This window comes from Schistocerca nitens, chromosome 6, assembly GCF_023898315.1.
Source record: "Schistocerca nitens isolate TAMUIC-IGC-003100 chromosome 6, iqSchNite1.1, whole genome shotgun sequence".
In the NCBI taxonomy this organism is placed as follows: Eukaryota; Metazoa; Arthropoda; class Insecta; order Orthoptera; family Acrididae; genus Schistocerca; species Schistocerca nitens.
This window is the reverse complement of record NC_064619.1, coordinates 340553994-340698172: the sequence shown is the minus strand read 5'-3', so window position 1 is coordinate 340698172 and position 144179 is coordinate 340553994. Positions and strand designations below refer to the sequence as shown.

Here is a 144179-nt window from a genome sequence, read left to right as displayed (position 1 = left end):
CCATCCAAGTGCCGGCCACGCCCGACAGCGCTCAACTTCGGTGATCTCACGGGAACTGGTGTATCCACTGCGGCAAGGCCGTTGCCCTAACTTAACGCAAATGACCACGAAATTCGCATTGCCAAAAGAATCTTCCGATATTATAAGGCTATATCTTTTAAACACGGTTTACATCGGAGCAAATGCAAGTGAGTCCACATCTAGATCTACATGACTGCAGCAGAGTCTCGATAGCTCCAGGTGACTGGAACCGGGACCACCTAGCAACTACTGAAACCTCGGACTACCGAAATTTATCTGCGAAAAATTAATAAGACGATGGTGAAAAGAACATCAACAACACCTCACTTGTTTTTTTGTCAGACTCTGACTTCTTTATAGTTTCTCAGTTAGAAATGCAATAGCTTCTTTTTTTTTCAGGATAACCGTTCCATTTTAAGTCGGGTTTCTTCGTCTGAAATCCAAAAGTAACTTCGCCCACAATGTATTAGAGAGTAAGGTTTTTTTATTGTTTCTTCTTTCTGAAGTCGTGTCAATGCTCCTAACTTAACATTCAAAATCATAAATTTCCTTTCGTTTGTTACAGCGTTTGCTTTAGGTGTGGAAATGAAAACAGTCGATAAAGGAAACAAAGACAAGACTGTACTGTACCGACAATGACATACCTAAAATACCACTTTCAACAAAAGTTTTGCTTGTGTAAACAGTTACAAACCGGGAAAAGCGTTTTTGTGGGGCCATTGGCACCGACACAACTAGGAGCAATCTGTGGTTCGACAGGTGTTATGCTATGATTGGGTGAGGGGAACTGGTAGATTTTTCTGTTTTCTAATTGTTAAGCGGCTCCGATTTATAGGAAACTCGTAACTCCGAGACTCGAAGTATCGTGTTCGGCCGTACACTGAAATTCACAATTAAGTGCCTGGTACAGGGTAATCGGACCACCCTCAAGCTTTTTCTCTCGCGTTCCACTCTCGGACCCCGCACGGGAGAAACGAGCACTTAAATCTTTCCGTGAGAGCTCTGATTTCTCTTATTTGATTATGATGACCATTTCTCTCTACGTAGGTGAGCACCAACATAATACTTTCGTATTCGCAGAGAAGAGTCGGTCATTGAAATTTCGTGAAAAGATCCTGCTGCAAAGAAAAATGCCTTTGTTTTAATGATTGACACCCCAGTTCACATATCCGTGATACTCTCTCCCCTATTCGCGATAATACAAAACGAGCACCTCTCCTTCGAACTTTTTTGATTTACTCTGTCAATTCTATTTTATGTTTATGCCATACCACGCTGCAGTATTCCAGAAGAGGGGAGAGAAGCGTAGTGTAAGCAGTCTCGTTAGTAGACCAGTTGCACCTTCTTAGTGTTTCTGCCAATAAAACAGTATCTATTTGATCGTTCCAACTTAACTTAAATGTAGTTGTAATTGCTAAATATCTAGTTGAATTCACAGCCTTTAGACTTTAATGCTTTATTGTGTAACCGAAATTTAGCGGATTCCTTTTAATACTGATGTCGATCACTTCATACTTTTCTTTATTTAGAGTCAACATACAGGTACCTTGTGTAAATCATTTTGCAGTTGGTTTTGATTTTCTGATGACCTTAGGTGACGATAAATGACAGCATCATCTGCAAACAGTCTAAGATGACTGCTCAGATGGTCTCCTAAATCATTTATATATTACAGAGAACCTATAACACTTCCTTGGGGAACGTCAGATCTGTTTTACTCGATTGCTTTCCAACACGTACTACAAACTGTGACTTTCCTGACACGAAATGTGAATTCAGCCACTCAACTGAGACGATACTCCATAGGCACACAACTTGGCTAGAAGATGCTTCTGAGGAATGGTGTCAAAAGCCTTCTCAAAAATCTAGAAATATGAAATCAATTTGAGATATCCTATCTGTAACACTCATTAAACAAAGAGTTAGTTGTTTTTCACAAGAACGATATTTTCTGATTCCCTGTTGACTATTTGTCAACCGACCATTTTCTTCGAGGTAATGCTGAGAGAGGACAAGTTACTCTCTCACCTATTTTTCGCATACGGAAAATTATTAAAGATTTTATTACAACCTGACACACCCTGAGCGAGACTCTAGAAAGTTAACAGCTGGAGCAAAAATCGATGGAGCCTGGTAGGGCACTAAAAGCATGAGGTATTTTTATGATTCTTAGCTCATAGAAATAGCTTGTTGGGTGTTGAAAGCAGTTGGCGGCGAGTCCATCCCTTAGTAAATCTTGCTGGACAGGCCCACAGCAATACAGGGCACAGGGCAGCCCCTTGTCGAGACAGGGCTCCAGCAGAACAATGCCGTGATACCTGCCGCAGCGGCAGCAGAAGCCTGGGCAGGGGCGATGGTCTAAAGGAATGCGTCTACACAGTGCAGTCGTAAACCGGGCATTGTGTGCAGAGCCATGTGTAATAAAATTTCACGTTTTCATCTTCACTGATAGTGCAAGTAGGCCAGTAAACCACTTCCCTTGGCCGCCTCCATTGTATAATAAAACTCTGGCATCTGAGAAATGTTTACAGATAGAATCTTTATTACACCCTATAGCTAGGACTAACAAGCTGCAAGGCATAGGCGATTTAGATAAAGATCTTTGAGATTGTATCTGTTCACTTGTTGAAGTGGGAAGAGACATGACTTTGGAGAAAATCATTTCTTGTCCCTCAGCGAAAACTTAAAAATGCCAGTAATTGGCGGTTTCCTATTTTTTTTTTTTTAAGAGACACAGGTTTCTTAACTCTTGCCCTGGTTCGACATGAGTTTGTGCTGTCGTGTGGGGTGGGGTGGGGGGGGGGGGCGAGATCTAGCGACTCTAGAGCCCTGTGACTGGCTCAAGACAGAGTGAAGGCAGTGTCAATCGTGAACTTTTTCTGGAGAAGTCTGAAGCACTAGGTTGCAGGACTTTAGTCTGGTAAGGAACTTCTGGTCGAAGCTCTGGCGTGTGTGGTTGGTACTTGGGACCTGTCCTGAGACTGCCTTCGCTTGCGAGTAGTTTAGACTGGGGAGCCTGTGGTGAAGTTCTTACTGTACCGACAGTGTGACTTCAAAAATCTCTGACTACTCGTTTGCCGAGAACTCACTTATTCGCTTTTGGTTTACCAGTCTTGACGTTTGGTATCTTTGTGTGCTCTGTCGTATATGTGAGCCAAATTGGTCCTTGGTACAACAAGCGAATGGGTGCGTCACACACTTATCTACAGCGATTTCGGGGCTCTGGTAGAGAGAAAATTGCGATCCGTCTGCCTGATTGCTAGACTGTGAGATTTTTGCATTTCTTTCGTGGCTCCGATCGATCACAGCACAAATCTCCGCAGCACATATCTCACCAGCTGCAAGTCATGTCACTGCACGAAGTACACAAGGTAACGCACTGCCGCTCTGGCATTGTCAGGGCGTACAGTTTTCAATCGCCACTTGCTCTCAGCTCCAGAGAAACTTCAGTACATTTGATCAATCAAAGTCTGATCAGTGCCAGATAAATTCAGCTTGCATTATCCACAGTTTTAGGGCCAGAGTACTTGACTCATTGATCACCTAGTTAAACTGTCTTTGCCACCCAGGATCCATCCAGTGTAGTATTAAATCACTTGTTAGTTGTTTAGGGTATTTAATCTACAACTTGTTTAGTATAATTTATGTCTTGTTTGAAAAAATAAATGTTGTTAGTACACTAAATTTTGCCAACATTCTCAGTCAATTAAATAGTCCAAACAAGTTACCTTTCAATTCGTAATGTTTGAACAACGTATATGTTCCAGAATCCTACTGCAGATCGACGTTAATGACAGAGCATTAGCCAATGAGCTCTCTCTCTGGCGTAAAGGGTAGGCCAGAATGAGCAAACAATATTCACTCATGCACTCATGTTCAGTTCACATTCGCAGGTGCTTGCTGGTGTTCCAGTGGTTGTCAGTACCTAAGAGAAATGTCACAAGTAAATTTCTATTGAGTACATGTGAAAACTGTTAAATGCTTTCTACAGCTTCAAGAAGCACCAAGAAGCACATTGGGGGGGGGGGGGGGGGGGAGAGACGGCACTGCAGCTGAAGCATGCAGTTTGCTTTTGGCAGTGCAGTAGTGTGGATGTGCTGTTTGTGTCCTTGCCGTGGAATGAGCGCTCCTATTGTTTGTTTACTCAATACTCCGTTTCGTGCACGCAAGCTTAAAAACATACATCACCATAGCAAACCAATACAAAAAATCAACGCTCAAATCTAAGTTCTGAAACGAGTTTGACGATCAAAAGTACATGAAGAAGAGCGATTTTTACAAGAAGAGGTCAAAATCCAAGCGTCCAACATCATCGGTATACATTTATCTGTCGTGAGCAGTATAGTCTATGTAAAGATCATCAATGATGCAACATGTGAATGAATCTTTTGGCTTACATTGCTACCCCCACGACTGTCCCCGCTTCACCACAGCATCTGACACTCCCTGATGACCCAACATAGCATCCTCTGTTCTCAGAAACACCACAAAATATCGAAGTTCTAGTCAGACGAAATCGCTCTCCTCTGTCATGGTCGTAACGATCAATATATCTTCTGTGGCAATTACAGCTGCGTGTTCTACCCCAAAGACCAGGTCCTACATTTTTCGCTTGTCAAGAACTTCAGATATTGGTGTGAAACCCACTTCTCATCGACGTTTGGAAGAATTTGTAGGGTGACTTCCCTGGACACACATTTCTTACCAGTCACTCAGCTAGTTGTCTTGATTACATCTGTGTCTTTCATGATCTTGTGATGGGAGTGTTGGACGCCAAACAATGGCCTTCTCACTTTCTCATATCATAGCACTTTCGTGTCCATGGTCATCCTCCAGCAGCAACGGGTATGGGGCAGCCGCAGGATGTGGAAGATGAACGCAACACACCTCGAGCACCCGGAATGCCATCAGATTATCGCCACTGGGTAGACGAACTGTGAACGATGTCATCTGCAATACCCTTCAACTTTGGGATCGTGAAGGGAATATGCAAAACCGGCATTCCCGTGGGTGCTAATACAGTATGGAAAGGATTGTGTGCGATTTTGTGCTCGATAGCCATCGACAAATAATCACGGACCTCACTTTGCCAGGTAGTCAATCCTTAACGAACTAGGTGTTAATTGTGGGAGTCTCTGAAGACTATTATCGATGATTTTACTGGGAGCAGAATATAGCGGAGAGGGACGGTAACGACATTTTGCAGCTTGTGTCGCACACTATCGACGACAGCAGCATCATCACTTTTAGTTGAGATTACGCAGGATGACACTGAGGACGCACTAGACAAGGAGGGTCTAGTCTGGATAAAATGGGCTGCCACTTGGATTCTATCCAACTTTCTGCATAATGCCACATAGGATCGTCATGTATCGAAGTCTGATGTGCCCCGGTTTTTCGTGCCACCTGCCTACCATGATGGATCACTCATCCTTATACACAAGCCTTCAAGAGGTTGGACGATCGATGACTACCGCCTGATTATAATGTTAAATTCAGACTATAAGATCTCAGGCTGGCTTCTGGCGGCGTGCATAAAGACAGTCCTGCTACTAATCCTTTCAAAGGAGCAAACGACACAGAAGGAGAGACCAACATGTGTATAGGTCCAGGCGAATGTCGATATTTGATATCAACACATCCTGTCACGTTCGACCTGCTATGTTCTCAATAGATTTCGATCACACTTTCGATAGAGTGCACCACAAGTTTCGTACATCACTTCTGGCCCACATGAGCTTTCCACCTGAGATCCTCAATATAGTTTTGCGCCTCTTACACAGAGCATCATTCCGTGTACTGGTAAATGGACATACGGCATGTCCCTTGCCGATCCAGCGATCGGTTGAAAAAGGATGCCCACTCTCCATGATTTCTTACACGATCGCACTGGGAACGCTCACCGAGCGAGTTGGTGCAGTGGTTAGTACACTAGACTCGCATTCAGGAGGACGGCGATTCAAACCCAGGCCCAGTCACCCTGATTTAGGTTCCGTGATTTTTCTAAATCCTTCAGGCAAATGCCGGGATGGTTTCTTTGAAAGGGCACAGCTGATTTCCTTCCCCATCCTTCCCTAATCCGATTGGACTGATGACCTCGCTATTTGGTCCCCTCCACAAATCAACAACCAACTAACTGGAATCGCTCATAGGAGGGCTGGAACGAAGGATCCCGGTAATTATACTGAGAAACCACACCTTCCACTACAGAGCGAATGCTGAGGAGCTTCTAATGCTGCCCCAATCAGGTGATGAGGTGCGCTTCATGCTTGAATGTATGAAGCGATGTGGATTCGAGGTAAGAAGCCACATGAATGTAGCCAATCGGAGGCAATACATATTGGAAGGGGCCCCCAGGGCCACATGGCTACCACGAAGAACAGACCACTTCTGCGGGCGACAGACAGAACCTACTTCGATGCATGGACCTACTACAGTGTGTCGAGTAACTTAACCTTCAGGGGCAACCAAGTTGATACATATGTCTCAGGTTACTTTACTGCTAGATTTCTATTTAACGTCCATTTCGGCACCTTTACCCTCCCTTCACGTGAAGGTGGACTGGAACCTATAAATGTATCAGTGAGGACTGCGACTTTATATCAGTGAACAATGGCGAAACTATGGACCCATCAACATACTTCAAATGCAGGCCGTCTATTACAGGCATCCATCCTGCCCCCTGTTACGACTGTGCTCATTGGTCCCTTTCTTTCCCACATCTCGTCACTCTAATTCAAATACAGTTGAGAGCAGCCCAATCTCCCCAAGAATCGAGCTCCAAAGGCGAGAGATATTTATCATTCGCTGCTGAGATACATCCCTTGCAACGTGACTGAGAGTTTAAAGCCTGGCCACACTATGGCCTGTGATGTGAAGAGCAGTCCAACGGCCCTTCCCCCCTACATGGGTACGAGCAATGTGGTACCATATTGTCAACCAGAAATACGCGACGAGATAGACGATGCACGCTATTGGGCTGACGGATTCTCCCTCCTACCCACAGTGCGACCTCCCGGACACTGATGAAAACCGCTTAATATGTGGATCAGCATTTGACGAATAGATGCTGATAGACAAGATCCTCCCCCGTTACCTTCATGCCCCACCTCACACGACTAACCCCCGGATCCTCCTACGCCCGGAAGATACTTACTTCCTGACCACAAAGACTCATTCTCTCACACGGTTTAAAGGCATCTTCATTTACTATCTCCAAGGCAAGCATGCGCACTTGAGCGCACTCCCCGCTATCAACAACTCTACACAAATTATTTGCGCAGTGTCTCTGTAAACCTCCCTTCATAGCTGGGAAGTACTGGGCAGGGAACGCCCCCGTACTGGACCTTGACAAGAGGCAAAATGGTAGCCACTTAGCACCAAAGGACGCTGTCCGCAGATGGGAAGCGCGCATGTAATGACGTGCAGGAGTTTGTTTACATCATTAGTTTCATTACCTTTCATCCGTGTGGTAGTTGCCTAAGAAATATAGCCCTAGCAATTTCTATTTTGTTATTTGTTCTTGGATATTTTGAATTCACCTATCTGTTGGAAGACTGCGCACGAAGTAAGTGTGTTTAAATAGTATTTCGTGCTAATGTTATTTGGTTTATTTAAATTTTTTACAATGTCTTGACTACAAGAAAAAAATGTATTAAAATAATATCCCAAAATTTGGAGTTGAAGGGAAAAAAATTCGGAGGGGGCTGTTCAGGGACGGGAAGGGGAAGGCATCGTGGCCAGGCCGCTGGTTTCGATCCCTTGCCCACCCTGTCTCCACAAGCCTGAAGCTGGCCACTCTACTTCCTTAAGGCAACATAAAACACTGGTTAAGGGCAGGGCAGAAAGAAGAAAGAAACAGGAATTTGAATTTGCCAGAAAGGGGGGAGAGATGGTGGTGTAAAGCTCCTGATCACCAGTCCTCTCGTCAGTGTGTTGCATCACCTAATTTTCGACATTCTTCTGTAGCGTCACATCTCAAATGCTTCTAGGCTCTTCTTTTACGGTTTTCTCACAGTCCATGATTCATTACCATACAGTTCTGTGTCCCAAAAGTACATTCCCAGAAATTAATTACTCAAATTAAGGCCTATGTTAGATACTAGTAGACATCTATTAGCCAGGAATGCCCTCTTTGCTTGTGCTAATCTACTTTTTATGTCCTTGCTCCGACCAGCATGAGCTATTTTTCTTTAAAAAATAGCAGAATTCCTTAACTTCCCCTAATACGTGATGACCAAGTTTGGTGTTAAGTTTATCACTATCCTCATTGCTGCTACTTCTCATTACTTTCGTCCTTCTTCAGTTTACTGTCAATCCATAATCTGTAATCATGAGACTGTTTTTCCATTCAACAGGTCCTGTACTTCTTCAGACTCGCTATGGTCAGCAATGCCATCTGCGAATCTTATCGTTGATATTCTTTCACATTGAATTTTAATCCCACTCTTCAACCTATCTTTTATTTCCGTCATTGCTTCTCCGATGTACTGATTGATCAATAGAGGCGCAAGACTACATTCTTGTCTTACCCGCTTTTTAATGCGAGCCCTTCTTTCTTGATCTTCCAGTCTTATTGTTCACTCTTTGTTCTTGAACTTGTGTGTTACCTATCTTTCCCAATAGATTACTCCCATTTTTCTCAGAATTTCGAATATCGTGCATTCTTTTACAGTGTCGAACACTTTTACCAGGTCGACAAATCGTATAAAAGTCACTTGATTTTTCTTCAGTCTTGCTTCCATTATCAAGTGCAAAGTCGAGACTGCTATAAAGCGCAAAGACAGGATTGCCTGGCTGGTGCCTTTACCTTTCCCAGAGCCATCTAACAAATCATCAATTTCCCATTCTTCTGTATATTATTCTTTTCAACAACCTACATGCATGCATGAACTGTTAAACTGATTGCGCCATAGTTCTCGCACTTATCGGCCCTTGATATCTTTGAAATTGTGTGGATACTACTTTTTAAGAAGGTATGATGGTATGTCGCCAGTCGCATAGAGTCTACATACCAACTTGAATATTCGTTTGGTTGCCACTTTCCCTTATGCTTTTGGAAATTCCGATGGAATTTTATCTATCACTTCTTCATTATTTGATCTGAAGCCTTCCAGATCTCTTTTAAGTTGTAGCTTTAATACTAGATCCCCTATCTCTCCCAAATGAGCTCCAACTTCTTTTATCACGTCATCAGATAATTCCTTCTCCGCATAGAGGCATTTGATGTAACATTTCCACCAACCCGCCCTCTCCTCTGAATTTAACGCTTGGACTTTCAAAGCCCCTTAATGTTGCTCCCCACTCCTCTGCTTTTAATTTCACCGAAGGTTGCTTTTGACTTTTCTGTATTATGAGTGAGGCCTTCCGACGCTAATTTCTTTTTCCTGCAGCCATTTGGACTTTTCTGCATTTCCTATTTGTTTCATTTGTGAGTGATTTGTATTACTGCATTCCTGCCTTTCCCTGAACATTTTTGTGCTTTCTTATTTCGTCGGTCAATTGAAGCGTTTATTCCGTTACCCAAGGTTTGTTCGCAGTTATCTTCTTACCAGCTATGTTTACCTTCCGAACATCTGTGATTGCTCTTCTTAGAGACGTCTACTCCTGTTCAACTGAACTGCCTACCGTGGTATACCTTATCGCAGTATCCATATGCTTAACGAACATCAAACGAGTCTCATCATACCTGATTACTTCAGTATCCCACTTCTTTCCACTCTGATCCTTCCGTATGATTCTCTTAAGCTTCAGTCTACTCTTCAACATTACTAAATTGTGATCGGAGTCTATATGGTCCTGGGTACTCTTTAAATCCCATGTGTGATTCTGGTATCTCTGTCTGACCATGATGCAATCCAGATGGAATCGTCCCGTGTATCCCAACTTCTTACAAATGTGCCTCATCGTCTTGTGATTCTTGCACAGAGCATTCGCTATTACTAGCTAAAATTTGTTGCAGAATTCAGTTAGCCTTTCTCCTGCCTCATTTCTAACACCAAGCCCATATTCTTCCGTAATCCTTTCTTGTACTCTTTCCTCTGTAACCCCATTCCAATCCCTCATGATTATTAGTTTTTCGTCTCCCTTTGTATACTGAATTACCCACTGAATATCCCCATACAGCTTTCTATCTCTTCACCTTCTGCTTGCAACGTCGGCATGTAACCTGAACTATTTTTGTCGGTGTGGGTTTGCTATAAACTCTGATGAGAACAACCCTGTCGCTGAACTGTTCGCAGTAGCTCACTCTCTGCTATAGCTTCCTAGTCATACTGAATTCTACTCGCTTTATACAATTTTCTGCTACTACTGATATTACCTTCTATTCTTCAGACCAAAAATCCATGTCTGCCTTCCATTTCACTTCACTGATCCCCACTACACCTGGTTTAAGTCATAGCATTTCCCTTTTCAGGTTTTCTAGGTTTCCTGCCCCTCTCAAATTTCTGATATTCAGTGCCCCGACTCGTAGAATATTACCTTTCCGTTGGGTATTAAAACTTTTTCTCATGTCATCTCCCACTTGATAGTTCCCTCCTGGAGATCCGAATGGGAGACTAACCCGTAATTTTTTTCCAGTGGAGAGAGCATCATCACACTTTTTCAATTACAAGCCACATGTGCTGTGGATATATATTATGTGTCTTTGATCCAGTGGTTTCCAGTGTCTTCTGGATTCTCAAGCCGTTGATAATTGGTGATTCTTCCGCCTTTTAGAGGTAGTTTGTCACCCCAAGGGCAAGAGTGTGCCCAGAACCTCTGTTCGCTCATCCACCCTCTGTGGTTAGGCCGCTGGCAGAACAAGGGTGACTTCTTATGTCAGAAGTGTTCAGCGGTCAATGCTGATGATTTTTATTCGAAACCTAAGCATTGGCTAAGTACACAACTCTAACATATCCGGAAGGAATGGGGCCAATGTGCGCAGACAGCTGAACCCGCCTCGTGCAGTATACCAACCGGCAATGCCATATGACATTTACATTTACAGTGATAGAAGATGGAAGTTTGACCTGATCGCCTCAAATAAATAACTAATGTCGTGAAACTGCTGGTGGCATCGCAGAATGCTTTGAGCTGTAATAGGTATAATTTAATGTCGCTGCAGGTTCGAATCCTGCCTCGGGCATGGATGTGTGTAATATCCTTAGGTTTAAGTAGTTCTAAGTCCTAGGGGACTGATGACCTCACACGTTAAGTCCATAGTGCGCAGAGCCATTTGAACCATTAATGCACACTTGTAACTGAACTGGCAGCTGATGAAACTGAGAACGCAATTCCTCTGACCATGTGTCGCGTGTTCCTTGTGTGTTGCAGGCTGTGTGATTGACGCAGCATACTGTTAAGTAGCAGAATGGTCCGCTATTCATGAAGGAAACAAGCCGAGATGGTGTTTGTGTACGGACAAGCAGATGGAAACGGTCGAGAGACAACACGGCTATACCAAAACGAGAACCCTCACAGAGACCAAACGTATCCCACAACATTTTAAGCGCTTTTTGGGCGCTTGTGTGATCATGGGTCCTCTCAGACAGACGATCGTGCAGGGAGGCGGCAGACTGTACTTACACCAGATTTGGAGGACCAGTTTCTGCAGGATATTGAGACGAACCCTAGTACAAGCTCCACGGAAGGGGTCCGCCAAAATGGAGAAACCCAAAGTACGCTTATATGTATCTTGCATGACACTGCATCCACGGAGGCTACTTTGAACATCTGCTGCGACTTGGATGCGATGGAGCTAGGTACTTGTTCTGGGGCGATTTGTTGTCGTTGCACGCTGACCATTGGTTTCCGGACACGTGTTTATAGGACCTTTTTTCTACCATTTCTAGTCAGGTCTCCGTCCTTGTCGGTTTTATTAATGTTCACCCTGCATAATTATTTATAAAATAAAATGGAAAAAGAACGTTATATTCTGATTGGTGCCTAACTATGAGCACTTGCGACGGACCGACTTCGAAATACAACCAAATACACTACTGGCCATTAAAATTGCTACACCAAGAAGAAATGCAGATGACAAACGGGTATTCATTGGACAAATATATTATACTATAACTGACATGTGATTACATTTTCACGCAATTTGGGTGCATAGATCCTTAGAAATCATTACCCAGAACAACCACCTCTGGCCGTAATAACGGCCTTGATACGCCTGAGCATTGAGTCAAACAGAGCTTGGATGGCGTTTACAGATACAGCTCCCACGCAGCTTCAACACGATACCACAGTTCATCAAGAGTAGTTACTGGCCTATTGTGACGAGCCAGTTGCTCGGCCACCATTGACCAGACGTTTTCAATTGGTGAGAGATCTGGAGAATGTGCTGGCCAGGGCAGCAGTCTTCTGTGTCCCGAAAGGCCCGTACAGGACCTGCAGCATGCGGTCGTGCATTATCCTGATGAAATGTAGGGTTTCGCAGGGATCGAATGAAGGGTAGAGCCACGGGTCGTAACACATCTGAAATGTAAGGTGCACTGTTCAAAGTGCCGTCAATACGAACAAGAGGTGACCGAGACGTGTAACCAATGGTACCCCATACCATCACGCCGGGTGATACGCCAGTTTGGCGATGACGAATACACGCTTCCAATGTGCGTTCACCGCGATGTCGCCAAACACGGATGCGACCATCATGATGCTGTAAACAGAGCTTGGATTCATCCGAAAAAATGACGTTTTGCCATTCGTGCACCCAGGTGCGTCATTGCGTACACCATCGCAGGCGCTCCTGTCTGTGATGCAGCGTCAAGGGTAACCGCAGCCATGGTCTCCGAGCTGATAGTCCATTGCTGCATAAAACGTCGTCGAATTGTTCGTGCAGATGGTTGTTGTCTTGCAAACGTCCCCATCTGTTGACTCAGGGATCGAGACGTGGCTGCACGATCCGTTACAGCCATGCGGATAAGATGCCTGACATCTCGACTGCTAGTGATACGAGGCCGTTGGAATCCAGCACGGCGTTCCGTATTACCCTCCTGAACCCACCGATTCCATATTCTGCTAACAGTCATTGGATCTCGACCAACCCGAGCAGCAATGTCGCGATACGATAAATCGCAATCGCCATAGGCTACAATCCGACCTTTGTCAAAGTCGGAAACGTGATGGTACGCATTTCTCCTCCTAACACGAGGCATCACAACAACGTTTCACCAGGCAACGCCGGTCAACTGCTGTTTGTGTACGAGAAATCGGTTGGAAACTTCCCTCATGTCAGCACGTTTTAGGTGTCGTCACCGGCGCCAAACTTGTGTGAATGCTCTGAAAAGCTAATCATTTGCATATCACAGCATCTTCTTCCTGTCGGTTAAATTTCGCGTCTGTAGCACGTCATCTTCGTGGTGTAGCAATTTTAATGGCCAGTAGTGTATAACTCATGAGGTTATAGGTGATGCTGGGGGTGGTCTCCGTTCTCCTTCTGCCGCACAGTCGCAGCCCGCTGGGAAGTGGATTGGCGAACCACCAAACTGTCAATTACCTGCATTTGTGCATGCGAATCCCACTCTCTAAGTGAAGTCACTGCCAGCAGAATTTAGAATTCCATGCGCCGTCACCTAATGACATGCTTGGACGCCACTATAAAGGGTACAGTCTTGCTATTAGCATACAGTCAACTCTTAACGAAGAAAAAAATGTTAATCTTCGAAAGCTCGAGTTTTAATGGCGATTGCCAGGGATGGGAAATGGGTATTTGCTTACCATTGGAGGCCTGTGTATCTTCTCTGATGAGCGCAAGCAGACAGAATCGGCTACAAGAGGGTGCTCGATCGACAGCGGGCGACTCGTGGCAGTGCGTGGCCGGCGAGGGCGTGTTCCGGCTGCAGTTGCTGCCGGCGCGCAACGTGTCGGAGGCGTCCCGCGCATGCGCGCGCCGCGGCGCCCGGCTGGCCCACGTGGCCGCCGCCTCCTCGCGCCGCTCTCTGGGGCTGGCCGCCCTGCTGCCCCCGGGCCGGCGCGCCCTCGTCGGACTCAGGGCCGTGGAGCACGGCAACCACAGCAAGCGCCCCAGCTTCCAGACTGTCACCGGTGAGGCGCCTTCACCGCTGGCCTCACACCCACTCGTATTCCAACTCACCCTACTTAGCTATGTTCCGTTGTTTCTTTTTGTTCTGGCATTTGATTCCTTCTTTTTCTTCTGCACTTCCCTTATTAGACCTGGTGTTATGTACATGATTCCATCTTTTTCTCAGTCATCCTGGATCTTTTTTTTCCATTTTGGTTTAAAGTTCTTTATCTGACGTGGTATCCTCTCTAGATCCATTTTTTTTAAATAGATGTTCATTTCATTTTTTGTTATTTCTTCATCGAGTATTTCTTTCACACACCTAATTTTTAACTCCTTTTGAATATCGTTGTTTCGTTTTTCATCTTTTATTTTCACGTCTCATTTCTATTCCTCGTATACGATTTTCTTCCAGAATGAGATTTTCAATCTGCAACGGAGTGTGCACTGATATGAAACTTCCTGGCAGATTAAGACTGTGTGCCGGACTGAGACTCGAACTCGGGACCTTTGCCTTTCGCGGGCAAGTGCTCTACCAACCGAGGTACCCAAGCACGACTCACACCCCGTCCTCACAGCTTTACTTCTGCCAGTACCTCGTCTCCTACCTTCCAAACTGTACAGAAGCTCTCCTGCGAACTTTGCGGAACTAACGCTCCTGAAAGAAAAGATATTGCGGAGACATGGCTTAGCCAGTTGGTAGAGCACTTGCCCGTGAAAGTCAAAGGTCCCGAGTTTGAGTCTCGGTCCGGCACACAGTTTTAATCTGCCAGGAAATTTCATATCAGCGCACACTCTGCTGTAGAGTGAAAATCTCATTCTGGAAGAAAATCGTATACGAGGAATAGAAATGAGAAGTGGCTAAGCCATGTCTCCGCAATATCCTTTCTTTCAGGAGTGCTAGTTCCGCAAGGTTCGCAGGAGAGCTTCTGTGAAGTCTGGAAGGTAGGAGACGAGGTACTGGCAGAAGTAAAGCTGTGAGGACGGGGTGTGAGTCGTGCTTGGGTAGCTCAGTTAGTGGAGCACTTGCCCGCGAAAGGCAAACGTCCCGGGTTCGAGTTTCAGTCCGGCATACAGTTTTAATCTGCCAGGAAGTTTCACATCAGCGCACACTCCGCTGCAGAGTGAAAATCTTATTCTGGAAACATCCCCCAGACTGTGGCTAAGCCATGTCTCCACAATATCCTTTCTTTCAAGAGTGCTAGTTCTGCAAGGTTCGCAGGAGAACTTCTGTAAAGTTTGGAAGGTAGGAGATGAGGTACTGGCAGAAGAAGAGGTGTGAGGACGGGGCGTGAAGCGTGCTTGGGTAGCTCAGTTGGTAGAGCACTTGCCCGCGAAAGGCAAAGGTCTCGAGTTCGAGTCTCGGTCCGGCACACAGTTTTAAGCTGCCAGGAAGTTTCTTACGATTTTCTTCTTTATTCACTGCAAACGATTCACATCTATATAATGAGGCTGGCAACGCTACAGTTTTATAAAATTACAGTCGCTTTTCTTTCCGCATTCATAAGATATTTTACATTCAAGACAGTTAAAATATTTTATCTACTCAACTGTTTTTGTCATTAACTACTGCCCTTGTTCTCACTGAACATTTTCCGCAAAATAACATTGACTTAGAATTACTAGAAGTTATTGTCGTATTGTATTCTACATGTATTGTATTTAGTGCATAGATTTCATTCCGTAAATCGTCTTCTCTTGAAAAATTTATGTAAGAAACCTCAGCTTATAGGAGTGATTTTAACTTCACCAAATTGTTTAATTGTATCCCTGTCTGAAACTTGAATAAACAGGAAAACAACAGAGCAGGCGGTGAGAAGGCTTGGAGATTTGGTGCTACAGAACGATAATGAAGATCAACTGAAGAGAGAGAGAGAGAAAGAGAGAGAGATAGAGAGAGAGAGGGTTATCAACGTGGAGGTGCTGAGAAGATTAGAGGAAACCGATCTCTGTGGAGTGTGACAATCCTGGCTCTGGAAGCCATAGCGTTCACTCCTACATTTCACTTCCTAATCAAAAAGACAACCTCCATTTATTAATATCCTTTTAGATCGAAATCCGATGTGACAACTGTCGTACCGACTCTCAGTAGTAAGAGATGACGCACAATATTCAAATTATCTTCAGATGCTTGTTTTATACAGGTGTTGCCAACCGCAGCGCCATATTCTACCTGTTTACATATCTCTGTATATCTATTAACGTATTGCAATGCACACAAAGCACTTCGTGGGCCTTCGGTGCGCCAGCAATTAGAACCGAACGAAGTTATTCGGGATGTGGCAGCTGGGAGTCGAGCGTGGGACATGAATGGTGAGAGCGCGTTTAGCGACTACGCGTGTCGGCGTAGGCAACGCCGCATGGATAAGATTTTATTTGCTCACCAAGTAGGTAAATATCGATGTGCCGCTGCTCTGTGTACAACGCAGAGCAGGTTTTGTTTACGAGTAAGTTTATCAAATGTTGCAGATAAAATTTTGTGATACAGCATTGTTAACTGCTAACAATTTAATGTGTGACTCTGTAGGCAGAGTCTGATTGTAAGCGGTTTACTGCTCTATCCGCTCATTTATTCCGTTTAAGTAGAGCTGCTGGCAACCTTGAATTTTAAATTGCACTTACCATTCGGTAGTTATAGAACCAGAGCCCACCGGCTAGTAACTTTCATAAACAGCCTCTCATCAAGGGAGCCAAACACCACGACTTACGTGCTATCACTGTGCTGGGACACCATTATCACAAGACTCCAGGTTGGTGGAAAGTTAGAACTTCCGTGCGTTCTATCTTACTGCAGTAGAATATAGATATGGCCCCTCACTCACTCTGCATTCAAAGTACAAATTTGGACAGACAGGTGTAATCGATCGAGACGGAACACGCAGGATGGGCACTAGGACCCTGATTGTGATGGGCGTTACCACTTGTTTCTGCTGGGCAGCAAAGGTTAATTAGTTCCCAAACATTTAGTGCCCACCAAAATTGCTGCGCACTGTCGGTAAAGTTCAGTCGTAGGAGGCACGACCAAATAAGAAGAGACAAACTTTTAGGACAAATTTCAAGTCTCAACAACATCATTGGGACAATAGCAGAAGGAGCTATTGAGGGAAAGTATCGCCGCGGCGATCAAGGATGTCATACATGCAGCAGATTAGGGGTGATGTCGGAAGCACAACATACGTGGAAATTAAGAGGAAGGCAGACAGCAGAGAGGAATGGCGTACTGCTGCAAACCAACCTCAGGATTGAACACTGCAGAGAGATAGACCCCAGTGATTGTACTGTCACCAGCATCGTCAGTATAAAGACTGAACAGTGTATGTGATAAACTACAGCTTTGTCTCTTTGTATCGGTTCTGCAAACATGCCTTCTATATCTAAGAGTACAGGTACTTCCTTTCAAAGACTTTTTACAGCTGCTACAAGCTGTAAAGAGTAGCCTCTGTTCTCCATTGCTCTCCGTAACTTTTCTCCAACTATATTGTGGAACGTCTTCTCGAAATCTATACAGGCAATATGCTTTCCAATAAGCTATCATAAAATAAAAACTAAATCAGTCCTTGATTGCCCCTTTCTAAATACGACCTGTTCTTTCACCAGTAAACACTCAGTTATCAGTTTTACGTCTAAAGTCCTTGCATAGTGTTCGTATGCTGGGTTAAGTAAGCGAAACCCTTTGTAGTTTTTGTGGTGTCACAGCCAGACACCACACGTCCTAGGTGGTAGCTTAAATCGGCCGCGGTCCTGTAGTACATGTCGGACCCGCGTGTCGCCACTGTGTGATCGCAAACCTAGCGCCACCACAAGGCAGGTCTCGAGAGACTGACTCGAACTCACCCCAGTTGTACGGACGACAGAGCTATCGACTAGACGTACGAAGCCTTTCTCTCTCATTAGCCGAGAGACAGAATAGCCTTCAGCTAAGTTAATGGCTACGAACTAGCAAGGCGCCATTAGCCTTACAGTGATTGTAATTAGAGTCTCACTTGTGTTCACCATAGAGATGTACAAGAAGAAATTAAAGATAAGTATATGAGACGCTCCGTTCTTTTCTTCTTCAGTTCCTGTACCAGTACTTCACGCCCGTCTGCGTTAGTCTCGCGTGCCCTTTAAGCCACCTCTATTTACAAGGTGTTGGCCCAGCTGCCGACACATCAGTTTTCACACATATTTTTTTCCTTTTACTATATCGTTATTAGTTTTGTTTTCTTCCGTCTTTTTGCTTCCAGACATGTTAAAAAAGTAACAAAAAAGTAATGATTGTCCTCCATATTTAACTAACTCTGCATCAATCCGATCTAACCATGTTCCTTTTCAACTTTTGTGGTTTTCGAAATTTTATTTGTTTTGTTTCCTTATATATCGTTTGCGTCTTGAGTAGTTTTTTGTTACATTGTTATATGATATGTATTTGACAATTTTGTGACATGTTCTTTATCTTGGTTGGTACATTTTCTTGCTACATCTTTTTCTTCACAACTGTCCTTACACTTGTTTGGGTTTCTTTGGGTGTCAAAAAATGGTTCAAACGGCTCTAAGCACTATGGGACTTAACATCTGAGGTCATCAGTTCCCTAGACTTAGAACTCGAACCTGCGACCGTAGCAGCGTCGTAGTTCCGAACTGAAGCACGTAGAATCTTTCGGTATCAATGGTATATTACACACATAAAAAAAAGTTTTGCATCACCTCGGTTCCGAGAGTTCCTGAACCTGTACAGAAAATTGGAATAGAGATCAACAACATCATTTCCGCCCTTCTTATTGCTCATGAAAACCACGCATTGCATGTTGTACCACCATACAGCGAGACCTTCAGAGGTGGTGGTCCAGACTGCTGTACACACCGGTACCTCTAATACCCAGTTGCACGTCCTCTTGCACTGGTGCGTGCCTGTATTCGTCGTGGCATACTATCCACTATGCACTGTTGGTCCAGATTGTCCGACGCCTCAACGGCGATTCGGCTTAGGTCCCTCAGAGCGGTTGGCGGGTCACGTCGTCCATAAACAACCCTTTTCAGTTTATCCCAGGCAAGTGCGATAGGGTTCTTGTCTGGAGAACATGCTAGCCACTCTATTTGAGCGATGTCGTTATCCTGAGGGGAGTCATTCACAAGATGTGCACGATAGGAGCGCGAATTGTCGTCGATGAAGAAGAATGCCTCGCAAATATGCTGCCGACATGGTTGCACTGTCGGTCGGAGGATGAAATTCACGTATCGTACAGCCATAGAGCCGTTACGGCGCCTTCCATGACCACCAGCGGCGTACGCAGGCCCCACATAACGCCACCACAAAATAGCGGGGAACCTCCACCTTGCTGCACTCGCTGGACAGTGCGTCTAAGGCGTTCAGCCTGACCGGGTTGCCTCCAAACACGTCTCCGATGATTGTCTGGTTGAAGCCATATGCGACACTCATCGATGAAGAGAACGTGATGTCAGTCCTGAGCAGTCCGTTCGCCGTGTTGTAGGGCCCATCTGTACCGCACTGCGTGGTGTCGTGGTTGCAAAAATGGGCCTCGCCATGGACGTCGGGAGTGAAGTTGCGCGTCATGCAGCGTACTGCGCACATTTTGAGTCGTAACACGACGTCCTGTGGCTGCATGAAAAGCATTATATTTTCTGGAAAATCGTGTTTGTCTTGGAGACCATTTGGTATCCGCTGCTGTCACCCTGGAAAAAGTTCAGATGAATCAATGTCCATAGTTATTTAACTGTCCTTTAATACACTTACCACTAACATGGCAACCGAGAGTAGTTTCACAGCCTGCTCTCACCTACAGGCGTAATTACCTCTGGAAAATACTGCAAAAAATTGGGCCACACAATAAAATGATTAGCTAATGAATGACGTAGTCAGAATTAGCAAATGTAATGGTTTTTACGGGTGAGGCACGTAATCCTCTCAGAACTGGCAATACACCAGTATAATACTTTTGTAATTACAGACATGTGCAGGACCAAAGTTGAGACAGCACATGAAAGACGTTGATTTTAGGCATCCACATTCCCAGTGCATCTTGACGAGATAGCCACCAAACATAGCTGTAAAATTATAAACATGATACTCCTAGGTGGGAGATGGCAGAAGTTTGTGTCAGCCAGAGTTAAACTAAAATGGCAATCAAAATAATGGAAACCCTTAAATTAACTGAACTTGAATAGAATCTACCACCTACATCTACATATACATATACATCTACCATGTGGGTCTTACTAACATTCAAAAAGTACAGAACATGCACATAAGCAGTCTACAAAAAGCTTTGATTCAGATGCGTTTTCTGCAAATACACACATCAAAAAAAGTTTTGCATCACCTCGGTTCCGAGAGTTCCGGAACCTGCATAGAAAATTGGAATAGAGATCAACATATACATCATTTCCGCCGTTTTTATTGCAAATGAAAACCACACATTGCACGTTATACCACCATACAGCGATACTGTCAGAGCTGGTGGTCCAGACTGCTGTACACACCAGTACCTCTAATACCCAGTAGCACGTCCTCTTGCATTGATGCATGCCTGTATTCGTCATGGCATACTATCCACAAGTTCATCAAGGCACTGTTGGTCCAAATTGTCCCACTCCTCAACGGCGATTCGGTTTAGATCCATCAGAGTGGTTGGTGGTTCACGTCGTCCATAAACAGCCCTTTTCAATCTATTCCAGGCATGTTCTATAGGGTTCTTATCTGGAGAATATGCTGGCCACTCTAGTCGAGCGATGTCGTTATCCTGAAGGAAGTCATTCACAAGATGTGCACGTTGGGGGAGCGAATTGTCGTCCATGAAGACGAACGCTCCGCCAGTATGCTGCTGGTATGGTTGCACTATCCGTCGGAGGATGGCATTCACGTATCTTACAGCCGTTACTGCGCCTTCCTTGAGCACCAGCGGCGTACGTCGGCCCCACATAATGCCAGTAATAGCCCTTGGGCGGCCTCAGCGAGGCATGTCATCTACAGTTCCTGTCTCTGTATCTCCTCCATATCCGAACAACATCGCTGTGGTTCACTCCGAGACGCCTGGACACTTCCCTTGATGAGAGCCCTACCTGGCACAAAGTTATAATGCGGACGCGATCGAACCGCGGTATTGATCGTCTAGGCATGGTTGAACTACAGACAACACGAGCCGTGTACCTCCTTCCTGTTGGAATGACTGGAGCTTATCGGCTGTCGGATCTCCTCCGTGTAATAGCCGCTGCTCATGCATGGTTGTTTACGTCTTTGGGCGGGTTTAGTGACATCTCTGACTAGTCAAGGGGACTGTGTCTGTCATACAGTATCCACAGCCAACGTCTAGTTTTAAGAGTTCTGGGAATCTGGGTGATGCTAGACTTATTTTGATGTGTGTATATTCTTGTATTCTGGAACATTCGTCGTCAGAAGGCGTGGAGGGGTTAGGGTTACGTTTATCATTTTAAGTATTTCGTCTTATGTTCGAGTTCGTGTATCAGGTCTGCAAATTTTATTCCCATGTTTTTATGCTGGTTGTAATGGGTATAGGCCTATTTACTACTAGAATTTGGACTTTGTGGTGTGTCGGGATGATGTTGTCGGAAGCTGTGTCAAGTCTTGTCTCTGTGTTACAATATGTTTGTCGTAGTTGTTTCTTGGATTAGCGCCCCTTACCTGGACTGGAGTTATGTTTGCTGTCTGGTACATTAGTAATGTAGGTCGGTAACATTTTGATCTGCCCTTCGTTTGTTGCTTTGTGAACCATAAAGACCATAAAGGTCTGTGTGCTGTTCCACGTCGACAGGATGGGGTCTGTTGCAAGGCAGTAGTGCGCCACAGACCACAGACAGCGGGCTATCGTAGCAGGTCGGCCAGCCAGACTGCCGGCTTACCAGCCCGCAGCTACAGAGCTTGTGTCAAAACCCGTATAAGGGTTTTATATTTTTCGCATACGGGATTCATGTGTGCGACAGCTGTTCCAGTAACCACTATGATCGTAATAGATCTTTATTAAGGCCGTCAGATGATGCTTCCTCCATACGAATGTGTGGAACATAATATGCTAAATGTTCACAGTTTTACTCTGTTTTGCAAGTAACCGAGATAGTTTGAAAATGTCCATGCTAGCTACATTAGCTAATAGCTAAAGCATGAAACGAGGTGAATGTTTATTGACTTCCCTCAAGAAATTTACAGCGGCTGTGGACCCGTGTATAGGAAAGACTATACAGGATGATTAAAAAAAAATTTAAAAACTGACATGGCATATCAGGCATACATCAAAGATCAGTAATCACGTAGGAACCGGAGGTCGCAAACGGAACGAGAGGACGCTACGGTTACGTAGGGGGGTGGTGTTTCCGGAGACTGGTTAATTGCGTCTACGTTCTCCCTTACCGACTTGTTGGTCGCATATTACGTATTTTTCGAGGGACTCTACCGAACTTGCTGAATGACATTCCCATGCCTATTCGTCTCCGCATTCAATTTCAGCTCGACGGAGGCCCCAGGCATTTCGGCAGACAGTTGAGGGCACATCTGTAGGCAACATTTCCCGGCCGCTGCATTGGTCGCAGTGGGTCTCCCGACCAGTCCCCAATCGATTTTTTCCTGTGGGGGTATCTAAAGGGATGTGTATTAAATACCTGTTACCATCGCCGGAGGACCTAGTGGGCAGAACTGTTGCTGCAGCAGGATGTTTTTTAGGTACGCTAGGTATCTTTGAGAAGGTGTGCCTTTCAATGCAGCATCCGTGTCAGGCGTGTATCGATGCATCTGACAAAACTTTAAACATCTCCTGCAGTGGGCGTCCACTTGTAGCATGTTGCCTAACTCCAAAGCCCTTTAGTAGCGCCGGATGGCCTTTGCGACCGCCGCTTCCTATGTGATTACTGATCCTTGTTGTATGCCCGATGTGCCATGTCAATTTGTAAACGTTTTTTTGAATCACCTTACAGATGAGTTCTGCTGCTCTTTAACAGGGTGACTGGGTGACAATCGATTTGCTGTATCTTTTTTTTATATATATTTGTGGTACAAGAAGTTCAGGACACAAATATCAGTTTCCAAAGCACTGCAGTGGAACTCTAAAATGTTCTCGAGGAATTCAACTTCGAAGTTTTCCCAGCTTCCTTAGTACCTTAAAAAAAATTGTTCTTTTTTGGAGTCTGTCGGGCTCGGTAGTAGAATGCTCGCCTGTCGTGTGAATGGCTAGGGTTCGAATCCTAACTGTGCTAAATTTTTAAACAAAGGTGCATGATCCATGAGTATTTACGTAGAAGCGTATAATATATAAAGATAAGAAAAGATCATTTGTGATGTTTATTTGAAAAATCTTTTATAAATAATCGGTAGTTAAAAAATTGTTTGCAATGGAAACTAGAAGAACGTGCGTTTTTCATAAAAATGACCTTTGAATGTGTTAGTTAGCATATATTTCACAAATTTTATATTCAAATGACGGCCGAACTCACAGGTAAAACGAAAAAACAATGACCCAAACGAGACTAACAGCAATTACCAGTCTCGACTGCTACTGACCTTTTTCCTCCTTCATACATTTTACACTTCACCTGAATTCTCGAAGAACCTGCAATATTGTTTAAAAATTTGTACAGCTAGGAACCGAAACCACCAGCCCTACCTGAGAGGCGGATATTCTACCACATAACAGCGCTGTCTGTTGAAGAACACCCCTTACTTCAGGGTATTAAGAACTCTCGAAAAATCTCAAAGGCGATTTTTAGATAATTTTCGAGACATGCATCGAACCACTTTCAAAAAATGTTCAAATGTATGTGAATTCCTATGGGACCAGACTGCTGAGGCCATCGGTCCCTAGCCTTACACACTACTTAAACTAACTTATGCTAACAACAGCACTTATACTCATGCCCGAGGGAGGACTCGTACCTCCGGCGGGAGGGGCCTTGCACTCCGTGGCATAGCGCCCTAAACCGCGCGGCCACTCCGCGCAGCTCGAACCATTTTGGAAAACATTTGAGTTCTGAACTTCACGTACCATAAATATAAAAGCTTACGAAAATCCGTTTCGCATGTGGTCTTCTTGCAAGTCAGAACATTATCAGCTAATTCTCTACTAGTAAAAATTACTGCATAGCTACAAAGCATTTAAAAATCTGTAACACTGCGATACTAAATATTTTAAGGACTTCAAAATGCTCGTATAGCGTAACGCCTAATGCGCTAGCTTGCGAGGCGGGAAGGTGAATCAGACCCGAATCGAATCCGCACGGCCTATTAACTGTCATGGCTAGTGCACCGGCCAGCCTGAATGCGGTTTCCCACGCTCGTTTAGGCAAATGGTGGGCTGGTCCCCGATTTTCACCTCAGAAAACACGATACACAAAGCAGTGAAATTACGATCACACATAGAACAAAGTGTACATATTTCATAAACTGGTGGCACACACTCCGACTTTCCTCCCTCAGATAACTGAAGCGTCAAGAAGACCGTCTGGCAGTAGCGTTAAAGAAAATGAATGTGAGAAATCTTCAGTACAGACGGTATAGAGCTAAGAAGAAGACAGCAAAAGCTAGTTTTCGATTGTACTAGGAAGAGAGTTCTTGTTCAGACTTTCCCTAATCCTTCTAAATGGATGGTGACTGGAGCCGACTAAAGGCCGATCTGAAGGGTGAATAGTTCTCACGTGACGGCTGGAGCTTTTGAACACCTGTTGCAGAGTGACTTCTGAGTGTCGAGGCAGGAGGCAACAAGTGACAGATGCGCTACGAACGGGAGCACGAAATAGCACTTTCTGCTCCTGATTGTGATCGTCTGGAATGAGTGAATGTTAAATAATTTCACGGAGTCAGCTACCAGCCCTCATGGGACAGAGGTAGCTAGTCGTAGAGACGTTTGTTTTTAAAGAAATTATTTCAGAAGTCGGTAGTTAATGATCCTTCGTGGTCAACGATACTATTTTTCCAGTTCGGATAACCTACACAGTACTGGAAAGTATTTTCCCGTGCACGACCCTAGAATTCGGCTCAACCACACTCTTATTTCCTCGGCGAGTATTACGGTTTAGTGACCCGTGGATTTGATTGGTACAAACAGGCCTTACTGTATAGCATTGAGCAATTAGCTAGCTGGAGGTGGTGACTTGGCGAGGTTCACTTTAAGCAAGTAAGTTATATTCGTTTCTGTGACATTACACGCTTTCCCAGTGTAATAATACTTGATAGCCTCCCCGGATTTGCTGCCGCATCCTAAAAATCAACATGACTCGGTGTTTCAGCGATCCCTCTGTCCGCCATCTTCAGGAGAACGCTGCTGCTGCTGGGTTCCCTTGAACAAATCGTCGTCCTATACAGACTTCCGTACATGGCGCATGCGCCGCCTACCAGTGTTGCTGCCTTCAGAGAACACTGGCGGAAACAATATACCGCACTCAAAGACTGAACAAATACTCGGGCTGACCGCACCGACGAACGTCCCGTTTTGATGCCGGATAGTATTGGGTTCAACGTCCCGCGAAGAGGAAAATCCTTCTCTATTAGTCAGCTGTCAGCCAACCTAATGTCAGTTGTAGAGTGCTGCAACGCTCAATGTTTGACCGGTCACGGCTTGCCTGTTGACGGGGGGGACCGAGCCGCTCGTGTCCGGCCCCACACGACTCGGCTCGGTCACGTACTCGCCCCATGTCTGTTGTCCGGATTCCGGACACGCGGATAACCGAGCATGACCGGTCACCACTGATGTCTCACCTCGCCTCGCCCCGGCTCGCTGCACTGTACTGTACTACACTCCTGGAAATGGAAAAAAGAACACATTGACACCGGTGTGTCAGACCCATCCTACTTGCTCCTGACACTGCGAGAGGGCTGTACAAGCAATGATCACACGCACGGCACAGCGGACACACCAGGAACCGCGGTGTTGGCCGTCGAATGGCGCTAGCTGCGCAGCATTTGTGCACCGCCGCCGTCAGTGTCAGCCACTTTGCCGTGGCATACGGAGCTCCATCGCAGTCTTTAACACTGGTAGCATGCCGCGACAGCGTGGACGTGAACCGTATGTGCAGTTGACGGACTTTGAGCGAGGGCGTATAGTGGGCATGCGGGAGGCCGGGTGGACGTACCGCCGAATTGCTCAACACGTGGGGCGTGAGGTCTCCACAGTACATCGATGTTGTCGCCAGTGGTCGGCGGAAGGTGCACGTGCCCGTCGACCTGGGACCGGACCGCAGCGACGCACGGATGCACGCCAAGACCGTAGGATCCTACGCAGTGCCGTAGGGGACCGCACCGCCACTTCCCAGCAAATTAGGGACACTGTTGCTCCTGGGGTATCGGCGAGGACCATTCGCAACCGTTTCCATGAAGCTGGGCTACGGTCCCGCACACCGTTAGGCCGTCTTCCGCTCACGCCCCAACATCGTGCAGCCCGCCTCCAGTGGTGTCGCGACAGGCGTGAATGGAGGGACGAATGGAGACGTGTCGTCTTCAGCGATGAGAGTCGCTTCTGCCTTGGTGCCAATGATGGTCGTATGCGTGTTTGGCGCCGTGCAGGTGAGCGCCACAATCAGGACTGCATACGACCGAGGCACACAGGGCCAACACCCGGCATCATGGTGTGGGGAGCGATCTCCTACACTGGCCGTACACCACTGGTGATCGTCGAGGGGACACTGAATAGTGCACGGTACATCCAAACCGTCATCGAACCCATCGTTCTACCATTCCTAGACCGGCAAGGGAACGTGCTGTTCCAACAGGACAATGCACGTCCGCATGTATCCCGTGTCACCCAACGTGCTCTAGAAGGTGTAAGTCAACTACCCTGGCCAGCAAGATCTCCGGATCTGTCCCCCATTGAGCATGTTTGGGACTGGATGAAGCGTCGTCTCACGCGGTCTGCACGTCCAGCACGAACGCTGGTCCAACTGAGGCGCCAGGTGGAAATGGCATGGCAAGCCGTTCCACAGGACTACATCCAGCATCTCTACGATCGTCTCCATGGGAGAATAGCAGCCTGCATTGCTGCGAAAGGTGGATATACACTGTACTAGTGCCGACATTGTGCATGCTCTGTTGCCTGTGTCTATGTGCCTGTGGTTCTGTCAGTGTGATCATGTGATGTATCTGACCCCAGGAATGTGTCAATAAAGTTTCCCCTTCCTGGGACAATGAATTCACGGTGTTCTTATTTCAATTTCCAGGAGTGTAGTCCAACGTCTCTCTCTCTCTCTCTCTCTCTCTCTCTCTCTCTCACACACACACACACACACACACACACACACACACACACACACACACACACACAGAGACACTGTATTTATCTCTGTCCCTCTCTCTTTTAATACAAACGTAACGTTTCCAAGAACGAATACGTGACACAGCTAAATTCATAAAGCACTTGGAAAGTAATATGATATTTCAACACAATCGCGGATAGGAGATGTAGCAGTTTTATGTCTGGAAGTGATCACAGTCTTCTCACAAACGAAAGTTAAGGCTCGATTTTTAATCCTTTGTACCTTCTCTTAAAAAATACATATCTGTTAGTACACATCAATTACGCTAGTTAATTGTAAATCTATCGCGTATCATAATGAAACAGTGCTTTTAACTGCAGTAATTACTCACCTGACAGTCGGTGTCATTGACACTGCAAATTTGTTGCAGTTTGTGAAACCAAAGAACAACTAACTGGATTGTCGGTTCTCTTTCGCCTTCTAATTCATCTGTGGCCTCTTTAAATGGTCTCAGAAGATGCGTAATTTTTCCTGCAAGCTCACTATCATATCCTTGCAATCTGTAAGCGGAGTCCTTTTCCGTCAGCAAAGCAGCAACTTCGTTACACTGAGTGTGTAAGGATTCCCAGCATAGTGTACAAGCTGTTCCAGCGTGTGCAGATCTCTTGTTTCAACGATTATTTCAAAGACGAGCAGAGGCCATTTTTCTTAATGAACCTTACAATGCATTTTGCAGTATATATTGTTCATGTGATGTTCGGGGCATGATTTAACAAGAAGTTATCTTCATCGAAAGTATGGCTAAGTGCTGTGTTTATACAATGAGCAGCACAAGGAATCCTTTCTTGATTTTCCAAAGCCTTTATTACATTAGCAACCTGGTCGGAGACAAAAACAAAACTGTGCAACATGTGCGGCGAAATGTCTCAATCAGCCATCCTCTCTTCAATTGCTTTCATAATATTTACTCCCGTCTTCTTAACGTCAGGGAATTTTGTTGTAAATAAAACATTGTTCGCAGGAGACCAATCTGTGTTAATGTAATGTGTTGTAAGTGTCAAACAGTGCACCTGATTATGCGAATCAGTCGACATATCAACTGTCGCAGCACTTGTTTTATTAATAACTTCCGCAATAACAAAAGACATTATGCTGCTTCGCATTACATCAGCTTGTTCTCTGACATGTCTGCTTAGAGTAGAGGGATGTGGCGTGATATCTGCCACGTTAACTTCTCCATAATGCGGACCTAGATGTAGTAATTCTTGGCCTAATTCTCTGAAACCTTTACCGGAAACAGCATTAAAAGGTCTCATATCTTTCGCACAGATTGCAACACATTTTTCTGTAATAATATTTTTTATTACTGCCGGTATTCCTGAGGGAGCTGTATCTTAGTGACCGAGGTTTCCTGCAACTGTGTTTCTTTAAATGAGGGGTTCCCGACTGGAAACACAACAATGTGGAGCAGTTTATGCACGATACGAACCCAGTAGACGCACTGTTTTCGTCTACAACCAACAGAAGTGTACTACATACTTGGCTTTTTAGACCTTCCCGTTCCTTCATTGTGTAAACATTGGTTTCAATCTTCGGTCTTGCTGCACTGGCTTCCTCGCGCTGCATGATTACAGAGAGAGACACACCACAAATGAGAAGCCCGTACTGGCTGCAGTCTCACACGGATAATGACAAGTGTAATGTGTTTGAAGTTACGTGCTCCGTATTCGGTCACGGCTTCTATGCTCGGTCAGTTGAACTAGTGCGGGCAGCCTATCCAGTTAGGGTGTGCTCGCCCCATCTCGTATTTCGTGCTCGCGTACTCGGTCATGCAGGACTCTAGTCAGTTGCATCTTTTTAAAAACTGTTCCAAACAGCGGAAGAACTGAAGGTATCCCAATCTCGTCAAATTTCATACTAATAACCTCGTTTAGGCAACGTTCTGCTACCACCGCTTTTTCCCGCTGTTGTAGCCGCGTGTGACGACGATGTTCCACGTACCTCTCGCTGGCCGCTGTGGCCGAGCGGCTCTAGGCGCTTCAGTCTGAAACCGCGCGACCGCTACGGTCGCAGGCTCGAATCCTGCCTCGAGCATGGATGTGTGTGATGTCCTTAGGTTAGTTAGGTTTAAGTAGTTCTTGGTTCTAGGGGACTGATGACCTCAGATGTTAACGCCCACAGTGCTCAGAGCCACGTACCTCTGCTGAACTGTGCGAATCGAATGGCCGATGTAAGCCTTCCCACAACGACACGGAATTTTATGTATACCAGGCTTCGTAAGTCCCAAATCACATATTCGTTTCTACGGAAACTTCAGTGTGCTGCCTTTGTGTAACTTTTTCTCTGTTGGTTTCGAATTGCATTTTTGTTTTGTTGAGTGCTGATAACCGGCGGAAGTTGTTAGGATAGTGATGTACCTCTTATTTGCAGGTAAGAGCGCATTTTCGTTTATTTCCAGTTTTGCTATTTACGTACGGATTAAGGAGCGAGCTGTAGGTTCCCACACAGGCTAGCAGAGTCGTTTGGCCGTCTGGCGCTTTCAGAGCCACTGGGATGACGTGCCGATTCAGACGTCATCAAAGAGATACATAGGGAATGTACATTTATTATGGCACGAATCGAGTAACTGTTATTAATGAATATTTGTTAACAAAAGTTGCCTTTTGCCACTCAGACATTAGGAGGAGTCTATGGACGTAAATGTCATCTTTCAGTAATTTTACAATGCCAGGAAACGTTGATATTAACAAATAAATGAATAGCTTTGTCATAACCGAAGACGTACCATCTTATACAAACCATACCAATTGTACGCTCAAGCTACAGACTGTGCACCGTACTCGGCAGTCGTCGATAAGATGCCTTTCGATCTAGTGATGCGGTAGACCATGTTCTCATACCGTTAATAGTTAGCTCATAAACAGTGTGGGCAAGTTCGTTCGGCAGTGTTTTTTAAATAAACACACCATTATGGCATACTATGCAAAAATTATTTGCACAAAGAAACTTCTTGGCACTTCATTACTTGAAACATAGTAGTATTGCACTTTCAGAATCCGACGGCGCAGCTACGGCTCTGCAAGGGAACATAAAACTGTGAGAGCATCTCCACATTACAGGTAGGAAGAATTCCTTCGCGGCGGCTCACTAAGACACTTCACCGACGGACTGGCTTAATTGTCGCAAAACTCGTGTGGGAATGCGTGGCTAGTTATACTTGTACGCTCACTTACGGACTTACCGGCTGAGCTGAGGCATTTCTGGAGGTTTAGTACGAATGATGGGTTCTTGCTAGATGGTGTTAGCGGTGTACACATTCCAGTCCAGTGGTCGGATCTCGGAAGCTTTCTGCAAGTGGTTGCGTTACTAAAGGCATTTATTGTTGACATCGGAATAGTGAGAAGTCTAACGCTGTCTGCGATCTTATTTACATTGATTTTACATGTGCAGCAGCGCAGACAGTCAATCTGAATCCGCCAATAAGCGTTTCAGATTAAGTCTGCAGAGAATTACGTCGCGAAATTTATCTCATGCGCCACGCATAGTTAAGGATATAGTGCGGAAACCACGAGACGGCCGGCCAGGGTGGCCGAGCGGTTCTAGGCGCTAGAGTCTGGAACCGCGCGACCGCTACGGTCGCAGGTTCGAATCCTGCCTCGCGCATGGATGTGTGTGATGTCCTTAAGTTAGTTAGCTTTAAGTAGTTTTAAGTTCTAGGGGACTGGTGACCTCAGAAGTTAAGTCCTATAGTGCTCAGAGCCATTTGAACCACGAGACGACTGCCGGCCTCGTGCGTAAATGAAAGAGAGCTCTGACTGCCCGCGGGAGAGGAGCGGTTCGTGGAGGGGGGGCGGATACGGCCCGCCTCCCTCTCGAAGGGCTGGCAGTCTACTCATGCAGACACACGGTTTCACGCATGTTCACATCGATCGCCAATGCCTTCTCTGTTGCCAGAGTCGTACTCCAACCGCGATAGACAGGAATTAGCGTCTTCAAGCTGTAGAAAATACGAACGAGAACAACGAACAAAGCACAATCCAAAGCAATATGGACTGCACAAGGAATTCGGCAACGGCTACCGCGCGGTTTCTTGCTGAGGTTAGAAGCGTCGTAACCGAGGTAGTTCGAACCCGCCTGTGCCGGTATTTTATGAAACGATGGTTGAAAACAACACCCATCTAAAACTACCGCCTAAAGCGTCCGCATAATACCTGGATTCTGGCTGCCGCCGCGAGTACCTTCGTGCGACGCAACGCAAGCTCCGAGGCAAGGACGAAAGGAACTTTTGAATACGTCCCAATACGCCAGATCTACAGTAACTTTGATTTTATTGAACTTCATTTAAATCTTCAGAAAGATAATACGCAAGCAATGTAATATCTCCTATGTCGGTGCAGTATTTTTTATTGAGAGAAGCCGAAAATTGTGGACTGTGATTATTCAAGGCACTACAAGACGATCCAGAGAACCCAATTTAAAATAGATGTTTACTACATAATTTCTCCCCAGACTTATAACATTTCTTCTCCTCTTGGAAAGCTTCGATATATTTATATACAGTTATCTTCATAAATTTTCCTGTATATACTCCCCCTTTGTACTTTAATTCTTCCTTTTTTTCTCTGTCATTGTAATAAGCTTATGTCGGAGTTTTAAATAACTGTGGGTATTATACGTTCCTCCATTTACATCATACCACTGTCGACACAAGCTACATACAACTTTTTTTAGGTCCTTCGCGCTTTCAAAAAACTAACTCCACTCATAATGGGTAAGTTACAACACCTACCGAGGCACAGGGTGCAGTCATGTAAGGGGACTGCATATGGGGTGTCGTGAGGCGTACAAACTACCTCTCTAAGCCGACAAAGCACGATTTGACCTGAGATGAGGCTGAGAGGTAGCCAAGGCAAGTGCTGCTGTTGTAGGACGCATTCAGTCTACAGACGATAATCCTGACGCTGGGTTGTAGCAGATGGTCGATCCTGCCACAACTACAATTCAGTGTTTCCTCTCATCTAGATACGTCAGTACTTCCGTTAAATGACGTTACGAGTGACATTCGGCGCCCCCTCTCTGATATCTGCGCCTGCCGATAATGCCATGGCAATGGTGAGCGCAGAACTAACGGTGCTGGCCAGCGAACTGGCTACGGCGGCAGTCAATAGGGGGCACCCATGCCGTGTGTACTGGAAAGAGCCTTTAGTGATCGTGACGAGAAGTAAGGTGGCCGCACACGCAAGTCGCTTTTGTGTTTGCTAGCTTAGAACCCTGATCTGCTGATATCCTATCACACTTAGACCTTTGTTTGCTTAGGGGAATCTCTTTCTCAGTTTGCTCTATTGTCGTGACAATTATTGAACTATATGAAATAAAATCGCCTTCTGAACGGCACCCTCACCCTTGAAATCCGGAAGTACATCCCCAGTACACCCATTACCCAACTTATCCCTCGCAGAGACTGTTCTCATTAAGTCCTCCTCTCCCTCTTTCCATACCGATCTCCTCCGGCGCCTTCCCTGCAACACCTTTGGCCCCCATTGTATCCCCCACCGCCTTCCTTACTTCTTCCTCCTCTCCTCGTCAGCCCCAGCCCCCTCGTCGTCCGCCAACCCTCACCACCGTGATCACAAAGCCCTGGCCCTACCTTCCTCATGCATATCTTTAGTGACTGGGCCTTCTCCATCGATCACCTCCTCACACATAGAGCCCTGATTTTCAACCGCCGCCACCCCGTTGACCCATCCTGTTCCTCTCCTCAATCCTTCCCCTGCCTGCGCTGTTTCTTGAATAACGACCACCTCGCCCAAAACTGCAAGAACCCCCCCCCCCCCTCCACCTGCCCCCGTTGTAAAGCCTCCCACTTCCTTAAACAGTGTTCTAACCTCACCTCTCCCCCTTCCTGCAACACCAGCAATGAACCCCACCCCACCCACTCCTCCAAATTCAAAGCAAAACCCCCTCCCACAACCCTGAGCTCACTGTCACCGTTCGCCACATCGACCCACCCATCCAGCCCAACAATTCCTCCACCCTCCCCCTATGGCAGAAGACATCATTCGGTTCCTAACCGTCGTCCTGCAGAAGAACGTTCACCCCTTCCAGCACCCCCTCACCCTCCAGCAGATTTCCCAGCCACCTGCTCTGTTTTCCATTTAAATACCTATGCCACCTACTTCCAGAACCAGGCCCACTTTACCTTCACCCATCTAGACAGTCTCGTTTAAGACCACTCTCTCCTTGCCCCACTTCCTTCCCCCCTCCCACCTCCTGGCATGTCACCAGTGTCATCTCCTCTACCTCAAGATTCGCTCCCTCCCTGCCAACAAATACCTCTTCATGCACACCCTATCCCAGCACCAAGTTGACGCCTTCATCCTTAATGAAACCTTCCTCCAACCTCACCATGTTGTCCGCACCTCTCCCTATCTCTTTCACCACACAGACAATCCCCTTCCCCTCGCCCGAGGTAGAGTCGCTATTGGCCACAACCCGTACTCTATGACCCAACTGAACACCTCCTCAGCATCTTTTTTCCCTCCCTCACCATCACCTGTGCCACTATCTATATCCGTCCTGCAGCTCCTCTCCCCTACGACTTCATTTCCCAAGCTGACCATACTTTCTCCTCCTATGTGATTGCCACAGACCTCTACATCCACAGCCGTGACCTTGCCACCCTTCAGCGGTGACATCAGTTCCTTACCACTCTCCATGGTGGCCCTGTTCCTCTCCCACAACTCACCCATCCTGAAAGTAACTCCACCCCTGATGTTATCCTCGCTTCCACATGGATGTCCTTGATCCCATTGGTAGTGACCACCTCCCTGTCCTTCTCACCATCTCCTCTGCCCATGAACGCCCTGCAGCCCGCTACCCAGCTGCCTATCCAGAGTCTGTCCACAATTACCACTGCATCAGCTAGGATGCCTACTGGGAATTCCTTGCCGGGACTGGCGCCAGACATGCACACACCTCAACTTCACCCTCCCTGTCAACTACTCCAAGTACTGGTCAGCCTTCCACTGCCTTACTGGTAGCCATCCCACCCCGCATAACCCTATTCTCCATGACAATCGCCCCTTCCCTGACAACCTCAGTAAGGCTAACCATTTTTCTTCCCACCTCTCTGAGGTCTCCTCCATTCCTGATGTTCCCCATTCTGATTACTCCCTCTTCCCCACCGACCTTAACCATACTGATACCTCTGTCCCACCTCTCGCCCCTAGTTTCCAGTACTTGGATCAGTTACCCCCCTCAGACATCAACACTCCCATCACTGCACACAACATCACACAAGCCCTCCACTCCAAATGCAACACCGCCCCTAGTCATGATGGAATCACCTACAGCCACTTCAAGGAGTCCCCCCATCCCTCCTGGCTCTCCTTGCTACCCTTACAATGTCCTCCTCTCCACTGGCTTTTACCTCAACGTGTGGAAGACTTCCCACGTCCTGCTGTTCCCTAAACCCAACAAACCCCCCTCTCATACCTCTTCCTACTCGTATTGTCCCATCTGCCTCACCTCCATGTTCAGTAAGGTCTTCGAGACCGTCCTCTCACACCGTATTCACCGCCACCTTAACCTGCACCGCCTCCTTCCCCTTACCCAGTGTGGCTTCTGGCCTTCCTTCCCAGCCAACGATCAGCTCCTTAACCTCACCAATCTTCTTTCCCTCTAACTTAACTCCCTTCACTCTGCAATCTTTGTTTCCCTTGACCTCCAGAACACCTATGACCATGTCTGGCATCCCAGGCTCCTTTTCAAATTCCAGACCTATGCTCTCCCTATCAATTTCGTCCATCTCATTGCTTCCTTCCTCTCCCATCGCCCCTCCTATGTCACTATCCACAATTCCAACTCCTGTACCTTCTATCCCTCCTCCAGTGTGTCCCAAGGTTCTGTCCTTTCCCCTCTTCTCTATTCCTGTACACTGCTGATATGTCCAAATCACCCCCATCTGTCCATCTCCTCCAATTTACTGATGAGACCGCCGTGCTAGCACTTTATACTACCCTTCAACGGTCCCAACGTACTCTCCAAACCCACACTGATCAGTTCACCACTTGGTGCAACCACTGGTTCCTTTGTATCAACCCTTCCAAGACCCAGGCGATCATCATAGGCCGCACCACCCATTCCTTCCATCTCCATGATTTCTACTTAACCATTTATGGCCATCCTACCCACCTCACTCTTACCCTCAAATACCTTGGCCGCACCCTCGACTGCCAGCCCACCTAGATTCCCCATCTCCTTACAATCCAACACAAAGCCCACAATAGACTCTGCCTCCTGAAACTCCTGTCCGGCTGGACATGGGTACTATATCCTTTCGCCATCCTTCACACCTACAAATCCTTGATCCACCCCGTCCTTTGTTATACCAGCGTTGCTTGTATTTCCACCCCTCCCAGATTCTTTAAGGCCCTCCATATCCTAGAATGCAATGCACTCTGACTCACCTTTCATATCCACCTTCTGTCCCCCACACGCATCCTCTATGACCTCATCCCTTTCCCCCACCTTCTCCTTTTCCTTAAACACGTCCTCATCCTGTATATTGTCCGCCGACTCGATCCCCCCACCCCCACCCCCTGGTGTCCCCCTTCCTCACCACCCCCAGCCCATTCCCGCACCTTTACCGTTGTGTCCCACCCTCTCTCTATATCCACACCCCCCAAATCCTTTCCCAATGCAACTTCCAGGACCTACCCCTCCTGGATAATGAGGTTCGCCCTGACGTCCACCCCTCCTATCAACTCTAACCCCATCTTCCCCCCGCCTCCTCCTCACGGCTCCTCTCCTCCCCCTCCCTTCTCATGAGTGGCTTTTCCCCTCCTACACTCCCTCCTTCTCCTGTGCTCCCCTTCAGTGTCTCTGCACTCCCTCCTGCCTTGCCTTCCCTCTTCATCTCCCACCCTGTCTGTCTCCTGACTCATTGGTACGCCTCCTGTCCCTCTATTTTCCTCTTCCTCCCACCCCTCAGCCCCCTCCACTGCACCTTTCTCCATTCTTTTTCCGTCCTCCAGCCTCCAGTCCATTGGCAGGTCGTTACCAGTGGTTGTTTATTCTTCATGAGTGCTCCATCGTTTCCAGAGATTTTTTTAAGTGTCTTGCTCTGTGTGACTTTTATCCTTTGCCAACTTCTAATTCGCGTTTCCGTCCAGTGTTACTTTTTTTTTTTAAAGTGCACTTTGATTTGCCAGCTGTCTCCATTTAACTTTATGTCGACTTTTTAACTGTCCTTCAGTGCATGTCCCCATCTTAGTGTATATTTTACTTCCCATCATCTCCATTTACTGTGCTTTTTGTGTCCCCATTTTTATTCCCCCTTTTTTATGTAATCACCCTTCTGTATTTTTTTAAAGCCAGTTGGCTGAAGAGTGGTGGACTGTGCCACTACCAGCCATCCCCTGTGCATATGGGGCAGGGGAATGAAATTACAATAAAGAAAAAAAATCTTCTGGACACTTTGCGTTTGGAAGTTCAAACTACACGGCTGAGCCTGTGCGTACAGCACTTGCGAGGGCCTACTTATTTTTTGGTCATCAGTATTCTGAATGGTTGATGTGGCCCACCAAGAATTCCTCTCCTGTGCTGACCTCTTCATCTCAGAGTAGAGCTTGCAACCTATGTCCTCAATTATTTGCTGGACGTATTCCAATCTCTGTCTTTCTCTTCTCTGTCTTCCTCTGTCACCCTCTTCGGCTCCCCCTAGTACCATGGAAGTCATTTACTCATGTCTTAACAGATGTCCTATCATCCTGTCCCTTCTCCTTATGAGTGTTATCCACATATTCCTTTCCCCTCTGATTCTGCATAGAACCTCCTCATTCCTTACCTTATCAGTCCACCTAATTTTCAACGTTCGTCTATAGCACCACATCTCAAATGCTTCGATTCTCTTCTGTTCCGGTTTCCCCACAGACCATGTTTCACCACCATACTATGCTGTATTCCAGACGTACATTCTCAGAAATTTCTTCCTCAAATTAAGGCCGATATTTGATATTGACTTCTCTTGGTCAGGAATGCCTTTTTTGCCATAGCTAGTCTGCTTTTTATGTCCTCCTTGCTCCGCCCATCATTGGTTATTTTGCTACCAAGGTAGCAGTATTCCTTAACTTCATCTACTTCATGACCATCAATCCTGATGTTAAGTTTCTCGCTTTCAAATAACTTCCGGGAATTCAGCCAGGTAACACTTTCAGCGACTGCCGATATTTCGGAAACACCCCGCCATTTTCAAGGCAAACTGAAAAAGACAGGCGACGTACATGCAAATTTAAAATCTCGGTTCTCGGACTGAAGCAGGAAAGATAACACACACACTGAAAACTAGTGCCACCAAAGATGACCAGAGTCAGAGCTATCGATAGTGAAACTACGAATTCGGGGGTGAGGTAGCACTGACTCTGTCCCTGTGCTTTTTGACAAGGGAGAGAGCCGGATTCCAAACAGAGTTTAAACAAAAACCTCCATCTAAGTTAACGAGGTTGCTCGCTAATTTAATCTCAGCTGCCTCCTTAATAACATTGTCCCAATAGCTGGACGTGCATGCCAATATCTCGGTGTTATTATACAGGGTGTTACAAAAAGGTACGGCCAAACTCTCAGGAAACATTCCTCACACACAAATAAAGAAAAGAAGTTATGTGGACATGTGTCCGGAAACGCTTAATTTCCATGTTAGAGCTCATTTTAGTTTCGTCAGTATGTACTGTACTTCCTCGATTCACCGCCAGTTGGCCCAATTGAAGGAAGGTAATGTTGACTTCGGTGCTTGTGTTGACATGCAATTGTGCAATCACGTCATCAACACAGATTTTCTGTGAACGTTTGGGCAGGCATTGTTGGTGATGTCTTGATTGGGCCCCATATTCTTCCACCTACGCTCAATGGAGCACTTTATCATGATTTCATACGGGATACTCTACCTGTGCTGCTAGAACATGTGCCTTTACAAGTACGACACAACATGTGGTTCATGCACGATGGAGCTCCTGCACATTTCAGTCGAAGTGTTCGTACGCTTCTCAACAACAGATTCGGTGACCGATGGATTGGTAGAGGCGGACCAATTCTATGGCCTCCACGCTCTCCTGACCTCAACCCTCTTGACTTTCATTTATGGGGGCATTTGAAAGCTGTTGTCTACGCAACCCCGGTACTAAATGTAGAGACTCTTCGTGCTCGTATTGTGGACGGCTGCGATACAATACGCCATTTTCCAGAGCTGCATCAGCGCATTAGGGATTCCATGCGACGGAGGGTGGATGCATGTATCCTCGCTAACGGAGGACATTTTGAACATTTCCTGTAACAAAGTGTTTGAAGTCACGCTGGTACGTTCTGCGGCTGTGTGTTTCCATTCCATGACTGATGTGATTTGAAGAGAAGTAATAAAATGAGCTCTAACATGGAAAGTAAGCGTTTCCGGACACATGTCCACATAACATATTTTCTTTCTTTGTGTGTGAGGAATGTTTCCTGAAAGTTGGGCCGTACCTTTTTGTAACACCCTGTATAACATGGGGTGACCAGTATCCAAGCAATGTTCGGCAATGGCAGATCTACTTGGCTGCTGTAATCGTGTGTGCCGTTTATGCTCAGTACATCGGTCCTCCTTGGTACTGATAGACCAATATATGCCATGCCGCAGCTACAAGGAATACGATATACACCCGCCTTACACAGACCAAGATCATCCTTAACAGAACTCAAAAGCGCTCTAATTTTAGATGGAGGTCGGAAAACACATTTCACGTCGTATTTCCGTAAAATACGACCGATCTTGTTGGAAGTGTTTCCTACGTAAGTCAAAAAGGCAGTAGACTTAGGTGTCGACTCAGAAGCATCATCAGTCACCCGATGTACAGTCGGTCGTTACCGAAACGCACGTTCAATCTGTCTATCACTATAACCATTTTGACGAAATGTAACTTCAAGATGGGACAGCTCAGCTGGCAAAGTCTCAGCGTCAGAAACGACATGCGCCCTGTGTACCAAGGTACGAAGTACCCCTTCACGCTGAGCCGAGTGGTGACAACTACTAGCCTGTAAGTACAAGTCGGTGTGAGTACGTTTCCTGTAGACTGAACGTCCCAATGATCCATCATCCTTCCTCCTAACCAACACGTCAAGAAAGGGAAGGCAACCATCCTCTTCCACCTCCATTGTAAAACGAATGTTCTAGTGGATCGAGTTCAGATGTTCTAGAAAGACATTCAAATTGTCGCCACCATGAGGCCAAACGACAAAGGTATCGTCAACATATCTAAAGAAACAGGCGGGTTTCAAAGGCGCCGACTCCAATGCACGTTCCTCGAATTCTACCACAAACAAATTTGCGATCACAGGAGACAACGGACTACCCATCGCAACTCCATCTGTCTGCTCGTAATACTGCTCATTGAATAAAAAGTAAGTGAATGTCAACACATGCCGAAAGAGATTAGTTAATTCAGCACCAAACCTAACCTCAATTAACCGCAACGAATCAGACAGAGGAACACGAGTGAAGAGAGAGACCACATCGAAACTCACTAAAATATCAGAGTCATTCAACCACAGCCCCTACAAACGACGTAAAAATCCGCTGAGTTCCTGATATGATGGTCACACTGACCTACTTCTGGACTCTACAGAGAAGCAAGATGCTTGGCTACACGATATGTCGGAGAGCCGATGTTACTCACTATAGGGCGGAAAGGAACCCCTTCCTCGTGAACCTTCGGAAGGCCATATAACATAGGGGGAACAGCACTGCAGGTGCTAAAACTCTTGATAGTGTCCTGCGACAAACCACCTTTCTTCAGGAGGCTGTTGGTCTTTCTCTCAACATTTTTGTGAGGTCAACATCGATTCTACGATACACTGAATCAGATAGCGAACTTTGGTCATCTTTGGTGGCACTAGTGTTCAGTGTGTGTGTTATCTTTCCTGCTTCAGTCCGAGAACTGAGGTTTTAAATTTGCATGTACGTCGCCTGTCTGTTGCAGTTTGCCTTGAAAATGGCGGTGTGTCCTCCTGCCGAAATATCGGCAGTCGCTGAAAGTGTTACCTGACTGAATTCCCGGAAGTTATTTCAAGTTGTATACGCCAGGAGAAACTCAGGTCTCAAGTTTCTCGCTGTTCTCATTTCTACTACTTCTAATTACCTTCGTCTTTCTTCGATTTACTCTCAGTCCATACTATGTATTCATTAGACTGTTCATTCCGTTCAGCAGATCATGTAATTCTTCTTCATTTTCACTCAGGATAACAATATCATCAGCGAATCGTATAAGTGATGTTATTTCACCTTGGATTTTAATTCCACTCCTGAATCTTTTTTTTTTTTTTTTTTAATTTTCATCATTGCTTCCTCGATGTACAGATTGAACAGTAGGGGCGAAAGGCTACATCCTTCTCTTACACCCTTTTTAATACGAGCACTTCGTTCTTGGTAGTCCACTCTCATTATTCCCTCTTGGCTCTTGTACATATTTTATATGACCCGTCTCTCCCTATAGCTTACCCCTACTTTTTTCAGAATTTCGAACATCTTGCACCATTTTACACTGTCGAACGCTTTTTTCAGGTAGACAAATCCTATGAACGTGTCTTTATTTTTCTTTAGTCTTGCTTCCATTATTAACCGCAAAGCCAGAATTGCCTCTCTCGTGCCTTTACTTCTCCTAGAGCCAAACTGATCGTCATATAGCGCATACTCAATTTTTTTTCCATTCTTCTTGTAAGCAACTTGGATGCATGAACTGTTAAGCTGATTGTGCTATAATTCTCGCACTTGTCAGCTCTTGCCGTCTTCAGAATTGTGTGGATGATGCTTTTCCGAAAGTCAGAAGGTATGTCGCTAGACTCGAAGATTCTACACACCAACGTGAATAGTCGTATGTTGCCACTTGCTCCAATGATTTTAGAAATTCTGATGGAATTTTATCTATCCCTTCTGCCTTATTTGACTTTAAGTCCTCCAAAGCTCTATTAAATTCTGATTCTAATACTGGACCCCTATCTCTTCTAAATCGACTCCTGTTTCTTCTTCTGTCACATCAGACAAATCTTCCTCTTCAATTTATTCTTTCCACCTATCTGCTCTCTCCTCTGCATTTAACAGTGGAATTCCCGTTGCACTCTTAATGTCACCACCCTTGCTTTTAATGTCACCGCAGGTTGTTTGGAGTTTCCTATATGCTGAGTCTGTCCTTCCTATAATCATTTCTTTTGCGATGTCCACACATTTTTCCTACAGCCATTTCGTCTTAGCTTCCTTGCACTTCCTATTTATTTCATTCCTCAGCGACTTGTATTTCTGTATTCCTGAGTTTCCCAGAACATTTTTGTACTTCCTTCTTTCATCGATCAACTGAAGTATTTCTTCTGTTACCATGGTTTCGTCGCAGTTACCTTCTTTGTCCTAATGTTTTCCTTCCCCACTTCTGTGATGGCCCTTTTTAGTCATGTCCATTCCTTTCCAACTGTACTGTCTACTGAGCTAATCCTTACGGCTGTATCTATAGCCTTAGAGAACTTCAAGCGTACCTCGTCATTCCTTAGTACTTCCGTATCGCACTTTTTGCATATTGATTCTTCCTGACTAATATCTTAAACTTCAGCCTACTCTTCATCATTACTACTCTTATATTGTGATTTGAGTCTACATCTGCTTCTGGGTACGCCTTACAATTCACTATCCGATTTCCGAATCTCTGTCTGACCATGATGTAATCTAACGGAAATCTTTCCATATCATCCGGTGTTTTCGAACTACACTCCTGGAAATTGAAATAAGAACACCGTGAATTCATTGTCCCAGGAAGGGGAAACTTTATTGACACATTCCTGGGGTCAGATACATCACATGATCACACTGACAGAACCACAGGCACATAGACACAGGCAACAGAGCATGTACAATGTCAGCACTAGTACAGTGTATATCCACCTTTCGCAGCAATGCAGGCTGCTATTCTCCCATGGAGACGATCGTAGAGATGCTGGATGTAGTCCTGTGGAACGGCTTGCCATGCCATTTCCACCTGGCGCCTCAGTTGGACCAGCGTTCGTGCTGGACGTGCAGACCGCGTGAGACGACGCTTCATCCAGTCCCGAACATGCTCAATGGGGGACAGATCCGGAGATCTTGCTGGCCAGGGTAGTTGACTTACACCTTCTAGAGCACGTTGGGTGGCACGGGATACATGCGGACGTGCATTGTCCTGTTGGAACAGCAAGTTCCCTTGCCGGTCTAGGAATGGTAGAACGATGGGTTCGATGACGGTTTGGATGTACCGTGCACTATTCAGTGTCCCCTCGACGATCACCAGTGGTGTACGGCCAGTGTAGGAGATCGCTCCCCACACCATGATGCCGGGTGTTGGCCCTGTGTGCCTCGGTCGTATGCAGTCCTGACTGTGGCGCTCACCTGCACGGCGCCAAACACGCATACGACCATCATTGGCACCAAGGCAGAAGCGACTCTCATCGCTGAAGACGACACGTCTCCATTCGTCCCTCCATTCACGCCTGTCGCGACACCACTGGAGGCGGGCTGCACGATGTTGGGGCGTGAGCGGAAGACGGCCTAACGGTGTGCGGGACCGTAGTCCAGCTTCATGGAGACGGTTGCGAATGGTCCTCGCCGATACCCCAGGAGCAACAGTGTCCCTAATTTGCTGGGAAGTGGCGGTGCGGTCCCCTACGGCACTGCGTAGGATCCTACAGTCTTGGCGTGCATCCGTGCGTCGCTGCGGTCCGGTCCCAGGTCGACGGGCACGTGCACCTTCCGCCGACCACTGGCGACAACATCGATGTACTGTGGAGACCTCACGCCCCACGTGTTGAGCAATTCGGCGGTACGTCCACCCGGCCTCCCGCATGCCCACTATACGCCCTCGCTCAAAGTCCGTCAACTGCACATACGGTTCACGTCCACGCTGTCGCGGCATGCTACCAGTGTTAAAGACTGCGATGGAGCTCCGTATGCCACGGCAAACTGGCTGACACTGACGGCGGCGGTGCACAAATGCTGCGCATCTAGCGCCATTCGACGGCCAACACCGCGGTTCCTGGTGTGTCCGCTGTGCCGTGCGTGTGATCATTGCTTTTACAGCCCTCTCGCAGTGTCCGGAGCAAGTATGGTGGGTCTGACACACCGGTGTCAATGTGTTCTTTTTTCCATTTCCAGGAGTGTATACCTCCTCCTCTTGTGATTCTTGAACAGGGTATTCGCTGTTTCTAGCTGAAACTTGTTACAGATCTCAATTCGTCTTTCTCTTCTCTCATTCCTTGTCCCAAGCCAATATTCTCCTGCAACCTTTTCTTCTACTCCTTCCCCTACAACTGCATTCTAGTCCCCCATGACTATTAGATTAAAAAAAAAATGGCTCCGAGCTCTATGGGACTTAACTTCTGAGGTCATCAGTCCCCTAGAACTTAGAACAACTTAAACATTACTAACCTAAGGACATCATACACATCCATGCCCGAGGCAGGATTCGAACCTGCGACCGTAGCGGTCGCGCGGTTCCAGACTGAAGCGCCTAGAACCACTCGGCCACTCCGGCCGGCTATTAGATTTTCATCCCGCTTTACCTTTCAATATCCTCATACGCTTTCCCTATCTCTCCACCTTCAGCTTGCGATGTTGGCATGTATACCTGAACTATCGTTGTCGGTGTTACTTTGCAGTCGATTCTGATAAGAACGACTCTGTCACTGAACTGTTCACAGAAACACACTCTCTGCCCTACCTTCCTGTTCATAACGATTCCTACTCCTGTTACACCGTTTTCTGCTGCTGTTGATATTACCCTATACTCATCTGACCAGAAAGCCTTGTCTCCTTTTCCCTTTACACACTGACCCCTACTATATCTAGACTGAGCCTTTGCAGTTCCCTTTTCAGATTTTCTAGTTTCCCTACCACGTTCAAGCTTCTGACATTCCACGCCCCGACTCGTAGAACGTTATTCTTCCGTTGATTAATCAATATTTTTCTCATAGTAACCTCCCCCTTCGCAGTCCCCTCCCGGAGACCCGAATGGGGGACTATTCCGGAATCTTTTGCCAATGGAGAGATCATCATGACACTTCTTCAATTACAGGCCACATGTCCTGTGGATACACGTTACGTGTCTTTAATGCAGTGTTCCCGTTGCCTTCTGCATCCTCATGCCGTTGATCATTGCTGATTTTTCCGCCTTTAGGGGCAATTTCCCACCCCTAGGACAAGAGAGTGCCCTGAACCTCTATCCGCTCCTCCGCCCTCTTTGACAAGGTCGTTGGCAGAATGAGGCTGACTTCTTATGCCGTAAGTCTGCGGCTGCCAATGCTGATTATTAATCAAAATTTAAGCAGCGGTGGGATTCGAACACGGGACAGAAGACGTTTTGATTATGAATTAAAGACGCTACCAATAGACATACTATGCGAACAATAAAAGCCAAACTGCGGCTGAAAGGAAGTTTGTGACCGAGTGCAAGCTGAAGACAACCGGTCCATGCGTCCTAACAATCAAGAATTTGATTCGCAAGTTTGAGATAACGAGTAGTCTTCTTTATGACAATTTTGGCAATGTCGCTCGCCCAAAAAGTGTGAGAACGCTTGAAACCCTCGAGAAGACACTCATTGTGTTTCAAACCAGTCCCAGGAAATCGACCAGAAGAACTGCAAAACAGATGGAAATCAACGGGGAGACATTGTGACAAATTGTTTTTGAAGACCTGTATCTCTTCCCATATAAAATTCCAACCCATCAGCCATCAAGCCCCAGGGCCATGGAACAGCGGTTGTGTTTCACCGACACTATTGTCCACAGAATTGACGAACAGTACTTTCCTGTGAATATGGTTTGGTTTAGCGACGAAGCCCACTTTCATTTGGATGGATTCGCCAATAAGCAAAATTGGCGATTTTGGGGGACTGAGAATATGCTTGCAAGACCAAGCTCGACCCCATCGGAGCAGAAGAGTTTTTGATATCCTGGAGGAGCACTTTGGGGACCGCATTCTGGCTCTGGGGTACCCAGAGCCCACTGGCATAGGCCTCGATTGGCCGCTATATTACCCGGATCTGTACACATGCGCCACATTTTTGTAGGCCTATATTAAAGACAAGGTATACAGCAATAACCCTAAAACCATTGTTGAGCTGAAAACAGCCATTCAGGAGGTGGTTCAAAAATGGTTCAAATGGCTCCAAGCACTATGGGACTTAACATCTGAGGTCATCAGTCCCCTAGACTTAGAACTAGCCGGCCGGGGTGGCCGAGCGGTTCTTGGCGCTACAGTCTGGAACCGCGCGACCGCTACGGTCGCAGGTTCGAGTCCTGCCTCGGGCATGGATGTTTGTGATGTCCTTATGTTAGTTAGGTTTAAGTAGTTCTTTGGGACTGATGACCTCAGAAGTTAAGTCCCGTAGTGCTCAGAGCCATTTGAACCATTTTTGAACTTAGAACTACTTAAACCTAACTAACCTAAGGACATCACATACATCCATGCCCGACGCAGGATTAGAACCTGTGACCGCAGCAGCAGCGCGGTTCCGGACTGAAGGGCCTAGAACCGCTCGGCCACAACTACCGACTCAGGAGGTGGTCATCGACAGCATCAATGTTCCGACACTTCAGCGGGTCATGCAGAGTTTCGCTATTCTTCTGCGCCACATCATCGTCAATGATGGCAGGCGCATCGAACATGTCATAACCTAAATCCGAATATCTGTAACGACGTTTAGAGGACATAAGAGTGTATGTGGTTCCGGCATAGCGACTACGCGCGCAGCAGTGCCTAATAGCTATGAGAGGCAATGCACTTCCCGTAAGCCATAATAGAATGATGATTTATGAAGAGGTTTCTAGCGTATTATAAAAGAAGAGTACTGCACGCAGAAGAAAAATCTGCAGCTGGAAGATGAGATACTTTTATTTCCATTTTCGCCCTAGAGCTAATACATCCTGCAGCAGACTGATCCACACCAGACAAATAGTTCTGTAAAAGACTTGCCAGTGTCTTGATAGTGTGACTTTAATCATAATTTTACAGTGATCATTAACCCAAATCATTTTCACCAAGAACAAGGTCCGTAGCCTACTATCGTAAGTTCCGAAAATCACACCGTGAATGACAGAAAGTAGCAAAACAAGATAATTTTGCCAGACAGCACAGATTTAGAATGAAATTTTCACTCTGCAGCGGAGTGTGCGCTGGTTTTGAAACTTCCTGGCAGATTAAAACTGTATGTCAGTTGAGACTCGAACTCGGAACCTTTGCCTTTCGTGGGCAAGTTTTCTACCAACTGAGCTACCCAAGCACAACGATCATAATTAATTTTTTGAAAGTAAAATTTATAAATCTGTGGAAACTATTGAATCTGGTAAATGGTAACTAATGTTAACTTTTTCTCAACTACACTGACTACTTTATGTGTTGTGGTATTTGGTTGTTGTTCAGAACCATTTTTGAAAGTGAATTATAAATATTTGGAAGAGCTGGCTAAAGAAAGTCAGTAACAGTAAAGAGATTCGTGTGGTTGCGCTGTGTAATTACACTTGAAGGTAAAAAAATAGTAGCACCAAGAAGGAGTTGTGTGACATAAACGAAAGTTGGTAGGCGTGTTTCTACATTTGAAAGATACCTATTCAGATTTCGTGCCTGTCGCATAAGAGTGGCGGCAGTAGCGCCACTATGTGGATCCAAGTCAAGTTTGCTTTGAATACTCGGTGTAACGCTCGTGAGCGTAAGTTGGCTTTGATATTGAACGTGGTGAGTTGATGGGTCCTTCTAAGATATTGCAGTAGCTCTTGGTAGGAATGTAGCGACTGTACATCACTGCTGGCAGCGGTGGACACTAGAATATACGGTCACAAGATAACCCCACGCTGGACGGCCAAGTGGCACTACCAAGAGGGAAGACCATTGTGTTCGGTGTTTGGATCTGGGGCGTCGTATTGCATCTGCAGCAGCAATTTGAGCAGCAGTTGGCACCACAGTGACACAGTTTACAGTTACAAATCGGTTACTTCAAGGACAGCTCCGGAACAGTTGCCCTGTAGTGCGCATTCCACTGATCCCAAACCACCGTCATTTGCAACTTCAATGGTGTCAATCGAGAGCTCAGTGGAGGGCAGGATGGAGGTCTGTTGTGCTTCCTGATGAAAGCTGGTTCTGCCTCGGTGCCAGTTGGGTTGAGGGTTGGGTTGTTTTGGGGAAGAGACCAAACAGCGAGGTCATCGGTCTCATTGGATTAGGGAAGGACGGGGAAGGAAGTCGGCCGTGCCCTTTCAAAGAAACCATCCCGGCATTTGTCTGGAGCGATTTAGGGAAATCACGGAAAACCTAAATCAGGGTGGCCGCACGCGGGATTGAACCGTCGTCCTCCCGAATGTCGGTGCCAGTAATGGCCGTGAATTGATTAGGAGGAGGCCAGTCGAGCGCCTGCAACCAACCTGTCTGCGAGCTGGACGCACTGAACCTACACTTGGAGTTATGGTCTGGAGCACTCTCGTGGTTATCTCACGCACCTTCACTGCAAATCTGTACGTCTGTCCGGTGATTCAACCTGCTGTTGTGCCGTTCATGAACGACATTCCAGGAGGTGTTTTCTAACAGAATAACGATTTCCCACATACTGCTGTTGTAACCCAACGTGCTCTACAGAGTGTCGACGTTTTGCCTTGGCTTGCTCGGTCACCAGATCTGTCTTCAGTCGAGCACACGTGAGACATCATCGAACGGCAACATCAACGTCCTCCATAAACAGCACTAACTGTCCCTTTATTGACGGACCAAGTGCACAGGCATGGGACTCTATGCCACAAACTGAAATCCCGCACCTCTACAACACAATCCATGCACGTTTGCATGCTTGCATTCAACATTCTATTGATTACATCGGTTATTAACGTAGTAGCATTTCACATTTTCAATAGCTTATCTCACGCTTACATTAACCTGTGATCTTGCAACGTTAATCACCTACATGTGTTATCTAGACAGATGTATTCGCGAAATTTAATTTGTCTGCATTAAATATTTTCTAGTATTGCGATTTTTTTCCGTCGATGTATTACCGCGTCGTATAATGCAATGTTTTATTCAGTTCTGACTTTTTCTACAAATTCCTTAAGTGATTATAAAGCTTTGAATATATACTGGGTGATCAGAAAGTCAGTATAAATTTGAAAACTTAATAAACCATGGAATAATGTAGATAGAGAGGTAAAAATTGACACACATGCTTGGAATGACATGGTTTTTTTTTAGAACCAAAAGAAACACCCCATATTGCTAGACGCGTGAAAGATTTCTTGCGCGCGTCGTTTAGTGATGATCGTGTGATCAGCCGCCATTTTCGTCATGCTTGGCCTACCAGGTCCCCAGACCTCAGTCCGTGCGATTATTGGCTTTGGGGTTACCTGAAGTTGCAAGTGTATCGTGATCGACCGACATCTCTAGGGATGCTGAAAGACAACATCCGACGCCAATGCCTCACCATAACTCCGGACATGCTTTACAGTGCTGTTCACAACATTATTCCTCGACTACAGCTATTGTTGAGGAATAATGGTGGACATGTAGAGCATTTCCTGTAAAGAACATCATCTTTGCTTTGTCTTACTTTGTTATGCTAATTATTGCTATTCTGATCAGTGAAGAGCCATCTGTTAGACATTTTTTGAACTTTTGTATTTTTTTGGTTCTAATAAAATCCCATGTCATTCCAAGCATGTGTGTCAATTTGTACCTCTCTATCTTCATTATTCCGTGATTCATTCAGTTTTCAAATTTATACTCACTTTTTGATCACCCGGTACTTGGATTTCACTCACTTATTGTGTGATCACTTGTCCATAAAAATTGGCTCCTGTGTGAGTAATAATCGTTATTGCGCAAAGGCGTGTTACTAATTGCTATATACGCTTAAATTCAGTCAAATGCAATGGTTTGAAGGAACAAATTGTTCACTTTAGGACTGCCGGCCGTATTATTTGACGAGAAATTGGACTACCTCTTCATAATTAACCCTTGTAATTACGTATGTATGTAATCGTACTGTATGTCTGTAAGATGGTGGTGCCTTTACGCTGACAGACTGGTCAGTCAAGATGAGATCGGGAGCCGTACCATGTGTGGACACTGTACGTGTTTCAGGCGTGCCGCTGAGCTGCTACCTGTACCGTGCGTGGGCGCCGCGTCACCCTCGCACCACCGGTCCTGACAACGGCTGCGTCACGCTGGACTCCAGCGGCCGCTGGAGAACCACGCGCTGCGCCCAGAGGCACGCCTTCCTCTGCGAGCTCTTGCCGCCTGAAGGCCGTTCTGCACGCTCCGGTGATGGTTGTGATATAATTTCATAATCGATTATAGCTTATCGATTAGAGAAGCAAAGTCGATCGTAATATCTAACAAACCCTTTGAACCTAACCAAAATTTATATCAAGTGAATTCCATTTTTTATAGACATGAGACTTATTTTTGACAGTAGAAGAATATTATCAATTGCTTGTTGATTTTATACGTATCATACAATTATTGTGAAATTGCTTTTAGGATTATTGTAAGAAATCTATATTTAGAAACTTGAAACCACTTAAATACATTACTCCATATTTTGCTAACATGCATTGACGATCGATACCAAGTTATAACAACCAAAATTATGTCAAATATACATAGTTTGTGATAGCATTCTCAGGTTACCGAAAACTGAGTTTCCCGGCAACGATCGTTCTAATTGCCATTAAAGTACAGGATTTATGTCTAGAATGGACTAACACGTTATAACTTAGTAAAATATTTACAAAATTTCATGCTTTTCCAAATTATTTCGCAATATTGTTGTTGTTGTTGTCTTCAATCCTGTGCAAGCTTCTTCATCTCCCAGTACTTACTGCAACCTACATCCTTCTGAATCTGCTTACTGTATTCATCTCTTGGTCTCCCTCTACGATTTTTACCCTCCACGCTGCCCTCCAATGCTAAATTTGTGATCCCTTCATGCCTCAGAACATGTCCTACCAACCGGTCCCTTCTTCTTGTCAAGTTGTGCCCCAATTCGATTCAATACCTCCTCATTAGTTATGTGATCTACCCATCTAATCTTCAGCATTCTTCTGTAGCACCACATTTCAAAAGCTTCTATTCTCTTCCTGTCCAAACTATTTATCGTACATGTTTCACTTCCATACATGGCTACACTCCATACAAATACTTTCAGAAACGACTTCCTGACACTTAAATCTGTACTTGATGTTAACAAATTTCTCTTCTTCAGAAACGCTTTCCTTGCCATTCCCAATCTACATTTTATATCCTCTCTACTTCGACTATCATCAGTTATTTTGCTCCCCAAATAGCAAAACTCCTTTACTACTTTAAGTGTCTCATTTCCCAATCTAATTCCCTCAGCATCACCCGACTTAATTCGACTACATTCCATTATCCTCGTTTTGCTTTTGTTGATGTTCATCTTATATCCTCCTTTCAAGACACTGTCCATTCCGTTCAACTGCTCTTCCAAGTCGTTTGCTGTCTCTGGCAGAATTACAATGTCATCGGCGAACCTCAACGTTTTTATTTCTTCTCCATGGATTTTAATACCTACTCCGAACTTTTCTTTTGTTTCCTTTACTGCTTGCTCAATATACAGATTGAATAACATCGGGGAGAGGCTACAACCCTGTCTCACTCCATTCCCAACCACTGCTTCCCTTTCATGCCCCTCGACTCTTATAACTGCCATCTGGTTTCTGTACTAAGTGTAAATAGCCTTTCGCTCCCTGTATTTTACCCCTGCCATCTTTAGAATTTGAAAGAGAGTATTCCAGTCAACATTGTCAAAAGCTTTCTCTAATTTCGCAATATATTGAAAAAATATTTGTATCTTTCACTATAAAGGTTTTTGGTCATGAAAATTAGTTATCCTACAGATTTTACATTACATGAGTTGTAACAAATGCGACACGGTTCGAATGTTTTTCCAAGTGTAATTTGCGTTGCGTAATATGTCCTGGATATTTATTTTTTACTAAAAAGTAAAGTAATAGTATGTTCTAAACACACTCTTAACTTTTGTCGTAAAAAATTCAATATTTTGTAAAAACTAAACAAATATTGTCCTTTACCTGATTAGCATATTTTTAATACAACTAGGTAATGAACTCGCGAAAGTCAGGATATCTCCATAGTTATGTATCACGCATAAAATTTATATATAAACAGCAGATTCATTAATTACCAGAATTTCTTAATTATCCTTCAACCTCAGTTGCTTCATATCTTTCAGGCTAAGTGAAAATAAAGTTGTACTGCCATTCCTTAAGTGTGGACTACTTTGGACGATTTAGTGAACAGTTACAGTATCGGTTCTCACCTTTGTCAGCTAATAGATTAAAGAGTGCCGCATTAGGGAGCTGTGCGAGTCTCTGTAACGAGTCGCATCTTAACCTGGAAGGCAGCACTACTGAATACACGAGAAGGATCAGTAATGGGTTCTCTTTCATTTTTGTTGTTGTTGTTGTTGTTGTTGTTGTGCAACTCTTCCGCAAACTGCTGCAAATTTCAATGTTCGGTCAACCACATGTGTTGGCAGGCGAACCATTCAATGAAACATCTTCGATGTGGGCTTTCGGAGCCAAAAGCTCACTCGTGTAACCTTGATGACTGCATGACACAAAGCTTTACGCCTCACCTGGGCCCGTCTGCATTGACATTTGACTGCCGATTACTGGAAACATGTTGACTGGTCGGACGAGTCTCGTTTCAAATTGTATCGATCGGATGGACGTGTGCGGGTATGGAGAAAACCTCATGACTCCATGGACCCTGCCTGTTAGCAGGGGACTGTTCAAGATGGTGGTGGCTCTGTAATGGTGTGGGGCGTGTACAGCTGGAGTGATACGGGACCCCTTATACGTCTAGATACGACTCTGACGGGAGACACATACATAAGAAGCCTGTCTGATCACCTGCATCCATTCACGTCCATTGTGCATTCCGACTGACTTGGGCAATTCCAGCAGACAAAGCGACACGCCACACGTCCAGAATTGCTGCAGAGTGGCTCCATGAGCACTCATCTGAGTTTAAACACTTCCGCTGGCCACCAAACTCCCCAGACATGAACATTATTGAGCGTATCTGGGATGCCTTGCAACCTGCTGTTCAGAAGAGATCTCCACCCACTCGTACTCTTGCGGATTTATGGACAGCCTGCCGGATTTATGGTGTCAGCTCCCTCCAGCAGTACTTCAGACATTAGTCGAGCCCAGGTCACGTCATGTGGGGTCACTTCTACGTGCTTGCGGGTACCCTACACGATATTAGAGAAGTGTACCAGTTTCTTTGGCTCTTCAGTGTAGAAAGCAGATAGAATTCTTAGGAGGATTGTAGAAAACAACAAGCTGTAGTACAATAACGAGCTCCTTTGAGGCACCGACAGGTTTGCGTTAGGTAGCTTTTCTGGATTCATGGCATCTTCCAATACAGTGGCCGCCGTAGCTGCACTGCCGGACAACTCAACGACACTGGAAAAAAAAAAAAAATGTGCAACCGGCTTCGGCGTGTATAGGTCGCAATGTACTCGGTAAGCTTTAGTGTTAATAAGTAGAAGGATGTCGCCCTTCTGGCATGCGTAATTTTATGAACACAAATTTAGGCAATCACTGTCGTCAGATCGGTTTGCTAATAATGTAGTAAACCACCTATTGGTTCCTTTTCTTGGATCTCTGCCACCCTTAATTACATGTAACGGTTTCATGTTCTTGCAATGATTTGTCTGTGAATAGGATATTATTAAACATGTTCTTGTTGTACTTCAGCACAACTACTGCACTCGTTTTTGTGGGGATTTACAATACACAATAGAATATTTATACGTATCTCGCCTGGTCACAAAATTAAATTACAAAGTCACTATTCCACCACTTTCTGGAATCTGAAGCGCCATAATTTAGCGTTAATAAAAACAAATCCTTGCGTAACAAATCGTAGTTTACAGTCTTCATTGGGCATCTACATACCGATACAGATTAATTATCGAAGGGCCTTGGCGGTTTACCGCAAATTAGAATATATCCTTCCTCGCTGTTGGTCTGTGGTTGTGGCAACGCAGATAAAACACTTAAAAATAAAAAATTTTCGATGTCGTCGAGCCACAGTCACGCGATATTCTTTGAAAGCGTAAACCGCCATTTGACTGTATTATTACATTTATCTTCTGTACTACCAAGATTTCGGCTTTGATCCCACTCTCAAGTATAATGCTAAAAGATATCATGTCTGTCATGACAGTCCAGAGTGGGTAAACTTGCTTTGGACTACCTTAACAGACATGACATAACAATGATCTAACAACTTTTGGCATTGTGGTTGATAGTGGAATAAAAGCCGAAATATCGATAGCACCGAAGATAAATATAGTAATGCACAGTCAAATGGTAATGTTCCTTCAAAAAAAATAATAATTGAAACATATTGGATTAAGATCTCACAAGTACAATACTAATTCATTTTTTTTCTTTGTAGGTGCTATAAAAGGTGACCTGACAGCGGGAGGAATCACTTCTGAGGACGTAACGGTTCTGGATTACTGCAGTAAAAATGACTCACTGTTGAGAAAAAAGCAACCAGATTTATGGGCCAGAGAGCTAAAATAAACATAAGTATTCAATAAAGACGATCCAGTTTGATCTTTGTTCCCATATTCATTTCCAAAACAGTTAAAATACTAAGATGTGTTCAATTTCTACAATAAACATTTTCAGTCAACTAAAGAAATTGCCTTTAAGATACACGTTCCTGTTAAAAACTTAGGTACAATAGTTGTTGATTGTCGCCTGTACGTCTTTTTTTCATTGATATACCAGACGAATAAGCCGATTGCTGTGCTGCTGCGTTGGTCTAAAAAGATAAGGACCAACAGTATCTTAAGTTATCGGGCTGTGCTATGAATTTTCACAGACAGGGACCTTGAAATTTCAGTGTTACACTGCGGTGTGATTCTTTTCTGGTCTACAATTTATCAAACTTAAAATCAAAATGTAATTTGATTCAAAAATGGTTCAAATGGCTCTGAGCACTATGGGACTTAACATCTGAGGTCATCAGGCACAGGTTCTCCCCATTCCATCAATGGTGGCGAAGACGATCATGCCCACCTTAGCAGAGTTCTTGTGGAAAGGGGAATTGTTTCGAGTGCCGGTGAAGACAGCAGTTTTGGATCCAAGCAATGGAGGAATGGGTCTAACCGACATCAAGTCTAAAGCGATGGCATTGTATGTCAAACGATCATGGAGCATAATGTGTAATGATCCAGGGTGCATTACAGCAAAACTATACGATATTGTCAGGCCAGAAAGTGTAGAGCCGCCGATAAATATACAAAAAATAAGTTTTAAGCTGAAACACATTAAGGAGTATTATCTTGAACTAAGTTATCTCAGCAAAAAGATTTTAAACTCCAAAAATGTTACAGCAAAGGCGATTTTAGCTGAAAGACGGAAACATGAAAGGAAAAACAACATAGAAACCAAATATGCTGGAATACCATGGAATGTGGTCTGGAAAAACATCAGTAGTGATGTTCTTTCGTCTGACGTGAGAACAGCGTGGTACAAGGTAGTCAATTACATCATCAGCACTAATGAGCGTCTCTTTGCCATCGGTTTAAGTGACACAAACCTCTGCAGCAAGTGCAACCTCGTTGATAGTGTGCCTCATCGTTACACTTGTGGAGATCGGATTATCAACTGGAGGTGGACCAGGGAGAAAATTGCTCAAATAAAAAGAACTTCAGCAAACAATGTACCGACTAACATTTTCTTCAGACCAGAGGAAAGTTACTACCCTTAGGCAAAAAATAACGCAGTGATTTGGTTAATGGGCAAATATACAAGTTATGTTTTTAACAATATTGGGAGCGATGAACATATTGAATACAAGATGTATATGGAAAATGAATTCGAGAAAATACTCAAATATCAGAATCACAATAAGAAATATGGTAACATGCTCCCAATTGTCTTCAACCGAATGGGTATAGGTTAGGAACTGGATTCCTAGTAGAGAGGGAATGGATTGGGTCACGTTCCCGACCCTAACCTCACCTGCAAGTCACACATGAAAAATAAATCAGCAGTACAGCAGATACAAGAATATGGCGAGAAACATCTGGTGTCTGATATAAAGGAAGATCTTGAACTTCCTATAGATGCGTTTAGAAGGCTGTAACTGACAAGAATAACAAGGCAGTGAAATATTTTGCGATGTCGCTGTTCGGGACATCTCTTCTGTCCATGTAATTTACCCTGGAAGGAACACACATCAAGGATTTACTGAATGATTAATTTTGGTCTGGGAAATGATGATGAGGAACCGGCTGCAGAAGAAGAAAATGTGCATGCTGATCTGCCACCAGTTGAAGGTGACAGTGAAGGTGCTAACTTGTGCTACTGCTAAAGACTCATTTTTTGAATGCTGTAATTTATGACTGCAATTATCTGTCACCTTGTTTATGTCATTTCATTGTAGCCATTTTTGTTACTGTTTTTCGTGAATAAAAAAAAAGAGTTAGAATTACGGAAACCTAACTAACGTAAGGACATCACACACATCCATGCCCGAGGCACGATTCGAATCTGCGATCGTAGCGGTCGCGTGGTTCCGGACTGAAGCGCCTAGAACCGCTCGGCCACATGGCCGGCTGTAATTTGACGTCTAGCGGTAACCATAACACTGAGTAAACACAGATGTCAACTGTCTCTATTTATCTTCAGCTCATTCCTAAAAAATCTAAATAACGTCAGCATATGCTACATGTTTCAAGGATCTGTTGCGGCAATGTGTGTAAACGATATAACAATCGATAGTAACTACGGTGGTTCCAAGAAGTCACTTCAGTTTATGAGAACAATCTGAGAAATTATCAAAATCAAAAAGAGAAAACAAATGTTTCTACTTCAAGTTACGCCCTTCACATAAGTTGGGGCTGCGCCAAGTGGTCAAATAAGGGCTGACGTATTCCAACTCTCGCTGTCAACCTTCTCAGTTCTTGAAACGCAGATTTCTCGCGATTGACCTGAAACTAATGCTGTGAGTGAAGCCCAACTCTGTTAAGTGATATGCTACGGTTCAAAATCATGAAGAAGGACCATATGTAACGTTTCCATTCTCCAGAAAAGTAACACCCTGAGGAGACGTTAGGATTGATTTGTAAATACTGTCGCAGTCTCCTGTAGTATATCATTACATGAAACTTCTGTAACTTCCTGTTTCCTTTTACTTGTTTTATTGTGATTATGATTACTAATGTTCTGATGACTGGGGTTGTTAGGCCGCCTGGTGCAAGTCTTTCTACAGTGATGGGAAAAAAAAATCGCAACACCAAGGAGCTGTGCGACATACACGAAAGTTAGTAAGCGTGTTTCTAGATCTGAAAGACGACGTCTATTTAAATTTCGGGCGAGTGGCATAAGTGCGATGCTAGTAGCCCCATTGTGAAGTCGCAAATCTCATCTGCTTTAAATACACGCTGTACTGGTCATGAGCATTAGTTACCTATAAGATTAGACGTGGTGAGTTGATGTTAGTCAAGAATGCCTTTAAGGCGACAAAGACGCCAAAATCAAAACCTCATTGAGCTTAAACGAGGTCGTGTAATAGGGCTACGAGAAGCTGGACTTTCCTTCTGCGGTATTGCAGAAAGAGTTGGCAAGAGCGTACATGACTACTGCCAGCGGTGGTCACGCCGCAAGAAAACCTGGCCTTCGGACGGCCACATGGCACTACCGACAGGGAAGACCATCGTGTTCGGCGTATGGCTCTGGCGCATCGTACTGCACTTGCAGCAGCAATTTGAGGAGCGGTTAGCACCACAATGACACAACGTACGGTTACAAACCGACACTTCAAGCACAGCTCCGAGCCAGTCGCCCTTTAGCGTGCATTCCACTGACCCCAAGCCACAGCCATTTGCGGCTTCAGTCGTGTCAAGCGAGATTTCTTTGGAGGTCAGATGGAGGTCTGCCTCAGTACCAATGATGGTCGTGTGCTCATCAGAAGGAGGCCTGCAACCAACGTTCGTGCTAGACACACTGGACGTTTCGTCTGGGATGGATTTCGAATGACAGTAGGAGCAACCTCGTGGCAATCCCACCCACCCTGACTGCAAAACTGTATGAGTATCTGATGATTCGACCTGTAGTGCTGCCACTGATGAAGAGCTTTCCAGGGGGTGTTTTCCAACAGGATAACGCTTGCTTATATACTGCAGTTGTAGCTTACAATGCTACACATAATGTCGAGATGTTGCCTTTACCTGCTCGATAACCAGATCTGTCTCCAGTCGACCGCATATGGGACATCATCGGACGGCAATTCCAGCGTCATCCACAAACAGTATTAACCGACCAAAGGCTACAAGCCTGGAACACCATCCCATAAACTGACTTCCGCCACCTGTACAACACAGTGCATGCACGTTTGCATGTTTGCATCCAACATTCTGGCGGTTGCACCGGTTATTAATGTATCGCCATTTCACATTTGCAATGTTAATCACTTAAATATGTTACTAGACAAATGTATTCCCGAAATTTCAGTACTCTACATTATTTATCTTTTAGCGTAACGATTTTTTTCCGCCAGTGTATTTGAAGACACTTCGGCGTCTTGCGCGTCGATGAGGATGGGATGAAACGGTTAGGACAACACAAACACCGTGTCCCTGAGTGAAGAAAATCTCAGATTCGGACGGGAATCGAACCAGAGATCCAGAGGTCTAGAGCCAGCGACGCTGAATACTAGACCAGAAGTGGTAGACAGTGTTGTGTAAAGTCATTCCATTCAGTGACAAAAAGTGTATTTGACTAACCAAAAAATCCCATTAAAACCCACACAACCGTACCTTAAACGCGTTATATCACTTAGTTGGAAATTGCTGGCTGCATAAAGACCAGATGGAAACTGTACAGATCTTCGTATTTTATCAGAAAGCAAGCAGCCTCTCTGTCTAAAAAGAAACAAAGATCCACAGTTACTTTGCCATTCCGACTGTTCGTTGTGAATCGAAGGTATGAATCGGTATATTTGGAGCACATAGAAATGTCAGCAGGTTGACATAGAGACCATTACGAAAAAACTTGGTAAATGTACATCACAGAGTCAAAATAAGAAATAAAAATGTTGTTGTTGTTGTTGTGGTCTTCAGTCCAGAGACTGGTCTGACGCAGCTCTCCATGCTACTCTATCCTGTGCAAGCATCTTCATCTCCCAGTACCTACTGCAACCTACATCCTTCTGAATCTGCTTAGTGTATTCATCTCTTGGTCTCCCTCTACGATTTTTACCCTCCACGCTGCCCTCCAATACTAAACTGGTGATTCCTTGATGCCTCAGAACATGTCCTACCAACCGATCCCTTCTTCCAGTCAAGTTGTGCCACAAATTTCTCTTCTCCCCAATTCTATTCAATACCTCCTCATTAGTTATGTAATCTACCCATCTAATCTTCTGCATTCTTCTGTAGCACCACATTTCGAAAGCTTGTATTCTCTTCTTGTCCAAACTATTTATCGTCCACGTTTCACTTCCATACATGGCTACACTCCATACGAATACTTTCAGAAACGACTTCCTGACACTTAAATCTATACTCTATGTTAACAAATTTCTCTTCTTCAGAAACGCTTTCCTTGCCATTGCCAGTCTACATTTTATATCCTCTCTACTTCGACCATCATCAGTTATTTTGTTTCCCAAATAGCAAAACTCATTTACTACTTTAAGTGTATCATTTCCTAATCTAATTCCCTCAGTATCACCCGACTTAATACGACTACATTCCCTTATCCTCGTTTTGCTTTTGTTGATGTTCATCTTATATCCTCCTTGCAAGACAATGCCCATCGCGTTCAACTGCTCTTCCAGGGCATAAGCATTCCAACTCCATTTTCGTCAAATGATCCAAGTGATAGAGATACCTAAACCGCACAAGGAAAACAGTGGAAAACCACCGTCCATTCTGTGATAAGCTATTTTTGCTCTAGCACACCACATCGACAATAGCTTTGACAAACAGCTTTTGCTCAGCGCTATGGAATGACAAGCTGTCTGGGTTTGATTCCCGCTATCTCCTAATTTTCTCCGCTGCGGGAGCGGTTGTTGTGTTGTCTTCATGATCTCATTCCCATCGACACGCAAGTCGCTGAAGTGGCGTCAATTAAAAAGACTTGCATCAGGCGACTGGTCTACCCGACGGGAGGCCTTAGCTACACGACATTTCATTTCATCCTCATATGTTGTTGTATATCAACAGTTTATTATTTTTATATTAAAATATCTTGTATTGCTATTGTTGTTATTAACAAAATCGTAAACACTCTAAAAGTACCGGAAAGAAACATTCTTTTAGGGGGTAGTGATGGGGGAGGGGTGGAGTGGTGGGGAGGGCGTGAGGGGAAGAAAGGAACAGTAATAATCTGTGACCGCACCCAAACCCGAATCTAGATTGGCCTGGCAGTAACAACAGTTGGGCAGTCTCTGCTGAATGAGCAGTGATCATGCAGCAGGTGAAGTAAGGAATATGGAAGTATGTACGAGTAATGTACCATTGCAGACTACATTTACCGAGAAAGATAAGTCGGTGTATAAATTTGCGGTGTTTTTATTTGGCGTGCTGACACGCAGGTTGCTATAAATGTATTTATCAATCGTCATTTTTGTACCTGAGGTATCAGTAAACTTTCTCGATAATGCATGGAATGCTGAACACTTGAATGTTAAGAGAACTGTTGTTTAAGGACCAGAAAACTGAGGTTCAAATGGGAAAAGTTTAACATTTGTAATACTTTGTTTAAAGGCAACGGAAACAGCTCGAAACATCTGTCATACTGTACATTAATTCGTCGTGTGCCGCCTGAAGTCAGTGAAGCCACGATCCTACATTTCTATAATTATAAGTTTACAGTTTGGGTGGTGCGATGTGACGTCAGTGCAGTGAAACCCATATTATATGTTCACTGTTCGTTTCGTAAGGCCTTTATTAGCTTAATTTCTCTTTCATCCATACAAGGGCTTACCGATCACTCTAGTAGGTAATCTGAAAATAATCTATGATGTTAATTTCGCTTGTCGACATTTCATCTCCAGTTGCTGAAAATACTGCCAATTGCAACAGTTAGGTATGCCTTGTGATAAATGGTGTTAAGTCAGTTCTTCTAAAAAAATTTATATTACGTCCTCTTAATTCGTTAGCAAGAGAAAGGCATTTTACAACGAAATAATACACAGCACCTGGTACTCTTAATATTAGAAAATCTGCTATTGCATTCATTTTCATGTTGGCGAATTTTATTAATTACCGGCCGATTAGCTTCGTACTGCGTTTGCTCACTCAAAAAGCGGAAAATTCTAGTAATCAGCTCGCTACGTGATAGTACATGTAGGCAACATATAACAATTTACTTGAAATGCCGAAATCTGATATACATCAATTTGTACCACTTTACATCTCCTTCATACCAAGGTCTCCCATACCCGTGGGCAAGCGCCCCCTCCCCCGCCCCCCCTCAGCTCTCAGGGAAAGGAAAACAAATAGTGTAGTCAGATGTTTTTCTTTCAAGAAAATCATTTAAAGTCTGTATTACGCAGGTTTTTAACAGGTCGGCACTGGAACGTTTTTATGGCTACTTAAAAGTTGCCATTCGTCTCCCAAAGTATTAAAAATACCCCACACTCCCCGGTCCAAACCCCCCCCCCCCCTCCCGCCCCACACACACAAGCTATCGTATGGGCACCCTTGCTTCAAACATCACCCAACAATCAGTTCTGTAAATATCCACTATGGTTAACATTGTCATCCGGGATACTGTAGTTCTCAGAGAACAGTTATCCAATGTACGCGATTCTACCTCCGACCGCGAATAACTAAACAGTTTTCACTGTTCCGACAGTCTGCTTGCGCTTCTTCGACAGGCTAATAACTTAATTAAGAGAGACATAGCATTTCAGGTCAGTAAAGCTTGGGACCAGTACCGGCGGCACTAAGGAATCGTCGGCCGCAGACAAGCGAACTCAGCGACATAACGCCGGTGGGGAACACAATCTAGAGCAGTTTAGCCGACCACCACTCCTTGGCCGGGCGCGTTCGCTGATGTCCGTGGCTTGGCGCTAGGCCTTGCCACAGCTCGACTCAGCGACAGGGGGCTCTACGTATCAACCTTTCAGTTTGCGATGACATTACAGCCCCGCTTCTCGGGGACAGCGAACCAGTGTATAAACCGGCGAAACACAAGAGTCAGGCACAGCAGTACTTGAATTATGTCGGGCAATTGTATCGTAGGAGTATGGTGCATTTTACACAACACCATACGCTGTAACGCCCGTGAACTAGACTAGCACATTATTGCGTAGTACCACGTGCTTCTAACACAGCTATGTAATTCACTTATGTCAGCATTCTTCCAAACGCTCCTCCATCTCATTTTTCGTCATTTTAGTCTCTATCCAAGGTAAGTGTTGCTCATCTGTAAGTACCGTCTAGATCTCAGTCGTGTTATAATTTCTTGTTTCGTCCGCCTCTTTCAAGCAACTGTAGCCAATGAAGAACATATGAAAACTTTCAAGTTTGTAATTTATAAATTAATAAATTAATTTATAAACATTAGTTTCAGAGTGTCGATGGGAATGTTTGTTTCTTAATGTTTGTTGTATTTAGTCGTAGCGGACGTCAGATGACATCCGGTGAAGTTCGTTGTTGATACTGTCACTCAACTTTTTTGTTACAGAGACCACCCAGCTTTCTGACCGAACAAGCTGAGCAACCGTGCCGGCAGCACTCAGTTATCGAGACGGACCATATATACACATATCAAAAAAAGTTTTGCTTCAACGTGGTTCCCAGAACTCCTGAAGATAGACGTTGACTGTGGATATTGTATCACAGACACTGTCCCTTTGACTGTTGAGAGATGTCACTAAACCCGCCCAAAGATCTAAACAAACATGCATGAGCAGCGCCTATTAGACGGAGAGGGTCCAACAGCCGATCAGTTCTAGTCATTCCACCAGGAAGGAAGTACATGGCTCGTGTTGTCTGCCTAGATGGTCAATACCGCAGTTCTATCACATCTGCATTGTTATTTGTGCCAGGAGGGGCTCTCAACAAGGGAGTGTGCAGGCATCTTGGAGTGAACCAAAGTGATGTTGTTCGGACATGGAGGAGATACAGGGAGACAGGAACTGTCGATAACATGCCTCGCTCAGCCCGCCCAAGGGCTACTACTGGAATTATGTGGGGCCGACGTACGCCGTTGGTGCTCATGGAAGGCGCAGTAACGGCTATACGATTCGTGAATGCCATCCTCCAACTGATAGTGCAACCATATCGGCGGCATATTGGCGAGGCATTCGTCTTCATGGACAACAATTCACTCCCCCATCGTGCACATCTTGTGAATGACTTCCTTCAGGATAATGACATCGCTCGACTAGAGTGGCCAGCGTTCTCCAGCATGAACCCTATCGAACATGCCTGGGATAGATTGAAATGGGCTGTTTGTGGACGACGTGACCCTCCAACCGCTCTGAGAGATCTACCCCGAATCGCCGTTGAGGAGTGGGGCAATCTGGAACAACAGTGGCTTGATGAACTTGTGGATAGTATGTCACGACGAATACAGGTATACATCAATGCAAGAGGACATGCTATCGATAGGTGGGACTACACTAGGCATGGCCTTCACCTCAATAGGAAAGAGAAGGGAAAACTGTCTGGGTTGATTGCAGAAAACTTAAGGGGGTACACTGGCACAAGTGGTAAAATACCAGTGGTCACAGGTGTCAGAGGGATGCCTTTTTTAGGATAGGGAAGGGGGAAAGAAAACGAGTTTTAAGAGAGATTGGCAGACACACTCAGTTTGAGAAAACAGATGAACAGGAGTCAGATTGTATCATACAGCCCCAATTTAAACAGTGTTCAACAGAAAGTAATCAGAAACTGCTAGTTCATCTTCGCCAAAGCAGTTACAATCCCATTAGTATGCAGTATCAGTTATCTTTATTACACCAGAACATTCCGAGACTTAGAAATAAAGTTGATGAACTACTCATTTGTATTGATGAAATGAATTCATCTAACCAAATTGACATAATCTGCCTCTCTGAACATCAAGTGACCACTGATATAGATATGTTAGACATTTCAGGATTTAAGCTAGCTTCCTACTTCTGCAGAGTAGATATGGATGGAGGAGGAGTTGCCACATTTATCAAAAACTGTCATAAATTCAAGAACATTGACATTAATAAATTCTTTTCAGAGCAGCATCTAGAAGCATGTGCAACAGAAGTAGAGTTCCATAACAGATCCTATATAATAATAACTCTTTACCGAGCACCTGCAGGAAATTATAATCTATTCTTAGATCATCTAGAAGCTATTCTGGGTTATTTAACAGGAAGAAACAAAGAAATTTTGATTGCTGGTGACTTTAATACAGATTTTCTAATGCAATCTTCCAGTAAAAATTCACTGCAGTTAGTAATGTTGTCTTTCAATCTAACTCACATTGTAAACTTTCCAACTAGGATCACTAAATCCTCAAGGACAGCCATTGATAAAATTTTTTTTGACAAATCAAAGGAACAAAATCATATCATAAAACCTATTATAAATGGACTATCAGATCATGACATGCAGCTCCTTGTTTTAGATGTAAATTCTAAGCAGATTATCAAGACTGCTAAATCTGAGTACAGGAGAGTAGTCAATCAACCAAAAATTGAGTGTTTTAGAAAACTGCTCAAAGATACGAACTGGAAAGATGTTTATAGTGCTCATGACATGAATGAAAAATATAACACATTCATGAACAATGTCAGTACCATGTTTGAAAACTGTTTTCCTCTAAAAGTTACTCAAATTAAACAGAAGTCTATAATAAAACCATGGATTACACAAAGAATAAAGATTTCCTGTAAGACAAAAAGGAAAATGTATCTGTCGACCACGAACAGCTCCAATGCTGATGATTTAGCTAAATACAAGGAATACTGTAAAACATTAAAAAAAGTAATTCAGATGTCTAAACAAATGCACTACGAGAAGAAGATAGCAATGTCAGGGAACAAAATAAAAACAATATGGGATATAGTGAAAGAGCAGAATGGTAGAACCAGAAAGGAACAGGAGCAAATAGCACTAAGGGTAGATGACACTAGTAACTGATGGGCATAGTGTGGCAAATCTATTTAACAAGTACTTTATATCCGTTACTGATAGAATGGGACTTTCAGGATCAGTAAATAATGCCCTTGAATATCTGAAACTAGCCTTCACAAATAGCTTCAAGTACATGAATATGTCACTAACTTCACCAAAAGAAATAATGTCCATAATAAAATCTTTAAAAACAAAGCATTCTAGTGGGTACGATGAAATATCAACAAAGTTAATTAAGGCATGTTCTTGTGAGTTTAGTACAATTCTAAGTTACTTGTGTAACCAGTCAATTATAACTGGGACATTTCCTGACTGGCTAAAATATGCAGATGTTAAGCCTCTATTCAAGAAATGGGATAAAGAGATACCATCAAACTACAGACCGATTTCACTTTTGCCAGCATTCTCAAAAATTTTAGAAAAAGTAATGTACAGGCAGCTGCTCAACCATCTGACCACAAATAACATATTATCAAGAACACAGTTTGGATTTCTGAAGGGTTCTGATATCGAGAAGGCTATTTACACCTACAGTGAAAATGTACTTAATTCCTTAAATAACAAATTACAAGCAGCAGGTATTTTCTCTGATTTGTCAAAGGCATTTGATTGTGTGAACCACAACATCCTTTTAAGTAAATTAGAATTCTATGGTGTCACGGGCAGTGCTGCAAAATGGTTCAAGTCATACCTCACTACCAGGAAACAAAGGGTTTCAGTGCAAGGGACTAGTGAATTAAGTCATCAGTCATCATCAGAATGGGAAGAAATTACATGTGGTGTCCCACAAGGATCCATCTTAGGGCCATTGCTTTTTCTTGTGTACATTAATGATCTCTCATCAGTTGCACTGTCAGAAGCAGAGTTCGTTTTGTTTGCAGATGACAAGTATTGCAATAAATAGTATGTCAAGTGTAGTTCTAGAAAGATCTGCTAATGATATTTTCATGGATATTAATAAATGGTTTAAAGCCAACTCACTGACATTAAACTTCGAAAAGACTCACTATACGCAATTCAGAACCTGTAAGAGGGTTCCACCCAGCATATGCATAAAATACGAAGAAGAGCAGATAGAAGAGGTTGACAGTCTTAAATTCCTGGGATTACAACTTGATAATAAATTCAGTTGGGAAGAGCACACCACAGAACTGCAGAAACGCCTTAACAAATCTGTATTTGCAATTCGAGTGTTAGCAGACATAGGCGACATAAAAATGAAAAAGCTTGCATACTTTGCCTACTTTTATTCCATAATTTCATATGGTATAATATTTTGGGGTAACTCTTCAAGTCAAACAAAAGTTTTCAGAGTCCAAAAGCGTGTAATACGTATTATTTGTGGAGTAAATTCACGGACGTCCTGTAGAAACCTCTTCAAAGAACTGGGTATACTAACTACTGCCTCTCAGTATATTTACTCATTAATGAAATTTGTCCTAAATAATATATCTCTTTTTCCAACAAACAGCTCAGTTCATACATACAATACCAGGAACAAAAATGATCTGCACAAGGACTTAAAAGCACTTACTTTAGTTAAAAAAGGGGTCCACTACTCAGGAACACTCATCTTCAATAATTTTCCAGTAAACATAAAAAATTTAGTTACAAATAAAGATCAGTTTAAAAGGAGCCTGAAAGACTTACTCGTGGCCAACTCCTTCTACTCCATTGACGAATTTTTTAATAGAAACAATTGATGTATTGTATATATTCATACTATTGTTGTTGTTGTGGTCTTCAGTCCTGAGACTGGTTTGATGCAGCTCTCCATGCTACTCTATCCTGTGCAAGCTTCTTCATCTCCCAGTACCTACTGCAACCTACATCCTTCTGAATCTGCCTAGTGTATTCATCTCTTGGTCTCCCTCTACGATTTTTACCCTCCACACTGCCCTCCAATGCTAAATTTGTGATCCCTTGATGCCTCAAAACATGTCCTACCAACCGATCCCTTCTTCTAGTCAAGTTGTGCAACAAACTTCTCTTCTCCCCAATTCTATTCAATACCTCCTCATTAGTTAAGTGATCTACCCACCTTATCTTCAGCATTCTTCTGTAGCACCACATTTCGAAAGCTTGTATTCTCTTCTTGTCCAAACTGGTTATCGTCCATGTTTCACTTCCATACATGGCTACACTCCATACAAATACTTTCAGAAACGACTTCCTGACACTTAAATCTATACTCGATGTTAACAAATTTCTCTTCTTCAGAAACGATTTCCTTGCCATTGCCAGTCTACATTTTATATCCTCTCTACTTCGACCATCATCAGTTATTTTACTACCTATATAGCAAAACTCCTTTACTACATTAAGTGTCTCATTTCCTAATCTAATCCCCTCAGCATCACCCGATTTAATTTGACTACATTCCATTATCCTCGATTTGCTTTTGTTGATGTTCATCTTATATCCTCCTTTCAAGACACTGTCCATTCCGTTCAACTGCTCTTCCAAGTCCTTTGCTGTCTCCGACAGAATTACAATGTCATCGGCGAACCTCAAAGTTTTTACTTCTTCTCCATGAATTTTAATACCTACTCCGAATTTTTCTTTTGTTTCCTTTACTGCTTGCTCAATATACAGATTGAATAACATCGGGGAGAGGCTACAACCCTGTCTCACTCCTTTCCCAACCACAGCTTCCCTTTCATGCCCCTCGACTCTTATAACTGCCATCTGGTTTCTGTACAAATTGTAAATAGCCTTTCGCTCCCTGTATTTTACCCCTGCCACCTTCAGAATTTGAAAGAGAGTATTCCAGTTAACGTTGTCAAAAGCTTTCTCTAAGTCTACAAATGCTAGAAACGTAGGTTTGCCTTTTCTTAATCTTTCTTCTAAGATAAGTCGTAAGGTTAGTATTGCCTCACGTGTTCCAACATTTCTACGGAATCCAAACTGATCTTCCCCGAGGTCCACTTCTACCAGTTTTTCCATTCGTCTGTAAAGAATTTGCATTAGTATTTTGCAGCTGTGACTTATTAAACTGATAGTTCGGTAATTTTCACATCTGTCAACACCTGCATTCTTTGGTATTGGAATTATTATATTCTTCTTGAAGTCTGTGGGTATTTCGCCTGTCTCATACATCTTGCTCACCAGATGGTAGAGTTTTGTCATGACTGGCTCTCCCAAGGCCATCAGTAGTTCTAATGGAATGTTGTCTACTCCCGGGGCCTTGTTTCGACTCAGGTCTTTCAGTGCTCTGTCAAACTCTTCACGCAGTATCGTATCTCCCATTTCATCTTCATCTACATCCTCTTCCATTTCCATAATATTGTCCTCAAGTACATCGCCCTTGTATAAACCCTCTATATACTCCTTCCACCTTTCTGCCTTCCCTTCTTTGCTTAGAACTGGGTTGCCATCTGAGCTCTTGATATTCATACAAGTGGTTCTCTTCTCTCCAAAGGTCTCTTTAATTTTCCTGTAGGCAGTATCTATCTTACCCCTAGTGAGACAAGCCTCTACATCCTTACATTTGTCCTCTAGCCATCCCTGCTTAGCCATTTTGCACTTTCTGTCGATCTCATTCTTGAGACGTTTGTATTCCCTTTTGCCTGCTTCATTTACTGCATTTTTATATTTTCTCCTTTCATCAATTAAATTCAATATTTCTTCTGTTACCCTAGGATTTCTATTAGCCCTCGTCTTTTTACCTACTTGATCCTCTGCTGCCTTCACTACTTCATCCCTCAGAGCTACCCATTCTTCTTCTACTGTATTTCTTTCCCCCATTCCTGTCAATTGTTCCCTTATGCTCTCCCTGAAACTCTCTACAACCTCTGGTTCTTTCAGTTTATCCAGGTCCCATCTCCTTAAATTACCACCTTTTTGCCGTTTCTTCAGTTTCAATCTGCAGTTCATAACCAATAGATTGTGGTCAGAATCCACATCTGCCCCTGGAAATGTCTTACAATTTAAAACCTGGTTCCTAAATCTCTGTCTTACCATTATATAATCTATCTGATACCTATTAGTATCTCCAGGATTCTTCCAGGTATACAACCTTCTTTTATGATTCTTGAACCAAGTGTTAGCTATGATTAAGTTATGCTCTGTGCAAAATTCTACAAGGCGGCTTCCTCTTTCATTTCTTCCCCCCAATCCATATTCACCTACTACGTTTCCTTCTCTCCCTTTTCCTACTGACTAATTCCAGTCACCCATGACTATTAAATTTTCGTCTCCCTTCACTATCTGAATAATTTCTTTTATTTCGTCATACATTTCATCAATTTCTTCATCATCTGCAGAGCTAGTTGGCATATAAACTTGTACTACTGTAGTAGGCATGGGCATTGTGTCTATCTTGGCCGCAATAATGCGTTCACTATGTATGTAAAGTCTTGTTCCTCCTGCCACCGAACTTCACTAATTCCCACTATATCTAACTTTAACCTATCCATTTCCCTTTTTAAATTTTCTAACCTACCTGCCCGATTAAGGGATCCGACATTCCACGTTCCGATCCGTAGAATGCCAGTTTTCTTTCTCCTGATAACGAATTCCTCTTGAGTAGTCCCCGCCCGGAGATCCGAATGGGGGACTATTTTACCTCCGGAATATTTTACCCAAGAGGACGTCATCATCATTTAATCATACAGTAAAGCTGCATGTCCTCGGGAAAAATTACGGCTGTAGTTTCCCCTTGCTTTCAGCCGTTCGCAGTACCAGCACAGCAAGGCCGTTTTGGTTAATGTTACAAGGCCAGATCAGTCAATCATCCAGACTGTTGCCCCTGCAACTACTGAAAAGGCTGCTGCCCCTCTTCAGGAACCACATGTTTGTCTGGCCTCTCAACAGATACCCCTCCGTTGTGGTTGCACCTACGGTACGGCCATCTGTATCGCTGAGGCACGCAAGCCTCCCCACCAACGGCAAGGTCCATGGTTCATTACTGCTATTAGTATTGTTATTTCAGCTTTAAAAAAAATAAAAATAAAAAAAGTGAGTAAAAAAATTGACATGTTCCACATCCACGAGGATCTCCTCAGCACGGATCTATGGAACGAAAACTAATCTAATCTAATCTAATGCTACTGGGTATTAGATGTACCGGTGTGTACAGGAATTTGGACCACCACCTCTGACGGTCTCGCTGTATGATGGTACCTCATGCAATGTGTGGTTTTCGTTAGTAATATAAAGGGCGGAAATGATGTTTATGTTGATCTCTATTCCAATTTTCTGTACAGGTTCCGGAACTCTTGGAACTGAGGTGATGCAAAACCTTTTTTGATGTATATTTGCAGAAAACGCATGTGAATCAAAGCTTTTTGTAGACTTCTTATGTGCATGTTCTGTCCTTTTTGAATGTTAGCAAGACCCATATGGTAGATGTATATGTAGATGTTGGTGGTGAAATGTGGCAATTTGGGAAAGCAGGAAAAGATTTGGATGGGGCCTAATCAGTTACCGTTGGTTTAACAGAAAACACATACACTTTATTTTTTAAAAAACTCTCAAAATCATTTCAAAAATTTTACTACACTGGTGGCTGAGGGCCTTACTAAGGAGGACCTCCAAATGTTTTTGTCGACTGATGGCCACACGCTACTTCAGAACACTCAACAGCTCAAGGTCTGAATTACAAGTGAGGACAGCAGTTACACATTAAAACGTTAGGGTAAATTTCAAACAATTATGACAACTCGACCAGATAAGACGGAGTGATCCACAGACAGGGCTCCCTGGATCGACCTGAGGAAGGTGACTACAGGTGTGTAAGCGGTAAGACAGGCAGCCAAGAGTTTCTTTCTTTTTTTTTTTTTGTTTATTAGGCCTTTGAGTGTGTACTCAATTTAGCCATCGGCAACACATAGTGACAATGTAAACATAATTGAATAAAAAAATACAGAAATGCATGTTTACAAGAATAAAAAGCTTAACTGTTACAGTTTTGTACATAATGTTTTAAAAATTGAACTGAATTGCATTGGAAAATAATTAAAAGTGTCATGGCTTACAATTCACACCAATTCTGAAATTTCTTCATCAGCAAGACATATTTATAATTTACGTACACCATTAAAACCTACAGATTGTAACCAGTACTCTTGATGAAGTTAACTATCACTTTATATAGACGAACGTCTTTAGTACACAAAAGAGAAGAAGCTGATTGAGGAAGATGGTAGCCCATACTCAGCAATGTCTTCAGAAAGACCAACCGTTCACGGTCAAATTTGGGGCACACAAATAAGATGTGGTTGACATCAGCTTCCAACTCAGGATCACACTCACATGCTGGTGAACTGTAAACGTTGATCCGATGTAGATGTTGTGGGAAAGAGGCATGATTGAAGCGGAGTCTTATGATGGTAGAAATCGTGGATCGGTCCAGATGTGTCCTCATGAACCACGGCTGTGAAGGAATCCGAGGTTGTAGCACTGCGTAATAACCGCCTTTTGTCTGTTGAGAAACGTTCCAAATTTCCTGCCATTGTTGTCTTGCGTGATCCTTGACTTCACGTAAGTAGTCTGTATAAGGAAGGTGCAGATCCAGGACGGTGCCTAAGGTTGCCGCTTGTTTGGCTAATGCATCAACTTCATCATTATAGAGGATACCAGAGTGGGAAGGTACCCACAACAAATGGATCGTCCAGCCCGTGCGTGTGCTGCGAATATATTCAGATATCACATCCAAGATATAACTGTTGGTTGTTTTGTTCCATCGACTGTACTGAATGTTTTTAAGAACGCTTTGCGAGTCAGATACTATCAATATCTTGGGGAAGGAAGTGCTAGAGACAAACGTAAGTGCTTCCAAAACTGCCACTGTCTCCGCCGTAAAAATAGAAGTGCTCGTAGGCAGTTTGAAGGTTTTTCGGATCTGGATCTGAGGACAGAAAAAAGCGCATCCTGTACACTCTTCTTGCGGAATTTTGGAGCCATCGGTATATACACAGAGAAAACCCGGCCACTGTGCTTGAACGAGACGATTGAAGCCAACGTTGACATTAGTACTGTCCAGCTAGGTCGTACTTAAATAATGGACTGGGATCTGGGAGCAGAGCGTTTGAAGATCATATTCAAAAACAGGCCGTGTAGAATGTATGACAGGTGACCAAGTGTCAAAGCTGGCACAAACGGCTGGCACTTTATTCCTTCTATGGGATGCAATCCACAGTCGATAAATGCAGTCTCTACTTTGATAGACGGAACTGTCCATAATGGCCATGCCTTGAATGTAGAATTTGTCCGATAACATTTGGCGCCTAATGCTCAAGGGCATCTCCCCCGCTTCTATAAAAAGGGCGTTGGTGGGCGTCGATCGCATGGCTCCAAGACAGGTACGAATGGCTCTATATTGAAGAGTATCTAATTTGGAGAGATGAATCTTTGACGCAGTGTGGTAGAATTGACAGCCATAGTCTAATCGAGATCGAATTATCCCTCGGTACATGGTGAGTAAAACACTCTGGTGCGCTCCCCACCAGACACGAGTGAGTGATCTGATTACATTTAAACCTTCTTCACACTTGGTAACGGTTGATCGGATGTGGGGCGCCCAGCTTAACCGAGAGTCAAAAATCATCCCCAGAAATCGAACGTGAGATTTTATTTGGAAAGTGTACTTGCCACAGGTAATGTGATCTTCAGTGCGAGCTGTCGTCGACTTGGAGAAGGGAACGACTGCTGATTTCTCAGCCGAGATCTCCAGCCCATTGATAGAGAGCCACTCATCGATGTGTGCGATGGTTGTGGTTAATGCCGTTTTGGCCTGAAGATATGAAGCAGCAGTAGAATAAACACATATATGTCATCAGCATACTGCAGCATTTTTGTGGGGGGAGTAAGTATGCGTTCTAGGTCGTGCGTATATAGAGTATACAGGAGAGGACTTAAAATTGCACCTTGCGGCAAGCCCTGGGAGACATAAAAAGGTCCGATCATGGTACCTTTGAAACGGACGTAGATCGTTCTTTGAGAAATAAGGGTACTGATACCGTAGATCATCCGTGAAGGAATTCCAAATCCTGCCAGCTTGTCCGAGAGTATCGGTATTTGTACGTGATCATATGCACCCTTAACGTCAAGAAAAGCTGCCACTACTGTCTCTTTCGTTTGAAAGGCTGACGTGATATCCATATTAAGCAAAAACAGGTTATCCATGGTCCCTTTACCTTTTCTGAAGCCGTATTGACTCCGAGGCAACAAATTACTTCTTTCAAGCCACCATTCTAGTCTCCTTTTTACCATTCGTTCCAGTATTTTTGCAACACACGACGACAAGGCTATAGGTCTATAATTAGTACCGACATTTGGATCTTTACCACTTAAGAGAATTGGAATTATTACTTGCGTCTTCCATGTTGATATGAGATCTTTCTTCATCCAGTTCTGATTAAAAATGTTCAAGAGAAAGTCTTTCGCTTCTATAGGCAGGTGTGCAAGCATAGAGTAGTGTATATGATCAATGCCAGGGTAACTGTCGTTCGATACTTTAATAGCTTCGTTGAGTTCTTCTTTAGAGAAAGGACGAAGGAGAACATGATAGCGGTCTTCTTCAGCAGGGAACCGATGGTTTAAAAATGGCACCGTGGGAGGAGCGATTGTATCTATGAATTCCTCTAACCAGGCCGTGGTAGCAGGAGGGGAGGAAGACAGTCTTCTTGTTCTAAAAGCTTTTATTTTATGCCAGATGCTTGCCATACTGGTTTCATTATTTAGGGACAGGCAAAATTGTTTCCAACTGTCCTTCTTGGTTTTCTTCAGGAATTTGGTAACTCGCGCATTCACTTTTTGTACAGCCAAGAAGTTGTCCAATGAAGGATTCTGACGATAGGTTTTCAAGGCGAGTCGTCGTTTCGCAACTTCCCGAGAGCATTCCGAATTCCACCGAGGAGGAGAACAGTGCTTCATTACTGTAAACTCTTTTTTCTTAGGGATGCTGATGCCAGCTGCGACGTTCATAGCATTGAGTAAAACTGGGTATGCATCTTCGTCCCGTAAGTCACGTCTCGTATTTGCGAGTGCCCGCCGAGCCGTTTCCTGATAAGAGGCCCAATTGGCTTCCTTGATTTTCCACGTACTATTAGAGTAACAGATGTGCGTAGTATCGACGTTGATGTTAATGTGAAACTCTATTGGGAGATGATCGGATCCCATTGAATCCTTTTTAACGCACCAATTAGATATTTCAGTAAAGCAGGGGGTGCAAAGAGTTACATCAACTGCGGAGGGTCTACGGAGCGGTGAAGTTATCATAGTAGGAGAGCCATCGTTGAGTATCACTAGGTTATTATCATCGATAACGCTTGTCAAGGTCCTGCCGTTCCCGTCTGTCACGTCTCCTCCCCACGCTACATGGTGGGTATTCACGTCTCCAGCTACGATAAAGGGAGGACGAAGCTGACTTATTAATTGTCTCCAGTCATCTTCCACGATACTGTGGTGGGGAGCGTTATACAACGAGACAACTGTAAAGGTTTTGTGGGCAGTTCGTATCTCCACAGCAACTAATTCAAGGTTGGTGACAGGTACGTGTAACGGGTGTTGTCGATGCGGCAGCGAAGTTTTTACCAGTATAGCTACGCCGCCCCACCCATCGAGACGGTCTTCCCTTACTATAGAATAATTTTGAAAGCGAACAGTTCGTTCGAATTTGAACCAAGTTTCACATAACAGAACGATATCAGGCTGACATACGAACAGTTCTCGTTGCAAGCTTTCTCTATTAGAATTAGCCGATCTCGCATTCCACTGCAATACTTTTAAAGCCGCCGTAATTTAGGGAGAGAGAGAGATTGAAATATGCCAGTAACGAGGTGCCGGATATCTGAATTGTTCATAGCACTATTTTGTCTCATGTTTTGCATGACAATATCAATCACATTTATTATCTTATCTATAAGTTCAGCATGACCTTGAGGCTGTCGTTGGTTCGGCGCTTGTGAGGTTGCTAATCTGTGAGCAGCAGGCTGGTATGGATTTTGGCTGATAGGAGTGAATGAATGTTGCATGGGATATAACAGGCTGCGGTACTGAGACCACTCACGAACGTTACTTTGGTTGTTTACTTGCGCCTGCCGCCGGGGAGGCCGGTAAGCGACGTGTGTCTGATGGGGCACAGTTGCACACTGAGTTGCGTTCCCACTTCCGCGTTGTTGACTCTGCATGCTTGCGGCGGGCAGCGGCGGGAAGAGTTGTGGGTTTTGAAAGTCCGGAGAGCTCAACCTTGTTGGAGCAGGAATGATCGGAGCCGGCAAGTGATGTTGTTGAATCCCGGTGACGGATGCATAGGTTGGCATACGAGCAATAGACAGCGCATCCCTGAAGTCAATGTTGTTGAACGTAGCTAATTCTTGAGCTCGTCGCCGATATGGTATTCCGGGCAGGAACGGTCCGTGGATGCGTGTTGTCCCCCGCAATGAGCGCAAATAGTGATAGGTGAGACACAGGATTCAACATTATGTGGACCACTACATTTAATGCATCTCATCTGAGATCGACATTGTTTGTTGATGTGCCCGTAACGAAGACAATAAAGCACTGCCTGACAGTTGGTACATAAAGATCTACGGGACATCTTGTTCCGTGAATAGACACGGCTTCTGGTAAGGTTTGAGAGTCGAAGGTTAACAAACAGGTCTGCAATTTAACGATTTGGTCTTTACCATATCTCTTCGTAAACCTCCGAACGCCTACAACAGGGAAGGGAGATTGTACGACTTTCAAAATCTCCGATTCTTCAAGGTTGGTGTCTACTTTCCTGATTACTCCCAGATTATGGACAACAAAGGAAGGAATGTAAGCTTCTATATTTTTTTGACTTTAATACCTCACTGGTAACTAGGAAATTAGCCTTGTCTGGGGTTTTCAGTTCCACCTTAACTTTTGTTTTTCCTGCTGAAGAGATGTTAAGTATAGAATTCTTCACTTCTGACAAGGAAATATGCAATAATTTCCCTAGTGCCATAGGGTGCAAGCGGCCTAAGTTTTTGTCCAAACATTCCATGTAAACTACGAATGGTCCCCTATCTGTACGTTTGTAAAAGTTGAGAGACCTCGGAGTAGGTGCAGGTCCCACAGGAGGGGTGTTAGTTGCAGCATGTTGGTTAGGAGTGAGCCCAGAAGCAGTTGCTACAGGGGGGTCAGCTACATTTGAAACGTCAGTTACAGGTAAGAGTTGATTAGAGTCTGCTATGAAGGTTTTGGAATTTCTTAAATCCAGACTGACCTCACTTTGTCGCTTGTTTCTCGTAGCGGAGAAACTGCAGGAATCCTGTTCCGATAAATCCATATGCTCTTCTGCCGGCTGTATTCCAGATTCTCCCCGAACAACTGCTAACGAGTGGCTGATCACAGCCGTCGTGTTGTCCAGTGCAGTTCCTGGAGGAGCTGGTAAGGGTGCTGCATCTGGATGTAGCCGCTGGGCAGGTGCTTGTTGTTGATGTTGTCCCATAGGGGCGTCGAAGTCACCACCGCCTTCTCCATACACCCCACCATACATGGCGGGGCTTGCCGTCACCGATAGTAGTGTCAGGTGTTAATGTGCCTAACAGAAAACTGTACCAAACGAAAGCTGTTACGCGCGTGCACTAGTAGGTAAACACAAGCGTCACACGGAAGAGCGACCGCGTAGCACGTCTTAACACTTCCGCGTCTGCAAGCGAACTGAGCCCAGAGTTGTACTCACGTAACAGGATGGCAACTCAAACCAGGGGCAGCTTAAGCGCCGACCGACCGACTGACCAATCCCCTTGCCCGCGCGCTGCACAGACCTGCACGCCGCTGCGCCCCAACCGAACTGATTTCCGTTCGCAACTCTCACCAAATCCAGTACGCAGACAGCATAAAAATAACAGCTCATCCAAAACCACAAGAAACACACGGATCCGAGAAAACAATTCCACCAACAACTCACAATACTAAAACCAGTCACTGTGAAACAACGGACGAATTATAAGTCGGCACAGAGACAGAGAAGCCAGAGGTGGTCGGAAACCAAATGCACGTCGTCCACTGCGACGACCGACCGTACGACCAACCAACAGTCGTCCCCACTCAAGTCAGGCACGGAAAAGATCCCAGTATAAATCGTCGACTGATAACTTGTTACCATGAGGGCACTTCGACGGGCGGACACACACACACACACACAGGTGGAAGTTGCACTACTCGATTACTACGGATCATTGAACTAAAACTCACTGAATCCGGTCCTTGTGGTCGTGCACTCTCGCGACCACATCCTTCTGTCGAACAGTGCATGTGTGTCGCCAGCGGTTGGGCGAGTACTGGCTGTCCGGCCCTCACTGCTGCTCCATCCCAGCTCAACTCCCTGGACACATGACGACCCGGAAATATTAAAGGCCTCTCCAAAGATGGTACCACAGTACGCGCTATTGATAAGCGCTACTGCTGCCACTCACGGAAAGACAAGGCGAGCAAACTCAGTGGCGCCAGTGAACACACTAAGCAAACGAGACGCCACTATCGCTATTACAAGATGCCAAGCAATGAACGGCATCAATGCAAGCCGCATACGGCTCAGGTGGTAGATTCAATTCAAGTTCAGTTAATTTAAGGGTTTCTATTCTTTTGATTGCCTTTTTAGTTTAACCCTGGCTGATACAAACTTCTCCCATCTAGGAGTATCATGTTTATAATTTTACAAGTATGTTTGGTGTCTATCTCGTCAAGATGCACTGGGAATGTGGATGCTTAAGATCAACGCATTCCATGTGCTCTCACAACTTTGGTCCTGCACATGTCTGTAATTATAAAAGTATTATACTGTTGTATTGCCAATTCTGAGAGGACTACATGCCTTACCCGTAAAAACCAAAAATGGTTCAAATGGCTCTGAGCACTATGGGAGCTAACAGCTGAGGTCATCAGTCCCCTAGACTTAGAACCACTTAAACCTAACTAACCTAAGGACATCACACACATCCGTGCCCGAGGCAGGATTCGAAACTGCGACCGTACCAGCAGTCAGACAGAAGCGCCTAGAAGCGCTCGGCCACATCCCATAAAAACCATTTTATTTGCTAATTCTGACTACATCATTCATTAGCTAATCATTTTATTGTGTGGTCCAATTTTTTGCAGTATTTTCCAGAGGTAACTACGCCTGTAAGTGAGAGCAGACTTTGGAACTGTTCAAAATGTGTGTGAAATCTTAAGGGACTTAACTGCTAAGGTCATCAGTCCCTAAGCTTACACACTACTTAACCTAATTTATCCTAAGGACAAACACACACACCCATGCCCGAGGGAGGACTCGAACCTCCGCCGGGACCAGCCGCACAGTCCGTGACTGCAGCGTCTTAAGACCTCTCGGGTAATCCCGCGCGGCAGACTTTGGAACTACTCTCGGTTGTCATATTAGTGGTAAGTGTGTAAAAGGACAGTTTTTCGCAACACACATCACATGTATATTTACATAACTTTATAGTAGAGACATAAGTAACTACGGACATTGATTCATTTAAACTTTTTCCAGATTTACAGTGGTGGCATAGCGACGGGGTCTATCATGCCCCTAGCGCCGCTTGCAGCGGATGCCAAATGGTCTCCAAGACAAACACGGTTTTCCAGAAAATATATTATTTTATGTATATAGATTGAAGCAGCGAGTGAAAATTTGTACCGAAGCTGGAAATCAAATCCTGGTGTCCCGCTTACTAGGCAGGTACATTAGCCACTAAGCCACCTTGGCACAGCGGTTCACAGAATTACATGGATTACCCTGGCACGCCTCCCTCCTACGTCCAAATTGATCCTTACACACGAATAGCACTGCTGAAGCTCTCCATGTTCTGGAATAGCACCTCAGAATCGAAAGTAAATGGGGGATCAAGCCTGCAATCCAGGTGCAGGTACTAGTACAAATGAAGTGACACAGAGACTTTACTAGTCTTATACAGGCATGATTTTATGTACATAGACTGAATCTGAGGAATTTAGACTGGGGCGGCAGTGAGAGTTTGGTTCGAGGAGGGAGGCGTGCCAGGATAACCCGTGTAGTTCTGTGAACTGTTGTGCCGAAGTGGCTTAGTGGTTAATATACCTGCCTACTATGAACGAGACCTGGTTTCGACTCCCGGCGTTGGTACAAATTTTCACTCGCCGCTTTAGTCTATATATATAAAATCATATCTGTATGAGATCAGTAAGGTCCCTGAAATAGTATCATTTCAAACATATTATTATTAGAGCAAATTCTAAATATTACATTACCTCATCTGTTTCTGTAGGGCGGGCGCGAATAAAGTGTAGTGTCAAACCTCGGGCGCTGAGGAGGGGCGGCGGGGGCGCCAATAAAGTGTTGTGCTCCGGGCACCGATTGACGGGTGGCGACGCCAATAAAGTGTCGTGCTCCGGGCGCCAGTTATGTACGCTACGCCACTGAGTGACAGAGAAGCACGTCGGTGTTGGAGTGAAGCTGCCCCACTGGCCAAGGAGAGAGAAAGGATAGCGAGGAACGACTTTTTTCATAGGAGAATGGTAAAAAGGATCAGCGAGGCTCGGAAGATTCAGAGCCCAGACAATCAAATTGAGCATCTATCGAAAAACGTGGCAAAACGAGGTTTCCTTGTCAGACACTCTCCCACAGAAACCACTTCACTTCTTCTTCTACTCCGTATTAGTCAACTTCAGTTCTAGTCGTCGCTCCTCCCATCCTGCAGCTGCGTCATCTTCGTCAGCTACAGCCAGCAGCTGATCTGAGGTGTTAGGGGACTTAGAAATTTCCTGGGTCATCCAACACTTTGCCGCAGGAGAGGGCGCTAGCGCTGCAGGTTGCAGTACATCAGTCACCAACTACACTATCGTGAGACCGAGCTGCTACTGCGAGGGCTCTAGGGAATTTCATATCAGTTCATAACTTTGTAATCTCAGAGTTTCATTATGAAGTGAAATCATGGACAGTTTAGTTCCTAAATCCACAACAGATTTCACTTATTACCTTCAAGGGTTCTACGTATTACCTTCAACAGTTCTTTGAATTACCCTCAGTAGTTCTGTTCTATCCCTAACTAATTTACCGACGATCACTCGGTACTTGCGTTACTTGTTCGCAGTTTCCCGCGACCCTCATGTTAGATTCATCAGATTTGTGTTCGCACAGTTTGCCATTATTAAATGTTTAGTAAGAGGTTGCCATTATTGTGTATGAAGATTTAATTATCAGTGAGAGAATATGAATATCATTTTGCCTTAATACTTTAGTGTGTAACTTTGGATACGCGTGTGTATCGACCCTCCCCAGCAAGGGCCTTCCTTACAAGTGCTACTCTGTCAGTGCTAAGGCACTCGCAGGGCATTGACCAGAACTTTGGGTCTGCTGGCACGCTGCCTTCACTTTCAGTATAGGTAGTAAGGTACAAAAACATTCAAGTTAGTGGCTCCTGACAAGAACAAAAAGTGAAAAATCAGTCCCTACGACGTTAGCAGTTTTAGGACTATCAGCATCATTCCAGCGACAGTGGTAGTTTTAAAAACATTGCTACATTCCGTCCTTTCAAGTAAGATAGATATAAGAGCTGAAGACATTTTAAAAGGCGTATAAAATACTAGGAGAACTGATGACAGTGTACAAAACGAAATGAAAGAAATAGTATTACCGCTGCTAAAGCCGCTGCACTCGCCGAGAACTTATTCATAATAGAGTTGTGAATCCCCTGAAGTCTCAGTGAACATGTTAACTTCTTATTCTGTCGGTCCAATCGTTTTACTGAACAGCTTCCAGACGGTTACACAGACATTGGCGATCAGCATGCCAATTTTTACTGGCGTTCATTACTAGTGTCGTTCAACGGAATTTTATCTTGTTGTGTAACATACTTGACCATTTCACGGGAACCGATCATCCTTAAACTTTTCGTGGGTCATTTCATTACATTTAATCCCTGTTCTTCCATTTTTTTTCTAAGTCTTCAACACTTAATCTTCAGCATTTCTCACTTTTGCACAGAAAAGCCTTAAATCCTCTTGGCTGCATTGCATCAAGATGACTAACAACAACTTTCCGCTATAAGTGATATAATTTCCTCCATCTCATATCATAATTGTAAATATCTGTAGCTTCTCATTTTATGTACCTACCCTGGCATGCTCAACATCGTTTCTTGTAAACAGAAACAACTTTCTTTCATCTTCATTCCTCACCTTCTCTATTCACCCTTTCAGTAGTACTCACTCATTTGCTTACATTTTCCTTATTATTATTATTATGATTATTATTATTGCCTATTTTATGGGCGCCTTTGGATCAGTGTACTGTTTTCTGGTAGGTACAGCGTTCTAATTGCTATATTTCGAGATCTGCATGGCTGAGAAAATACCTTTACAGAGTGATATTAGTACGAGTAAGTTTCAGATCTTGTTTTCTATAACTTCACGCAGAATACCCAGGAAATGGTATGGTTGTTCCATGTTGGCTCCTTGCGCTATGGTGCCAGGCACACACTATGTCAAAGAGATAATATCATTTGTCAAGCCAGGAATTTAGTGGTCACCAGATCTCCATGATAAACTGTAAAATGATTGGTTCTGTTCTTCCTGGTAGGCTTTACAATCACCTTCCCTGGCTTAAATTACCTTTAGCTAGTAGATCTGCTTGATGGCAGACACATAACAGTGGCCAGCAGCTGTAATGTTAAGGTGAATCGCTGAACAATCTATGTTCGTTCCTGAGCATAGCCTCACATACCAACAAGACAGACAGGTCAGCGGGTAGATAACGTTTATCTTGGGTATTAATAAACTGCTTCAGCCGTCTTTAATCTTTTATTTTTAGATCGCTACCAGTTTCATGGTACTAACAGCCACATCATCAGGTGATCATTTAACTACAACGATAGAGCTAAAAAGCTCAGAATTTGGAACCTCATTGAATAAAACAGCCGGATGCATGGATTCCAGTCCAATACGGTGTACGGAGCCTTTTCTTCAGTCTGTACACAGTTGCAGAACAGGGTAAGTGACTGCAGAATGTCTCTTACTGAACAGCGAATGTTGGGTCCTTAGTTCCAATCTTTTAGGTCTAATGTATGTCCACCTGAAGATATGGCTCTTAGCATCATGATCCAGTAGTTATCTAAAAATAAAAGATTTGTAAGTAGCCTGTTTGTATGTTGGCAGCACTGTAGACTGTGTTAATATCACTAACAGCGCTCTGCGCCCTCTGCAAGGGATTCTGTGGTTGGACAGACTAGAAGTTAGCGAGTGGATATGGAAGTGTATGGACGTGATTTTCTTAATGGAGACTCTGTGTTGGTAGGACACGCAATATAAAGTAAGATGAAATGATGTGTCTATATGAAAATATGCAAGGAAATGTATGATGATGGATGTTATTGATAATGTTTGGATAGTGGAATTATTGACAACTATATAATTTTTGGAACTGGAGGTTACATGATTAAGGTAAAAATTTCTAAATACATTGTTTGCTCTTCAACAAAATCTTTCTTTTGCTAACCATATGCCTCCTAGTAGTTAGAGTCTATAGTATTTCATATCTTTTTATTTAGCTGGCTGTTGTCGCTACTTGCTGTAATTGCTGTAGTTCATGTTATGAAGATTTTCTGTGAGGTAAGTGACTTATAAAAAAAGAATGGGGTTTCCACTATCTGGATTTGTGATTGATATGAGTCTAGGCAATTAACAGAGGTTAGAGGTAGTTTCTTGTTTCTTTAAATTCATATTTTTTGGATTTGTGTTATTGTTAGGATTTCTTGCAATTCAGGGACATTCTTTTCCGTTAATTATTTGAAGTCATGTTGTCATGTTCAGCAGTCAGATTGCATTAGGCTTGGATATTGTTAGTAGTAAATTAATAGGTTAAGTTTGACTTTTCTTTGTCAGGGAAAATTCTGTAGGTCAGTGTTTAGTAAAAAAATTAAAGACTAGGTTTCAGACTGAATATAACTGAAGCTGTTTATTAATACCCAAGATTTTTTTTAGCTCTAATGTTTTAATTATTTGCTCACCTGAAGATGACTTCCATGAAACAGACAGGGATCTAAAAATATAGAATTTACTAACAGCTAAAGCAGTGATTACTCATAGCTGTGGCTGCCCTGTCTACGAGGTTTCTCCAGATATTGTTCAACACTCATTCTCACAATTAAGCTTCTGGATAACGTCCAAACTGTGTCAAACACTTTCGAAAGTCGTGGGACACGGCGTCAACCTAGACACCATTGTCCAGGCTGCTCTCTATCTCACAGATCTCTGCAAAGTCCTTCTTGATATTTGGAGGCAATTTTTCATTTTCGATAAAATTCATCATACATGAGTGTAAAACGTATTTCGTAATTCTACAAAAGGTTGATGCCAGTCAATGTGCATCTATAGAAATGACCTGCGATTTTCTTCCAATCCTTTGGTATCCTTCATGGCTCCAGCAACCTACAGTAAACTGCTGCTATAAGGGGAGCAAGTTCTTTCACACATTCTCTGTAGAATCTCACATTTATCTCATCAAGTCCAGATGCGTTTTCGTTGTTTGCTGATCATTACTGCTTTCATCTGCTATCACTTATCTCAACAGCTGCTATTTCAACTTTGTGTGGTGATTGAAACCAGAAACAGTATTATAATCTTTCACTGTGAAACAATTTCAGAAGACTGAATTTATTTTTTCAGCCTTTTCACTGTTGTCTTCTGTTTTGGTGCCACTGTGGTTACTGAGCGACTGCATAGAGGACTTAGATCTGCATACTGATTTTACATAGGACCAACAATTCTTAGGAGATTTGATCACATCGGTTAACAAAATTTTACATTCAGTTTAACTGGAATTTTTTGTTCTGGTCTTTTTGAGTTCATTTTACCATCATTCACATTTTGTTTGTCAAGAAGGCTTTTAATTCGCTCAAAACTATGATGAAGCTCTTGTTGCTTTCGTAACAAATTTTCTGAAATGTTCTGACATGACTACTGAACCATAATGCATCTTTCATAACTCTCACAACCATGCCCCTTACATATTTGTCCAAGGCATATTGAACAATGCGTCTGAATGTCATCCATGAAGCCTCTAATTGAAAATGTGTCGTGATAGTCTTTCCACCGGCGAAAGATTCCAAATTAATCCCCCATTCCACGTTTTCCTAAATGCAAGGCATCCTTGACATCGTTCTCATGCCAATTGGTACCTACATCTACATTCAGATTTACATTTACACCCTATTAAGCACTGTAAAGAGTGTCTCAAAGATTACTTCCCAATGTACCAATTATTAGGCCTCTTCCCCATTCCATTTATGTATCCAGCACAGGAAGCATTGATTATTTAAGCGCCTCTCTGTGCACTCCAATTAGTTTAATCTTGTCCTCGTGATTCCTATGGTAGTGATATACATGCTCCTGTAGCATATTCGTAGATTCATGAGGTAAATCTGATTCTTGGTAAGTTGTAAGTAGACTTTCTCAGGATATCTTCAAGTATCCACCCATTCAGATTCTTCAGCATCTCCACAACACTCTTCATGGGTCAAACAACCTATCAGCAATTGTTCCAGCCTTATTTCCATATGTTCAGTATCATCTGTTGGTCCTATTTTTTACAGATCCTACACACTTGAACAATATTCTAACATGATTCATATTAATGTATATCTCTCCTTAAATAGAGTTGTAAAAACGTTTAAAAGAAGTTTATTTAATGAAAGTTGCTTCATCAACATTTATGTTTTTATTTATGCACAGAGCAGGCTTTTTCTCTGTCCAGGTATAGTAAATCGTAAATGATTTTTCGCTTTTAAACGTCTGGCCTTTCTTGCTGAAGAATGGTTATGGCATGATATGCAAATCAGTGTGGAAGATTTTCAATATGTTGAAGCAAAATGATTAAAAAGAGACTAGGAAGATGCAACAGAATAAAACCAACTGTTGTAACACTGGTGAGTCTGCCGAAAGTAGATTATCTTTCAGTGTTAGTAGACAATGGCATTGTCTCTCCCCTAACATCAACATCAAAATTTTCTTTCAGTGGAACCTTTACATTGACATCCCATTCTGTTAACAGCATGTGTGAATCGTGACACTTGAAAAATATTGTGGAATGTTTTAACGTTGCATTCTATCCATTTCCGTTAAGTGTGAATCAACCTCACGATGCTTGATCTGCATCGGTCACTTCTCAAATAGTCTGACTTTTCACTCTCCTGAAACTAACACACGGTCACTCTAAAAATTAATTTTATTCACTCTTTAATCTATGGTTAAGACTAAGGACTGATTCATGTAGCATTTAACAGAAGGGAATGAAGTGGCAGGCAACATCACTGTCAAATAATGGTGTGTTCACACTTGATGGAGCGAAAGTGAAGTTATGAGTCACCTTCCATGATGCTAAAGTAGGAATATAATATCGGAATTGTGGAACGAGCAATAATAAAATTTGTTAATGACAGAGGCAAACTTCATAAGGGCAGTTCTTGATTAAGTTTTTGTGTTAAACTGCTGAGAAATGAAATAAGAAGAAAAATTTCGTCCAACATTTCAAAACATCGACATTTATTTGCTAACGACATTCGAAGACATCACACTATATTTTTAAGACTATACATTGTGTTTTTTTTCTAAGTACCAAATAATGACAAAAATAAACACATTTTTCCATCAATAACCTGGATACTTCATTACTGTAAAAAGGTTGTTCAATTAAAATTGCTTTATCGATTTTTGTTCTTATTTAAACACAGTGAGTGCTTTTCTACATCCAGTTATTGTAAAACCTAAATCATTTTTCGCTTTCAGATATCTGGCCTCTCAATGGAAAAAAATCCAAGTTGTTATGGAACATTTGCAGAGCGTCACGAAAACAAAGCAGAAAATTAAAATAAAGACTTACAAGACGCAATAGCGCAAAAGCCACTACTATTATACATGCGAGCACGATGAAAACAGGTTAACTTCCGATGTTAACAGGCGACGGCACCGCTCATTTCATCAGCGTCACCGTAAAACTTTCTCAGCAAGAACCATTAACACTGATGACCCGTTCCATCCCATTGACGAGCTGTGTGAATATAGCCATTTGAAATATATTTTGGAATGTTTTGAAGTTCCGTTCCATCCTTTTCGTCAAGTGTGAAACAACTTATATTATAAAGCATACTGAAACTATATGTTGTATATTCGACGCATCTAGAAGCAAAGGTAAAAATTGCTTTCTGCGGCAATACAATAAACAGAAATAAATTGGAAAACCTCAGTAACACATCCAAGATAATGCTCTACAGTGGGCTGCCATCTTTCGCCCGAGGGAGGAGGGATTTTTTAAGTGGTCGTATAGAGCTCATCAGCAAGAAAAAGACATTAAAAAAAGCTGACACCTCAGTAGCTTCAGAACTCCTACTAATTGCGATGAGGTACATCATCCAAATGTTGTGTTAGCAGGCGGCTGCGTCCCCTTGAATTTATTTCGCAGACAGTATGCTGGGTGATCAATAAAGAAACGAAATTATTTTAAACACTCTATACATTAATTCAGAGCGGTCCAGCAACGCCACACAGTATCAAATGGAACGGTGCCTCATTCTTGCTGGTATTACTGGTATTGTGCGATCACATTTGAATTTTTTTTTAATTTTATTTCCTGATAATCTTTAGCGTATAATTTAGCTTCATGAATATGGGCTATAATAATGTCCTCTCATACAGAAGTAATACGAAAATACTTGGAAAATAAACAGAATGCAGTTTGTTACCACAAGAAGATCTTTGGTTTGCTGTCAACAACTGTTGTAGTGTCTTTGAATTTTAGGTGAAAACAATTAGAAAGCAATAAGCATGTGTTGACAGATACGTGGTATAGGAGAAAGGTGTGGTTTTCCGGTGGATGTGAGGATGGGGCAGGGGAAAAGCCAGTTCACAGAAGAAGAATTGCAAGATTATCAGGTAAAAAATTCAGTATGGGACAAAAATAGTTCAGATATGCTCAGCGGTGTGGTGATAAATGTGCACAGTTTTAAGTAACTCATTCCTTCCTTTCATTCATCTTCTTCTATAAATCCCATCGCGAAGGAGAGCTTACACGAATGTGGAACGTATCAAGTTTTGCATTAACATTGGGAAACAATGATTGTTGTCTTATTAATTCATGTTAACAACAAATTATGACGAGCGCTAATATATTCAGATTGGTGACTAAATTCTAAATTACTTACTAATTATATGTTAGGAGAAAAAAACTACTTTGGAAAAAAACATGACTACCACTCCTGTCCTACTCGGCCGCTGTTTTTTTCCATCAGCTATTAATTATCAGCTGTCTTTATTGTGGAGGCCCTACTGGATAAGCCAAGAGCTTTTGTCATGGAGTTAATGCGGAATTTACGTTCCCGAGTCAACGTACTCTGAGAAATTGTGATAGGAGTGCATAACGCAGTATTCTTTCATTTCAAAACTTTTATCCATTATGGATGTGAACAGTGCGACTGTGACGACTGAAGGTTCCCGGAAATTACTGCAACCAGTCCCCTTTTGTTTCCTTCTTCAATTTTTTATTTTTTATTGCCAGTTTCGAATCGCTTAGCGATGTATCATATAATGATAAATCGCCAGGTGACTTGAAACCGGCAATGGAAAATAAATATGTAAGAATAACACTGTTCTACAAAAAAAAAAAAAAAAAACTTTTTTTCTATTTCTGATAAAAAGTATTGTGATCCTGGTTGTAATTTTAGTGCTGAATTGAAAACTGTTTTTGGTTTTTTTCTGTCAGGGATAGTTTATGAGTAATCGCAATTTTATTTCTCTTTTCAGTTTCTGATATAGTGCAGCAAACGTGAGGTGAAATTCGACAAACAAATGCACATCTTTATGATGTTATAAGTTCATCACATTAATGGAGGCTGGGATCTAACATATAACACAGTAACCTTTGTGTATACACTTTGAAGCATTTATTTGACATGAGAAATTACAGAAAATTGACAAACAATGAGCCACTGCCTTGTAATGCACATCACTTTTTTCTCTTGTATTGTGAATCTTTCTTCTCTCGAATGATATTCCAGCAATAATCTGCTAACACAGAAGGTACCCATTTCCCTTCATAGTGCCTTTCTATGATAGAAATGTCTTTATGGAATCTTTCCGCATGTTCATCCGATACGTCACTACAACTCTCTGTGAAGTAGTCCAGATGAGTCCATCATATGTACCTTTCAAATCCTGATATGCTTTGATCATATCCTTCACCATTGCTTTGTAGTTAGTAGCTCTTCTTCTTCCGAGGAAGTTTTCCGACATCATCTTGAAACAGTCCCATGCGGTTTTTTATCAGTTAAACATGCTTCAAAATTTGCATCTTTCTGCAGCTCTCTGGTTTGTGGGTCCACAAATACACCTTCCTTTATTTTTGCAGCTGAAAGACGGGGTAATTTGGTAGCTAGATATACAAACCCACAGCCTGTTGGATCCATGGCCTTCACGAATTGTTTCATCAGGCCAAGTTTGATGCGAAGCGGTGGAAGTAGTATATATTCAGGAGCTACCAGACTTTCACGTTGTACATTCTTTTCGCCAACTTTCCCTCTTCGCCTAGGCCATTTCTTTTTCACGTAGTGAGAATTTTGGTCTCGACTATCCCACTCGCAAAGAAAACATGCATACTTTATGTAGCCTTGTTGCATTCCCAGTTCCATAGCAATTACCTTGAAATCTGCACATATTTTCCATTTGTGTTCATTGTATTTTAATGAGTTTAGTATCCTTTGTACGAATTCGTAATTCTCTTTTGTCAAACTAGCGTAAGATACTGGAACAGATGGTATTTTATTTCCATTATGGAGCAAAACACCCTTCACACTTGTTTTCGATGCATCTATGAAAAGTCTCCTCTCATGTGAAATATAAGTGAAGTTCAGCACTTTCATCAGGCCAGCAACGTCATTGCAAAATGTCAGTGCTTCGTCAGTTGAAAAATAAGAAATAAAGGCATGTTATCTGTGCCTGAACACACTGATTTTAGTACTTTGGTGCAGTAGATTATACTCTTGTAATCTTGAACCTAGCAGCAGCGCCTTTTGTTTACTTAGTCCTAGATCACGTACTAAATCATTTAAATCTGCCTGTGTTAACAAATGTGGTGATGACTCACTCTGTGCAGTGATATAAAGAATCATCATCTGTGTTTTTATTAGTACTACTTATTTCACTGTCATTCAGAATTTGACCTCGAGCTCTTGAAGGTACTGGAAGGTTGTTGGAATGCTGAACTGGCATTCTCGCTGAAGGAAGATCTGGGTAAACAATGTGCCTCTTCGACTTTTTGCATGGGAACAGCAAACAACGCCACATTCTCTTTACCTTTCCACCACTGAATTAGTTTGCAGTAACACTTAGCACAACAGAAATGTGGTGCCCATTCTTTATCTTGGTCTCCAACCTCTACTCCAAAGTAATGTTTGCATGTTTTCTTTATGACTGAAGAAATTTTCTTCCTATTTCTGGCAAAAGTGAACTTCCCACAGATGTAGCAGAAGTTTTCCAGCTTTTATCGACATCCACAATGACATGGCATTTCTGCAAATTTAAAAATACCACTTTGGTAATATACCTGTATTAAATTAATAGTAGGGAACTAGAGGAACGCTGATGTGTAAAAACAAGCAGTCGTTTTACCTTCAGCACCAGGCTCAATCAGTTTACACACAGGAACTAAAAAATTCAACCGTGCTCAGAAATATGACAGACAGTCACTTGTCAGCCAAAACACCCACTTGTTAAGACTGACACAAATTGCGGCTAACACCACTGCAACTGCCCCTAGGAGGCGTGAAGCTTTACTGCCGAGGCAGCGACCGGCTGTCGCCGTTCGAGTTAATGAGATGTTTCAGGTGGTCTTAATGACATAGGTGTGGCAGCAGTAACCTAATGATGTCTGATTCTTCCCACCTGCTTTTGCACAAGAAATTATCACGTTCTATCACTACTGGATGCAGCAGCATAACAGTATTTCTCTATAACGTCTCTGTGTTTGCCATGAATTGTGAATATACATATATATACGTATTACATAAAAAGTATCCCTGACAACGATATTTTGTTTACATATTTGAATTTCCCACGGTAAAATTGTCTAGAAGCACATACTTTAATATCAGAAATAGAACCCATGTCGAACAGTGTAATTAACAAACTTAGTCCAAATAATGGTACTTTTATAATTGTAGCTGTGTGTAGGTCCCCATTGGGAAATATTCAGCTGTTTTTGAAAAAATTGGATTCTTTGTGATACTAACTAGACAGATGGAAGCAAATTATAGTTTGCAGGGATTTCAATGTAGATTTTCTTCTAACATTCCAATAGAAAGTATGATAAATATTACTTAGTTCTTTCAGTTTGACATCAGTTATTGATTTTCGTACTCGGGTGGTACAGGAAAGCAGCACACTGATCTAGATAATGTTTTTTTACAGTCCAAGATAAATTTAAACAAATAAACTTTTCCTATTAAGAATGGTCTGTCTAATTATGATGAACAGGCTCTAGTTACAGTGTATGGCATAACTCCATACAATAACACGAAACAGTCCTCCAAAATAGTGTAAAGTTAATAATTTAACAATTTCAAATTTTAGGGAAAACTTGGAACATTTAGGCTGGGATGAGGTGTCCAAGGAACACATTGCCAATCTAAAATTTAACCTATTTCTTGATACCTTTGTGAGTATATTTGAAAAGGTTCCCTAAGAAAACAGCGAAACATAATTGTAAGAAAACATCTATAATGCCATGACTTACTAAAGGAATAAAAAAATATTGTAGGCCCTAAACAGAAAAGGGAAATATAGCTTAAAATTAGGAGTAATCATCCAGAAACAAACCTCATAAAAACTACTACACCATATGAAGAAAAATTATGCAAAAGTCCAGAAGTAGGCCTATGTGCATTATGTCTGCAATTAGCACCTCTGATCATAAAATTAAAACAATTTGGAATATTGTTGAAAGGGAAACTGGGTGACCGATAGCACAGGAAGAATGTATTTCTATCAGACTCAATGAAAAGTTAGTTAACAAAATGTCAGAAGTAGAAAATATTTTTATTAATCATTTTTAAGTGTTGTAAAGAAAGTAGGATCCAGCTACTCATTATAAATGCAAGACTGTATACGGAACAGGCAGTGTCTATGCAATTTGATAAAATTGAAATTCAACCCACCTCTTCTACTGAAATTAGGAAAGTAATAAATTCACCCAAAAGTAAACGTTCGCATGAAATTGATGGCATTTCCAACAGAGTACTAAAAGCTTGTTCCCAACGGGTAGGATTCTCAGCCCTATGTGTACTAGCTCACTGAAACAGCTAGCTCACTCCAGACAGACAAAAATATGCTGTTGTTTAACCATTACTTAAAAAAGGGGACAGGTCCAATGCTAAAACTACCTCCCAATATCATGTCTGAAAACTTCATCCAAAATTCTTGAAAGAGTAATGTATTCAAGAGTAGCTTCACATATTTGTAAAAATGAAGTACTAACAAAATGTAGGTTTGCTTTTCAGAAAGGCTTTTCAACAGAAAATGCTATATATGCTTTCACTGGTCAAATATTAAATTCTGTGAATAACCGAACATCAACCATTGGGATATTTTGTGATCTCTAAACAGCTTTTGCCTGCGAATCACGAAATTTTATAGATAAACTTATGTATTATGGTATGAGTAGGACAGTGCAAAAATAGTTTTTGATATTTAACTGGAAGACTGCAGATCGCTGAAATTAACAGTACAGATAGTATGCAAAAATCAGCAGAGTTTTCTAACTGCGGAGGTATCTAGAATGGTGTCCCACAGGGTTCAGTCTTGGGTCCCTTATTTTTTTGCCTCTTATGTTCATGAAGATTCAAAGATAGCTCTTTTTTCTGATGATAGAATTACAGTAATCACACCCAACAAGCAAGAATTAGGTGAGGAAATTGTAAATAATGTCTTTCAGAAAATTAAGTGGTTCTCTGCAAATGGACTCTGATGGAATTTTGAGAAAACAGTATATACAATTCTGTACAGTAAATGGCATAACACCATTGGCAAATGTGCTTCGGACAGAAGTCTATTGCTAAGGCAAAATATTTAAACTTTCCGGGTTTGTGCACTGATGAGAAATTGAATTGGAAGAAACACATTGATCATCTGCTGAAACGATTAGGTTCAAATACATATGCAATTAGGGCAGTTGCAAATTTTGGTGATAAATATAACAGTAAATTAGCCTGCTATGCCTATTTTGATACATTGTTTTCATATGCCATCATATTTTGGGGTGATTCATCATTAAGAGAAAAAGTATTCATTGCATGAAAGCATGTTCTTGTTGTGGTCTTCAGTCCTGAGACTGGTTTGATACAGCTCTCCATGCTACTCTATCCCGTGCAAGCTTCATCATCTCCCAGTACCTACTGCAGCCTACATCCTTCTGAATCTGCCTAGTGTACTCAGCTCTTGGTCTCCCTCTACGATTTTTACCCTCCACGCTGCCCTCCAGTACTAAATTGGTGATCCCTTGATGCCTCAGAACATGTCCTACCAACGGATTCCTTCTTCTAGTCAAGTTGTGCCACAAACTTCTCTTCTCCCCAATCCTATTCAATACCTCCTCATTAGTTACGTGATCTACCCACCTTATCTTCAGCATTCTTCTGTAGCACCACATTTCGAAAGCTTCTATTCTCTTATTGTCTAAACTATTTACCATCCACATTTCACTTCCATACATGGCTACACCCCATACAAATACTTTCAGAAACGACTTCCTGACACTTAAATCAATACTCGATGTTAACAAATTTCTCTTCTTCAGAAACACTTTTCTTGCATTGCCAGTCTACACTTTATATCCTCTCTACTTCGACCATCACCAGTTATTTTGCTCCCCAAATAGCAGAACTCCTTTACTACTTTAAGTGTCTCATTTCCTAATCTAATTCCCTCAGCATCACCTGACTTAATTCGACTACATTCCATTATCCTCGATTTGCTTTTGTTGCTGTTCATCTTATACCCTCCTTTCAAGACACTGCCCATCCCATTCAGCTGCTCTTCCAAGTCCTTTGCTGTTTCTGACAGAATTACAGTGTCATCGGCGAACCTCAAAGTTTTTATTTCTTCTCCATGGACTTTAATACCTACTCTGAATTTTTCTTTTGTTTCCTTTACTGCTTTCTCAATATACAGATTGAATAGCATTGGGGAGAGACTACAACCCTGTCTCACTCCATTCCCAACCACTGCTTCCCTTTCATGTCCGTCGACTCTTATAACTGCCATCTGGTTTCTGTAGGAATTGTAAATGGCCTTTCACTCCCTGTATTTTACCCCTGTAAAGAATTTGCGTTAGTATTTTGCAGTTGTGACTTACTAAACTGATAGTTTGGTAATTTTCACATCTGCTCTCTTTGGGATTGGAATTATTATATTCTTCTTGACGTCTGAGGGAATTTCGCCTGTCTCATACATCTTGCTCACCAGATGGTAGAGTTTTGTCAGGACTGGCTCTCCCAAGGCTGTCAGTAGTTCCAATGGAATGTTGTCTACTCCCAGGGCCTTGTTTCGGCTTAGGTCTTTCAGTGCTCTGTCAAACTCTTCACGCAGTATCATATCTCCCATTTCATCTTCATCAACCTCCTCGTCCATTTCCATAATATTGTCCTCAAGAACATCGCCCCTGTATAGATCCTCTATATACTCCTTCCACCTTTCTGCTTTCCCTTCTTTGCTTAGAACTGGGGTTCCAACTGAGCTCTTGATATTCATGCAAGTGGTTCTCTTTTCTCCAAAGGTATCTTTAATTTTCCTGTAGATGGTATCTATGTTAACCCTCATGCGATAAGCCTCTACATCCTTACATTTGTCCTCTAGCCATCCCTGCTTAGCCATTTTGCACTTCCAGTCGATCTCATTTTTGAGACGTTTGTATTCCTTTTTGCCTGCTTCACTTACTGCATTTTTGTATTTTCTCCTTTCATCAATTAAATTCAGTATCTCTTCTGTTAACCAAGGATTTCTACTAGCCCTCGTCTTTTTACCTGCTTGATCCTCTGCTGCCTTCACTATTTCATTCCTCAAAGCTACCCATTCTTCTTCTACTGTATTTCTTTCCCCCATTCCTGTCAATTGTTCCCTTATGCTCTTCCTGAAACTCTGTACAACCTCTGGTTCTTTCAGTTTATCCAGATTCCATCTCCTTAAATTGCCACCTTTTTGCAGTTTCTTCAATTTTAATCTACAGTTCATAACCAATAGATTGTGGTCAGAGTCCACATCTGCCCCTGGAAATGTCTTACAATTTAAAACCTGGTTCCTAAATCTCTGTCTTACCATTATATAATCTATCTGAAACCTTTTACTATCTCCAGGTTTCTTCCATGTATACAACCTTCTTTCATGATTCTTGAACCAAGTGTTAGCTATGATTAAGTTATGCTCTGTGCAAAATTCTACCAGGTGGCTTCCTCTTTCATTTCTTAGCCCCGATCCATTTTCACCTACTACGTTTCCTTCTCTTCCTTTTCCTACTGTCGAATTCTAGTCACCCATGACTATTAAATTTTCGTCTCCCTTCACTACCTGAATAATTTATTTTATCTCATCATACATTTCATCAATTTCTTCATCATCTGCAGAGCTAGTTGGCATATAAACTTGTACTACTGTAGTAAGCGTGGGCTTCGTGTCTATCTTGGTCACAATAATGCGTTCACTATGCTGTTTGTAGTAGCTTACCCGAACTCTTATTTTTTTATTCATTATTAAACCTACTCCTGCATTACCCCTATTTGATTTTGTATTTATAACCCTGTAATCACCTGACCAAAAGTCTTGTTCCTCCTGCCGCCGAACTTCACTAATTCCCACTACATCTATTTTCAATCTATCCATTTCCCTTTTTAAATTTTCTAACCTATCTGCCCGATTAAGGGATCTGATATTCCACGCTCCGATCCGTAGAATGCCAGTTTTCTTTCTCCTGATAATGGCGTCCTCTTGAGTAGTCCCCGCCCAGAGGTCTGAATGGGGGACTATTTTACCTCCAGAATATTTTACCCAAGAGGACGCCATCATCATTTAATCATACAGTAAAGCTGCATGCCCTCGGGAAAAATTACGGCTGTAGTTTCCACTTGCTTTCAGCCGTTAGTGGTACCAGCACAGCAAGTCCGTTTTGGTTAGTGTTACCTGGCCAGATCAGTCAATCATCCAGACTGTTGCCCCTGCAACTACTGAAAAGGCTGCTGCCCCTCTTCACGAACCACACGTTTGTGTGGCCTCTCAACAGATACCCCTCCGTTGTGGTTGCACCTGCGGTATGGCTATCTGTGTCGTTGAGGCACGCACGCCTCCCCACCAACGGCAAGGTCCATGGTTCATGGGGGGGGGGGGGCCATGAAAGCATGTAATCTGAATAACAGCTGGAGCCTACCCAAGATTACCTTTTCTTCAGTAGTGCTACAGCCTTTGGTGAGCCTTGGTTTTTTCAACAATCTTCCTCCACACTTCTCAGTTATTTGCTGCTCTTTTCCACCCCCGGGCTCCCATACTGGTGATATCCATTATTACCTCATTGATCCATCTACTTCTAAGTCTCCCTTTATGCCTAACTGAATGGATCACACCTTCCATCATTTTATTTGGAATTCTATCCTCTGCTGTTCTCTCCAAGTGTCCTAGCCATCGTATTCGCTGTGATTTCACCAATTTTACTATGTCCCTGCGTTGTATTAACTCTTGTAATTAAGCATTGTAGTGTATTCTCCAGCCTTCTTCCTTCCTTATTGGCCCATAGATTTTGCGTAGAATTTTCTGCTCAATGGTTCTTAGTGCATTTTTATCGTGTCCTGTCAACGTCCATACCTCTGAACCATATGTGATAACTGGACGGACTAGGGAATTATATATTAGCAGTTTAGTTTTTCTTGTAACAAGGCTATTTTTGAAAAGTTGCATATTTGCAATGTAAGCTCTGTTTCCTGCTTGTATTCTTTCCCTTATAGCCTTTCCAATACTGTTATCATTTGTTATATGGGCTCCCAAGTAGTTAAAAGATGATACTCCTCTGAAGCATTTCCCAGTGATGTTTAGGTTTTTAGGGGTTCTTCTGGCCTCAGGTTGTTACATTACCATATATTTTGTTTTGTTTTCATTTACTATGAGGCCAATTTTTAAGGCTTCTTTTTCCAGTGGCCAGTATGTTTCTAGGAGTGTATCGATATTTCTTCCTACTACAGCAATGTCATCAGTGTATGCACATATCTGGCTAGTTTTCATAAATATGGTGCCTCTTTTGTTGATTTTATTTACTACCCTATGCAGGGCTATATTTAACAGGACAGGACAGTGGAGAGACTGTCACCTTGCTTCTCTCTCTCTCTCTCTCTCTCTCTCTCTCTCTCTCTCTCTCTCTCTCTATTCGTTTAGTCGGTTCCGACTCTTCGTGACCCCATGAACCAAATCACGCCACTTTTTTCTGTCTTGCACTTTCTCCCGTAGACCTTCCAGGTTGGAACACATTGCTTCTGTGATGCCATCGATCCATCTCATCCTCTGACGTCCTCTTCTTCTAGTTCCTTCAATCTTCCCCAGCATTAATGTTTTTTTCCAGCGAGGCTTCACACCTTTATTAAAGTCAAAGCTGTCAGTTGTTCTGCTAAGGACCTTTACTTTTGCCCTTGTCATTGTCATTCTGATTAGTCTTATTAGTTTAGCACATATACCAACTTCTTTCAGTACTCTGTGTAGTTCTTGCCGATTTATGCTGTCAAAGGCTTGTTTGAAGTCGATGAGTAGGAAATGCAGATCTATATCATATTCATAGAACTTTTCCATCATTTGTCTTATCGCAAATATTTGATCAGTTGTTACTCTTTCTGGTCAAAAGCCACGCTGATATTCCCCTACTATGCCTTCTGCACACTTCTGTATCCTTTCATTTAATATACTTATGAAGATCTTATAAGCTGTGTTTAGGAGTGTTCTACCTCTATAGTTTTCACATGCTGTTCTGTCCCGTTTCTTATAAATGGGGATTATTATTCCAATTATCTGGCATAGTTTGTGTTTCCCAGATATCTGATATTACTGTGTGCAGTTCCTTTATTACAGCCACACCACCAGTTTTTATAAATTCAGCAGTTATGTTGTCTTCCCCAGGGGCTCGATTGTTTTTTGACTTGTGCAGAGCCTGGGACACCTCTTGTGGTGTTAGCTTTCTTGCCTCATTGGTTTCATTGTCTACTTCCAGCTCCACTCTTTCCTCCTGTGTGGCTGTCTCATCTTCTATGCTGGTGCTTAGTGTATCTTTGAAATACTCTGCCCACTATCTGTTCTTCCTCCCTTATCATTTTCCCATCTTTACTGGAATGGGCCATTGGTTTTGGTTGGAATCTATTCTTCATTTTGCCTATGGCATGATAGAACTTTCTTATTTGACTCTGTTCCTTTAATTCTTCTAGTTCTTTTCTTTCTCTTGCACAATCTGTTAGCTCTTCTCCTTAATTCTCTATATTGTCCACATTATTTCTGGTTTCTCTCTGTAGCACGTTTGTTCTTGCCCTGTTCTTTTCCTCGATTGCTGACCGCAATCTTCATCAAACCTGCAACTTTCTACTTAGTGTTATTTGGTAATTTTTTACTTCATAAGGGATGTTCAGTTTGTCTGTATTCCATTTCATCATCTTTCCTAGTATGTTGCCATTTGTTGGTGACAGTTTCTCTCTCAAGATTGATTTTATCACAAAGTGGTCTGAATCACAGTTTGGTCCTCTGCAGCTCCGTACATCCGTAACTGACATGGAGTGGTGTGCAATCACTAAAATGTGGTCAATCTGGTTGACTACTGCATTGGCTGCAGACTTCCAAGTACCCAGATGGATCCTTTTGTGTGGAAAGCAGGTACTTTTAATAATCATGTTATTCCTTGCTGCGAATTGGCATAGTAAGTATCTGTTCTTGTTGTTTTCTATATGTAGTGAATATTTTCCAGAAACTCCATATGGATGGTCATTCCTCCCTATTTTTGCATTAAAATCAGCTATTACTAGCATCAGGTCATATTTAGGTACTGTGCAGCATACTTTTTCCTCTGTTGGTGCATGTGCATTAACTATTGATATATTCCTAAATTTCCCTCGTAGTCTGAGTCTGCACATCCTTTCATTTATGGGTTCACTTTCTAGAAAGCTTTTCTTAAAATTCCCTAGTTGTTATAAACCCTGTTCCAAGTTGGCCTGTTCTTTCTTCTGGTCCACTATATACCAATGAGTACTCATGTTTATCTATTTGCCCATTCCCTTGCCCTCTTATTTCCTGTGGCCCTATGATATCATATTTGAATTTTAAAATTTCATTGGCTATTTCTTTCATTTTTCCAGGCTGAAGCATTGTCCTCACATTCCATGATGCTACTGTTAGATCCTTTATCCGTTTCCTTTGCTGGCGTCGTGATACATGCTTTCCGTCCAGTTTCCGAGGCTTCTGTTGAATTTCCATAATATTCTTTTTTTTTTTTTTTGCAGTATGGGGATATTAACCCCATGCCCCACCCCCAACCTGGAGGACCCAGATTTGTATAAGGTTTACTCCTCTAGGGAAGCTGGCTTCACTACGCTTCTAGAGCCCTCCCTGCCCTATGTTGTGGGACATACTTTGTCTTGTTCCTCTGTCGAGACCAATGCTGGCATAGCTTTCAACTTCAACGAAGCATCCAAACTCTCCCACCTGGCACTGAAGGTGCCTACTATAAGGTGGTGTCCCCTGGGAGGGCCCAAGATCACCTTGCCGACATTTATTTAAGGAACTTAGGATATTCACAGTACATTTGCAATATGTATATTCGTTCACCTATGATTTTTTTTTTATTAATAACCCATCTCAGTTCATAAATAATAGCAAAATACATAGTTACAACTCTAGAAGAAAGGATGATCTTCACTGTTGTTGGTTAAATCTGACTTTGGTACAGAGAGGGGTGAATTATGCTGCCACAAAAATCTTTGGTCATTTTCCAAACAGCATTAAAAGTCCAACAGATAGCCAACCAGCATTTAAAAACAAATTAAAAGAATTTCTGAATGAGAACTCCTTCTACTCAGTAGATGAACTTGCCTAGAAATTAATATTGACAGGCTTATATTCCAAGAAACACATGCAAATGGTGTAGATCAACTCAAGACAAGGGATGGAATACTAGGATATAACCTCCTTGGCGCCACTTGTCATCCAGCCTGTGGTATCGTCACCTGTGTGTGTAAAAAGTTTAGAATGCTTTCCTAATCTTGTCAGTGATCTCTAATGATATGCATGAAATTGTAATAAAAATTGGAGATTGACAAACCTCCAGCAGTTCAGTGGCCATCGCAAGTCCTTCACACACATTTCCACTCAGCTAATTACACAGGTGATTTCAATAGCCATTATGAGCAGTGGAAGTATAACTCCAGTGGAGAAACTTTAATTTCCTGGGCAGGTCATCACAATGTCCACCTAATTTTTAATTCTAAGGACTGATCTACCTTTAGATCAGCTGTATGGAGGCAAGAGGACAGTCTTAATTTATATTTCATACCTTCAAACAATAGCCACCAGCCATTGACAACAACATGTAGAATTCTGAATGACTTTCCACACAATCAGCGCAACCCAGTAATATTGGAAGCAGGCTTATAAATCTCACTGGTAAATTCCATTCCCAACCACACTGGAACTTTCAGAAAGCAAACTGGTCTGACTTCTCTAAAAAGATTGATAACCTCTTAAGATTTATTCCTTCCCTGGGCTATAACTGTGGAAGATTTGGGGGTACAGTGTTAGTGTTAAGCATACAAAGAAAGTTTATTCCTGGAGGCTACCAGAAGGAGTGGATTCCTGCGTGACCAGAGGGCGAGAAACTGCACAAGGTCTTCCTTTCAACTGGAGAGCAGGAAATACCAGACAAACTGCTGCATAATCGTGACACTACACACGCCAGAAATTGCTGGGCACTGTTGAAAAACTTGACTTTAATTGGTCAAGTAGAAAAGCCCGGTCACTGTTACACAACTATGGAGGTGCAAATCAAGTAATAACCAACAACCACCTCATAAAACTGAATGCTGTTGTTGCACATATCATCTCAAGATCTAAACCACCTACTTCCCAATCTCATACCATACAGGTGAAGCAAGAACTGAGAATCACAATGGCAGAAGGTCCACATCATAGCCCATATTATCTCCCATTCATTCCTGAAGATATTTCAATTGCTTTATAAGACATTGGATCAGATAAAGCTCCAGATTTTGACAATATGCATCCAGAACTCCTCCTTCACTGTGATAAATACCTTATGCTAAAACAAGGCTAACACATTTTTTCTCCAACATTCTACAAAGAGGACCCATTCAAAAAACTTGTGAAACAGATTGGAATCACTGCCATCTTACAACAACATAAACCCAACAGTAAACCTCAAACTTACAGTGTTATCGTCCTGAGTATGGCATAAAAATCACTGCTGCATAACAGAATACATAACAGAATACATAACAGAATACTTACAAAGATTGCTATTGAACTGGCCAGATTTTGAAGCTTTATGGACCAAGTGCTTTCACCAATAATTTAAATAGAATCTGACTCACAGAAATAATTAAAAACTTCTACTGTATTTATTGATCTGTCTGCATCTTATGATACTGTGTGGAGGTAGGGTGTCATCTATTAGATGCATTATGTAGTTACCCATCAGAAGAAAAGCACAACTGTTTAGCAATATTCTGACTGACAGACCATTTCAGTTAACACAACTGGTAACTAGGAGACCCTCAAGGCACAGCCTTACCCCCACTACTAATTAGCTTATATATTGCAGATCTGTCAGCCACTCAGCCCAGGAAGTTTTGAAGTTTCGTGCTGATGATTGGGTGATAGCAACACAGCACAAACAAATCAAGTTTACCACACATAAATTAAAAAAATATCTACGTAAAGTAGGACAGTACTTTTGTAAATGGGGACGTCAACTTAAACCTAACAAAACTGAATGTCATTGCTTTCATCTGAGTAATACAGTAACCCACCAAGAACTAGATTTACTTTTTGAAGGTAAATGTCTGGCCCATAACAAATATCCATGGTACTTTGGATTTACACTTAAACAGTGTCTAACAAAGACTGTTGCTAACTTGAGGTTGAGAAATGATCTGCAGAAGTTATGTGGTACAATACAGGGTTGAGCCACTTCAGCCTTATGATCATCCATCCTTGGCCTTGTCTACTCAGTGGAAGAGTATTGCAGCCTTGTCTGGGTAAACAGCAGCCACATGAAGCTGACAGATACAAGGATGTCCATGCCCAGGGGCAAGGTAGTGAGGGGTCTTGCTGTGCCCCCCCCCCCTCCCCCTCAGCTCTTAGGCAAATGAAAAAAAAATTAGTGTAGTCAGGTGCTTTTCTTTTAAGAAATTGGTTTAAAAGTTGGTATTACGTAGGTTCCTAACGGGGTCATAACTGGAAATTTTTTTATGGATTCTTACAGGTCACCATTCATCTTCCAAAATATTAAAAATACTGCAAGTCTAATTCCCCCCCCCCCCCCCCACACACACACACAAATCATATGGGCACCTATGGGTAGACACACAACTAAATCAAATAATGCATATTGTTACTGGCACAATCAAATCCACTCAGTATTCTGGCTACCTGATCTGAGTCTCATTCCACCACCTAACCTAAGAAGAAATGATAACCTTCTCAGAGAGCATACGAAAATCTGCAACATGCTCCACTGCAGGCATCCCAACTCAGAACAACTAGCAACCTAGTTGACCATAACTTTGATCTCAACAATGGTTGGAGGAGAGAGTGCTATAATAATATTCCCCACAGCTTCCTCCATGACAACAACAAACCACTGGAACCTGATCTGCCCCGGAGGACAGAATCTGGAATAACCACAGGAGATGCAGTTGACCTACTGTCCAGGTTGAGAAAGACTGTCACTGCAGAGTACACCTGTGGCTTTCTGAGATTGGTGGTAAGGCACAGTGTGGAAGAGTGCCCTCAAAATTGGTACCAGGAAACCCCTCAGACTTCTTGGATACTACAGCTGATATGATAAATTATATGAATAGTATGTCTGTAAATTTGTTAATTATGTATATATTATATTGTATTTGTATTTCTAAAGTGATTTGTAGTTGCCACATGATTAATCTAAAAATCTGTCTATGGTACTTGTCACTTTTATAAGTCTGGAACTGCACAAGTTGTAAGCCTGTTACATTGTTCTCCTGGCTGCCTCAGTAGTAAATTTGATTTTTTTTTTAATTTATTTATTTTTCTTTATTCGTGTTGGAAAATGTTACAGCTTTTGAACCTTCTGCATACCAAGTACATAATTTATGTAGACCAGTAACAGGAAGAAGCAGCACCAAAACTTGCAGCACACCATCTTTAAGGGTTTCCCACTTCAAAATCTAATCTTGTTTGTCATATCATTTGTTAATGTGACTCTCTGTTTTCTGTTAAGATACCACCTATACAAGGGAAAGACCCGTAATAGGATACCACATTTTATTATCCACACAATCAAAGGACCTGTAAGTTAACCCAAAATGCTAGCAGTGTAATTTTTCTTGTTTAGTTCAAGTAGGATGGAGTCAGTAAGTTCATGTATTGCCATCTCAGTGGAGAAGCCTTTATGGAAGCCAAAGTGAACTCCCTAAGATTGTGCCCAGAAATGTTACAGTATTTTGTTGTAAGCTAAATTTTGGAAAAAAAAAGAAAAAAAGAAAGAAATCGAGAGCACAACGAGGGGAGAGGTCACATGATTGTCTCCACTTCTGTATATTGGTGCTACTTCTGCATCTCCAGTCTTTCAGGAAATCATCTTGACTCATTGTTTGTGACCCAAGGATCACACTTGTGAATCAGCGTAAGATTTTACTAGGCCTACTTTGCCTAAGATACGATAATTGCTAGAAGAGTTTCTTCTTTTTAGTGATGTAAGGATTGTGGAGTATGCATTGCCTGCCTAAACATGTTTAATTGATCTGCTTTTCATGAACCAATTTCTTGTCCTCTTGTTTTCAGCTACTGTTAGGAAAAGTTGATTTAATAGCCAATGATTTGAATTCCATATCATCTCCCTTGCTATTCTGTCATCTGGTAGTTGAATGTCGCTTACCTTATTGGGTATGTTTGTACATAATGAGGCCCCAGATTGTCCTTATTCTGTTCTTAGACTTTTTTATGCATTATACATGGTTCGTATGTTTTTGATGGCATGCTGAAAAAATTGAACTATTGCTTGTAATGAATTTTTAAATGGTGATTCTGTAATAAACTGAGCTCCCTGTCTACTACTTGTAAGAATTTTAATCCCAAAAGCTGTTCACCATTTTTCTTGTCTTCCACTGTAAATTTTCCTGTTATAAATGAAAACTGTGTTCATTATGTTGGAAATAATTAAATTTTATCATCTAGTGTGTGTCGTTTGTGCACTTCTTCCCACTTTTTCTCCTATAAATTCTCCCCAAATAATGTAATAGAGTAATTATTTACAATTTCTTGTAATTTGAAGTTTCCTTTCTTAGTTAGGCCTGTACCTGATTGATAGGGGTGCTTTATTGTTGCCATTTGACCATTGTGGTCATATAAGCCATTTATTATGGCGCTCACATTTATTTAATGGAAGACAGTTGACTTTTGAAATATATTATCAGTTGCTGTTGCACCATGCCGTTCTATTCTTGTTGGGAATCTTACTGTTGGGGTCAACACATAGCTGGATACAACTAACAAAGTGCCCTCAGTCAGAACTATTCTAGATTAAATTTGTACGTTTGTCATCTTACTATATGCTGTTTGGCATGAGAAATTAGAGTGCATGATTTGAAAGTTGAAACTGTCCTAAATTATGTATGTATTCGTTTATGCTGCACTATAAATCAAATGTTGATTTTTAGCCCTCTTTCCTGTTCATATCCTTTTCAATAGTGCATTTAGCTTCACACATTTGTTTTTATTCCTAATATGGTATTTCAAACAATGGAAAGTCCATGGGGTGGAATAACAATAATATTATGAAAAGTATAGATTGATATGAATTTGGGTCTATCTATAACTACATTTCATAATTGCATCCTACTAAGGAAATAAGATATTGAATTGTACAAAAATGCTCAGAAAATAATGAAAATACACCAATATATGTCTTTAGGAATGATATAAATAAGAAGTGCATGAAGCAAAAGCAAAATGGCTGCAAGTAAAATATAAAGAATCCAAAACGGAATTGGTTGTTAGGACAGATTCAGCATAGTCCTATAGAAATGTCAAAACAACCTCTGGTGAAATTAATAGGAAAAATGTCAGTGTTAACAGTGCAATTCCATTTTTAAACATGGAGGAGAGAGCAGACAGGTGGAAACAGTACAGTGAAGGTCCATACCAGATGGAAGAATGATCTGATAACATTTTAGAAAAAGAAATGGGAGTCTGTTCAAAAGACAGAGGGGATCCAGGAGTAGTCAGAGTATAACATCTGTTTGGAAGTCTCGCAGTCAAATAAAGCAGAAGGCATAGATAATATTCCCTTGAAATATACAAGATCATTCTGTGCTGTGGAAAGCAAATGACTGTTCAAGTTGGTGTACAGAATATATGAAACTTTATACACAACTTAAGACTTTCAAAAAAATATCATCTGTACAATCCCAAAGATAGTAATGGCATCTAAATGTAGGGACTATGGCAAAATTAGCTTAATAGATCATACATCTGTTACCGACAAGAATAGTCTACAGAAGAATGGGGGAAAAAAATCAAGAGTATGTTAGTTGACAACCAGTTTGGAGGGAAGGAAGGGTGCCAGAAGTACAGTTTTCGAACTGTGTTTGATAATGGAAGACAAATCACCGCACATTCCATGGATTTTTCAACCTAAAAAAGCATTTAACAATGTGGAGTGGTGTAAAATGTTCAAAACTTTCAGGAAAATGAGTTAAAGTGTGGGGAAAGACAAATATTACACACCGAGCAAGCTGCCCTAGCACAGCGGACTCATATTCGGAAGGATAACGGTCCAAACCTGCGTCCAGCCATCCTGGTGTAGATTTTCCATGATTTCGGTAAATCACTTCAGGCAAATGCCGGAATGGTTCCTTTGAAAGAGCACAGCTGACTTCCTTCCCTAATGTAATGGGACCGGTGACTGCTGTTTGGTCCCCTCCCCCAAATTGACCAACAAATATTACACAGTATGTGCAAGAACCAAGAGGGAATAGTAAGAATGAAAGACCAAGAAGGGAGTTGTCAGGTTAAAAAGGGTGTAAAACAGGGACGCTGTCTTCTGCCCCTGCTATTCAGTCTATATATTGAAGAAGCAATGACAGAAATAGAAGAAATGTTCAGGTTTGGGTTTAAAATTTAGGGTGAAAGGCTATCAGTGACACGATTTGCTAATGACATTGCTATCCTCATTGAAAGTAAAGAGAAATTAAAATATCGTTTGAATGGAACAGTCTCATCAGCACAGAATAAGGATTGAAAGTAAACTGAAGAAAGACAAAAATGAGGAGTAGCAGAAATGAGATTAGGGATAAAATTAATATCAAAGTTGGAGACCACAAAGTAGATGAAGGAATTCTGTTGCATTAGAAGCAAAATAGCAGACAAGTACAGGTAAACAGGGCATTCTTGTCCAAAAGAAGTCCACTGTTACCAACCATCAGCCTTAATTTGTGAAAGAAGTTTCTTTGTACGTATGTTTGGACTACAGCAGTGTTTCATAGTTAGTTGTGGGCAGTGGAGAATCTGTGGAAGAAGAGAACTGAAGCATTTGAGATGTGGTGCTATGAAGGATTGTAAAAAAAGGTGGATTGGTAAGATAAGAATGAGAAGGTTCTCTGCAGAATTGGCAAGGAAGGAAGTGTATGGAGAACACTAACAAGAAAAATGGAAAAGATGATAGGACATGCTAAGACATGAGGTAATAACTTTGGTGATAGTAGATGAATCTGAGGAGTATAAAAAAAGTAGGGGGAAACAAGTAGTGGAATGCCTTCCACAAATTGAGGAGCGAAGAAATTGGCAGGGTAGAGGGAGTCGTGGTAGGACACCATCTTATCATTCAGAAGACTGATGACACAAAAAAGAGCCACATGGAATAGAAGTCGTATATGTTTGTTTATATCTGTTGAGATTAGATGCATGATATGCAAGTAACAGTAAATTTTCTGATGTAAGCAACTATGTACCATATGTGCACAGATACATTCAGCCACTATCATGATAACTTTGACATATAGACTTCTGTTTGTCTTTTAATCCAGTCTGCATTTGTAATCATTATGGGAAGGTTAATTGACTTAATTCTCTTCGCGAAGAGAGAAAAACAATTTACCAACTACAAATTTGTCATTGATAGATTTCTGAACTGTCTGTTAAGGATAATTTCCTGGAATATTTTTCTTTATTGTTGGGCAGAAATCTTAAGTCCCCATGTGCTTGCTATAAAATGTTAACTTTCCCCATTTGTTCCAGAAATTGTGAATGCAGAAAAATATTATGATCTCTCTCTCTCCCTCCCTCCCTCCCTCCCTCCCTCCCTCCCTCCCTCCCTCCCTCCCTCCCCCCCTCCCCCCCTCCCCCCTCCCCCCCTCTCTCATGCAAATGCAGCTCACACACACGACTGCAGTCTCAGGCAACTGAAACCACAGTGGTTTCAGTTGCCAAAGGCCTTAATGGCCAAAAGCTTATTTGTGACAGGCTTTTTGTTGTGTTTATCTGCGACTTCAGTATCTCTGCTATATGGTTAGTAGCAACTTTTCTTTTCATAATATTGTTACATTCCATCCTGGATTTTCCATTATTTGAATGCAGAAAAATGTGTTTCTTATTAGCTTATCATTGTGATTCTCATTGGGCATTGTCAATGGAAAAAATTTAATTTTTGTCATATTTTGCTGACAAAACACCTACAAATTGAATTATGTTATTCATTTCGTTGTTGTAAACTGGTTTGGTCCTTGAAACCAGTTGTTTGACTGTTCCTCTATCTTCAACATACAGTTTTATCATGGCTGGTAGCTACATAACATACATTTAACTTTGTACAAAAATCTTGGCAGTGATGGCACAAATGGATAAAGTTTTTAAAATTGTACTGGGTAACAGATCCAACACAAAAGTACATAATTTTCTGCAGTTCAGTACTGTGTTGTTCCTTAGGCTGTCACTTATACTGCAGATACTTTTGGACTGTATTGGTTCATTTTCAAGAAAACAAATCGCTGTGGAATTGCACAGTAGTGTGCTTCTGTTCCCAATGGAAACAAGACACACAATTCTAATCGGTTAAATAATTTTCAGTGGAGTCTTAACAGAACTATTTCTTTGCCAGGCTTCACATTTTCTATCAGAATTTTAAGATATCACATCTAAATTTATTGAAATGAGATAATGAATTTTAAAGTCAATACATTTTTGTGGACAATTCCACTACGTAATCAGCTATTTATCCGTGATGCACCATCTCAATAAAATACTTCTCAGTGAAAAATACACTCTTATGTTTACAATTGGTTCGCACTTACTGACTGTACTCATTGTCTCTTCTTCTTTCTGATCAGGTCCATTAAAATGTGTAATCTCTTTGGAAAGTGCTACTAGTAAGCATTAATTTCACATTTTGATGAATGACACAAACTCGCCCAGCGTGCATATTGGGTAATCCTGCCACTGCACACCGTGTAGATCTGAGGTCTCAGAATTTGTAAAACCTAATTTCAGGGCCAAACTAATTCCAATAAGCAATAAATGTCTCTTTTAAATTGTTTATTATTCACTTTTAGTTTTATCCCATCTTCAACATTCATACACCAGTCTTTCACCCCTGGATAAAGCCTGTTAAATTCCCCATACTGAAAAACCCCACACAGTTTTTTGGAGTAGAGGCAAAACCTTGCTCAGACTTTTTTCCTAGTGTAGCCAAATACAGATCTCAATTTTTGATTTCTGACTTTTTCACAATTATCTGAGAAACCTCTAACACTGTAGCTGTCTTTCTGGAAGGTCAACTGTTGGATGCCAGCGTCAAAATATGAATTTTTTTCAGTATAACTTGAAGTGCAGTTTTGTTGTTTACATTAGATTTGATTTACTTTCATTCCAATTGATCCATAGCGAAGAGGTCCTCCAGGATGTGGAACATGTCACAAAAACAATAATACATGACAAATATTTAAAACTAAAACAAATAAGCTAATGTACCATTCCACAGGTCCCAAGTGGAATGATGTAATACAACTACTGCAATACTTATTTACAATGAACACATTACTGCACTGAAATGGTGCAGAAGTTAGATTATACTTACCCACACACACACACACACACACACACACACACACACACACACACACACACACACACACACACACACAAATTTTCAATGAACACATTACTGCACTGAAATTGTGCAGAAGTTATGTTGTACTTATATACAAATCAGTTGGTTTTACTAAGAAATTCATCAACGGAGTAGGAGGAGTTGGTCACCAATAAATCCTTTAGGCTTCTCTTAAACTGAATTTCATTGGTTGTTAAGCTTTTTATGGCTGCTGGCAAGTTATTGAAAATGTGTGTTCCTGAATAATGCACACCTTTTTGTACTAGACTAAGTGACTTTAAATCCTTGTGAAGATTATTCTTATTCCTAGTATTGATTCCATGAATTGAGCTGTTGGTTTGAAAAAGTGATATATTTTTAATGACAAATTTCATTAAGGAATAAATATATTGGGAAGCAGTAGTTAGTATCCCTAGTTCCCTAAACATGCTTCTGCAGGATGTTCTTGAGTTCACACCACATATAACTCTTACTGCACGTTTTTGTGCCCGGAAAACTTTAGCTTGGCTTGATGAATTACCCCAAAAAATAATCCCATATGACATTATGGAATTAAAATAAGCATAGTATGCCAGCTTTTTCATTTTTATATCCCCTATGTCTGACAAAATTCGCATTGCAAACAGAGATTTGTTAAGACGCTTCAGCAGTTCTGTGGTGTGCTCCTCCCAGTTGAATTTATTATCAAGCTGTAATCCCAAGAATTTAACACTGTCCACTTCTTCTATCTTCTTGTCATCGTATGTTAGGCATATCCTCGTGGGACACCCCTTACAAGTTCTGAACTGCATGTAGTGTGTTTTTTCAAAGTTTAGTGACAAAGAATTGGCTAGGAACCAGTGATTAATGTTCACAAATATGTTATTGGCTGATCTTTCTAAGACTACACTTGATTTGCTATTTATTGCAATGTTTGTATCATTGGTAAACAAAACAAACTTGGCATCTGGTAATGTTACTGATGAAAGGTCATTGATATATACACAAGAAAAAGTAAGGGCCCCAAAATGGAACCTTGTGGGACCCCACATGTAATTAGTTCCCAGTTGGATGATGCCTGATAGCTTGATACATGTCTCTTTCCTAATAACACCCTTTGTTTCCTGCCAGAGATATAAGATTTGAACCATTTTGCAGCGTTTCCTGTTACACTATAATATTCTGGTTTACTTAAAAGGATATTGTGATTTACACAGTCAAATGCCTTTGACAGATCACAAAATATACCAGTTGCCTGCAATTTTTTGTCTAATGAATTAAGCACATTTTCAGTGTAAGTGTAGATAGCCTTCTCAATATCAGAACCTTTTAGAAATCCAAACTGTGACTTTGACACTATGTTATTTGAGATAAGATGGTTATAAAGACGACTGTACATTACTTTTTCGAAAATTTTTTGAGAATGCTGGCAACAGTGAAATTGGACGGAAATTTGATGCTATTTCTTTATCTCCCTTCTTAAACAGTGGCTTAACTTCAGCATATTTCAGCCATTCAGGAAATATTCCATTGATAAACGACTGGTTACACAGATAGCTTAATATTTTACTTAGCTGAGAATCACATTCTTTAATTAACTTTGTTGACATTTCATCATACCCACTAGATGTTTTTGATTTTAAAGATTTTATGATGGACATTATTTCTGTTGGGGTAGTGAGGCTCAAATTCATATTATGGAAGTTACTTGAAATGTCTGGTCTAAGGTAATCCGTAGCAGCATCTACCGAACCTGACAACCCCATCTTTTCAGTAACAGTTATAAAATGTTTGTTAAAAAGTTCTGCAACACTATACACATCTGTCACCAATGTATCATTTACTCTTAATGCTATTTGTTCCTCTTCATGTCTGGTTCTACCGGTCTCCTCCTTCACTATATCCCATATTGTCTTTATTTTGTTATCTGATATGACTATCTTTTCCTTGTAATATATTTGCTTTGACATCCGTATTACAGTCTTTAATATTTTGCAGTATTTCTTATAATGTGCTATAGCATCAACATTGGAAATGTTTTGGATTGACAGATACAGTTTTCTTTTTGTTTTACAAGATACCCCTATTCCCCGAGTAATCCATGGCTTCTTTGTAGACTTTGCTCTAACCTTGGTAAGTTTTGGGGGAAAGCAGTGTTCGAATAAGGTAAGCACTTTATTAGCAAAAATTTTATATTTTTCATTCATGCCATGAGCACTGTAAACATCAGTCCAGTGAATGTCTCTGAGGAGTGTCCTAAAATAATCAATTTTTGGCTTACTGAATACTCTCTTGAGCTCAGATTTAACAGATTTTATATCCTGTTCAATATTAACATTTTAACAGAAGGAACTGCATGTCATGGTCTGAGAGGCCATTGACTATTGGTTTTGTAATATAATTTTGTTCATTGGACTTTTCTATAAATATATTATCAATGGCTGTTTGTGAGCAAGTGGCTATCCTAGTGGGGAACTTTACTGTGGGGATTAAGTTGAGTGATAGTGTTACTAACTCAAATAAGTTCTTATTGGGAGAGTCTTTAAGGAAATCTACATTGAAATCACCAGCAACCACTATTTCTTTGTTTTTGGTTGTTAAATGGGCCAGTACAGCTTCAAGGTGGTTTACAAACAGATTAAAGTTACCTGCAGGTGCTCGATATACACTTAATATTATGAAGGATTTTTTGTGAAAATCTAATTCTGTTGCACATGCTTCCATATGCTGTTCTAGGCAAAATTTATGAATGTCTATGTTCTTAAATTTATGACAGTTCCTGATGAATGTGGCAACTCCTCCTTTCTCCATTTCTGATCTACAAAAGTGAGATGCTAACCTAAACCCTGTAACACTTAAAAGTTCTATACCAGTGGTCATACAGGGTGTTTCAAAAATGACCGGTATATTTGAAACGGCAATAAAAACTAAACGAGCAGCGATAGAAATACACCGTTTGTTGCAATATGCGTGGGACAACAGTACATTTTCAGGCGGACAAACTGTCGAAATTACAGTAGTTACAATTTTCAACAACAGATGGCGCTGCAAGTGATGTGAAAGATATAGAAGACAACGCAGTCTGTGGGTGCGCCATTCTGTACGTCGTCTTTCTGCTGTAAGCGTGTGCTGTTCACAACGTGCAAGTGTGCTGTAGACAACATGGTTTATTCCTTAGAACAGAGGATTTTTCTGATGTTGGAATTCCACTGCCTAGAACACAGTGTTGTTGCAACAAGACGAAGTTTTCAACGGAGGTTTAATGTAACCAAAGGACCGAAAAGCGATACAATAAAGGATCTGTTTGAAAAATTTCAACGGACTGGGAACGTGACGGATGAACGTGCTGGAAAGGTAGGGCGACCGCGTACGGCAACCACAGAGGGCAACGCGCAGCTAGTGCAGCAGGTGATCCAACAGCGGCCTCAGGTTTCCGTTCGCCGTGTTGCAGCTGCGGTCCAAATGACGCCAACGTCCACGTATCGTCTCATGCGCCAGAGTTTACACCTCTATCCATACAAAATTCAAACACGGCAACCCCTCAGCGCCACTACCATTGCTGCACGAGAGACATTCGCTAACGATATAGTGCACAGGATTGATGACGACGATATGCATGTGGGCAGCATTTGGTTTACTGACGAAGCTTATTTTTACCTGGACGGCTTCGTCAATAAACAGAACTGGCGCATATGGGGAACCGAAAAGCCCCATGTTGCAGTTCCATCGTCCCTGCATCCTCAAAAAGTACTGGTCTGGGCCGCCATGTCTTCCAAAGGAATCATTGGCCCATTTTTCAGATCCGAAACGATTACTGCATCACGCTATCTGGACATTCTTCGTGAATTTGTGGCAGTACAAACTGCCTTAGACGACACTGCGAACACCTTGTGGTTTATGCAAGATGGTGCCCGGCCACATCGCACGGCCGACGTCTTTAATTTCCTGAATGAATATTTCGATGATCGTGTGATTGCTTTGGGCTATCCGAAACATACAGGAGGCGGCGTGGATTGGCCTCCCTATTCGCCAGACATGAACCCCTGTGACTTCTTTCTGTGGGGACACTTGAAAGACCAGGTGTACCGCCAGAATCCAGAAACAATTGAACAGCTGAAGCAGTACATCTCATCTGCATGTGAAGCCATTCTGCCAGACACGTTGTCAAAGGTTTCGGGTAATTTCATTCAGAGACTATGCCATATTATTGGTACGCATGGTGGATATGTGGAAAATATCATACTATAGAGTTTCCCAGACCGCAGCGCTATCTGTTGTTGAAAATTGTAACTACTGTAATTTCGAAAGTTTGTCTGCCTGAAAATGTACTGTTGTCCCAAGCATATTGCAACAAACGGTGTATTTCTATCGCTGCTCGTTTAGTTTTTATTGCCGTTTCAAATATACCGGTCATTTTTGAAACACCCTGTATGATGTTCAGAGAGGCAGATTGTCAGCTGGGTTTGAAGACTCTAATTTATCTATGCAGATAGTTAATTCATTAATTTTATATCTCAGTCCTCGAATATTTTGATGCAATAAAGATAGCTGACATTTCACATTGACTGAGTTAAAATTGGGTGGAGTTAAAATATCTGCTGACAGTTGAAAATTCTTAAGTAAGTTTGGATAAGAGCTCAGAATGATATTATGGAATTATGCTGCCAGCAAAATGTATTTTACAATCAGTCAACAAACTGTTGTATTTACCCATCTATGAAATTTTGTGTGAATGTACATTACATAATTTTGGAAATATCTGAAACATACCAGAATGAAATTAAGGCTCTTTGCTGATAAAGCTAATGTTGACTGAACTGCATTAGAAGTGGCCTCTCTAAGATATAAAGTGTTTAAAATTGCCTAAATATCAAGAAAAACCATTTCTGGAGAAAAATTTGCCTCCAGTTATCCCAAGGATCATCCACTCAGAAAGGTAAATTTTACATATCTTACAAATTAATAGAGAACAAATTCCTAAAAGCATAACTTTCTATAACAGTTATGTCAAGAAATAATTCTACCTGAGCTTTGAACATGTTTCGTTACGTGAAATTTCTTGACTTTGAGTACCCCCGATGGAGCGAATACTATATCAAAACTCTAAACTTGTGTAGCTTATACATGCAAACCATTGAACTAGTGTACCAACTCGCAGGCATGTAGGTTATGCATTCAAAGAAATAACAAAAACATTTGCATCGTCATCACAAAATTTCAACAACCATGATTTAAGGGGCTGCTCGATTCCAAATATTTAATATTGTGAGCTGAGCATTTATGGAATTACCTGTAATGTGCATAGGTAACTACACAAAAATTATGAATGATATGTGAAGTGGTAGATTGGGAACCACTTGCCATGGAATGAATGAAATACCTGTATGTCCTTTGCTGTTTTTCAGGAATGCTTAACACACCTTTTTTTAGCAAATGTTTTTAATGTTTGTCTTTGACACCTTAAAATTCTCATGTGTTGGGGGCTGTTACTGGACGAACTTACTTTTTTTGCCTTTCTTCATCCCACACGAGCAGTTTATCATAGTCTAAATGACTCAAATGTTTGTTTCTTAGTTTGTAATAATTTATTAAACTGGCTTGCTAAGCCGGCCGCGGTGGCCGTGCGGTTCTAGGCGCTGCAGTCCGGAACCGCGGGACTGCTACGGTCGCATGTTCGAATCCTGCCTCGGGCATGGATGTGTGTGATGTCTTTAGGTTAGTTAGGTTTAAGTACACTCCTGGAAATGGAAAAAAGAACACATTGACACCGGTGTGTCAGACCCACCATACTTGCTCCGGACACTGCGAGAGGGCTGTACAAGCAATGATCACACGCACGGCACAGCGGACACACCAGGAACCGCGGTGTTGGCCGTCGAATGGCGCTAGATGCGCAGCATTTGTGCACCGCCGCCGTCAGTGTCAGCCAGTTTGCCGTGGCATACGGAGCTCCATCGCAGTCTTTAACACTGGTAGCATGCCGCGACAGCGTGGACGTGAACCGTATGTGCAGTTGACGGACTTTGAGCGAGGGCGTATAGTGGGCATGCGGGAGGCCGGGTGGACGTACCGCCGAATTGCTCAACACGTGGGGCCTGAGGTCTCCACAGTACGTCGATGTTGTCGCCAGTGGTCGGCGGAAGGTGCACGTGCCCGTCGACCTGGGACCGGACCGCAGCGACGCACGGATGCACGCCAAGACCGTAGGATCCTACGCAGTGCCGTAGGGGACCGCACCGCCACTTCCCAGCAAATTAGGGACACTGTTGCTCCTGGGGTGTCGGCGAGGACCATTCGCAACCGTCTCCATGAAGCTGGGCTACGGTCCCGCACACCGTTAGGCCGTCTTCCGCTCACGCCCCAACATCGTGCAGCCCGCCTCCAGTGGTGTCGCGACAGGCGTGAATGGAGGGACGAATGGAGACGTGTCATCTTCAGCAATGAGAGTCGCTTCTGCCTTGGTGCCAATGATGGTCGTATGCGTGTTTGGCGCCGTGCAGGTGAGCGCCACAATCAGGACTGCATCCGACCGAGGCACACAGGGCCAACACCCGGCATCATGGGGTGGGGAGCGATCTCCTACACTGGCCGTACACCAATGGTGATCGTCGAGGGGACACTGAATAGTGCACGGTACATCCAAACCGTCATCGAACCCATCGTTCTACCATTCCTAGACTGGCAAGGGAACTTGCTGTTCCAACAGGACAGTGCACGTCCGCATGTGCTCTAGAAGGTGTAAGTCAACTACCCTGGCCAGCAAGATCTCCGGATCTGTCCCCCATTGAGCATGTTTGGGACTGGATGAAGCGTCGTCTCACGCGGTCTGCACGTCCAGCACGAACGCTGGTCCAACTGAGGCGCCAGCTGGAAATGGCATGGCAAGCCGTTCCACAGGACTACATCCAGCATCTCTACGATCGTCTCCATGGGAGAATAGCAGCCTGCATTGCTGCGAAAGGTGGATATACACTGTACTAGTGCCGACATTGTGCATGCTCTCTTGCCTGTGTCTATGTGCCTGTGGTTCTGTCAGTGTGATCATGTGATGTATCTGACCCCAGGAATGTGTCAATAAAGTTTCCCCTTCCTGGGACAATGAATTCACAGTGTTCTTATTTCAATTTCCAGGAGTGTAGTTCTAAGTTCTAGGGGACTGATGACCTAAGATGTTAAGTCCCATAGTGTGCAGAGCCATTTTTTGGCTTGCTAAATAAAATTTCTGTCAAATCACCTTGTTCTCTATTAGGTTTTATTTAATTTTATAGTTGCTTGTTGGTTAAAAAAATCTTAGAAAAGGCACTATACACACAAAGCATTTTCTGTATCTTTTTTTTTACCTTTAGAATTATTTTTGTTGCAGGATCTGACATACTTCACAAAGAAGGAGGTTTTGTAGTAAGTATAGCCATATTTTTAAATAATGTTTATGGTTAAACATCAGTTCCCTCTACCGATTGCTTCTCACATCGGAAGCAGTGATGGCAAATAATATCTCTCTCTCTCTCTCTCTCTCTCTCTCTCTCTCTCTCTCTCGCGCGCACACACCTACCTACACCTACACCCCTACTTCTCAAGTTCCATAATGCCTTGAACTGGTACCGTTATTGAAATTCTCATTGCATTAAGCTAAACTTTTACTTCAGGTGAAAATAACATGCATCTTTGTCATTATTTGTTTTTTATTTGCAGTGCTCATCAGAAATTTAAATCTCTTGCTCCAGAGAAAGTTGGCCATAATAAGAATGCAAAGTTACCAATGAGTAAAATTTTGCAGTATCCAGAGTTGAGAGTTAATCCATTTGGTGATAGAATTTGTCGAATATTTAGTTCAAGTCATGATGGTGATTGTACTTTTGAGGATTTTCTTGATATGATGTCTGTATTTAGCGATGAAGCTCCAAAGGCTGTAAAGGCAGAGCATGCCTTTCGCATATTTGGTAAGTGGTTTTTCTGGTGTAACTCGTCTCTAATACATCATTTATAGAAATGTAAAATGTCAGATAGCAACACAGACTAGTGTGCTCCAATTTATGCTTAAGACTACTGTTATTAATGTAGTATTTCTGCAGAGAAATTCACATATGTGAAAACACAGATGTGGGACTTGTGACCATATGATTGAAACTGTGACCTGAATCACTGAATTAATGACAGTGACTGCATGCATCCATGTGAGGTTTTTCAAAACAGTATTCCATTTTGACAGAAGAAAGAATAAGTGACATATGAAAAAGTGAAGCATCCTTCACATACATAAAATTTTGCAAGGGATGAATTGAGTGTAGGAATCTCTGAAAAACTCAGATCTGAAATTTGAAGTCCATTCATGAACAGTTAGTGGCATCAAAAGCTTATTGACATCAAACTCCAGTTGCTAATTACTTTGTAGTTTTATTCACATAACTGGTGCTTATTCACATAACTGGTGCTTATTCACATAACTGGTGCTTATTCACATAACTGGTGCTTATTCACATAACTGGTGCTTATTCACATAACTGGTGCTTATTCACATAACTGGTGCTTATTCACATAACTGGTGCTTATTCACATAACTGGTGCTTATTCACATAACTGGTGCTTATTCACATAACTGGTGCTTATTCACATAACTGGTGCTTATTCACATAACTGGTGCTTATTCACATAACTGGTGCTTATTCACATAACTGGTGCTTATTCACATAACTGGTGCTTATTCACATAACTGGTGCTTATTCACATAACTGGTGCTTATTCACATAACTGGTGCTTATTCACATAACTGGTGCTTATTCACATAACTGGTGCTTATTCACATAACTGGTGCTTATTCACATAACTGGTGCTTATTCACATAACTGGTGCTTATTCACATAACTGGTGCTTATTATAATACGGTGGCTGTCCTTGGCATAAATGCTTTCTACACGTGGGAATGACTTGTAACTGAATGTGTGAATAAAACAAAAAGATGATTGGCAGTTGGGACATTTAATAACAGGAACGTGCAATCTACACTTACAGATCTTGTGTGCATTGAGTAGTGGCAGCGCAACCCTTCTTATTTTGAACTTCAACTCAGCTGTTTTACCAGAGTGCATAAAACCTCCAGTTCCATGAGGTGCTTTCCTACTATGATAAACTCCCATGGCAGGAAGGGACGTAATGAATGTCAACATGGATAGAGCAGATAACGTAGAATGTGTAGATTTATTTCTTTATGTCTTCTTCTTCTTCTTCTTCTTCCTCTTCCTCCTTAGAAACACATTCTCAAACAGTATTCATCTACATATAAACTAGCAAATGGTGATGATATGAATACCTGCAGCTGTAAATGCAACTGTAAATCAGTCAGTACAAAATATTATAATAATAATAATAATAATAATAATAATAATAATAATAATAATCTCTACACAGTCATCAAATATTGCTTACATAAGTTTAAAAAAAAAAAAAGGCCAGCCAAGCAGTTGCTGTACGAAGAACAAAGCAAAAATTCAGCAGTAACATGACTTCCCTACTCCAGTGATACCTAAATGCCGGCCGCGGTGGTCTAGCGGGGAACCGCGCGACTGCTACAGTCGCAGGTTCGAATCCTGCCTCGGGCATGGATGTGTGTGATGTCCTTAGGTTAGTTAGGTTTAAGTAGTTCTAAGTTCTAGGGGACTGATGACCTTAGAAGTTAAGTCCCATAGTGCTCAAAGCCATTAGATACATAAATGGATTTAGGACTTATTTGGAAGAGCAGAAGTCCTTGACACAGGTGAGTCCCAAGTGCTCTTCTTACTAAGAAACTCCTGTTAGGAACTGTAGCTTCCACAGAAGACCTCATTGTGGTTCGGAGTAATGGTGCTGTAGGCACTTTTGTCAAGTATGAACACCATTCTTCTCCTCTTCCTGTCAGAACCAATATGCAAACTTTAAGCAAATCCATGCAATTGTTACATGAGATAACCATATGCTTCTTAGGCGTACCCACTAATGAAGCCCAAGCAACATTCTCAGAAACCTTACCTGATCTCTCTCTTCCTCAACTCTTCCTGTTTGGGGGTTGTAATACCACGTGCCCCTGGATAGAGCTGCAGGCATAAGTTTTGTCTTCCAAATATGGCTTTACCAAGTACTTCAGCACTGCTGCTGGAACGTTCAACACCATTGGTCTCTTGATATGCTCTCCAGCCCTTGCAGACACTGCTCAGTGGGATGTAGTCGTAAATTTACAATCTGGTAACAATTTTCCTATATAGCAGATCGAGCAGTGCCTTAAAAAAGCAATGGAAATGATTGCTTAGCCAGATTAACTATAACGTGTACAGCCAGTGGACTATATGTGAACATTGTGATGGTGCCCATGAATGGATGACCACATTATGATAAACATGTTCCACTAAACCATTATAGCATCCATTTCCAAAGTCTTCACACTGCACATTAAGACTAACAGTCCACTGGTTGAGTGAGGAGTGTCCTTTACGAACAGTACATGCAGCCCTGTGAAGGTCCAAATGCTGACCTACTGCAGAGCATATCAGACACTGATATGCAGATACTGCCAAATTATAAGCAAGAGCAAGAATAGAAAATGTCACAGATTCCTGAACATGGTAAATCATTTCACAGAGTGCATCTTTGTATGGAAGCCAATCAAGAGTATTTTCAGAAGAGGTTTCCAGTTAGAGATGTAATTGATGAGACATGCCCAGCAGACATTGCTCATGTAATGCAGAACATTTCACAAAAGTGACCACTATAGCCAGTCATGAAACAGCCTTCTGTCGTCGCAAAATTGCTGCACAAAAGGCAGGTGGAACTTCCGTTCCTGCAAAAAAACTTAGTTACCCCTTTGCAATGTGTGGGTTAGATATAGCATGGTGAATGGCTTATGGCACTGGTTCACAATAAGGTCTGTTACACCATGTTGCAGTAACCCAAGGAAATGCAATGTAAATCTGTTCTGTTGTGTTGAACCAGATTTGGGGGTCAGATGACTTAACTATCCATGCCTGCTGTGGAGTAGATGCCTGCCCTTTCTGGGGCACCAGGACACTGGGGAATGGCCATCAAGCCAGATGGTGATTACTTACGGTGCAGCTTGAATATGGATAGTAGAGAAAAACTAGTAGAGATTCCTAATAAAATTAGACCACTGCCTAATAAATCAAGATACAGATGCATTTTAGTGCCTCCCACAGCACAATTCCTACTCTCACGAGAACTCCCTAAACTATTTTGTGATCGTGTGAGTGATGAGCATGGGCCCCCAACTCATTTCTTCTTACCCATTAATTGTGCATGACCTTACCACCACATTAGGTTGCTGATAACAGCAGTACTCTTGTTGTTAAAGCTGAGCCCACGAGCAGAGGTCTTGCTCTTGTTTACCACACAGATGGGCAACGATATTACGCGTGCTTCGTGGCCACACGCGCTAGAAGTGGACACACGAGTGTGAAATGTTTGGGCTGGATGTCTTACATGGGTGCAGAAACCTTAGAGAGTAACCAAGGCAAGTTCAGTTCAGCAAGCCATGAACATTTTCTTGAAAATGTCATCATCCCTGGACCTTGACTTTGGTACCCTGAATGACGTCTCACTTACCAACATGATAATCACCCATCACACACGAGCATTAGGATTCAGAGCTGGTTTCAAAGGAGGGAAAATATTATTCAGTGCCTTCCATGGCTTCCAAAGTCACCTGATCTAAATCCCACAAAGCATCTTTGGCCTCAACTTGAGACTGCAACACAGGCAGGACAGTTACCCAAACCCTCCTCTGGGAACTGCGAATGCCCTATGGGATTTTAGCTTTCCAGCTAAAAAGATACTTTGTGTGAGACTTACTGTGAGCAGTATCCCTCTGCTGGTGGCATGTGGAATGTCTACACAGGATGTGATGCCCTCACATGGGGACATAGCTTAGGACACTGCTGCACTTTTCAGAAGTCCATCATAGTTGACATGAGTTCACATTCACCAAACACAGCATTATTTTTCATGTTGGGGGAATAGATTTGGTATGTCAGGTCATTCAAGCATTCTCTCAAATCACACAGTACACATTGTAACCATGTCTTTTTCATAATGGTCTACTCCAACATCGCCTTCTGCTGTGACTGTTCGCTCATCTCCCAAAGTTCCAGTCACATGCAGTGTTGTTCAGATATGTTTACTTTTTCGTTCTGTTTCCCTATAGCTCAAATAATGTGTGCTGAAAGACTGCAACACAGGCAAAACCATTATACGATTATCTCCACCCAATTGAATGTATACACTAAATAGTCTTCTATTGGTGTACCAAGTATGTTACAATTTTCCACGTACTTCCACATTTGGTCCACAATTTTTTGTCAGATAAATTGTTCTTCCATGCATCTCAAAGGTTACTTAACAAATGAACTTTAGCTCAGCTGGTACTTCATATCTAATATTTCCTGCTGGACGAACAAATTAATATGGAATGAACACATTTATGAGCAGATAAATCGAAGTAACTCTTTTATTTGCAAAAAAATCTGTACTTAACTTGACTAACTGACAAAATTGCTGGCATTTTCACTCTCTGCTATTGCCTGGGATAATCTTCTGAGCGAATGTAGTTGAGGACAGTTAAATGTTTTGTTGTTAGAAAATAAGCAATAAAAATATTGTGTGAAGTTGGTTCACAAACATATTGCTATGAACTCCTTATAACGTCAAATTCAAACACATTACAGCCTATTAATTTACTTCATAATTTTGTTCATAGCAAGCAGTAAATTGGCTTCAGTTGAACTATGATAGGCATATCCACAAAACAAGATAAAGAAATAATTTAAATAACTTACTTATGGATATACCTCTGTCTAGGATAAAAAATGGACACAAAAATTTAAGGATGGGTAGTAGTCTGCAAGTGATTATTGATAATAACCCTTCTTTTGTGGTTCACTTCTGCTTAAGAGTTTAATACTACTGTGACACTAATAGTAGTTGTGTGTGTGTGTGTGTGTGTGTGTGTGTGTGTGTGTGTGTGTGTGTAATATTCAGTATTATACATTATTCTGTTATCCATCAGGCTTCACAGTTTGAGTGGACTGCAGATCATCATGTTGGGCATGTGAATCCCGATTGCTTATGCAAGGAGTTCTGCCTCTAGTGGAGCTTTGTCTTCGATTTCTATGTCCACATGCTTGTAATAATTGTTGTATCTTTTACTTTTACTAGAAATTTGTCAGCTCTCCCCCTTCCCCTTCAGTTCATTGCATGTCATGAATTCTCATGTAAAGCTGCATTCCGTTGATGGTCCATCAGTGAAAGTGAAACATTTTCAAGGACTACAGGTCTGTACATTAATAATTACTTCACAGTTAAAAGTTTCTGCAGGTACAGCTATCCAGAAATATGGTTAGGTGCTGAAGGACAGTATCAATTTATGAAATGCATAGAGTCCCTATGCTGTGTTATTTTAAAATTAGGCCACCATCAAGTTATAAGTATTTATTTTACAGTATCTAACTGAAGCAATTGGTCTATAGAAAGTCTAGGATCAAGTATGAAGTATTGCCTAATTGTCCCTTCCTAATCAGGTAAGCATGTATGAGATGGTTAAGTTTTGAATATGCTTGACTTAATTATCAATTATTGCACAAATTATAAAGACAGTCTGTTTTGCTCCTAATCTTTGAATGGCTGTGTATGGTAACTGTTCTTTTAGTGTGCGGAGATTTAGCATTCTTGATTTTTAATCTTTTTTTCAGATTTTGATGGTGATGATATGTTGGGAGTATCCGATCTGAGAAAGGTTGTGGAACGTTTGACAGGGCCACAACGGCTAAGTGAACAGGATATGCAGCACCTTATACAAAATATCCTAGAAGAAGCTGATTTGGATGATGATGGTGCATTGTCATTTGCAGAATTTGAGCATATCATATCAAAATCGTCTGATTTTGCCAAGTAAGTTACATATTCACTTGCTTGCTTATTGGTTTCAGTGATGGGCATAGGAGGATCTGTGTCATTTGGGGACGTGGAGGTGATGTTTTTCAGTTGAGATATTGTAGACATGGTCCGTGCCATGTAGCATAATATTATTACAGATTGTAGCATTGTAATTTATTCTTTGTATCCTTGGAGTAGGTATAATGTTTAGTAAACTTTGAAGTTCACACAGTGCTGTCAATGGTTCCCAGAAGACACGTGAACAAAATTGTGCAGTTATTCGGACTTTGTGTTAATACAGTTTTGTGTGAAGGGCAGGAAGTTTTGTTCAACTGTGGCACCCCGAGAGATTTCAATATAATATTGAAATAATGATTTATGTAAAACTTTTGTCATAATATATGTAAAATGGAGGGGATGAATAATGCATAAACTTAAAACAGTTGCTTGAACAGTGATAATTGGAGCATTGCAAAACCCAATCCAGCTTTGGGAAGTTTTAAAAATTTCTTTGCTAGTAAATATGAAAGGTAAAAAATTTGTAAAACGGGACGGGTGGGGAATTTTGCAAGCATGTTGTTACCGAAAAAGGAAATGCATTCAAATCCACACTGAATACTCTGTCTGTTCTGGAAAAGGCTCTCTTTGAAGTCCTTACAAAAATATTTGCCCAGTAGTTAGAAGAAAGCAAAGTTAACAACTGTCCACAAGAAAGGTATCAGAAGTCATCCACAAAACTAACTTTCAATATCTTTGCCATTAATCTCTTGTAGATTTTATCTCAAACAGAATTCCACGAACATCAGTCATACGAAACCCAACTTTTACTTTTCTCGCTACATCCTGAAAGCCAGCAAGTTGTACAAAACCCAGCTTTCCTTTTTCTCACGACATCCTGAAAGCTAGGGGTAAGAGCTGTCAGGTAGATGCAGTATTTCTTGACTTCTGAAAATCATTTGATCCAGTAACACGTAGGTGATTAGTAATTAAAAGACAATCATGTGTATTATCCTAAATTTGTGACTGGCTGAGAATTTCTTGGTAGGGAGGATGCAGCATGTTATCAGATGGAAGATTGTTAACTGAGGCAAAAGTGACTTTTGGCATGCCTCAGGGAAGTCTGTTGGGACACAAGATGTTAATGTTGTATACCCCCCCCCCCCCACACACACACACACACAGTTCTCAAGGGAAAAAAAAATTGTGTTTGTCTGAGAGTGTCATATCAACTCATCCCTTCTCTGAGTCAAGTTGTGCCACATATTTCCTTTCTCCCTGATTCTATTCCGTACCTCATTAGTTACACCCATCTGATTTTCCCCATTCAAAAGCTTCTATCCTCTTTTTGTCTGAACTGTATATTGTCCATGTTTTACTTCCTAACACTTAAATCTATACTTGATGTTAACAAATTTCTCTTCTTCAGAAATGCTTTCCTTGCCATTGCCAGCCTACGTTTTATGTCATCTCTATTTTGACCACCATCAGTTATTTTGCTGCCCAAATGGCAAACCTCATCTACTACTTAAAGTGCCTCATTTCCTAATCTGATTCCCTCAGCATCACCTGATTTAGTTAGACAACTGTCCATTCCGGTAACAACTTACCACCAGCGATAGACTACAAACCTGTTTCACTCCCTTCTCAACCGCTGCTTCCCTTCCATGCTCCTCAACTCTTACAAGTGCCATTTGGTTTCAGTTATAAATAGCCTTTTGATCCCTGTATTTTACTGCAGATAGCTTCAGAATTTCAGTGTATATTCCATCGACATTGTCATAAGCTTTCTCGAGATCTACAAATGCTATAGACACAGATTTACCTTTAACCTATCTTCAAAGAGAAGAATTAGGGTCAGTATTTCCTCACATGTTCCTTCTCCAGAATCGAAACTAATCTTCCCCAAGATTGGCTTCTACCAGTTTTACCATTCTCCTGTAATAATTTGTTAGAATTTTGCAACTGTGACTTACTAAACTTTTAGTTCAGTAATATTCACATCAGTCAGCACCTGCTTTCTTTGGGATTTGAATTATTACATTCTTCTTGAAGTCTGAAGGTATTTTGCTTGCCTCATACATTTTGCACACCAGGTGAAGAGTTTTGTTGTAACTGACTCTCTCAGTGCTATTAGTAGTTCTGACAGAATGTCATCTACTCCAGGTGCCTTGTTTCAACTCAGGTTTTTCAGTGCTGTGTCAAATTTTCTCACAGTATCGTATCTCCTATCTCATCTTTGTTCTCTTCCATTTCTATTATATTGCCTTAAAGTTCATGTCGCTTGCATAGCCCTCCCCTCCTATATACTCCTTCCATCTTGCGGCTTTCCCTTCTTTGCATGGTGCTAGTTTTCCATTTAAGCTCGTGATACTCATTTATGCCCTGTGATATCCAAGGATTTCTGCTACCCTTTTCTATCTGTTTGATCCTTTGCTGCCTTCATTATTGCAAGTCTCAAAACTATCCATTCATCTTCTTCTCTCTTCCTTTCCTCTATTGTGTTCAACTATTGTTTAATGTGCCCTTTGAAACTCTCAACAACCCCATTTCTTTCAACTTGTCCAGGCCCTGTCTCTTTAATTTCCTCAGATTTTTCAGTTTTAATCTACTGTGGTCAGTCCATACCTGCCCCTGCAAATGTTGTACAGTTTAAAACCTGGTACCAGAATTGACCTGAAACCTTCTGGTATCTCCTGGTCGCTTCCATGTATACAACCTTCATTTGTGATTCTTTAATCAAGTATTAGTGATAATTAAATTATGACCCATGCAAAATTCTACCAGATGACTTCTTCTTTCATTCCTGTTCCCCAGTCCATATTCACCTACTACTTTTGCCTTCCTTTTCCTACTATATAATTCCAGATCCCCATCATAGTTAAATTTTCCTCTTCCTTAACTATCTGAATAACTTCTATTACCTCATCACACAGTTCTTCAATCTCTTCATTATCTGTGGATCTACTGGCATATTAACTTGCACTACCTTTGTGGGTGTTGACTGTATGTCCATCTTGGCTGTGACAATGCATTCACTGTGCTGGTCGTAATGGCTTACCTGCAATCCTATTTTCTTATCCATTATTAGACCTACTCCTGTGTTACCCCTGTTTGAGTTTATATTGATAGCCCTGTACTTGCCTGACCTGAAGTGTCTTTCATCCTGCCCCCAAACTTTACTAATTTTCGCTATATCTAACTTCAGCTTATCCAGTCTGCTTTTTAAATTTGCTAACTCAAGCCTGAAAAAAGTTGCACAAATACCTAGTCAGATCTTGATAAGTTTTCATTGTGGTGCAAACATTGTTAACTTGGTTTAAATATTCAGAAACAAAAGATGTTGCACTATGCAGAATGCAGAAAATTGTACCTTATGATTACAAAAGCAGTGAGCCACATCAGAACGGAATTGACTGTGAGAGTGTATGATGGTGTGTATGCTGATCTTCACGACCAGTGGAGCACTGGTGGTAATGAGATGAACAAATATATACTGCCTGATTAAAAAAGTGAAGCATCCAGAAGGGGAGAAAAAAGTAAAATGAAACTTTACTAATTGATAGGGTATGTGATGTTATTGCAATGATTACTCCAGTGATTGAAAAACCAACTCAGATGTACTGTAGTGTTTCGGGATGTTTATAAAAATATCCCAACACACCATTGGAAAGCTGCTTGTGAGTAAATTGAATAAGGATAAATGCAGTGGGAAAGGAAAACTGTGTGTTTTCCTTTCTCATAAGCAGTGAATGTGGAGCAGCGGTGGAGCTGGTGAGAAGGGGACCAGTAAAAATGGTATTACAACCACTAGTCGTCTGGGAGTCATTTGTGCCATGGTGCAGCAAGCGCCTGAATCCGAGAGTCATGGAGTAAAAAATGCAACAACACGGGCATAATGAACAATTTACGAGTGGTAGTTGATTTTCTTGTTTTTATCTCAGGTCTTACAGTATGCTTGTACAGACATTTGAATGTACTCAAGAGAGTGGTATTACCATAGCAATTGTTGTGTTGTGAAAAGTAATAATGAAAATGTTGGTCAAAATATACCCATTTAGAAGTGTGGCTATTTATTTAGTAGCGCAATAGCGAGAACTTTCGGAAGCATTCCAGGAATCTTCACCGTAGTTGAATCGAGAGGGAGGTGGCAGGAAGGATCCGGACTCAGAGAAGATAGGATGAAGGTAATACTGCTATCATCTGGAGTTGTATTGGGGTTGGCAAAATATTGCGATGTTATATCAGCTAGGGATGCAACTTCCCACTAGTGCTGGTATAAGACCCACCACAAATCTTACAAAATAAACAACAGCAGAAAAGAAGGAAAAATTCACCCCAGTACAAAGAACTTGGCAGTATGAGCTCACTTATCAGAATGGCCTGGATGCAGGCACAGGCACCATGATAGTGTTGCAAGGGAAGTTACCCATGAGGATGCAGGATGTCCATGTTGTACTGTTGTCATCATCAGTTCCTTCAATCACAACCAACCGTGACATAAAGTCATACCTGATCGCTTTCCACACCATAACGCCAAAAGTAATGTGCCTGACCTCTCCCCAGGTTACCTCCGAGCTTGCTGATTGTCACCAATGATAGTGAGAACCACGATTTATCACTCAACACAATGTGACACCATTCATCAGCAGTTGATGCTTCCCAAGCATGGCACAACAAAATACAGCAGTTTGTTTTGTGTTTTTCATGAAAGCCTATGCGTGGGACAGTAATTCCTTGATCCAGGAGCTCCTTATCTCTGACTAATGGTGTGGGATGACACAAAATGTTGCAGGGAGTCTTTTACTTGCTGTAGAATGGCAGGCACAGATGAGATGGGGTTACGATGTGCTAGGTGCGATCCTCCTTTGTGATGGTCAGACATGATTGACCAGAAAGTTAACGAGTATGCCTGCCATCACATTCCCATGCATTCCAACACTGGGCTACTGTCACATCTGAATGCCCCACAAATCTGGATGTTACATTATAGAACTAGTTGGTCAAATGGAGTTCCACAGTAGCCTCTTTCAAACTCTTATCAGGTTCTGATACCGCTGTCTCACATGAGTACAGTATCTCCATGTCCTCCACAGTGGTCATTCAACATCTAACACTGTTCATGTCCCTTAAATATTCTGCCAGGCGTGATAAGAACACTAAACACAGAAACACTAATTCATTCTGGTAGCTGTTCTACGTGTCACAGAGAACTGTAACTCGGATCACATACATGCTCTCCAGTGGTGTATAGTGTACAAAGTTACAATGACATCTGACCGCGTCTTCTGGGTGCTTTACTTTTTTTGTCAGGTAATTGAGAATTCGCCGTTTGCAACATTTATTTCACTACCAGCATGAGAGGGACGTAGCATTACGTGAGCTCTTAAATTGTATCTTCCAGCTATAACCTGCCCTTTCTTCTACTCCCCCAGGGGGGGCCACAGTCCTTTTGTGGGTACGTGTGGGACGCACGGGGCCCCGAGCTATTGCAGTCTCCTTTCCTTTCTTCTCCAGGCTGCATTACCATCCCTGTTCCTCTCCCTCCCTATCCTTGCTCCTTTGTCCCTGCCCCTCTGTTCCCTCTTAGTGGACTTCTTTGTCGACCTGGCTATCCTCTTGGCTTTGTTTTGGTCCCCTTGGGGTTTGACCTCCATTTCCAAAATTTTGTGTTCAGTGTGAGCCATCGGGGATGAACTCCCTACCTAGCTTCCATGGTGCAGGTTTCTCTCCCCCTCCCCTCCCCTCTCCCTTTGCACCCTGGCCCCCCTCCTGCTAGGTCACCAGCACGGTAGCCAGTCCATGTGGTGGGGCTGTTAAGTACCCACTTGGCTGAGCCCCCTAACGCCACAGGGATCACACTACTAGTACGTGAGCTGTTAACGCCTCGTGTATGCCCATGAGTCGATGCTCGTCGTTTTGGGGCACCAGAACTCCTGGCAATAGCTGCCGTGCCAGACAGCCCTTACTGTGGCTGGGTGGTGCCCATGGGGTGAGCCCCTGATGGTAGTGGGTGGTACTAGGGTGGACACCTTACGCATGAAGCGATAAAAGCGTCACCATCCTGGCCATTCTGTGGCCATCTCTAACAGTGGTAGCAGATGTGAGACTCCTTCTTCTGATCCTTTGGCCTTCCCCTCCCTGGCCACCCCCTGGGAGGAGGGTCAAGCTCGCCGACTTGGGTTGAAACTTTTCCTTCGGTACCTGGTTTGTACCAGGACGGGTGGCGGTAGTTTTGCCACGACCTAGCCTTTGTTTTTTGTGGAGACGATTGAAGATAAGTATGGTGAAGTTTAATCGATGAGTAAAATGCAGTCCGCTGCTTTGCTCATCAAGACATCTTCTGCTGCCCAATCTGACGCCCTGCGTGCTTGTGACAGTCTTGGTGACGTCCCAGTCTCCGTCACGCCCCACCAATCTTTGAACTCAGTACAGGGCATTATTTTCCATTGAGTTTTTCTTTTGCAAACTGACAAGGAGCTCCTTGCTAACCTCAAGCTGCGAGGGGTTTGTTTTATCCGCCGTATGCAGCAAGGCCATCCAAACAATCGCATTGCTACGGGTGCCCTTATCCTGGCCTTCGAGGGGGCTGTCCTCCCAGAGAAGGTCAAGGTAATGGTGTATCGGTGTGATGTAAAATCTTATATTCCACCACTGATGAGGTGTTTAAATGCTTACTGTTTGGACACATGTCTTCCAGCTGCACTACTGACCCCCTCTGTGGGGCCCCCACCCATGAGGGGAGTGCCTATGCTCACTCGCCAATGTGTGTAAATTGTAATGGACGGCATTCTCCATGCCCGCCTACATGCCTGGTGTTTGTGAAAGAAAGAAGGCTTCAAGAGTAAAAAACCTTAGATCAGCTCACCTACACTGGGGCTCATCAAAAATACGACGGGCTCCATCCTGTGTCTATGACTTCTACTATTGCTTCAATTAGTCCATTCCCCCTCCTACCCCCTCCTCTTCCTAGCCCCACCCTCTTCACCCCATGCCATCAGCCTCCTCCTTCTCCTCCCATCCCCCTCCCCCTCAGTACCCATACCCACCCCTTCGGGTGCTGCTCCCCCTGCCCCGCCGGTACTATAGCTCCCTCCTGGTACTCCTCTTCCTAGCACCCCCCTGAAAGGTAATGTATTGCTCCACATTGGCAACATGATCCGCGGCCAGTGGGCACCAAGATCGCCCGGTGTAATTCCGTGTCTGCCCTCGCTGAAGTCTGCCCTTCTCTTCCTTCCCAAGAGAAGAAGCAGAAACGCAGGAACAAGGGGTAAGCACCTCTGATACTCCCTGAGATGCAGCCATCCCCTCCTACAGTCAATGAACCAACAGAGTCTGACCCCACCTATATGGATATTACCCAGTTCTTATCGGTGACGGGTAGCGACTTGGTGACGTGACCAACTCTGGTCCATTCGCTTCCACTTTGGACTCTGGCTTGAGAATCCTCCAGTGGAATTGTAATGGATATTTGCGTCACCTTCCAGAGTGGCAGCCTCTTCTTTTTATCTACTCTTCCACTTATATTGCACTCCAGGAGACCCATTTTGCCAATTTTTACTCACCCACCCTTTGTGGGTTCCATGCTTTCTGTCGGAACCGAATTGGCCTCTTGCGGGCTTCTGGTGGTGTTTGCTCCTTGGTCTGCAAGCACATTGTTAGTAAATGGGTTCCCCTCCATACCACTCTGGAAGCCATTGCTATCAGAGTCCATCTGGCCACTCCAGTCACAATCTGTGATCTCTACCTCCCGCCTGCAGGCCGCCCACATCCCATGCCCTCACCAGCCTTCTTCAACAACTCCCTTCCTGTTATTAGGAGACTTTAATGCCCACAACCCTCTTTGGAGTAGTCATACGACTACTGCCCTGGGCAGGTCAGTTGAAGCTGTTCTGGCAGGACTTGACCTCTGTTTACTAAACACAGGCACTCCCACACACTTCAGTGTGGTGCACGGCACTTTCTCCACCATTGACCTCGCCATCTGCATTCCCTCCATTCAGTGGGGCATCCACGATGACTTATGTGACATCGACCATTACCCGATTGTTTTGACCTTCCTTCAGTGTCTCTCGCTCCATCACCCTCCCAGGTGGGCCATATCTAAGGCTGATTGGGGTGCCTTCTCCTCTGCTCCTATCCCCCCTGTATTGCCACACGATAGTGTTGATGAATCTACTCAGACTTTGACTGCCATCAATCCTTTCAGCAGCTGTTTCAGCAATCCCTTCTTCAGGTTCCCCCCACCGGAAGATGGTCCCTTGGTGGGCTCCAGAAATTGCTGCAGCCATAAAAGACCACTGCCAGGCTCTTCAACACTTCAAGTGGCACCCTTCTACTGCTCTTCTTCTGGTCTTTAAACAACTCCACACCTGGGTCCGCTACCTAATCAAATTTCAGAAACGGATTTCCTGGGAACGATACGTAGCTGCCATTGGACCCCACACTCCATCTTCACAAGTCTGGGTGAAACTCAGGCGAATTTTTGGTCACCGTCCTCCCACCAGGGTTGCAGGAATTTTTTTGCATGGTGTTGTCCTTACCAATCCGGACTTTGTAGCAGAAAATTTCGCTCAAGCTTTGGCATCGGCTCAGTACCTGCCCACGTTCCTTCTCCTGAAGGAGCGTTCAGAATGACTGCCTTTGTCTTTTGTTTCTCACTGCTCGGAGCCATATAATGTCCCATTCAGTTAGTGGGAATTTGCCAGTGCCCTCGCCCTTTGTCCTGATACGGCTCCTGGACCGGCTCGGATACATAACCAAATGCTCCAATAGTTATCGGTGGCTGGCCACCATCGTATACTGACCCTCTTCAACTGTCTCTGGAGTGAGGGAGTCTTTCATACCCAGTGGCAGGAAAGCATTGTTGTTCTGGTGTTGAAGCCAGGGAAACCGCCTCTTCAGTTGGATAGCTACCGTCCAATTAGCCTTGCGAACACCCTCTGCAAGCTCCTTGAACGCATGGTGAGTTGGTGGCTGTATTGGAGCCTTGAATCCCATGACCTTTTGTCACTGACTCAAAGTGGTTTTCGTTGTGGCCGCTCTACGGTGGATAACTTGGTCCACCTGGAGTCTGCTATCCAGTCGGCTTTTGCCCATCGGCAACACCTTGCAGTCTTCTTTGATCTGCATAAAGCCTATGACACCACCTGGCGCCACCACATCCTCACCACCCTTCATGAATGGAGCCTTCGTGGTGCTCTGCCTGTTTTTATCCATAACTTCCTTTCTTGTCACTCTTTTCAGGTCCAAGTTGGCTCCTCCTACAGCTCTCCCCATTGGCAAGAAAATGGGGTTGCACAGGGTTTCGTGCTGAGCGTACCTCTTTCACATAGCCATTAATGGTCTGGTGACAGCTGTTGGGCCGACAGTGTCCCCTCTTTGTATGCTGACGATTTTTGTTTATACTTCGCCTCCTTCGTAATGGTCACTGCAGAACGACATCTACAGGGGGCAATCTGTCGGGCGCACACATGGGCTCTCTCCCATGGCTTTCAGTTTTTGGCGGCCAAGACATGTGTCTGGGTCTTGTCTTCGATGCCCAGTTGACATGGCTCCCTCATCTTTGCCAGCTGAAGAGGATGTGCTGGTCCCATCTCCGTGTTCTTAGGTGTCTGTGCAATACCTCCTGGGGTGCAAACCATCTGTTCTCCTGCGATTGTATCAGTAGTTGGTCCAGTCTCGTTTAGACTATGGAAGTCCTGTCTATGTCTGCGCCGCCTTCGACACTGCAGATACTAGACCCTATCCACCACTGTGGGGTCCGACTTGCGACTGGTGCCTTCCTGACTAGCCCCGTACTTAGCCTTCTCGCAGATGTGGGGATTCCACTACTGAGAGTTTTGCACCAGCAACAGCTGATACCTTATGCGCTCTGCATTCGCTGCACCCCAAAACACCCTAATTATGGTCTTCTTTTATCCAGACACAGAGGTCACCCTGCCGCAGCGGAAGCCACGATGTGGGCTTACCATGGCTGTCCGCTTTCAGTCACTCTTTTCTGAGCTCCAGCAATTGCCTTTACCGCCTCTCTTCTCCACTCAAGCACGTACCCCTCCGTTGTGCGTCTCTCGGCCACAGCTCTGTCTTGATCTCTCAGTCGATTCAAAGGATTCTGTCCCTCCGATGGCTCTTCGCCACCAGTTCTCCTGTCTCCTCAGTTCTTTTCAGGGTTCAGAAGCGATCTATATTGATGGCTCCATGGTTGCTGGCCGCACTGATTTTGCTTACACCTATGCGCGACGCAAGGAACTTCGTTCCTTGTGTGATGGCTGTAGTGTTTTTACTGCAGAATTGGTAGCCATGTTGCGCGCACTGGACCATATCCGCCCCTGCTCAGGGCTATCCTTCACTATCTGTAGTGACTCATTGAACGGTTTGCACGCTATCGGCCAGTGCTTCCCTCGCCACTCGTTTGTCATTGCCATCCATGACTCCCCTTCTCTCCTCACTCAACATGGATGCTCGGTGGTTTTCTTTTGGACCCCAGGCCATGTTGGGATTCCTGGCAATGAACTTGCCGATTAACTGGCTAAATTAGCTACTACCAGGCCATCTCTTGCTATTGGCATTCCGGAAATAGATCTTCGCTCGGAATGAAATTGTAAGGTTTTGGGCCTTTGGGATGCAGAATCGATCACTCTTTCTTCACCGAACAAGCTCTGGGCAATTAAGGATTCTACAACTCCATGGTGGTCCTCCTTACGTGCCTCTCGTAAGGCCTTCATCCTATGCCAGCTCCACATCGGCCATACTTTTTTGACTCACGGTTATCTCGTCCGTCGTGAGGACCCCCCCTTCTGTCATTGTGGATCGATGTTGACCGTGGCTCACATCTTATTGGACTGTCCCAACTTAGCCACCCTACAACGGACTTTTAACTTTTCAGACTCGCTACCCCTGATGTTGGCTGACAATGCCTCAGTGGTGGATCTCATTTTATGTTTTATTCATGATGGGGGTTTTTATCGCTTTATTTAAGGGAGGGATCTTCCGCCTTATCGGTGAGTGGAGGGGATGGTAGGCCCTCTTGCCTCCCGCCTTCACTCCAACTGGATTGGTTTCAACTGGGCTTGGTGGTTCAACCCGGGCCCTCTGCCTTCCCACTCCTTTCCTTACGGGATCTGTTATGTCTTGAGCGTCTCTCTTGTCTCCTGTGCTTCTTCCTTCCTTCCCTGTCATTAGTTTATCATTTTATGGACATTGTAGTTCCCTCTCCTAATGTGGGATTTTATCGGTTTCAGTTAATCTAAGGTCGGAGGGACTGACGACCGCGTAGTTTGGTCCCTTCTCCAACCAACCAACCTTTGAAACTTCCTGGCAGATTAAAACTGTGTGCCCGACCGAGACTCGAACTCGGGACCTTTGCCTTTCGCGGGCAAGTGCTCTACCAACTGAGCTACCGAAGCACGACTCAAGCCCGGTACTCACAGCTTTACTTCTGCCAGTATCCTCCTACCTTCCAAACTTTACAGAAGCTCTCCTGCGAACCTTGCAGAACTAGCACTCCTGAAAGAAAGGATATAGCGGAGACATGGCTTAGCCACAGCCTGGGGGATGTTTCCAGAATGAGATTTTCACTCTGCAGCGGAGTGTGCGCTGATATGAAACTTCCTGGCAGATTAAAACTGTGTGCCCGACCGAGACTCGAACTCGGGACCTTTGCCTTTCGCGGGCAAGTTTTAATCTGCCAGGAAGTTTCATATCAGCGCACACTCTGCTGCAGAGTGAAAATCTCATTCTGCAACCAACCTTTGTTTTTCTGGGAGATTTTAATGCACATACACCTTTTGTGGGATAGCCATAAGATCACTAACTGTGGTAGCTTATTAGAGCAGATGTGGATCTGTGGTCTTGCCCAAAATTGTACCCTTTTATTCAGTGGAAGATTTACAGTGACCTCAGTAATAATTATTACAACCTGATTATATTCTCTCTCCCACACTGATACTGCACTAGACTCCCCTCATTGGATTCTTAAGAATGCTGACTCTTTTTAGCACTTCTGACATTTGATACAACTTTCCATGGGCCTCAAGGTATCCCTTCAGAGTCCAGTCCCTTTGTTGATGCAGGAAGTCTCTGTAGCAATTAAAATGCCGCAGAAGGGCACTTCAATAATATAAGTGCCATCTGCTGAAATATTCCATATTACCTTTAAATGTCACAGAGCCTTAGCCCACTACACAATAATAATTATTTATTTCTTTTTCTAGTGCTTGCTCCCCCCCCCCCCCCCCCTACCCATCTTCCTAGGCACCTGTCATGGTTGCGTAGTGAAATCAGACCTTACAGTCAGTTCTCGTAACTACCCTCCACCATTCATCATACTGTCTTTCAACAGGCAATATATGGAACCCTTTCTCTGAGTGGGAACTTCTCACAACATTTTCAATGTTCCGAAATACAACTCTGGGCCCTCATCGAATATAAAATCAAATGTTGCATCACCCAGCTATAAAATGTAAGCATCACATCCTTGCTCTTCAGAAACACTCCACGAAGGTGTTAACTGATGGTGCTGTTGTACAGTAGAGCACCAGAAAAATGTATTGAAATGGAGGAAGACCTGCAGAGGACTGATTCTGGTACAGTGACTAGCAGTTTGCCAACTTGCACAATGTACTGCACATAAATAGACAGAAAGGCCCATTTCTTACATACTCCTTTCTGTATTATTCATAATCACAATTATGACAACAGTCACCACCAGTTTTAACACTACATTGAGCATCTTCAGATTCTACTGCATACCGCATAGATGGCATTTCATGAAATAATTTTTGTCATATGCCTTTTCCACCAAATGCCACCTATGGTGAATAAACTCTGAAGATGGCCAATTTGTGGCTGAAGCTAGTAGTGATTATAATTATATTATTTATGTTCTAATGTCTAAATCCTGCATGGTCAATGTGTACTTTTTCCCAAAAGAGCCATTAGTGTTTGATTGAAGACGACTGTTTACAGCCACAAGCCATTAAATATCTAGGAGTATGCATCTTGATATTTATTAGAAATGACATTCATGTGACCCCACTAATACAGTAGACTCTCAGATCTAAAACTCCTAACTTATCTTGTGTTTGTCTAGGGTTGCAGATCCACAAATAGATTTTGTTATTTATAAAGTTAAGATCACATTAAAAATATAAAGTCTTCAGTGGGATGCACTGAAATATCTCATTGCATCAGTGTTCCCACATTTACACTGAGCAAAACAATACAGTGCTATCTAGAAAAATATTTGCATCTGTAACTGTCCATGTGTCATTTTGCTACATCTGTCAATACTGTCCCAAGACTCACTGCAACTACTCCCCTTCAGCTGAGGCTGCGCCGTTTATGCTGGTGACTTCTGACCCCATTCCCATGACATCAGACAAGCTCAGCATCAGAATTGAGACTTGGATTTTGAAAAAAAAAAATAAAAAAAAAATAAAACTACAAAATAATTGAAATTTATTATGACCTTTTGTGATGTGTATGGAAAAAGGCATAATGAGTGAAACCTGAGTGAGGCAGTGTTGCATTGATTTTCAAAACAGCTGTACCAGTGTTCTTCATGAGGACCGCAGTGGTAGGCCTAGCCTTGTTGTAGAAACCAAAACCAACTGTGGGAACGCCTTGGGCTGTGGATCGGAGCCGCCAGGCGGGGGAGCCGCCGGTGAGCCGCCAGGCGGGGAAGCCGCCGGTGGTGGAGCACGCACCACCGGGCAAACACAAGGGCGAGTGGGACGACAGACCAACGACAACTGACAACAACCGACAACGACCGACACAACAAGGAAGAGATAAACAACGGAGGCTTGTAGAAACCACAACACCAAACACCAACAGTAAATCCACTCTGAACCAGAGCCAGGCAAATGTCAACAACGAGCAATGACTAGAACACAGTACCGCCGAGATAGAGATGCAATACGGAGAGAGTACCAGACTGACTGGACTAGGGCAGAGCGGGTCCCTATATACGAAACTGGAGGGAGTGGCTATTGGCCGCGGTCTGTACGTGGTGTAGCGGTGGCGCCCTCTCTGCGCAAGAGCCACTGCGCAGAAGAGCCGCCGCGGGCACGGAGCCCTCTATGGGCTGGCCGCGTCCATTTGTTCTGGCGTGTGTTCGACTTCCGGCGGGAGGTACTAGACTTGTGACTGATGAACTGGTGATGAAAATGGACAAAATTCATGACAGTCATCACACTGTGAAATTTGGGGAAAATGATCTGTAATCGCAAAGTTTGGTGCATGAAATTGTGGTGGAGAAGCTTGGTTACAACAAATTTTGTGCTAGTTGGGTTCCCAAAATCCTAATAGAAGATCACGAAAAACAGAGACTCACTGCAGCACTGACCTTCCTCGAAGATAATGAGAAAATGGTAACAAAGTTAAAGATAGTATCATAACTGGGGACAAGACATAGGTGAAGCATGTCAATTGTGAAACAAAAAGGCAGTCGATGGAATGGGGACCCATAAATCCTCCCAAGAAACAATGGAAGTGTTTGCAAAAGCTATCAGCAAGAAAGATCGAGGCCACTGGAGTGATTCTAGTTGATTTTGTTGAATATGGCACACAATTAACTCAGTTATTGTCAAACGCCGACGAAGTTAAAGCAGTTGATACAAACCAAGCGTTAGGGAAAACTGAGTGCAAAAGTTTTGTTTCTTCAAGACAACACACAACTAATCATACCTGAGAACTCTGGTGGGGTTTTTAATGGGAGGTGTTTGATCATCCACCACACAGCCATTATTTGGCACTGAGCGACTACCATCTCTTCCCACAACATTTGATGCTGATGCTGAACTGTGTGTCGATATAAACCAGTGGTTGCAATCGCAGGAGGCAGATTTCTGTAGGGAGGGTATTGAAAAACTTGTCATGATATGATAGTGCCTCAATTTGAATGCCAGTTATGTAGAAAAATAGCTTAGGAGCTTATCTTTAAAATGTATATAATAAAATTTGGTTTTACCATAAGTGTTCATTTTTTATTTCAAAACGTATGTTACTTTCTGGTTAGCCCTCTCAATTACTTCCTTCCTCATATATCTTACTAAAGTCAAATAAATTGAAGCTCATATGGAAGGTTATAAATAGGTAGTCTTCCCCATGCACCATTCACACGAGGAACAGAACAGCGGAAAATGATCATGGTACATGAAATTTCGTCCGACAACCACAATAAAGTAGCTTGCTAGTGAATAGATATACATAAAAATTACTTTTTATGGCCTTCTGGTCTCTTTTTTTGTGACTTTGCACAATAAAATAACTCAGTGAGACCAGTATGAAGTTGATTGCATAATTTTTTTGGTGCCGTTAGACAAAACTAATTCGAGTAATTCGAGGAACCAGACTGAATCTTTCACATTGAAGTTGAGTGTGCATGGTTTTGAAACTTCCCAGCAGACTAAAATTGTGAAACGGACCAGGACTGGAGTACAAAACCTTGATTTTCATGAGCACAACACACTTGCACAGTTTCAGTTCTGCTAGTACCTCTCTTTTACTTTCCAAACCACACAGAAATTCTCTTGCACAATTCTTAGGTCATTCCAGGTAACTGTTAATAAAGATCAGTTTTATTCTTTCATGGTCTGAACTGGGAAGTTCAGTATCATATGATGTGATGTCAAATAGCATTAATAGATTAACTGTGACTGGTCAAGTCCAACATTATTCTTACATAACATGCTGTTAACAAGTTGTTCATTTTTCTTTTATTCCAGTGCTTTCAGAATTCGCCTGTGAACAAACCCTGCAGATTGGTGTGTGGTGTTCTACGTATTGCTCAACAGTTGTTGCCAAAGTTCAGTCAGTTGATACTGACTGTAAAACTCTGGGTGCTAGCAGGAATCTCACCGTGGCTAGTCATAGTCCAATATTTAAACAAAACAAAAAAAAAACTTCTGAGACACAATTTGTTTTTATGAACATTGCATAAATAATTATGGTGCCAAGCCTTTTCATGCACAAGATTTTTTCAGTGTGATACATAAATATTGGTAATCTCAAGACACAAATGATCTGACATCTGGGGTTCATACACAGCCCCAGTTCTTTCAAAGCACAAATTATTTATAAAACATCTGGAGCAAGAAAGTCTCCATTATCACAAAATTCGTTAGAGGGAAGACTCTTTTAACTGTTATTGATCAGTGAGACTTCTTTTTTATAGAAAGAAAATATATGCAAGAGAATACAATTTATAGCATGTCAGTCTTCACCATGAGTATTGAAGTGGCATGTTGATGAAAGTAAACTCTGATTTTCTCATTACAAGTCAAAACATTAGAGTATGTAATGGTAGTTTGTAATGAAAGTTTAAAAAAAAAAAGTTACTTTCTATTTTGGGAGTAAATGGCACTAAATTGACTGCAGAACTCCTGTATTTATGATTGAAGGGTATTTAAAGCACACAACTTTATTCTTGTAACTACTGTGCTAACATCTGAAATTTCAGATTGCATAACCAATATATGCATTTGTTGTAGCCTGGAACAGTATTTTAAAGGTACAAATATTTACTACTAAATACTCAGGAGTATTCCTAATCACTGTTTCTCACTGCAGTTATTTTACAATAATAGTCTTATTCCTGACAATTATGCATTTATCTTTGTAGAAGGTTTACTCTAGTCTTGATCTTTTTTGTGTAAATGTTGAACATTGAAATATAAAAATTAAGTAGAAATTATAATGCATCAGTGTTCTGACAAATATGATTTTTATGCTGTGATAAAAATAATTTGTGATTGACATTTCAGTGTGTTGGTTAGCCACATGCTTGTTGTGTTGCCCATGCTAAACATTGTCAGGTGCAGTTGGCTGCATCTCAACAACACAGCCCCTTCTTCCCCATCTCCAAACTCCAATCACATAGTTATTTTATTTGAACAACAGTGTGTGAAATCCTACCCTTTGAGAGTAACTACACAGCAACAAAGTTAAGTGCACAGTTTCAAACATATGTTGCTGTATTTGAAAATTTTCATGGAGATGCAAGATACTTACATTCGGTGTAATAATTAAACATTCAGTGTATGATATAATTAATGATCAATTAGAAGTTGAAAAATGGCATTACAACAAACAGTGAAAAGGTGGCATCTAATATATTGGAAACTTTGTAACGTGCAGGTGTTAGAAGTAGAAGGATGGTTCCATATATCACATTCAATACATCTGTTAGCAGTGGAGTTGAAAAGGATTCAGTTCCAAACAGTTATTATCAGTTCAGAATGTGGCTTTGGAAGAGAATAATGTCTTGAGTTCTTGCATTTGGCATAGGGGTGCTTTCTCCTTCCTTATCCATATACTGAACAAGTTACATGTATAGGAATGATGGTACTTGCCACGAAATCTGGATGTGGCTCAGAGGATCCAAAGGGATGGGGTTCAGTCTAAATCAGTTCGAGGATTTGGACCTGTCACTTATCATTTTTTTCACATCTAGCAATGTTTGTTAGTGTGAAAACTGGTGAGTTGCACTGCAGATCCCCCTGTAACCAGCTGGGTCAGTCAGTTCAAAGGCAGAGGAGGCCAAGTGAACACCACATCCCACAGGACCTTGCTTAGTAAAGCACTGTGGTCTTCAAACCAACCTTTGGGTTGATTAAAGCTACCTTTACCTTTATGGAATTTGATGTACAGGGTGGTTCAAAAAGAATACCACAACTTTAGGAATTTAAAACTCTGCAACGACAAAAGGCAGAGCTAAGCACTATCTGTCGGCGAATTAAGGGAGCTATAAAGTTTCATTTAGTTGTACATTTGTTCGCTTGAGGCGCTGTTGACTAGGCGTCAGCGTCAGTTGATGCTAAGATGGCGACCGCTCAACAGAAAGCTTTTTGTGTTATTGAGTACGGCAGAAGTGAATCGACAACAGTTGTTCAGCGTGCATTTTGAACGAAGTATGGTGTTAAACCTCCTGATAGGTGGTGTATTAAACATTGGTATAAACAGTTTACAGAGAATGGGTGTTTGTGCAAAGGGAAAAGTTCTGGACGGCCGAGAACGAGTGATGAACATGTAGCACGCATCCAGCAAGCATTTGTTGGCAGCCCAGGAAAATCGACTCGCAGAGCTAGCAGAGAGCTGCAAATTCCACAATCAACTGTATGGAGAGTCCTACGAAAAAGGTTAGTTATGAAACCTGAACGTCAACTACCCGAGGCGATGGATCGGCCGCCAGGCAGCCCGTGACAGAGCACTTCATCACTGGCCTCCAAGAAGCCCTGATCTTACCCCCTGCGATTTTTTCTTATGGGGGTATGTTAAGGATATGGTGTTTCGGCCACCTCTCCCAGCCACCATTGATGATTTGAAACGAGAAATAGCAGCAGCTATCCAAACTGTTACGTCTGATATGCTACAGAGAGTGTGGAACGAGTTGGAGTATAGGGTTGATATTGCTCGTGTGTCTGGAGGGGGCCATATTGAACATCTCTGAACTTGTTTTTGAGTGAAAAAAACCTTTTTAAATACTCTTTGTAATGATGTATAACAGAAGGTTATATTATGTTTCTTTCATTAAATACACATTTTTAAAGTTGTGGTATTCTTTTTGAATCACCCTGTATTTCTCAAATAAGGTTGTTGGCCATCTTATCGTATTCATAAGGTTACTTAGCATAAGTGGTTGGATGTACAACACTAATAAAACCAAATTTTGACTGAAGTTGCTATTTTTCTGAAGGTGAAACAGTCTGCGATAAAGATTTCCCCCCCCCCCCCCCCCCCAAGGCACTCCTCAAATGAAAGTAATTTGAACATTTTCCACTGCAGGTTGGCAGAACTATTTATAAATGGGAATATGCTAGACTGTGTTCCTTATTTTTCCAAACTCTCGTCACTACTTTTATAAAGGCCTCATTGCTACTGCTGTGGAGGCCAAGGTGCCCCTGTTATATTATGGTAGGCAGAGTTTGTGAAATGGCTTATGGTGCAGTACACTGCTAAGACAGTTTCTCCCTGCCCCTATTGCACAGCTATGCGTCAGCATCAGGTAACAGGATAGGAGAATGTAGGATCTACAACGCTCCAACAAATTAGTAACAAAGTCACACAAATAAGTTAAAAAGGTTTACTTACCTTTGTGACTTGTCGAACAATGAAGTCTGCAACACTGCATGTAATATAACACAAAAGATACCCTCAATGGCTAGTGTAAATAATGTTACGTAAACTCCACAGTACATAGCAAATGCAATATACAGTAATAGTCTGTTCACTTCTAAGAGTTCAGGACGTTCCCTGTCTAAGTTAGCCCTGGACAATTATTTATAACAAAGTGGACAAGAGCTGCTGTTCTATCTTTAGAGTAGGCTTCTGCCCATTGTCATCCGGTCATTGGCAAATTGTACTCAGCCGTCAATTGGCTGAGGCGAAGTCAACATCTTCATCATCAACACTGCCCATGGCACTGGTGGAACCCGCACAAGTGGCGAGTCTCCATGGCACTGTCACCAACTCGCATCTTTGTGCCAGTGGTGTTTTTACCCAGGCTGTGTCTTGTCTGTACGACACAGCACTTACCATTTTTGAGAATTCTGTAGGCAATGCCCTGTGTTGAGATATTATTCCGCCACACACACCTGCAAGTACTTCTTGAGGATTTTCAAATCCTGTCACTTGTTCATCCATTTGTAGCCAACAAGGTAATGGTGTGAGCACTTTCTGTATCAAATAGAGAAAGAAGTCATCTTTAGCCACTTTCAAGCCCCAGGCATAATTTCGTATCACTAGGAAGTGTTACACAACATCCCTAGACGGCATGCTGCATAAATATGAGTGAGGCCTAGTGCAGGTCTGTTGATGATGCATCTAGGCGAACAAGAGCACTCGTGCTCACTCGCCACCCATGAATGGAGCAGCCATGTGTCATTATGTAGTGCAAGGGAAATAAATGAAATGTGGGTGTGGCTAGCCTCCCGTTGGGTTGACAGGTTGCCTGGTGCAAGTCATCGTAGTTGATACCATGTTAGCAACTTGTGTGTCAGCAAGGCTGATCATGGAGCTCTTTCTATATATATATGAATGGATTTAAAAAAAAAAAAAAGTGGGGCATTACTTATTGAACGACCCTCGTATTAATTTCAAAGATGTATGATTCGGGCCATTAAGATGAAACTCTATTTGTGGAATAGACAGCAAGGCAATGAGATCATAGCTCGTTTTTCCAAGTTGCCATGTTTAACTATGGGAAAAGGAATGAAATTTTAAACAATATCAAAATATATTCATTGGTCGTCTCCACAAATTTGAGATTCATTTTCAGGATTTTGAAATATTAAATGAAAAGTTCAGTGTCTTCTCACTTGATAGTAAAGATATGGAAACTGAGCTATAGCTATAACATATGGACCTACATTGTGTTGTAAGTTCCTTAATGAAATTAGTCTCAAAAAATGTTTATAAGAATTTTTCTCAACGTAAATTTCTATGACTTTAGAAGTTTGTAGCTGTGATTATGTCAATGTTTTGATTTACATTCTTTGACAAGCAACTTACTTCCACAGTGAAGAGAACAGAATCTGCCCACAGAAGCATACTGACAGGTTTCAACTTAATAATGTTCAAAAAGTGATAGAAGACATTGATGCTTTAGTGAATAGCAGAAAAGCAATATTCATTGACATCCTGTGTTTCTATGTTTAATGTTTTAATATAATGCCCACTAAATACAGGTTTGTCAACTTAAATTTCATCCTAAAATGACATTAATCATAAGGCTGCACCAACTGTAAGAAATACCATGTTTCCTACTTAGCTGCCCCATGTTCTTCACTTCATTGAAATATCAAGGGTTGCTTCATTTTGTTGTTATTTCTAATTAATACAACAGTTTTAGAAAATACATTTGCTATAAAACACGCTAAGGAGCCACCATGAAGCGATACACCTCTGTGGAACATGGAGATTATTGGCTGCAGAATTGAAGACTCATTGCAGAGCTATCATGTTGCAATTCCTCCCTCTCCTCGCCACACCTTTCTGCACCATATGTTGCCTTGAGCCAGCTCACATGAGCAGATCAGTGAACAGACCTGCTCTACTGCATACAATTTGGAGAGTAATTTAAGATGTGAAGTGATTGTCCTAAACACTGAATGTATTGTGTGTTTATTGGTTTGCTTTTACAGAAGAGAATAATCACAAAGGACAATAGCATCTCATGATTCATCGAGAAAAGAAAAAATGTGAGATATGCAGTCTGTGGCTGACCAAAACTGCACAAATCCTAAGCTAAACTCTAGGTCCAAGCGGTTAAATTACTTCCACCTGTATTTCAGTTTGGGTGATTACAGGAATCCTGGATCTGTCCAGATTAGTGCACTCAATAATCTGAAGAAAGAAACCATAAAAAAGACTTGACTAAGCACACACAGCTTACCTTCCAGTTTTTATTCATGACCTACGTCTCAACTTCATCTAGATACGTTACTGATGATGATTAAAAGCAATGGCAAGTACTGCATTGTAATTTTCAATAAAGGAAAAGGATTCAAACAAAATTCTGCTCTTAAAAATGATTCAGGTTTTTATCAAATCATTTGCAATAAATACTGTGAAACAGTTTTTCTCATGTGTCTGTCTTGTTTGGGCTTCTGGAGTCTTCAAAATTCTCAGACTAGGTCAAATTCCTGTTGTCTTCCCTGAAACTTGTACAGGCTAAATGTCACTAAGCAAATACTGGCAAGAGACCAAGCCCTAGGCAATATTTATTATGTGACAGATAATATTTTGAACAGGTGTCGTTTTACAAATAAGGCACTCCATTAAATCTCTAGCTCAGTCAGAACAGGGCAACAATCACTAATACAAATTTTTGTCTTTGTTGTACTCACAGATATCTGAGGAAAAATATTATAAGAAGTGAAACCAAAAATGTAGTGTAGTGTAACTACCACTGGATTAATCGTGACAAAAGTTGTGGCATAGCTATATGCGCATATACAGATGGTGTGCTGAGAATACCAAATTTCAGGCATTAGCTCTCACCACAAACAACATAGTGGCCAATGGCCATCACTTAACAACTGAGAGTAGTGGCATTTGTGTAAAGTTGTCAGTGCTAACAGACAAGCAACACTGCATGAAATAACTGTGGAAATCAATGTGGGATGTACAACAAACCTGTACATTAGGACAGTGTGGCAAAATTTGTCATTAATGGGCTACATAAGCAGATGACTGATGTGAGTGCCTTTGCTAATACCACATTGCCTGCAGCACCTCTCCTGGGCTCTTGACCATATTGGGGATCCTACACAACTGGAAAACTGTGGTCTGGTCAGATGAGCCCCGACTTTCATTGGTAAGAATTGATGGTTGTGTCCAAGTGTGGCACAGACCCCATGAAGCCAAGGACCCAAGTTGTAACAAAGGCATTATGCAGGTGGTGATTCCATAATGGTGTGGGCTATGTTTACGTGGAATGGACTTCGTCCTCTGGTTCAACTGAACTGATCA

General features: G+C 42.6%; 1 protein-coding gene across 2 annotated transcripts; it reads left to right on the top strand.

Annotated features, from left to right (window-relative positions):
* The first annotated feature begins 86193 nt into the window (after window positions 1-86193).
* LOC126263082 (calcium and integrin-binding protein 1-like) lies at window positions 86194-139363 on the top strand. 2 transcript variants are annotated; one of them, XM_049960076.1, is made up of 6 exons: window positions 86209-86320; window positions 97196-97318; window positions 115159-115193; window positions 115488-115735; window positions 121523-121721; window positions 137435-139363. In XM_049960076.1, the coding sequence occupies exons 1-6, from the start codon at window positions 86270-86272 to the stop codon at window positions 137454-137456; spliced, it is 678 nt and encodes a 225-aa protein (XP_049816033.1). In that variant the 5' UTR covers window positions 86209-86269; the 3' UTR covers window positions 137457-139363. The 2 variants fall into 2 exon arrangements, with proteins under 2 accessions (XP_049816034.1, XP_049816033.1); XM_049960077.1 differs by lacking the exon at window positions 97196-97318 and having other exon boundaries at window positions 86194-86320.
* The last annotated feature ends 4816 nt before the right edge of the window (window positions 139364-144179 follow it).

What these genes read in the sequence shown, in the direction of transcription:
- LOC126263082 (XM_049960076.1), top strand. Translation starts at nt 86,270, where the DNA reads ATGGGGCAGGGGAAAAGCCAGTTCACAGAAGAAGAATTGCAAGATTAT. An exon ending in AAGAATTGCAAGATTATCAG is followed by an intron (nt 86,321 to 97,195) that starts GTAAAAAATTCA and finishes GGTCCTCTGCAG; the next exon opens with CTCCGTACATCCGTAACTGA. An exon ending in ACAAAGAAGGAGGTTTTGTA is followed by an intron (nt 115,194 to 115,487) that starts GTAAGTATAGCC and finishes TTTTATTTGCAG; the next exon opens with TGCTCATCAGAAATTTAAAT.